Raw genomic sequence first — 125,115 nt, forward strand, 5'->3', positions numbered from 1 at the left:
CATCATTCAGTGAAATTATCATCAGTCTAAGGAAGTCATCAGTCTGAAGCCTGGAGCAAGGAGGTAAAGGGGGGACATGCAGCATTATATCTTCTTGTTTCTCAGTGTGTGTGTGTGTGTGTGTGTGTGTGTGTGTGTGTGCATGGAGAGATAGGATTTGACCAAAGAGAAATCTGCTTTCACAATATAATCAGTATAACAAGCTGTCACCAAGACTTCATGTCAGCTTTTAGGAAATAGGACAACGTCCGAGGTTATCAAGTCTCTCTAACACTTGTACAACTCACAATGACATTTTCATTTTGTTATATTAAAGTAATTTTAGTTCATTTGTGTTGTGGCGAAAGATTACGTCTACTAAAAAAAGTCTTTTCTGTGCACATACCTGCAAAGGTGTGGAGAGTGCCTCTACACTATGCAGGCTGAGGCACCGAGAAGCGCACCTGGCCCTGGAAACACTTTCCAACCAGAACTCATCCTCATCAGCATCAGTAGCATCAGCACGGTGCCTTTCGGCATAGACTCCAGTGTAACAGAGGAAACTAATCCAAATATATAACAGTGGGATGAATCTGGATGTTGTGGTCAGCATCTTCCTCTCTATGCTGAGGAGAAAGGCTGCAGTGAAACTGTGAAATGTTGAAGCAACAATAAAACTGGAGCGTGCACAGCTGAGGGAGGAGCTACAGTTCCATCCATCACAGAGAGGATCGGGATGCTGAGAGCCTGTGTTTTACTGAAACTCAACAACTTTCTGTGATGGAGCCCCAAAAAACTCACAAAGAATCAAATGAGGATGATAATTCATGAATTCTGAATTTGTCTTTTAATGATAAATATTACAAGATGGGATGCTGTGTAAAATGTAAATTTAAAAAGAATTCAAGATTTGCAAACCTCATGAAGCCATTTTTATTCACAACAGAACGAAACAACATATCAGATGTTGAAACTGAGATATTTTACTATTTCATTCTAAATATTTGCTAATTTTTAATGTGATGGCAGCAATGTATGCCCTAAAAAGACTGGAACAGGGGCAACAAAAAGCTGGTAAGCAAATAAAATACAACTGAAGGAGCATGGTCCTCATACTTTTTGCTCTCAGGACTAGGCAGTTATAAGCAATTATGTACCTACAGTTACAGAATAAGGCACTTTAGTTACTTTCTCACCTGAGGTTAAATTACTTTACACACATAATTATGTAGGCACACACACACACAGTCTTTCTAACACGTCTGGCAGCCTCATCTTTATTTAGAAACAAACATACTATAAACAGGAATAGATATCCTGAAGGGCTCTATCACTGTTTCCAACTTCTTTAGTTTATCCAGGTCAAGTGTTGAAAGGTTGCTGCTTGTAGAATTATCAGGATGTCTCCGCTGGAAGCTCCATCACCATCTGTCTTTTGAGGAGGTGGAGGGCTCTATGAGTCAGCTGTGTTCTGCACAGCAGGTGATATTTCAGACGCAAAGTACCACGGTGGTAACTCAGTTCAACAGTAGATGAAAATTACCTTAGTCTTGTCCAGAGAACTTCAGAAGTTGAGAGCCGTCATGCTCACGTGGTTGTTCAACTTCATTTTCTCTTGATAACAGGATTATTTATCTTTTTATCGTGAGAAAAGCTAACAGATTATTCATATGCATTGTCACGAGAGGGCTGGAGCTGTTTCTAGTGCATCACAGAACCAACACAGTGAGACCAACATTTAATCAGACTCACAGTCACCTCAAATGGTGGGTCCAAGGGATTTCCTAGTACAGCAACGGAAGCAAGCTGATGTCAGATCAAGCAACACTGATTAACACTGATATTGTCCTCCTCTTGGATCCGATGTACAGTATGAAAGCTTCTGCTTCCTTCGCCTTTCTAAGAGTTTGCTTTCGATCACGGAAGGTAACCAGCCACCTGGCATGCCATGTCTTATCCCCATGTCGCTGAGTTGCCGTCTCACAGAGTGGAATTCCTTCTGCTTCTTATGTAGTTCGGCTGCCATGTCCAGGTAGAATCAAACTGACTTATCCTCATAGAGGACTTGCTTTTTTTGTTTTGACTGCTTTTACCACCAGTGCTATGTCTCTGTCTCTGAGAAATTTCATAATGAGTGTTCTTGGACGGCTGTTGGGGTCAGATCTCAGGCCAGTACGGTGTGCTCTCTCCAGGAACTGCTTTAACTTAAGAAGGGGGATATCAAGTGCCTCCGAAATCCAGGTTTCAAGCAATGAGCAGGCATTGCCACCCTTCGCTTTCTCTGGTAGGTTCACTATTGTCAGGTTGGTACTGAATCTGTATTCTAAGTTGATGATCTTGTCTTCCATATCCCTGTTTTTTTTTTTTTTTTTCTTTTTTTCAAGGCTCATAACTTTTACTTGAAGGCTAGCTACCATGTCCTCAGTATCAGAGATCCTCGGTGTTTATAATATGCGCCATGGATTCTCCGACTTTGGTTGTCATTCTTTCTATTGTGGCTAGTACTCCATCAAATTGGCTTGAGAAATCAGCTTTTAGGTTTTTGATAGCTTCGAAAATTGGAGTATGGTTTAGATCTTTACTTTCTATGCCGCTTATTCCATACTTGTGCTAGCTGTTACTTTAGCTACTCTGTTTCATTCAGGCTATGTTTACACTGCACCGAAGCTGGTTCAGGTGTGAAAACGGTAACGAAAACTAGGAGAAAAGCATCAACATCCGCACAAAACCACTGTACTACATACTACAAGGCTGTGGGGGGCGCTACAATTATTAAAGAGTAACACTCCAGAGCTAGAACAAGACATAGTACATGCACAGATAATGACATATCTGCCTGCTTCGCTGTTGATGGCACAGTAGAGCAGTTCTGTGTTGTAAAAGAAGTGCATTTTGGTTCCAAAGCTGTACACAAGCCAGGACTGTCTGGAGCAGCATCACAAGACAGTTGGTCAAGGACGCCACTATTGTTGTTGTGTTTGGCGCGTGTTCATCACATTGACATCATATCCTCTAGTGGTGCTGTTACGCTGTCCTCACAGTACCACAGACAGTAGAGGTCTCAAACCTGTCCACCTTGGTACCTGGTTTCAGACATGATCGGTTTCATGGAGGCAAATCCATGGTTTCGTGGGGATGAAAGGGGGGATTGCTAAAATACTTTGTGGTTTTACTGCAATTTGGCGTTGTGCAGACAGCCCTAATAGTTAGCTCAAAGTCAATCTTGCATCTCGCTTGCAGGCTCGACATAATGCAGCAGTCACCTTCTAACAGCAAAGAAACTGTGTGATCACATCACACCTGTTCTGGTCTTTCCAAACTGACTCCCTGCCCATTACAGGATCCAGTTTAACATTTTATTACTTGTTTTTAGGACTCATAGATATGGCAGCACCTTACCTAATTAATACAGTCTCACCTTCCGTTCAGAGCTCTGAGATCCATGAATCAGTTACACACAGGCCTGCGCAGCGCCTACAACCTCATGGTCAAGGAGGGGGATGAATGGAAGACCGCATTCAGCACCCACGCTACGGGCTGGCTAATGCTCCCTCAGTGTTCCAGAGCCTGATTATTGACACCTTACGGGACATGCTGGGTAAATTTGTCATTGCATATATCAACGATATACTTATCTACTCCAAAATTAGGCCCCAGTACGTCCAGCACGTTCGGCAGGTTCTGAAGCAGCTCCTTGCCCATCAGCTGTATGTCAAAGCAGAGAAATGTGAGTTCCACCAGTCCACCATCTCCTTCCTGGGTTATATCATTGGTCCTGAGGGGGTGAGAATGGACAGGATTAAGGTCGACGCCATTGCCTCCTGGCCACTTCCTCTGTCCACCTCCAGCGGTTTCTTGGGATTGCCAACTTCTACCGCCGCTTCATCCAAGGCTTCAGTTCTGTGGCCCCCTCACGGCTTTCTCAAAGGCAAACCAAAAGCCCTCGTGTGGACACAGGCAGCTAGGGAGGCTTTCGAGGACCTGAAACGACGCTTTACCTCGGGACCTGTCCTGCGTCTTGCCTTTGTGGTAGAGGTAGACGCTAGCAACACCGGCGTGGGAGCTATTCTTTCACAACGCTCAGGTGAGCCACCTAAGCTCCACCCGTGTGCTTACTTTTCCAGGAAACTGTCTCCAGCGGAACGCAATTAGGATGTGAGGGACCGCGAACTGCAGGCTGTGAAACTGGCTCTCGAGGAGTGGAGGCACTGGCTCGAGGGTGCGCTCTCTCACAGATCATTGCAACCTGGAACATCTTCATACTGCCAAACGGAGGAATCTGCGTCAGGTTAAGTGGGCACTGTTCTTTTCACGCTTCAACTTTTCCATCTCCTATAGACCTGGAAGCCGCAATACAAAAGCTGATGCCTTCACACGCCGAAATGGCCTGAGTACTGAGGCTACAAAGCCGGTACCCATCCTGCCAGCCTCTGTCTTCATCAGTCCCATCATCTGAAACCTCAATGCTGACATCGAACAGGAGCTGAGGCGGACCCCTGCACCACCGGAATGTCCATCCAACCGGAAGTTCATCCCTCAGAGCCTCTGAGATAGAGTGATCAGGTGGGCACACACGGCAACATCCTCAGGCCATCCTGGAGCAAAATGCACAGCCAACTTGCTCGCCCAGAAATACTGGTGGCCCCACCTAGCCTCGGATGTTCTTCAATATGTCCGCTCCTGTTCCCTTTGTGCTATCACCAAATCTCCTCGTCATCTTCCTGCAGGGAAGCTTATGCCATTGCCGGTCCCACAAAGACCGGGGTCCCACATAGCTGTGGATTTCTTGACAGACCTACCGGTCTCTGAGGGTTATACGGTGATTCTGGTGGTAGTGGGCCTCTTCTCAAAATTCTGTAAGTTCATCCCTGTTGCTAAGGAGTGGGGAACTGTCATGCCTGCTCCTTCCTCTCGGGTGCGCTCCACATCTCCAGTGTACCGATCACAGGTTACAGCACTACATTACCCAGGAATCCTCTGCTCAAGCACTCTTGGACCACATCTGTGTGCCATCATCATCCTCAGTTGATGCATCTGGTCGTCTACCTACATATACTCCCTGCTCAGACTGCTTCATTGTGTAGTATTGCTTGACTCACGTTTGACCTACAGCGATCATCTTTGTATTAGAAGTTTTATTAAAAAGCCTTATAACTTACAATGCTTATGTCCATCCTCCCTCTGGTTCGGCCTGACAATTTTGTTTTAGGAGCATTTAATTAAATTTAAAGCTACTTTCATTTTAGTCAACTGTGTTAATGCACACGTGTTTGCGGTTCCTTAATAAAAGTGTATTTAGCACTGACGGCTGTACATTAGAACTGTCTCTGTATATTGAGATATATTGCATATTGTGAATCAGGTAAAACATATCAAAATATAAAATTTAGTTCCTATTGCCCAGCCCTAGTCTGATGTTGGCTCATAGGAGTGAACTCTAAACTTAGCACTGCCCACTAGTGGAAGAATGGACTTAACAACCATGGCAACGCAAAAGACATGGAAGAATGAAGACGGTGACGTAAGACAGCATTTGAAATCGGCGTCACTATTTTTGCACATAAGGGTTCAGAGTTCATTCCCGCGAGCCAACGTCAGTTTCAGACACTGTTTGGCAGCAGTAATGCATCCATATAAAGTTGTTTCCAACCACTCAACACATCCTAAACATTTGCATTCAGACTTTATTCAAAAGCTTCTGCTATACAGTTGTTGTGCTCATTCATTCTTCTGCTTTTTTGTTCCCTTCCTGATTCTCTTTTTCTTCTCTGGTTTGTTTCTTTAACTGGTCACATGTCAGCTATTCTGCTCAGCATTGCCCCCCCGATTTCCTGTGGAATTGCTCCGTCTTCTGCGTCAAGCGACAGATAGCTAAGCTCCCTGAAAACGGAACAAATTAAGCGTGTAACCGATGCAGAAGAGGGACGAAACTGTTCGTATCCATCTTTTGCGTCGAGCATAAATGGGCCTTTAAACTGTTAAGTGTAGCTATTGTTCCACACAACCACACAACTGAGAAGAAAGGTTCATGTACAAGGAAAATTACCAGAGGTCAACTTTAACAGCTTTAAATACTACATTATTAGTCTTTAATATGTCTTATTGCATTCACATATGTCTTCCTAGGCAATCCATCATTAAAGATGTAGTGAAACAAGCTGATCTTCTGGATTTGTAATCCTCTTTCAGTTCATAACGGAAGGATTAAGAATAAGAAGGATCCCACAGTTTAATGATTTATCTTTTAATAATGCTCTTTGAAAGCCAACATAAAACTGGGAGATTTCAATGATGCTCTGCTGCCATCCAGCTTCAATCAGCAGAACCGCTCAAAGCTGATGCAGCAGCACCATTAAGCCAGCAGAGAACCTCAGAAGTCAGACATCAGAGGTGATTCCAGGTGAGGAGGTTCAGTTGCAGAGGTCGGTGCTGCAGCACTGTGCAAACGCACCAGGTGTTGTGATGAAACCCTGGCACACAGCCATGTTCATGCACTGACGAAAGGAATAGTCTGGAAAACGAAAATAAAATCAAATGTTCATTTTTAGTAAATTGATTCAACTCAACTGAACCTAATACAGTTAAAAAATAACAAAAACTAATGTTGAACACTTTAACATTCCAGCCTGTCATATTAAATGTGTATTTAAGCTTCACAGTCAAGATTTTTGAGTTCCCGTGTGTGCCACTCTAATGTTTTAACAAATTACTAATTAATAGCACATGAAATATTCCTGGTGGGACATTTTCAGCTTCCATAGAAGACTTACTCAGTGGGCCGGTGAGTATGACAGCACCACATGCATTAGATATTCCGCTACAAGTCTGGATGCTGGTTGGGGTGCAGAGGTTTGCATCACTGGAGAAGCAGAAGTTGCATCTCAGAGCTTCTCCTGGGAACAACACACACACACATGAGAACTCACAATAATTTGGAAATGTTTGTTTAAGAGTTTGTTTAATATTATGGGATTAGTAGCCTTGTAGTGGATGAAAAGTTATCTGAAAGGCAAAAAAGGAAATTAGTTAAACTGGAAAAAGATTTGTTATCTTGCTTGGATATTACCTACGGCATCCCTCAGGGGTCAGTATTAGGTCCAAAGTGGTTTATTAATTACATAAAGTGTATTTTCAGTGTATCCAAAAGTACTTTTAGCAGATGATAACATATATTTACTGTTCTGAGGGAAATTTCTGATGTTGTTGCAAACTGCAATGGTGGTTTGACAAAAATAAATGATCAATAAACTTAAATTAATCTAAATTCATGTTATTTCTGGAATGTAAAATTAATATAGAAATTGGGATAAAATTAAATAGTTTGGACAGTGAAAGAGTTTATGAGTTAAATATTTATTATATTATCATTATACATTGTTTTGTTAATCAATTTAATTTCCTTTTTATCAATCCATAAATGTTTACATAAAAAAAAGCATGTACTCATTCAAACCTAACTTTATACATACCTTGGTACAGGACTGACAAGAGAAGGACGACACACACTGCTGCCTTCATTTTTTTTATCCTGAACACACAGAAAGCAGGTTACATCATCACTTACTTATTTTATATCATCATTATATTATAATTAATATTATAATTTTTGTGACAGCTACTTTCATTTGTTCAGAAATTTTAAATGTATTCAGTCCCTTAAATGAGCTAATCTAAGTACTTTCTCAGTAAAATCAGTTAGATTTTCGACTGCAGTAGGTATTAATTTCATCAGATCTGCAAATACTTGAGAGGATGGATGTATCACTTCAATATTTTACTCCAAAACACTTAAACAAATATCCCTCACTAACCTATGCAAGCTATTTTTGCTTTAACCAGAATTAATGAGTCAGGTTATTAAGAATTAGCTCGGTTAAGTTCAAGTTAAAAATTTACAACCCCAATTCAAAAAGTTGGGATGCTGCAAAAAATTTAAATCAAACAAGGAATTTAATGTTTTGCAAATAATATGAACTCATATTTTATTCCCAGTAAAACATAGACAACATGTATGAAGCTGAAACTGAACATTTTAGCAATTATAGGAAATAATCTTAGCTCATTTTAAAACTGATGATCTCTAAAAAGTTAGAATCAGGGCAACAAACACAGCATTTCAAAACTAATGAGGTGAACTGGCAACAGGCCAGTAATGTGACTGGGTATGAAAGGAGCATTTCAGAGAGGCAGAGTCTCTCAGATGGAACGATGGACAGAGCTTCACCAGTCTGAGACATGCTGGGTCTAAAAATTGTGTCATTAATTCATTTTTCCTTTCCAGTTTGCTCACATTTCTTTAGTTTTATTATAAAAATAGATTAAATTGGCTCATTATCTACAAGCCAGACTCTAAAGAGACTCTTGAAACGAATAAAACAGCTGTAGGTTTCTACCTGTAAGCAGAGGGACGGCTTGTTCTTGTGTTCAGATGATCTGAAGTGTGTCCTGCTTTTCAGCAAAGAGGTGTGCCTCCTCTCTTTAATACAGCATCACCTGCAGACCCGGCCCATAGACCGTCCTGATTGCAGCAACATGGAAATACCAGCTGTGCCTAAAAAAAGGAACTTACACAGCAAAATATGAGGCTGAGAACTTCACTCAGGCTGTTAAACAGACTTACAGTGTTTAAACATAATTATTTTAATCTTGTTCTGGTTTTATTTGATGCTTGTATGTACAGACATCTGCACTGAGACATTACAAAAGATATAAGTTGGACTAATAAGGGTTCATATCATAGATTTGTCTTAATTGGGTTATAATTAGAATACAGTGAAATGAATCAAGCTGAATCAAGCTCCGTAATAAATAAACTGAATAAATATTACTTTAGCTAAGTTAATAATTAGCCTGTGGTCCTCCACAGACCAAAACTGCTTCTGTTACAGACCTAAAGAATAGATTTTGTGTTACAGAATCTGTAGATGATCCTAACTTAATGTCTAATGTGAGAACATCAGCTCATCCCAGCTGGGACACCAAAGTGTCCATAAACAGTTGCAATGAGCAGAACCTGGTTAAACAGATCAATGTGTGGAAGAAAATGTTTGCTTTTCCTCAGCTAATGTCGCTGTGCTGAGAGGAACATTGAAGAAACAGAAGGTGTTGGATATGTTTATTATTGTTCTCTGGATCGGAAAAATGCAAAGAAACATTTTTCTCTTGCTTCTCTGGGTTTGGTTTCAGGTCAGATCTGGTTTCTGTTAGTTGGAGCTGATTGCATCATGACGGATTTTCACTGATAATTCAAAAAGAGGAATTTACCAAAGTATTCACATAACACATGCAACCACAGATGTAACAACACTTAAGATGGGAAATTCTCTGCCTCGCTTGTTCTGCAGGTGTATGATCTTTCACATCTGCAAAACATTTTATTTTTACAATAACGCTGCAAAAACAATCTGTTATAGTGATAACACAACATAATTTTGCGTAACAGCTATTTTGACCTGGAGACAGTGGCATGACCGAAACTGTTTGCAACACATCTTTGGAAAAAAGTGTTTCTAAATGACTTTGTCTTCCTTAAATTCACCATATTAACCCTACAAAGTTTGTACGAAGGTTAAATTGAAGAGAGGGCATAGCTCAAAGGTTCATGTTACGCAGGTCAACCTTCCTCCTGCAGCTCTAAGTCTCATATCAACATACTGATGATTAGGAGGGTGAGGTCATTTTCCCCTGAGTGAGGAGCTGCTGTTATTATGTTTAAATGTGATTAAGTCAAAGCACTGCTGGATTTTTAATTCGTTCAGAAGTCCAAACTCTATAATTCCACTTTAACGAAGAACATTTTCTACAAAATAACAATGGCTTGGTTCTAAATGGTGCCATCAGTCTTACAACAAATGTCTAGAAACACTGTTTAAACTAAAGTTTTGTTCTATAACAAATAACATTTCTTGATATAAGAAATAAATAATAAATATTTTCATTTATTCTAACTTCATTAGAATTATCAATCATTCCATGTACTATAAACATCATTTATAATTATTTTATTACATTTTAAAATTACATATTAAATACAATTATATTAGATATTTAGTAATATTTATAATAATAACAAATATTTCTTTCTGTCTTTAGAATTTCCCTTCAGAGATGAATAAAGTATTTTCATTTCATTCACTAAATATCTTTTTTTCTTTTTTTTTATTATAAATCCCATTAATTAGTTTCAGTTATCTAACACATTTTTCACTACCAATGACTGGTTTAAAAAAACTGCATTTTTTTTATATATATAAAAATAAAAGTTCCTGGTTGTGTTTATGTAACAAAATGTAAGAAACCATATTAATCAGCACTTTTCACTTACAGTTCATTCCAATGTAAATGAAAAGGTCAGCAGATTTCAACAGTTTTCCAAAAGCACAAAGCAAACAATCACCTTAAAACACAGAATTTTCCTTCTCTCTGTCAACTATTATTCTATTTTTCTACTCTGTTCTATCGTTGTTCTATTATTGTTATGTAAGGCTATAAACCAGATGTTAGCATGAAGCAACGTAGCAGTGCTAAACTAGCTATATGGTAGCACTAGATTAATTTTAAGATAATGTTGGGAAACCATGTCATATTTAGTTTTCCGTGGGGGTATTTAGGACTACACATCACCTCAGTTAATTGTGAACTTCACATTGCCGTGGAAAAAAATTTAAAGATGCTCAAAGATTATCTCAGTGTTCAAGTTACCTAGCACTGACTAAGCTAGAGCTAAGAGCAGTTAGAGGTTGAAGGCTGTTAGTTAAGTAAACTATGGCATGAAAATGAAAGTGTTGCATCTAACAAGATAAAAGAATGAGGAGAAAGTGGGATATTTCTGGCTTTTTGTAAAGAGAACGGCCACAGATCAGGCCAAGACCTCAGCCCAGCATCAGCAGCCTGACAGCTCCCAGCATGGAGCTAGCCACACAAGCATCCAGTCTTGTCCCATCTTTCCCCTTCTAAGATAAACTGGGTCAAGTTTGCTTTCCGTCCTGAGAGTTCCAACTTTACATTTAGTTTTTATGATTTTATGAGCCTTGTTTACAGCATTTGGATAAATTATACCCTTCAGCCGTATAAATCTTTGCTACAGTCCTGAAGTCTTTGAAGAATGGACCTCATAATGTGTAGAGGTTCAAATTTTCCTCTCAGTTGGTCTAGACACCTCCTGCACAGATAAAAAGATGGTCATCCATCAGTGAAAAGGTTGGGGGTCTGATACTTCATTTATGGTTTCAATTAATCAGCAGGTAGTAAATAATGAGAGATTTTACATAATTTTACATGCTGAACTGTCTCAGAGTCCCCCAAACCATATGCAGAGAAGCAGCTAATGAACTCCCGGCCATCGTTAAACTCTCATCAATTTTCTGAACAGTGGAGAGCTGCAGCAGTCTGCTGAGTCAGCAGCTCAGACTGCAGCTGTAAATGCAGCAGGTGGGCTTAAGTAGGAAATGAGAAAGTAGAATAAATTTGAAGATTTACTTCTAACATCAAGCAAATTGGAGGTGAAGGCCATCTGGAAAAATGTAACAGAAGCAAAGAACGTGGGACGCCAAAGTAGAAGTGGGCTTTTATCAAGTTTTAAAAAAGTCAATTTATAAAATAAATAAATAAATAAACATAGTATATGGTTTAGACAATTAAATTTAGATTTCTGCTGGAAACCCAGAATTTGTTGTAAAAAATCAAGAAAATTTTGAACAAAATGAATAAGTTGTTTGGGGTAGTTACTGCTAAAAATTTGCAGGATATAGCCTTTCATGTATTAGTTATGTTTAGAAAAGTTCTTTATTCATAAAAATAAATGCATGTGGACAAAATTGTTCAACACTTTTCATTAATTTTCAATTCACAGAAAAAAAATTTAAGCTGTAAAGCTATTAACCTTGGTAAAAGAATGACAAATTAATTTACATGTACATGTATCTGTTTTATGTTTACCTGTCTTTCCTTATTTCCTTAAAGTCGGTTTATTTTTCCTGTGTACGTCTTCCTTTCTTCATACCGGAACGCATAATCATTGTTACCATGAAGCAGAAGCAGAGCGCTGTTGTACACAGTTCATACCACTTGGTGGCGGTAATGCACCGAAACGTAGTATGCTTAAAAACCAAAGAAGAAGAATTCTGACGTTGTACGTGTGTGGTTGAGTAGTGGATAGGTATCAGAGTTTCTGAATGTATATTTATTAAAATAAAAGAAGAGGACGGTATGGATGTAGTTTTGTATGTGATAGCTGCTGCTATCCTCGTTGTTCTTATTTTGTTTGCGCGGAAGGTTCAGCGGAAACTACAAGACGGTAAGTTGCCTTTAAGCTAATGTTTAGCATTTCTACGATTACGGTTTGCACATTGACCTTTTTAATTCGACAACTACTTCTTCCTTTGGGTTTAAGTCCTACTAAATGTCGGGCTTCATCAAACAGCAATTACTAATTTCTGTTGTTACTTTTAAGCTACGTCAGCTCACAGCTGTCAGTGTTTATAACACTACGGGTGCTGCTTTGGACAAAATTGTTACCCTTTCTACAACTGCTGTTACTGTGAACACCTAGACTGACGCTTTTCCTGTCCATTTTTAAAAGTCTCGATAATGTAATAAACATGTTGTTTTCTTTAGCTGATGAGGATCATCGGAGAGATGTCATCCGGGCAGCGGGGCCCCCTGTGCGGGCCGCAGAGGAGCGAGGAGCAGGGATGCCGCGAAGGAGGAGAAACCTCGCTGCTGGGATGGCCAACAGAAGACCACAGAGAGAAGATAGAGGTAAACAACATAAACTCCTCTGTTAATGTGTTATCACATGAAGATTTTAATAAATTTCTGACAGGGTTTGAGCACCAAACATCACTGATTATATCTGTTATGGATGGATTTCAGAGGAAGAGCCTGTGGGGGATCAGGAGGAGGAGGATCAGCAGAACTTACAGACAACTGCTAAAATTGGAGCCAAGAAGCAGAGGAAGTTGGAGGAAAAACAGGCCAAGAAAGCCCAGAGAGAGGTTAGCAAGACCTAAGACACGGTTAATCCTAATAAAACTGTCCCCAACCACAGGATCAAGAACCAGAGGTTTTACTTTACTGAGTTTTTGTCTGAATCCGTTTCATTTTCAGGCAGAGATGGAGGAAAGAGAGGAGAGGAAGAGGATGCAGGAACTTCGAGAGCAGGAGAAACGTCAGGCCGAGGAGAAGGAACGACAGCTGGAACAGAAACAGGTGTCACACTCACTTGTCTGCATCAATTTTTTGTTTGCTTGAGGAAGACGCTGATGTTCTCTGCTGCTGTTTAATCAGGAGGAAGACGAGCGGCGAGCTAAAGAGGAGCAGGAACAGCGAGAGGAAGAGGAGTATTTAAAACTCAAGGCATCTTTTGTCATAGAGGACCAGGGAGAGGAGGAGCAGCTCTCTGAGGACCAGGTCCGCTCACTGCCAACATCTTTTTAACACATCTCAGTGTGTAGATGTTTTAAAATGAATGTTTGTGTTCTTTGCTCTCAGTCACTCAGCCTGCTGCAAGATTTCATCCAGTACATCGAGGTAAGTAGGACGAGCTCCGTCCACTCCAGCCCGTGTAAACACAACAATCATGGTGGCTAAATCACATTTTACCAATCCCGTCTGTCTGCAGACCTCGAAGGTGGTTCTCCTGGAGGACTTGGCATCCCAGTTTGGGATGAGGACACAGGATGCCATCGCCAGACTGCAGGACTTATTGGCTGAAGGCACCATCACAGGTCAGTAGACGTTTACAGATGAAAACCTGGGAGCTTTAGAAAAAAAAACATAATGCAGAACATCTAGTGGAAAATATAAGATTTAGGTTGAAGTCATCATGAGGAAAAAAACATTGCTCCATTTCAGCTAGCCATGTCCATCCCCTTTATGACCACAGTGTACCCATCAACAGGATAATGATAGATAAGAACTTATTGTTGTGTGCACATCATCATGTTAGAATCACTTGACTTTATCAGTCAATGATATGAGAGGAATGCAGCTTTGCTCTTAGCCAAACACATTACTAACTAATCAGGATTTAAGCAGGATTTGGAAAATGGCTCATTGAGATTTATGCAAGACTGCACATACGATAGAGCAGAGACGGTGATCGATATAAAATCATAGAAAGATCAGGATCACCTAATAACATACAGACATTTCAGCCAGGATGGATGAGTAACAGGAGAAACTCTCAGAAGGATCTGAGATGCTACGATGAAACTATTTGTGGAAACATCCAGACATCGCACAAACTTCAACATAAAGTTTCTTAAAAGTGCCTAGGCTGTGCCCACTCCTGACAAACATCTGGCTGACACTCCCTCCTCTGGAAAACCTTCGCATAGTATCACTGTATGCAACGTGTAACTTCTGCATGGAAGATGAGCACAGATGGGCGTGTAGAGGGGTGTACAATATGTTTTAAACGGGGAACTTTAACTTGAGTAGAGCAAAAACTAAATTTACGTGCAATGGTGTTTGCCTGTGCATATAACTTTATATATACCATCATCATCATCACTCATATCAGCTTTTTAAAAAATGACCGCGGTATTTAATCCGTTGACTGACTCTCGTATTAGACAGTTTAAACACGGGTTTGCAGACCAGTAAGTAAAAACCCTCCTAATATACCCAGACACTCCCTGTTGTTTTAACTTAATAGTTGTTTATTTACTTAATCAAATGCTTTGGAATTATCAATAAAACACGAGTACAGATGAGTTTTTGGCCTTGTAAAGATCTGATGAAGGACTTGATAAATAAATGCTGCTGGTTTGAGGAGTGAGTGTTTCCACATGTAGGGAGCATTTATTAAAGCCTAAACGTTTTTATCTGTGTAGCTTGACACATTTGAGGTGTGACTGCGCTCACCTGTGTGTGCAGAAGGGTGAAGAATTGTAAATACACGACCATGTAGAAGCAAATAACATCAGGCTGTTTATTTCTAAATAAAATGACAAAGTTTTATAGGAAACCTCACTAATATAGTTGTAGGGAAACAGACGCTGAGCGTGGGTGGAAGAAATGTGTCAGAGTTGGCAGAATTATGTCTCTAAAGTTAGCTTCTGATTTGTGGTCTACACATAAACCACATTAGACCAGGTCCTACTGAAAAACTACAAGACAGTAGAACACGACGGCAGCTAATCCAACCTTTATAATCTGCTGCAGGTGTGATCGACGACAGAGGGAAGTTTATCTCCATCACTCCAGAAGAGCTGGACTCTGTGGCTCAGTTCATCAGACAGCGAGGCAGAGTTTCCATCGCGGAGCTGGCTCAGGCCAGCAACTCTCTGATCAACCTGATGCCCGAAAGCCGCAGCGCTGCCTGACGGACACGAAGAGGAAACCGAGCTCAGATCTGCAGCTGCTGGAAAGATGAAACTGGACTGCTTTTTTTCATTTGGGGGAAAATAAATAAAAACATAAAATCCCACAAATGAGGATGAAACTAAAATTTATTGCATGTTGTGATTTAGAAAATGAGAAAATCTAACAGTTCGTAGACCCCAGACAGACTGAGGTAGTTTCAGCTCTGAAATCCTGATCATTTGTATCTCTGAGTCTCTTTAGCTTCATGTGTCCTGGTCTTTCTTCTGGACCCTCTGATTCAGTTTTAGCTCCCACGTGGAGGAGGTTCCTCGATCCTGAAAACAGGAAGAACCCATCAGTCCAGGAACCTTTTCTCCGTTCAGACTGTGTGAACCAACCTGTCGTACCTTTATTAACACACCCAGAGGAGCCAGGTCGATCCTGAGTGAGTCGCAGGCTTTGAGGAGAGGAACCCTGTCTGGGTAAAGTCTAGGTTTGTTCGAAGATCCAGAGGTCGGATCTTCCTGCCGAGCGAGCGCGAACGCTCGGACTTCGCTTCTGAAACGAGTCAGCTGTTCCACGACGGCGTGCAGATTTCCAGAGCTACTCAGGACGTCCGCCTCCTGCACAAAGACACATGGAAAACTAAAAAAATCTGCTGTGAAGAAGTTGGGACTAAAATGTCGCGATTCCTGACCTGACTGTGCAGCAGGTCGATTCCGAACACCTCCAACATATCTCTGATGTAGGTCACCATTGCTCCGAACACCGCAGGGCTCCGAGCTGCTCCCTCAATCTTAACACAAACACAAAAAGTTCACTGCTGCTAACTCCACAAACTTGTTCGGTGCTTCTACCAAACCCCTGATCTCAGAAAGCAGTCATAGTTACCGTAGAAACCGGCTGAAGTTGGCAGTTTCCGTGATAAACCAAATTCATCAGAGCACTGACGGCTCGCGGCGTGTCGAAGTCGTCTGCCACAGCTTTCATCACGCTCGATTTGGCCTCAGCCAGCCTGGAGATGCAGGGAAACACAGAGAGGAAATGTCTCGGAGGGATGGAGAACTCCAGATGTGGAACATCAAGGAAAAAATACGAGAAGTCACTACCTTTCCCACAGAAAACCCTCCTGCACCGGCGAACACTGCAGCTGGCCCGCCATGTAAGCCTGAGCGGCGTGGATGAAGGTACGGACAGTTTCCAGAGAGCTCCGCGCCTCCGACATGCTGCCGTCGCTGTAATCTACGGCTGCACAGGCGAGCAGGTCGGCATGGGTCAGACACAGTTCAGCAAATACAAGAACGTCTTTATTTTACCCACCTGATCTGTATTTAGTCAAAAGACAAAACATCCGGAATTCACTGGCAGAGTACGACTTCAGAAAATCCTGAAGGAAGAAAAACAAAGATTAGCTAGAAGATGCAGCCCAAAGTATTTTAATTAACTCAGGAAGTGATGACGCATTTATGATAGATCAGCAAATAATAAATAGAACAGGTTAAAAACTCCCAAAAGATGTGGGACGTGTGATTGGTTGAGCTTGTGTTTATCACCACATTACAGAGGTTAATTTCAACCAATCGGATCAACAGGAGATTGAACTTCTCTCTTAAAATACTATATCATTTATACTTACTAGTAATAATACAATTATTAGATTAATATTTTATGAACTGCATTTTAAATTTAATTCATAATTCATAATAGTTTAAATTATTTAAATTTTAAAACATTTTCAATTCAATCTAAATAGGTTTTACAGTTAATTTAATTATATTTCTAAGGATAACACATTTTTAATTACATTTTATTTCAAATTCAGTAATTTTAATTATCTATTTATAACAGAAATTTAGAAAAATCATTTCTTTTAAACAGTTAAAACCTAAGCAGGGGATTACCTTGATGGTGATGTAGTTCTTCAAAGATTTTGACATTTTCTCTGTGCTGCCCTTCAGGTGTAAGTGACCTGAGAACAGCAAACAGTCAGGTTAACAGAGAAAATAATATAAATATTTCACTAATAATTCTCTCAACATGTACAGCTTTACAGCTTCTGAGAACAAAATGTGGGTCTTCATTCATGTGAATGAAATAATTTGGGTAGAAACAATAAATACTGACATAAATCCAAACTGCCCTTTGTAAATCTAAAGTGGAGATATTTCCAGTCAAAGTCAAAGGATTTCATCAATCTACACTTTTATTAACCACAGAGCAGTTTGTATTTTATGCAGATAACAAGGAAAACTGAGCCAAATGTAATCCAAGCATGAATGAAACATTCATAGCTTTAAAGGATCTGATAGGAATGTCTGGATCTGTCCTAAAATGGTTTTCTTTATACATATCGGGTAGAAGCCATCATGTGGGGTTCCTCAGGGTGCCTTACTAGAACCCATTTTCTTTTTGTTGTTCTTCTCTTATTTCAGGGGAACTCAGCATTTCAGTGATGGTAGTAAACTATCTGCTGATGTCCCTGGAATATCACTCAAAAAATAAGTGAACTATATTTGATAATTCATGCTTTTGTCCCTTCATGATCAGACTACTATAATAATATGTTTACTTGTCTTAATCAAGCGACAACCTCGGCTGATAAAATGTGAAGCCTATGCGGAAGTGCAAAAAAATTGCAGTTCCTCCTTCATCCACTAGGGGCTAGCTCCAAAACAGAGCGAATCCCCATAGACTCCCATGTTAAAAAGACCAACTTCACAGCAGAAATAAACATGTTTAAAGCCTGGTACAAAAAAATATTTTAGGATTAAAAAGTCTGGTTTACCTTCATGACAACTGTGAGGGGGTGAATTTTTTTTCTAATTCATCCGTTTAGATGTTATTTAATCTTGAAATTCGAAACAATTAGGGGCGTGTCCTTTTGATTGACAGGTATCTAATATCCGCGGCAAGAAGTGAGAGTGTAGCTCAACCGCGGTTTTTAGCCGGCTAGCAGTGCACCTTAGCTTTAGCCCGCCTACCTCCGTTAGCTGGTTAGCTCCGGGTTAGCTCAGTTATCTCTTACCTACTGGCAGCTCGGAGTTTGATGGGTGTCAATCATCCACCCCCAACTTCACAGCACTCCCCCCACCCCCCCCCCCCCCCCCCTCTCAGCTCCACCTCTTTGCCCATTTTTGGATTTTCTGGTAATGACAACACAATTGACTCTGCCAAGATGGCGACGGTGGGAACCGCCCAATAAGCTTTTAGTTTAGACCTGGGCTCTGATGACTGTTTTGTATTTATGTTTCATGTATTGGGTTCATTTTAACTGTAAATAAATAAAAATAAACTTGTATTTTAATTAATTTTGTTGTTCTTCGTTGCCTAAACTGGCTGAAAACCAAACTTCCATCACTAAAACTGACCTTCCTCACAACAGATTTTGCTTCTTTTCAAAGAAAAAAGTTAATCTGTTTCAAGAAGCAGAGCCTCACACTAGTTTGAACTAGCCTCATTAATAAGCCTGCAAAAATAAAGCCCTGCTGGGATTTATGAGGCCTGCAGGATTCACCTGAATGGAGGAAGTAGTTTCCCCACTGTTTGCACTGATGATACGCTTCACTCTGAGCAATCTCATTTTCATGGTGAGGAAAGGCCAGGTCAATCCCTCCGGAGTGAATATCCAGCTGACTCCCGAATACATCACTGAAAAGACAAACAAAATTTTACATTTCTGTTACTATTATTAAACTAATTATCCAATAAACTGCATTAATCCACCTCTGTGGGCTGGTGGGGATCATAATTTTTTCTTTACAAAGGCAGTACAGAGTGAAACATACAGTTCTTATATTTTAAGCTATGCAACTCCACTATACAGCTCAGGATGAAAGACTAAATCAAAGATTTGATGTACTTCCTTGGTTTCCTTAGCTAGGTAATTAATTTTACAAATTGGTTTATTATAAATTGGATTCATTTGGATCATATTATGGATTTGTTTGAATTGTATTATAACTGGACTACAATGAATGGGACTGATTACACGCCATACAAATAAAGCTGAGGTAAACTGACACCTTGCAACAGTGGAGCATTCGATGTGCCAGCCAGGCCTTCCTTTGCCCCACGGCGAATCCCAGGATGGTTCCTGAGGTTTAAACCGCTTCCAAAGAGCAAAATCCCTCAAGTCTCGTTTACTGGAGCCGCCTGGAAAACCACGGAGAACACACAGTTTGTTTATTGCCAGGAATCACAGAGTGCTGGATGCTGAAACTTGGGTTATATTTCTTACCAGGCTCTCCCTGAGAACCCACGGCTCCAACAAACTTTCCATAACTGTCACCAATGGATGGGACGTCAAAATATACATCACCTGCAACCAAATGAATACACACACGTGAACTCAGATGCTTGTCACAGGAGTTACAATCTCCAAACAAAATTAGCTGAGTTTGTTTCACCTTCTTTTGTGGCATAAGCATGTCCATTTTTGATGATACCTTCAATAAAGGTCACAATATGATGAACATTCTCAGTGACTCTCAGATACACAGCAGGAGGAATCACCTAAAAATAAGGAGGGAATATGAAAACATGACTTTTTTTCTCACTTAAAAGAGAATATCTAATTAACAAATACGGGTTAAATATCAATTCATATGTCCAAACACACCTTTAATGACAACATATCCTTCTTAAATTCTTCCTCATACATTCTGGCAATGATGGCTGGGGAAACATTTTCCTGGAAGATGAGAAAAAAAAAGCTCTCAATAAACATTATGTCCATAAAAATACTGATTCCAACAGATTTTAATTGATTTGTACCTCCTGACTCCTTCTGATAATCTTGTCATCAATGTCAGTGATAACCATGGCGTGGATGACAGTAATCCCAAAGAGTCTGGATAAAATCCTCTGCAGGATATCAAACCTGACATATGAACTGGAAGACAAAGTTTAGCCAAAGTTTACTCATATCACAGATTTAACTTGTATGTTGGTGTGTAAGGGTGTGTGTTTACCATGCATGACCCAGATGAGCGTGGTCGTACACAGTGGGTCCACAGCTGTACCTGTGATATAACACATGCACGGTTTAGTGTAGGTTATTGAGTATTAATAAAATTAATCATATAACCAAATGTATCCCATCCATACCAGGTAGCTACTCCGTCTCGAGCCAAAATGAGAGGCTCTTTCTGTTTGGTGAGGCTGTTGAACGTCTTTAAACCCGTGTCGAAACCACTGGGTTTTGTCCACGTCTTTCCCGAAAACCCACAGCTTGATCCCTTGGATCTACATTTTACCATTTTCATGGACTGGTTTGATTTTAAGACCCCGCGTAGGACTTTTGACTTCAGTACCAGTGACCTCAGCATAGCAGAAAGTGAAGCAGTGCGCGCGCGGCTAGCTTGTTTTAGCTTCTCGTCAAGCAGTACAATACAGTTTGACGCCTCGTAATAATTAAATGAATGCTAGACACGTTGTGTCTTTTTACTTTACTATTATTCATTTTTTAATTGTTGCATTTTTATTGTTAAATTAAGATTCTTTACACTACCTGCATGCCTCGCTGCTTCGCAACCACTTCTCGCGAGAGTCTCGTGCCGGAAGTTTTCTACGGGTCATGTGATCGTTCCTGCTGGCACTCTGCCTGAGTAGCTATGTCAAAATAATAAGATTTTTGTCAGTTAAAGGCGCGTTGAATAAGTCGGCGAGTTATTTTAGGATAATCCTGAAAAAATGCAGAACGTCATAAACACGGTGAAGGGAACAGCTCTCGGAGTGGCAGAGTTTCTCACTCCAGTGTTAAAGGTAAACTTACAGCTAGCTTAACTGGTAGCTCGTATGAAATGACAATATGAAACTAGCAATGCTATTCAGTAGCATAGACTAGCATGTGTCTTAAAACTCATATTTGTTCGCCGAAACGCTGCTTAGACTACAGGATAGTGAGATATCGATCTTTCCAGAATGCATCAGCTCAGTTCTGGTAAATGCGCAGCACTTCTGGTTCCACATGAAGATGTTTATGTAGTTTTTATTTATCTTGTTACAGGAGTCAAAGTTCAAAGAGACTGGAGTCATTACACCAGAAGAGGTGAGAAAAAATCTTTTCAATTTTAGGTTTATTTAATTGTCTTCCCAAGTAAAAGTCTTTAGTCCAGCTTCATGCCCTTTTTTCTGTTTATGTTCAGTTTGTTGCAGCTGGAGATCACTTGGTTCATCACTGCCCCACATGGAAATGGTGGGTGTCACAGATGTGTTTACTAGATATATGTGCTCTCTATTCTCTTGTGAAAACAGCAATGTAATGTGTGTGTTCACTCTGTTTTTCAGTATCACACAGCCCAATATGAAATCTGAGTTTCTGGACCCTTAGTTTACAGTTCTCATTTTCACCCTGTTGATTTTCACAGTATATCGCAATATCTCTCTCGGAGAATCTCACGTTGCAACATGCCATTTACTTTGAGTCATGTCTGATCACGTGGTCAAAACCTGATTTAGATTATGAAGAAATTATTTTCCTTATTTCAGATTCTTTTCTTTTAACTCAAATTTTCCTTGTAGGGCAACTGGGGAAGAAGTGAAGGTGAAGCCGTATTTGCCTCAGGATAAACAGTTTCTATTGACACGCAACGGTAAGAATTTAAGCTGCATTACCACCAACACTAAAAGCATTGAAGCTACTTGTCACGCTGTTTTAAGAAAACCCCAAACAAATGTGCAGATCAATTTGGACAAGTGTGGTATCACTTTTGGTAGCAATACACCCCACCTTGTTTCTAAAAATAAAAAAAGACTGCTAAATTTCTCTCCGAAATAATGGGATTTTACTGAAATAAGTGGAAAATCAAGCCCACTCAGGAGCCCTATAACTCAGGCATACTTTCATGTGGGAACATTAAAAATGTAAATGGGCACAAAAGATAAAACATTTTGTATCTGAAAGGGCGTTTTAATATCTTTTAGTTTTGACACAGTCACAGTTTGTTTTATGAAATTCCAGAAATTGCCACAGAGTCTACACTCGATGATGTCACACACTAATTTTGCCATTCAAAATTATTTTCAAACAACCTTTTTCCTGTACATAAACAAATTATACATCAAAACGTAGCCATTTTCTCTTCTTTCGCTCAGTGTGACAAGCATTAAAATCGGTCTGACAGTTTTCTCTCAAGTCACCTCAGAGCACAGAGTGCGCTCATCACTATCTCCATTGGTTTCCATACATTTTTAACAAAGGTTTTCTTCTCAAGTCAGGAGGCGAGGGGTGTTTTTAACCTGCCATAAAAACTACATAGAAGACAGTAAAATAATAAAAATTACATCTTTGTGTTCAGCAGACCCTGCTGCTGCTTTCTTTATAACTTATCATTTCCGAACAGTAGCTGTTTGCTTGAGGGGGGCGCCAAGCCTGAAATCAGCTGAGATGTTTCTGAGAGTCTCTGTGGAGAGACAAGGCACTGTTGTCATGACGACGTTAACGATCATGCTCAGTTCTGTGTTGTATAGAGACACAGCATCAACAACACACCACAGCTATTCACACACATACAAACTACTTTTTAAGAAAGTAGTTTGCATGTTTCAGTGTTTGAGGTAGTTTGATGCGTTATGATTTAATAAATCCTGATATTTCTCCTCATTCTTGCTGTATTTATACAGATGTTTGTTTTGGATGAGTTGTGTGAGCTTTCTCCTCATCTGGTTTGAGTTTAACTCTTCTTTCTGTTTGTTTTCCATCTTGCAGTTCCATGTTACAAGCGTTGTAAACAGATGGAGTATTCTGATGAGCTGGAGGCCATCATAGAGGAGGATGATGGAGATGGGGGCTGGGTGGACACTTACCACAACGCAGGTTGGACACAGTCTCTCAGCTGAACATGTCCTGATCACTGTTGCATTTAGGGCTGATATTTTTTGGGTCTGTTACTGTCTGTAAACTTACCATTCAGACTCCTCCTCCTCCCATGCTCAACCAGACTTAAAGTCAACCTAACCGAGTCATAGAGCTGCTTTACAGTGAAATAATCTTAGTTTTTCCAGATTTTGGGGGGAGTAAAAAAAAAAAGAAACCAGCAGAATCCAGAGAGTTAGCAAACAAACACACAATCACACACACCTCAGGGGTCATAAGTGACAAAAACAAAGGATTGATTTCATTATGCACTAAAAGGGACAAAAGTGTGATGTGTTACACACTGTTAGAAAATACAATCTCACTTCAATCTCATCGGTTTTAAGACTTTTTTTTTCTTTTCCATAATTCCACTTTTATCAAGTCATGCTTCCCCACAGAAAATCAGAGGTTAAAGAAAAAAAAGTTATGTCTCAACTGGAAATAATGAGATATAATGAAAACTTGCATTGTCTAGATATAAAAATATTTCAGAAGATTAACCTGAGTTTGTCTCTTCAGGCGTGTTAGGAGTCACAGATGCTGTTCAAGAAATTTCACTGGACAATAACAAGGTGGGTCTTATTGAAGAGTTCAATGTAAAGTCAAAGTTACGAATCAAAATCGAAGTTTGATGACTAAATTGGTTATATTTGTTTTATTTTATTTGTTTATTTGATGAGGACAATGCATGTTAATGAACACTTTGTACATTATATGCCAGATTTAGCTCGAAGCTACTTTCCATCTGTAGTCCTCAGACATTAAAACAACATAACAAACAATAACAAATAGCCTTTACAATAAATACACAATAACAGACTTACAATACATTATATACATTATGCATACATTAAGCCTGACATATTTGGTTGGTTTTGAGCCTTTTTTTTTAGCTCTTTTCTAAACTAAATAAAAGTAAAACTCTTGTACAGTTATTGGAAGATTATTCCACTTCCTGCAACCCATAACGGAAATAGTTTGTCCTGTAGTCGTTCGCCTAAGTGGCCCCTTACAGTCCCCTCTAAAAGCAGATCTGGTCTTAAGGTTACTATTCTTGCATCTTATAAATTCCTCTAGGGGAGAAGGGGATAGGCCATGAAGACATTTATAGATGAGGCAAGCATATATAAAACTTTTAAAATTGTCAAAACTTAAACGTTAATTAATCATTTGTGTCAATGCTTTTAAATTAAAATGTGAAACCTGTTTAGTCAGAATTGCAACATGTTTGCTGTGGGAAAATATTGAAAAGAGGAATAACCGTCAGTCTTCATTTGGTGTTGGAGCCGCCCTGATGTGCTGTTTTTCCATCTTGTTTTGGCTTTTATAAAATATCCCCACACGGTGCTGGATCTGCCGCATACAGACGGGGTAACTGATTGACTTGGTAATGTGAGCTATCATTATGTTAGAATCAGTAGAGTTCAACAGAGTCGTCAAACTAATTCTGATGTTATCTGATAGTATAGCCACAGTCATTTTATAGTTTATTAAACAGTAAAATGGAAAGAGGAGATGCTTAATCTTCTGATTTGTGGAACTTTTATTTATGAAAATGCCATTGAGGCTAATTTTATGTTTGTCTTTTTGACCGTTCATGTTGTTACTGTTTTAAATAGCTTTGTTTAACCTGTAGTTTGTATTTCAAGGGTCAATACAGCAGATAAATCTCAAGGAAAGAGGGTAATTTCTAAAAGGGAAGTAATTTTTTATATTTTTTGTGTTAAAGTAGAGAACCATGGGGGGAACAAATTCTTGGTGGTTTTTTAGGCAAGTTTCTTGGTCTATAAAGTCTCTTTATAGAAGGAAACCAGGCGCTCCTTGGATAGTGTGTTGTTTTTCAGGACCTCCAGGAAATAGAGCTGCAGTAGTGATGACAGTCAGACCTGTTTCTCCTTAGTTATTGTGCTGGTGAGGACCAGGTTGTTGTGGCTGCGCCATCTTTGAGGAAATCCTGAATCTAAAAGCAAACTGAGAAGAAGTCTGAGCTTGTTTCATTTTCTTACCAATTCACTGGGGAGGATTGTGTTTAATGAAAAGCTGAAGTCAGTGAAAAGAAGCTCAAAGTCTTTCTCCAATGATACGACTTCTGACCAGTTTCTTCAGAACAACTGGAGACGTGAAGTCGTTTAAGCTGCTGATGGAGGACTTTTTAGATGGAGACAATTAAGCTTCTCAAAGATTTATGATCGTTAAGCTGTTGGGCAGCAACATCGCCTCCATCTGTAAAACGTCTCGTTGAAGCAGAAAACCGCGTTTACAGTCCGAAATATTACAGGACAAGAACATGAACGCCACATCTGCAGCATGCTGTGATGATGAGGATGAAGATGAAGATGAGGATGGAGAAGCAGCAGATATGGAAGGTATTCATATCGTCCTAAACCGGTTTGTTTCCTTCCTGCAGCGTCACCAACAGTGTGTCTCTGTTCTGTTTCAGAGTACGAGGAGAGCGGCTTGTTGGAAACAGACGAGGTAATCTCAGAGGTGGACTTTATTTATTTCTACTCGCTGTTGTTAGTTTTCATGAGTCTGACCTCCACCTGACTCCACTGTTTAGGCAACGTTGGACACCAGTAAAATAGTGGAAACTAAAGCCAAAGCAGAACCAGGGAGCGAAGACGCCATCCTTCAGACCAGAACCTACGACCTCTACATCACTTATGACAAATACTACCAGACTCCTCGACTCTGGCTGTTCGGATACGATGAAGTATGTTGTCAGGCTTCATGTCACACAGGACACAGACGAAATCATGAGAAGATGCAGCAGAAATCAGCTGATTTTATGTGGATGTTGGTTTGATTCCCAGGATAGGCAACCACTGACTGTAGAACAGATGTATGAGGACATCAGTCAGGACCACGTGAAGAAGACGGTCACCATCGAGAACCATCCACACCTTCCTCCACCTGCCATGTGCTCCGTACACCCATGCAGGTGAGAAAACTCCTCGACTGGAAGGGAATCCTTTAAATGTGACGACATTGAAGACAAGACATTAAAGGGGAAAAGGGCAAAATTTAAATCTAACAGATATCAACATGACACTTTCCTGTTTTACTCCTCATGTCAAGACTTTTATTTTTTGTACTGCAAGTTTTCTGAAATTGTATGTTTAAATATGTAAAATCAGGCATCGTATAGCAAAAAATGTGCTCATTTACATATATTTCTAGGGAAAGAAAAACCAATAGACTGGATTAAACCAGGTTATTTTTATTAATATTATTGTGTTGACAAATCAACAAATCAAAGGTTTTTACAGAGAGGATTTTGGATCTCTCTATTTATTATTTTAATCAGATTTTTTAGAGGAAATGTTCAGAAAATCCGATTTTGAATGAGATATTTAACAATCAGGCGGTAGACAGGAGTATAACTGGGAAATTTGGTGTGTTTACATGATCCTATTGACCCAAGAATATATGAAGGAAGTACTCATTTAAAAAAAATGCCTTTAAACTTTTAGATTTTAAAATACAACTAATTTTTTTGTTAGAAAACACTATTTAGAGACTTAATATCCAATTAAATCAAAAGAAAGAACAGACTGTAACACATCAAAGCTGACAAGTAGAGAGTTATATTTTCTTATGCTGTCCTGTTATGTTTGTGGTTGGTTTTAGAGATTCCCAAAACTTTTTACAGCACTTCAGAAGCAAACCACTGCCTGAAAAACACCTTTAAAGGTCCCATATTATGCAAAATTCACTTTCTAAAGGCTTTCTAACAGTCAGGTGTCATCATAGCCTGTACATGAGGCCCAAAAATTTGTAAATTTTGTCTCCTCTCACACTTGCTTGCTCCACTTTCTAGCGAATGTGTGCTCAAACAGGTGAGTCAGATCTTTCCCTTCATGACCTCCTGAATAGGTTTGTTTTAATATCAATTTTATCACAATTATCTGATCACCCCCAGTTATCGGATTTCTATGGTCATGTAAACGTGCTCTGTGTTTGATCTGTCCAAGATTTAAAAGACATGAATCTGTTTTTTTGTCTGAGCTGGAAACCAGTAAACTAACACGTCTGCCCAGCATCACACACATTAGTTTGTTCCTGATTGGTCGATTCCTTGCTCTGAATGAATTTTATTAACTGTAAGTACTACAGAGTACTAAAAGTCTGTTTTGTCTATAAAGTCTGACCATTTTTGTCCACTTGTGTTTTCAGACATGCTGAAGTGATGAAAAAGATCATCGAGACCGTGGCAGAAGGTGGAGGAGAGCTGGGAGTCCATATGTATCCTTTAATACTGACACCACCCCGTTGATTGGTCTGAAAACCATGTGAGAAGTGTGGAAGATGCAGGTGTGATGTCAGCTGGTCTGTTTACCTCTTTAAGCACTTTAACCGTTATATCATCTCTTTACAATCAGCTGATCCTTAACTGGAACTTTCAGGTATCTTCTGATTTTCCTGAAGTTCGTGCAGGCTGTCATTCCAACAATAGAGTACGATTACACGAGACACTTTACCATGTAGCTCCGTCAGCCAGAGTCTGCTTCAGCTTCAACGTCACAGATCAGAGAGTTCATCCGGACACAGCCAGTTTATCTTCGTGGATACGGGAACGTTAAGACAAGTGACAAACATGTCCATTAAATCATTGCTTTATTTTCTTTATTTAAAACAAAAAAAAGCCCAAATGTGGATCAATCAAAGTCCTGTAAGATGCTTTCAGTACAACTCACTGAAAAAGATGTGGAAATGTCACTTTAAAACCTTCATTGTGTTGAATGTAAGCTCTGTGTTCACTCTTCCTTCAGCTCTGGAAACATTTATCTCTTAAGCTGTGTGTGTCTGCTAAAAACCAGATGGAAGCTTCTTGAGTATCTGCATCATTGACACTTCTCTACAGCTGCAGGAGTCACAGTGGTTCCTGTCTCAGTCCTCTCCTCATGCCACTTTGTCTTAATGCTGCATCATCTGAATGTGATAAAACAGCACGCTTTCTATGTTTTCACTCCGACTTGCGACGGACCGGTTATTTAAACTCTGCAGGTGTAACGTGTTAATACTTACTGTGTGTATGAACTATGTGGAGGTTTGCATTTTCAGATATATAACAAATAAAGAGCAGTTTTATCATCACATTTCTCTGTCCTTCAATAAATTTCTCATAAAATCTGTCCACTAATTCTTGGGGTCTTTTTGTTATTATTAAAACGAATGATAATGTACTTTCACAGCTAAATGAAGCATATTATTCTGTTCTGGATTAAATATTCATTCCACCTGCTGCCTGTCCATTTACTCCCCTCATGTAAAATGCTTATGTGGCTAGTTTGAAAATATGTGTGTTTATCAATAAAGTTTCCCAAATACTGCAAACAGAATAAATGTGTATGTTTTTTGTTGGAAAATGTATATTTTTCCTTTGTGCATGAACACTTTTCTTGTTAGTGATGTGCTGTTTTCGAGCAAGCCGATTCTTACAAGAGCCGAATGTTGAACTCTGCTGCGAGTCTAAGCTGGTAGGGGTGGGACTTCATCTTGATTGGCACACCCTACTACCTCGACTGACCACTATTTCAAGGGCAATTCAGAAAAAAAACTAATTAAAAGCTTTTCTGTAACTCTAATATTATTTACCAGTAAATAGGCCTATTTTGAAAAATTGTTCCATAATTTAATGAAAGTAAGAGAGTGACATAAGAGAGGAGATGGATTTAGGGTGTATTTACACCAGGATAGTGTGGGCTAAAATCCTGAGAACATCGTATTTTTTCTTGAAGCATTATTTCTTTGCAGTGGCAGAATACAAAACTTCAAATTCACTCTGAGCTGTAGAAACAAAGCCTGCCTAACTATAACATTGAGCTGTGCAAGGCCAGACAGCTGCATTTATCTGAAAAGATTAACAAGAATGTCAACATTTCTCACACTGTTTGCTGTGACTGAAAAACTTACAAATCTCCTACATATACCTCACTGGCATCAGACATTAAAGATGTCTGTCATTAAGCCACTCCTCTGGACGCCTCTGTGAACAACTATAGACCTGTCTCTAACCTCTTTTATTTCCAAGATTACTGAGAAAGTTGTATTTCACCAGCTTAATGACTTTTTAAATGAAAGTGGAAATCTTGATAAATTTCAGTCCGGCTTCCGACCTCATCACAGCACTGAAACAGCTCTGGTCAAAGTGTTAAATGACATTAGGTTGAATACTGATTCTGTTCAAGTATCAGTCCTGGTTCTGTTGGTTCTCAGTGCTGCGTTTGATACTGTTCAACTTGTATATGCTCCCTTTGCAGAACTATACATTAATTATCAAAGTTATGCAGACGATACACAACTTTATGTGTCTCTGTCACCAGATGACTGCAGCCCAATAGACTTATTGTGTCAGTGTCTGGAGCAAATAAACACCTGGATAAAGGAGAATTTTCTACAATTAAATGAAGACAAAACTGAGATTATTCTGTTTGGTAGCAAAGAGAAGAGGGTCAGCATTGGTAAACACCTGGAGACTCAGGCTCTTAAAATCACAGACCAAGTTCGTAACCTTGGAGTGTTGATAGACTCAGATCTGACTTTCAGCAGCCACATCAAAGCTTCACTAAGAAGCTTTTTACCAGCTCAGAAACATCAACAGAATTAAAAGTCTAGTCTCCCAGAAAGACCAAGAGAAACTCATCCATGCATTCATCTCCAGTAGGCTGGATTACTGTAATGGTCTTTTAACAGGACTTCCTAAAAATCTAAAACGCTGCTGCTAGAGTTTTAACCAGGACTAAGAGATCTGAACACATCACACCAGTTTTGAAATCTTTACACTGGCTTCCTGTCAGTCACAGAATAGATTTTAAAACCCTTCTGATTGTTTACAAATCCCAGAATGGTTTAGGCCCAGAATACATCTGTAATATGTTCAGAAAATATAAACCTAGCAGAGCTCTGAGATCCAAAGACTCTGGTCAACCAGTCCAGACCAGAGTCCAGACTAAACATGGAGAAGCAGCATTTAGCTGTTTTGCTGAAAACAAGTGGAAAAAACTACCAGTGGAGATTAAACTTTACCAAATATTAACACTTTTAAATCCAGGTTAAAAACATTTATTTTCTCATGCACCTGTAATCCTTTATTTTATTGGGATTTATGCTATTTATTACTGCCTTTTACTACTTTTTATTGCTTTCTTTGCACCATCTGCAATACTTTTTATGTTTTATGTAAAGCACTTTGAATTGTCTTGTTCATAAAATGTGCTATTCAAACGGTAGCCGGCAGGTGGCGGCAGTGTGCCTGAAATCCGACAATTCACTTACAGACAACTAAATCAGAGAAGAAGAAGAAAGCATCGTACCAGTCGAGTTCTCTGGTTGGCCGTAATGCACCAGCTCGCTGTTTCCTAAATGCCAAGAAGAAGAAACCTTAGCGGCGTGTGGAGGTCGTACTCGGTCCAGTATGTCTGTACTTTATCCAACTTTCCTGCTCTGTGTTTATGGATTTTTCTCCAACCTGCGGCCCCTGGAACCGTTTCTCACCGCCTACCTGATGGGACCAAACAAGAACCTGACGGAAACTCAAGTAAGCTAGCTACTAATCGGTTAGCTTACGAAATCTGGGGTCACATTTGAACTGGGTTAGGAATAATTATTTTCGTGTATTTATTCTTTTGTAGCTTCTAAATAAGTGAATAACCCCGGATACATCATTATCTAGGTTGTGCATTTCTTAAGCATTTCTTTTTTATGCGTGAAAGTTGCCTCGTGCAGGTTTCTGTAAGTCATTGAATGTCATTTTGGAGTTTGTGTTTTATGTTGTTGAACTTCTAGGAGTAAATGTGCTGAAAACAAATCTGATTCAGACACAATAATCTTGTGAAAAATGTCGAGCCGTCTGCTTAATCTGCTCTAAATAACTGCCTCCATTAAACTGAAAACAAAGTTTTCATGCTTTAGTTAATGATGAATTAGACTTCACATGATCCAGATTTTTTTCTGATTATTTCACCAACACTGCATCCTTTTAAATCTTGTAGTGAGCAGATTTACTCTAAATAAAAAAGTTTAACTTTTTAGTTATATAAGTTTTGCTTCAGTAGAAATTAAACTGTCCAGAAATAAAGTGGAGGTCATGTCACAGCTTTTTTTCTTCTTCTTCTTTATTAGATCATATTTTATTTTTTTTTAAAAAGAACTTTTGACTCTTGAGCTTTTCAAATGTTGACCAAATTATTTTTCAAAAGATATAAATGCTATAAAACACAGTTTCTGGTTCATAAAACATTTATTATTTATTTGTAAAAATGGAAATTAGGGCCAATTAATGGTATTTTTAATCTAAACCCCATTAGACCAGGTCCTGTTCAAAAGCGATGAGACTTAAGATGTTCAAATGTTGACTGAATTATTCTGCAGATGATATAAATTAATTAACACACCATTTCTGATTTATGAAGCTATTCTCCTTTTTAGGAAACTGCCAAAATATGGCATTTACCAGCTTTATGCTTCTCGTAACATTTGGATTAATATGAGTTCAGAGTTGTTAAAGTGGAAACCAACTGCGTCAACTCAACTTTATTCATTTATGCAATTAACAATTTTCATTTACAAATGTGTTATTTTATAACAAATCAGTATAAAGCACAGCTCAGCTGAAGATGTTGTGGTAAAAATACAAAACATAAGAACATAGAATGGCGTATATTTGCATTTTCACAAATAGAATAAATGTATACTCATTAGAAATTATGTTTTTAGATACTCTACATGCTATGCAGAAGTCTTGAACTTGATGAACAGAACCAGGTACGATGAGGTTAAGGTCCCAAACAAAAAAGCAGTGAAATGGTTCTTTATATATGTTGTGAAAAAAAAACCAACTTCAGCATAATTACTTCTTGACTTGAAAAATCTTTAGATTTGGTTGTAATCTTACTTCTTTTATATCGAACTGGTTTCATCCTGCGTAACAGGATCTGGTCCATGTCGCTGCTTGGTTTTATGTCTCAGTGTAACTCTTGTGTTATCTGCAGGTTGTCAATGAAATCTATCCCATTTGGACGTACTCCTACCTGGTCCTCCTGTTCCCCATCTTCCTGGCCACAGACTACCTGTGCTATAAGCCTGTGTTGGTGCTGCAGGCCACCAGCCTGGTGGTCACCTACGCCATGCTGTGGAAGGCTCAAGGCATGCTGGCCATGCAGCTGCTGGAGTTTTTCTTCGGACTCGCCACGGCTTCCGATGTGGCGTATTACTCCTACATCTACAGCGTGGTGGACTCATCACACTACCAGAGAGTGACCAGTTACTGCCGCAGCATCACTTTGTTTGGATCGGCTGCTGGTTCTCTGACCGGTCAGCTCTTGCTCTCTGTGGCCCAAGCTGAGCTGGTCCACCTCGTCATCGTCTCTCTGGTGTCGGCCAGCGTGGCCTTTGTTGCCCCCTGGTTTCTCCCCATGCCCAAAAGGAGCTTATTTTTCCACAAAAGTCTGGGAGCAGCGGAAAACAGACCATGCAGCGCTTCCCAAACAGAGAGGGAGCAGGATTCAGACGTCCACATGCCCATGGTGAGAAACCAGCTGCCTCATCCAGGTCAAACTGAGGTATAATCTTTTTACTGGATGAATCCTTGTATTTTCAGATATCCAGGCCATCTGAGGCAGGAAGAAGCAGCAGTGGTCTTGTAGATGTGCTGCGGATGCTCTTCAGGGACTTTGTGCAGTGCTACAGATGTCGCCCCCTGCTGGCCTGGTCGGTGTGGTGGGCTCTGGCCACCTGCGGCTACTTCCAGATCATCAACTACGCTCAGCCTTTGTGGGAGAAAATTCGGCCGTCACAAGATTACGAAATCTACAACGGCTACGTGGAGACGGCGTCCACGCTGCTCGGTCAGGCTTCATCCCTCCATTCTTCTATCTTTTAGTTGGAAATATTATTATTGAAAAAGTAAAGTTGTTATTGTTGTTGGTCTGCAGGAGCTCTGGCAGCTCTGCTGGTGGGCTGCCTCCCAGTGTCCTGGGCTCAGTGGGGGGAGCTGGCTTTGTGTTTGCTCTCCATGCTCATGGCTGTGTGTGTGTTTCTGATGAACCTGTTGGAGAACATCTGGGTTTCTTACGGCTCATATATCCTCTTCAGAGCCACCTACATGCTGCTCATCACCGTGGCAACGTGAGTACAGTCTGGTGTTGAATACATTTTAGACAAGCAAGGTTTTTTTTTATTATTATAATTATCTGAAACGTTTAGAAGTTTAAAGAATTTAAAAGAAATATTAGCCGCAAATGAATATTTACACTCACTGGCCACTTTATCAGGTCCACCTTGCTAGAACCAGGTTGGACCCCTTTTTCCTTGATTCTTGGTGTCAAAGATCAAACCAGGTGATGGAAACCTTCCTCAGAGGTTTTGCTCCATATTGACATGACAGCATCACACAGTTGCTGCAGGTTTGTCGGCTGCATCCATGATGAGAATCTCCCGTTCCACCACATCTTAAAGCTGCTCTACTGGACTGAGATCTGCTGACTGTGGAGAACGTTGGAGTCCAGTGAACTCATTGTCATGTTCTAGAAAGCAGGTGGAGATGATCTGAGCTTTGTGACATGGTGCTTTATCCTGCTGGAAGTAGCATCAGAAGAGGCTACACCAGGAATTTGAATATATTTGTAAGGAATGGGTTTGAGTGCACATGGCAAAAAATAACTGTAATTGTAAATCTAATCCTTTAACATATAAAGTTTTTTTGTTTAGTTAAGGTTGGTTTGGTTTTAGTTAATACTGGGCAACTTTTATAGTAAAATGAAAGAAAAGTGCAATAACTTTGTTTAAAAACCCTTATTTGTAAAAACTAAGTTGCTTTCTAACAGCAGGTTTCTCTTTACATAATAGCAAGAAAAGGCAGTTTATTTGTACAGTACATTTCATGTACAGGACAATTCAAAGTGCTTTACATAAAACAAAAGAAAAGCATTACAGATATTTAGAAATAGTAAAAGGCATCAACACACAATCACAATAAAATAATAAATTACATTAAAATGATTAAAAGCAAGTTAAGTAAAAAAAAGTTAACATGCAGGTTTCATGCATATACACATGAGAAAAGAAATGTTTTTAACCTGGATTTAAAAATGTCTACATTTGGTGAAGGTTTAATCTCCACTGGCAGTTTGTTTCAGTTAAAGTATTTCTAGTAAATTTCTACTTAAATATTAATGTTATAAAGTAAAACACTATGACAAAGAAGGATGGACATTTAGGATGTATTAAAAGGTGAAAAGTCAGCAGGATGAATATGAAAGCTGCTTTCTTTCTAAACACAGAGGGAAATATATCTGATTACATGTTTCCCTGCTGGAACAGACAGAAAGCTGGACTGGAGAAAAGTCAATGTCACTCTAGATGGAAATAAATGTTGTGAGATTGCAGAAGTTTTTCCAAATCATGTCACACTGGTCCTGTAATCAAAGCTGAAGGCGGTCTAATGAAATGTTAGTGTGACCTTTGTTTCTATTCGGTTTTTCTCGTATTGAAACCTCACTCTTTGTGTGCCTGTGTGTCTTTAGTTGGGAATTCTGCTGAGTCATGATGAAGAATGAAACATAAGATCAAATAAATAATAGATGGTTGTGTGGGAGGATTTATTGGCAGCCTTTTTAATCACTCCCCTGAGTTTTTGAAGTGAACTCTGCTCCCGCTGCTTCTCTCTGACCTTCAGATATCAGATCGCTGCCAGTCTCAACATGCAGCGATATGCTCTGGTGTTTGGAGTCAACACTTTCGGCGCTCTGCTGCTGCAGTCTCTCCTCACTCTGGTGGTCGTCGACTCAGCTGGTCTGGGCCTCGATGTTTTCACTCAGGTGAGGAATCACAGCTGCCACCTCCTTTTTGTTACCTTGATGAGTTTACTGTGTGTCTGACGGATGTTTCCTCCTCAGTTTCTCATCTATGGCACTTACTTCGCGGTCATCTCTGTGATCTTCCTCCTCGCCGGACTCTGCACTCTGGCCTCTAAGAGGCGCCATAAGGAGGACGTTATGGCTGATATTCAAGCAGAAGCAGAGTCAAACTCTCCTCTGAATGGTGACGTCAGCTCCTGCACAAGCATGCAAGGAAACCCATCAGCTTCTCTCAGTAAGAACACTGGATGAGGAAAGTAACGCCTCGAGGTGGGAAAAAAAATCACCATTTCAGTTGCAGTGGAAGCTGATGGCTTAATGTATAAATTACATTAATTTAATTTAACCAGCGTGTGTTCTGGCTGGAAATATCAAACAACAAAAGATGAGACGTTTTGTAAAAAGAACTAGTGATAAAGTTGCTTTTTATTTATTTTTATTTAACATACCTCATTCAAATGATTCATACCCATCACTCAAGACAAAGACATTAAACAGGGATTTGAAGGTACATGTCATACACAGGCAGCCATGATGGATTTTTTTTTTTTTTTTTTTTTTTTTTGGCAGTACTAAATGACTTTATAGGGAGGGAGGAGGGACTTATATAATTGTGAGGATATGTCTTATACACAGTAACATATATTTACGTATTTATGTGCTTGACATGTCCTCGCAATGTGTCATAGACTTGTGTGTGTATGGCTGTGGTTGGTTCATTAGATGTATGTTGTTGCTGTGTATCACTACATGGGACTGTAAATGGGAGGTGTGTGTGTGATTCCAAAGAGACACACAGAACTGAGCCTGATCTTAGTATCGCCATGACAACAGAGCCTTTTCTCTCCCCACCGAGACGCCCAATAATAGTCACAAAAGCCTTGTTTCCACCAACAGGTGCGGATATGGGTCGTAAACTGTAATCTCGTTGCATTTCCACAGCCAACCATAACCCCACCTGAGAGGCGGAGCATTAGCTGGATAGCGATAGATGCCTCAGCTACGTAATAGCATGACGCCATCGCAGCGCCTTCGTTAACCCTTATGGATAATCAGGGACTTTTTTTGTCCCTTTTGGTAATTTTTTGCTCAACTTTTGGCCACCATTTTTGTTGTGTTGCCCCAAATGGTATGATTTATTTGTAAGAAAGCGTTTCTTTTGAAGAACTTTGATATTCCAATTTTAATTTTATTCAGAGGTCATCAGGTCACTGGGGACAAATTTAACAAATCATTTCAGGTCATTGAAGGAAAAAAAAAGTCCCCTCTTAAAAAACTGCTATTAAAAAATTACAGAATAATATTTTTTACAACTTTTTTTTTTTACTCAGATGTTTTAGTCATCTTCAGACCTAATCAGAAATACCAAACATTAGATCATTTGAATTATTTTTAACCCTTTAAATGCCAATTTTCCAGCACAAAGTCATTGTTTTAATAAAACTTAAAGCAGAAAAAAGGATTTTTTTTCGCATATAATAGATTTTAAGATCAGTCTTAAATACTAAAAATATACTAAAAATGAATAAAATTGGCATTTAAAGGGTTAAAAATAATTTGAATGATCTAATATTTGGTATTTTTGATTAGATCTGAAGATGATCAAAACATCTGACCAAAAAAAAAGTGGTAAAAATACTATTTCATAATTTTTTAATAGCAGTTTTTGGAAGAGGACTTTTTTGTCTTCCGACGACCCGAAAGGATATTAATTAGTGTTTCCCACAAGGGTTAAAGTAGAATGGAGGAGAATGGCGTCATCCAGCAGTTTGTTCTTTCTTCTCCGCTGTGCTTCATAACGCCAAAAGTAAATATGTTGCTTTAAACAAGGAACCATTTCTGCTTTTGTTTATGCCAGGTCTCACATGTGTGAAACACAAAAACAGTGTGTGGAAACACAAAAAAGTCTCCCGACCCGCACCTGCCGGTGAAAACAGGACTAAAGTCTCAGATTTTAGTTAATTTCAGACTTGTCACATTCATCAAACAGTCACTGTTCAAAAATGATAAGTTGTATTGAAAGCTGTGAGCAGCAGACGGGTCTGCTGAACACGGGATGTAAATTTAATGATGTTACGTACGTTTTTATGGCAGGTTAAAAACACCCCTCACCTCCTGATTAGTGGAGAAAAACATGAGGCAAAAATGAATGGAAGTCAATGGAGCCGGTGGTGGGCGTACTCTACATTTTGATGTATAAAATTTATACGTGCAGGAGAAACTTTGGACATGAAACAAGTTTGTCTGAGAAATTTTCAGAAAAGTTTTGAATGGCAAATTTAATGCGGGACATCATCCTGTGGAGTCTTTATGGCAATTTCTGAAATTCAATAAAACTTAAACTGCATGTCAAAACCGTAAACTATATCAAAATACTGTTTCAGACACCAAAAGTTGTATCTATTATGAACTGTTTAAACTTAAAATGAAGTTTCTATGTAAAAGTGTGCCTGCGTTAAAGGGCTTCATTTTACACACATTTTCCATTCATTTTAAGCAACAGTTTTTTTAAGCTGAACATCAGCATGTTAACGTGTCTATATCAGGAGGAAGTAAAGTTGTTTCAACACATATTCAGCATTCAGTTAGTCAAAGGAAGAAGTTGTTTTCAGAACAAAGAATTTAATCTGCAGGACTTAGCATGGCGGTGGGAGTGTGATGCTCTGGGTCTTTCTTCCAGTCAGTGAGTCAAGCAACACAATATCTTCCCATCTTTTTAGGGTTTGTAATTTCCAGCCTGATAATCAACACTAAAATCATTTATTTACAAATCAGATATCTTACACTGGTACAAATATTTCTGTTAATCACCAACTGGGGAAGTTAATGGAAACTTTTACTGGCTGCTGGCAGCTGCTCTTATTAGATCCTTTATATTAGAGAAAAGCTTGAAACACGTAAGATTTACAGAGTTGTTTTTCAGCAGTTCCACTTTCCTTTAGAGCTTTGATTTTATTTTCAACATTTAATGAAAAAAAAATCTTTTATGCACTTTTAACTTCACTAAAACACTTTGAAGTGCATCCGGAAAGAACTTGCAACGCTTCACTGCTGCCATGTTTTATGCTGCAGCCTTATTCTCAACCTCCATGGCAGGAGGATGGATGCAACTGTGGTGGAGTTAAAAAACCGGCTGTTTGGTTAACCGGGCGATCTCCGAGAACAGAATCTAGTCATTCAAAATGCCGGTTTTTTTGGGCGGGTCCCCTGTTGCTGCTACATCCTTTTTATGGTACATGAGACCATTTTCAGTTTTTAAAATTATTTAGAAAGAAGATCCTCTCCCCTCTAAATTGTGCGTGGCGGTTCCCCCATCCCCCCTGAGCCACCGTCAGCAACAATTACCCCCTATCGTCAACCAGAGAACTGCTATTAATACCTTCCTGATGCACTGTAAGCTTTTTAAATTCTGTTTACTTCTACGGTACAGGTAGCTGTACAGTAGCTCTTCTGTTCTATCTATTGTATTATTAAGATAAAGTTTATATTTGTAATATAAAGATATCCGTGGTTATAAGCAGTGTTCATGTATACATGAAAACTCGGTCTGAGCTGCCTTTTTTATTTATTTTTTTTGTTTTGTTTTTTGGGGAGGGGGTTGTGTGCCTTAAGGTCAAAAACTTGCTTTTAAGAAACCCAACATTAAAAAAAAACAAATCTTTAGAAAAACAGCTGTGCACTGTAGTTGCAGAAAATGAAGTTGTGCATCCACTGAGAACCTGAAGCACTAAAAATGAATCTACCAAATAAGTTTTTAAAGATAACCACAATAAATAATCAGTCCATGAAGTGGAAAACTATCTCTGCTTTGTTTGGTGGGTCCCACCTCGAGTATATATTGGGACAAGAAACAGCTTTTTCTTCAGCCGTTTAAGGAGCCTATACCCATAGAGGCAGGGGTTACATTATATTTCTTATAGGCTTCGCACTTTAAGGCTATTGCTGGTGGGTTAAAGGCAAAGCAGGATGTAGTCTATGCCTCACTGGGTTCATTCAGTACCACAAGCATAAACACACCTACAAGTAATAACCCAGAAAGTTTCCAAGTCCAGCCACTGGATCATGCGTAACGATGCAGCACAACAACCCCTGTACAGATGCTCTGCATCAGGGCAAAGCTGGAACAATGAAACTGCGAGATGCCACGTCGAAGGTCTAAACGTGAGCAGCAGAGTGGGGAAAAGACAACTTCTCCATATGCCAACAGACAGAAGCAGGTTTTTCACTGTGGCCACAGACGTTTAGGACGGCACTGGCTGCGTTGGCCATATGTTCGGCCTGGTCAAGGAGGAGATCAGGCTCCTCTGCCTTCTTGGTGATATTATAAGCCAGCAGTGCAATGTTGTTTGCTGCTGCAGAGGCTTGATGAGCACACTTGCGCGACTGGTCGAAGAAACGAACAGTGTGCTGGTCCGTGGTATTGTGCAGTCTTAACGCCTAAGGCAGAGGACAGGCTCGCCTCCAACAGTGGAATGGGTGGGAAACCTTGTTCAAGAAGCCCTCCACCTTTGGTGTTTGGGGTGTATATGGACACAGGTGCCCTGAGCTTCCCTGGTTCAGCAGCTGCACCAGACTGGTATGCTTTGATGGCGGGAAACGGAGCCAGACCGGATCATGGCAGCCAGTATGCTCAGAGAAAAAATCTTCCTGCCTTGTTGTTTGGTGGAGGTGGAGCCTGCGCCGACTGAATCGTGAGGTTTTTAAAAACTTGCAGCTTTCTCGATGATGATGATGCAGCCATGCCTCAATGGTGGGAAGGGATGTGGAGCCTGATATGGGGACCCTGGAAGCTGAGGGCTCGCCAGGGCAGGAGGCATAAGGATCGTGGGGCGGGAAGGGGTTGTCCGACTCCTGCCCAGCATCAAATAGCTGTGTCTAGGTCATATTCTGCAGCAGGAAAGATGTTTTCAGCCATAGCTGTGGAAAAAAAATTGCTTCTCCTCCAGGGGAAGGAGCTTGCAGAAGTGGCAGGTGGCATGGGGAGTCAAGCACACAAGAGATAAACCCACTAGCAATACCCTTAAAACGCGAAGCTTATACGAAATAGAACAATAAAGCACTGCAATAAACACGTAGTTTATGTTTACGTTGAACAAATTGTAAGCTGCAAAGGAGAAATTGTTAGTTTCTAACATTAAAACTTAGCTGTGCCTCCCAGTACGTAGTTCCTCCAGGAATCACAACTCAAACTTCTGATTTTGTGCTTGTGTGACTTTTAACAAAAGCTGCTGTGACATCCTGGAGGAAGTGAGTGGAAGTCTGATGGCAGCTGATGGGAAGATGATCCTTAATTCTCTTACTTGAAACATTCATATGTGTTACCAACTAGTTGGTCCACAAACCAAACCAGCTAGTGACATTGCTGCTTCCTTCTGTTAAATATAGTGTTTGTCTAGATTTACTGGTGTTTCTTTCTTTTTCTTCCACCTATTGTGTAGTTTGTGATTAAATTAGTATCTCTGAAGCCAAAGTTCTTCACCTGCCTTTTAGTAAAGTTAAAAAATGTGTGTATGAAGTTTTCTCTGTGGGAAACTGGGATAATGAGTCGAATAAAAAGTTAGGACCAGTTTTGTTACCTTCACAGGAAAGTGATCTGCACATACACTGAAATTAATCCTTAACTTTGTGATAATAAATCTGAATAAATTCAGTTTTTGCCACCACGAACAGACATAATGTTACATTAACAGACTAAAGTCTGGAAATTCATATTTATTTTTATTTAAACAAACATGTTTGTGTGCCAGACTGAAAAAAAACATCCTTTATCCAAAGTTTTCTTCCGTTTTTCCTCCCATCATGTATATTATTTTTCCTTTAACTCTGGTTTAAGTCATGCATTGATCTGTTTTGTGCTGTTTCCTGTGAATGTGATTAAATTAATTTGCACTATTTTTTTTAGATGTAGTTGTAAATAAACTTGTTTATGAACTACACAAACAGTCCAGTGAAAGAGAAAATCTGCCCTCTATCAGTTCCAAGGTTTTATAACAAGATAATAAGTTATCTGGTTGTTATCAGGTGAGATCAACAGAAGCACATCATTTATTATATTTAGCAATAAATAACCCCCTTTACTAAATGAAGAGTCTGTAATTAATTTGAATGTATTTGATTAATAATCAGCAAATAAAAAGATCATCTGAGGTTAATTTAACCAGAGATTCAGATCATTTTTTTATGTCCTATTACATAAAACCTTAGAATTTAAAGAGGGACTCTTTTTTTATGACTGAAAAAACAAACTTTTGCATCACTTCCTCTTTGTTTTTCAGCTTATCTATGCAATCAGAAACAAACCAAATTGCCAAATAATGTGTTTTACATCATTTACAGGTGTTCCTTTATTTTGTAACCATGTGTATTAAAATAAACATGTAAAGTTTTGTTGGATTTTTTTTCATTTAATAAAAACAAGACTGCAATTTTTTGTGATCCAGCTGTTGACATGATTATTTAATATTTATTTGACTATTGAACTGCAGAAGTTTCACACCCTCTAAACAACATCAGTGAGGAAACAATGAGTTCAGTCAGAGGCTACTTCAGGTCCACTGAAACATACAGGAGGTCATTCCTGCCAGAAGCCGTCATCCTCCAGGGCAAGACTTTCACTAATATTCATGTCTAATTAAAAAAAAAAACTACCACAACATAATTATTTCCCTCATGGGACTAATAAAGTACTTTTAATAAAGTATTCATTCATTCATCCATGTTGCTGCTGCACAGCCTCCACATCTCTAACCACATTTTAATCATCCAGTCCCACATGGTCTTGCTTTTGAAGGAAATAAAAATTTTATTCTTCAAGGGCCACAAAAATATGCCAGTCCTAAGACCAGGTGTCTCCACAGTTATAATACAGGAAACTTAGCCCACTCTTTTATCACTACGTACCTGGCTGTGCTCTGAAAGCCACAGCGCACACTTACCAAAGGAAAGGATTAGTTTAGTTAAATATGTCATGTAAAGGAACAACTACACCAAACGTAGATGTCCAATTTAACTACTTTTCATTTATTTAATATAAGGATTAAAATAAAAAAAAAAACATTGTTAGGAAATTAGTGCAAAGCTTAAGAGGAAAATATAAAGGTGATTTTATTTCAAGTTTCTTCTTTGATAATTTGAATCATATTATTGATTTGTCTTAATTTGGTGTTCAATGAATTGGACTGAATTGGACTTTTTCTGGTACCTGTTAGTCCTAGATGTCTGTGTGCAGGACATGATGTTATTTCACAAATAAATATGTATTTTACTTAGTCTCCCTTCCAGGTACCTACACATTGTAAAATTCCTGAGATGTGAATGATGTATGTCATTTCTAACTGTACATTCATTAAACACGTATATCAGAGCAGTCACAGATGCCATGCATCGTTGCAGCCATACTGTACTCCAGTAGCAGATGATGCTGCAGCAAAAATGCTTCTGTTACATCTGCAGTGGTCCAGTAAATGTAGTAAAACAGCTGGTCCAAAACAAATCTTTTAAATATAAAAACCCACTTTAGGTAAAAAACTGCAGGATTTTAAGGGCTTAAAAGTATTTCCAGATGACTATTATGAATTGGTGCAATACAAATGAAGTGTAATTGAAAAACAAAAGAACTCAAACTGCTTCCTGAGTACAGAACTCTGCTTTCTCATTATTGATGAATAGTTAACATGCAGGCTTCTTTCTCTCCATCACTAACATCTGCATCTTTTCTTTCCTACTGGATGATTGGATGCAGAGCTGCAAACTCAGTATTTAGGGGTGTCAAACTGCGGTTCTCAAGGGCCGCTATCCTGCAGGTTTTAGTTATTTCCTTGCTCCAACACACCTGAATAAAATCAAATGGATCCAACAGCTTCTTGTCAACTTCTTCACAGTAACCCATTAATTTCAATCAGGTGTGTTAGATCAGAGAAACAATAAAAATCTGCAGGATACCGGCCCCCGTGGACCGGATTTTGACACAGGGTGGATGCTTAGCAAGTCCTTAAAACCCCAAACCTTCACACATGTACCTGATTCGCATTTAGTTGAATAGCCAAAGTTTCAGAGTGAAACAGTCATTTTATGGCATATGTACAGTCTTCCTTTAACACCATTTCTAGAATCTTTAGTTTTATGTAAAATGAGGATTATTTATTTAAAAGCCCAAACTTTGAGTTCTGGTATAAACTACTTGTGAATGAAGGCTGCTCTAGGAGGTTTAAAAGAATTTTTTACAGGATCATGACTGGTTGCTTTTCACCAGAGTTGGGGGGAAAAAAAAAGGAAAATGCAGTGGATTCTGCCCAGGAACAAGTTCACTGTATACATGCTGACTATGAACTTACACTTACTGAACCCTGCTCATATTTCTTTCTCAATAACATAATATATATGAGAACAAGTTTTCACTACTTTAATACACATTTACAATAGAGCTGCAGATTAACAGTTAAACAATTCCATATTAAATCAGTCATACACTGCCCCCTAGTGGATGTAGAGAAGATTAAAACTGAAGAAACCCCAAACTTCTGCAGAGGAAAAAAGCTGGTTTTTTAATTAAGAAGCCTGTTTTACAAAATTAAAAAAAGTTTTTTTTTCAGTTTTTCTGAAGGAAAACAAACTTTATCTTAGCTACAAAAACAAATGGATGCTCATAAACTTGGCTTCCCGTCATTTCTTTACTTCTCAGCTGTAAAAGGAAAAAGGCTCCAGTGCAGCTAAAGGGTCAATCTGCAAAATTATACTAATTTCATACTAAGTTACATAACCTTGGCTTATTAGTTTGTTATTGTAGAGCTTTTATAGTTGAATTGTCTCATTAATTCAGAGAATCTGAACAGATTTATTTTTTTATGATTAATTTAAACAGACTTTTCCAAATTCATCTATTCAGGTCCTTTTTTCTCATTTAAATTGGTATTTTATGTATTTTTCTGCTCCAGTTTATGTTTGTTCTGACATCCAGCTACAGAAAATCTTATAAAATCTGTTTATGTCGTCATTGTGGGTTGTTGACTGTAAAGTATCACCAAATTTAGAAAAGCAAATGTCCTTGTTTTATTTGTAAACAACTGAAATAAACTAAATTTTATTAAATTAACAACAATAAAACAACGCTGTATTCTCTGCATATTCATCTGACCTGCATGATTCAGCCTGAAAACCAGTTGGAACCAGTCTCTGACCCCTGAGGTTAACCTTAGGAACACTGACAGAAATCCAAAGCCCTTTTTACAGTGACAAAAAATGAGGATTTATCATGGCTAAACGTTCCTTTACAAGTGTTGGTTCGATCTGATACTGCAGAGCTTCTCAGAAGCCAGTTTCAGGTGAGGCTCCAGATGACGGTCACCATGGCCATGAGACCATTTAGAGCAGCAATCCCATAACTCATGTGGAAACCATGGGCGGATTCATTTCTGGAGGAAACAGATATTTATTATCATCTGGTATAAAAAGCCCTCTGACACCGCTCCACTAGTACGTCCTCATGTTTTACCTGAAGCTGAGCAGGATCAGAGGTGATGGGAACGTCGTCCCAGGCTGGTAGGAGTCCAGATAGGTGAGAGTCCATGATAAGACACAGCAGATGATTCCTGCCAACACTGACAGCACCAGGACGCTCCAGAAACCTGAAAACCCACTTTCATTATGTCTCATGATGGACAGTCCTCACACAACCAGAACCAGAACCAAGTATCTGAGCAGAACTCACCCAGCATCCTCTGCTCAGCACCATCCTCTGCTGTCACTCTTTCTGCTCGCAGCTCTGAAATATTGATCATCAATCAGATCGACAGATTTCTGATCAAACCTATTTTGAGGTAACATGAAGAGCTCCCACCTTTGAGGACCGGGTACAGGAGCGCGCACACGCAGCCGACCGCGGTCACGGCTGCAGCGGAGACCACAACCGAAGAGACGACCTGGAGCCATGGTTTGGAGCCCTTCTGCGCTGTCCTCGCGCTCCCAGACATCAGCTGCGCTGTTTGAAGAGACCAGAACCCGTCCTGGTCTGAGATTCAGCTGGAAAAGTTCTGCTGACTTTTCTTTATCAAACACAAGACAAAATGTAGATTTATTGGGAATTCTCAGAAAAATTAATAATCTGAGTTTCAGCAGGATCTGAGACACCCGTTTCTTCCCGAGCGGAGCACTTCCGCAAACAAACTTGTCCCTTTTGAGTTTCCGTCACCCAAAGTTATAGAATTTTATCTCATTTCCATAAAGGAAATCGTATTTTGAAAGAAAGAAAGAAAGAAAGAAAGAAAGAATTTTATTGTCAAACTTCAGTTTAAATATAGAAATTCCTAATAAAAAACAAATGGATACACATTTGTACATACATTTTAATTTATTTTATTTTTATTTTATTATCCCCAAGAAATGTAAAGAAACATCACTAACCTATAAAAGTATCATATGATGAAGGAAGTTCTGACTTTGTTTCTTGGTCTGGTGGCATCCAAATAAATTCAAAACAAACCACATATGTAAAAAAAAAAATGTCAAGGCTAAAAAATTTGTTTCAGCTGAGCTAACTGAATGACCTTTAAATGTGAACATGTGCACATATTTTTATTTCATTTAACGTTTCTTTTTACAGATCAATCAGCCTGAAACATAAGACTTATCTGTATCTTCATGCCTTACACCAAAAATGTTCTTTTTAACAGCTGTTTAACCTGTGGAGATCAGAGCTGCAGCTATGAGTTTAGCATGTTTTCATGCATTTAGTAAAATGTTCAATATTAACTAAATTAACTTAAATCTACAGTATATCTAGAGAAAATTTATTTTTGTTTGTAGTTCTCAACATGCTGTATAACTACACCACCATATGTAAGTGTACTACTTACCCTAAGAGAATTCAAATCTCATAATAAGATTTTTTATTTATTTTTGTTACGTTACAGTCCCTGCAGCTTTCTGATGCAAAATGTCAATGTTATATAATTTATTAAATATCAGTAACCCTTTAATGTGTATTTGTTCAGAGTGATTTACTCCAGAAGCATTGAAGTTAGAAAATAACTCTCATCTGGCCGATGTTTGTGATATAAAACTGTTTTTAGTTGAAAAAAACACAGATGTAAATATGTGTGTGACTAATTATCTAAAGAGTGGTGAGGAAAAGTTAGACACTGGAGTTATCTTTTCCGCATTACACCATCAAAAAGCACACACATGCTATCTTGATGAACAGAAGTGTTTTTACTTTGGCACTATTACTTTGAAAGGAACAAACCGGAAACGGTGATGACGCATATTTTTGTTGCCGTCAGAAGAAGAAGCGACTTCAGACGCTTCAAACGCAGCGGATGAAATCGGAGCAGTCGCGCAACTCCGGTAAACAAATTTCATTCCTTCCAGTCACTCTGCGGCTAATTTAAAGAGCTCATCAAGTCTGAATCAGGACGACTGTATGCGGCGTCTTTGCTCTGCCAGCGGGCTAATTTGTTGTGATAATCACGGTTAGTTCAGCGACTGTAAGACAGTTTAGCAAAGCTAACTACAAATAAAATGACCTTATTCGTGTATAAAATTGAACTCTGGCGCAGAGACGGATCCTTTAATGAGAAAATGTGTTTGTTTTTTTTACACCAGTTAAATGAGCCGGAACACCTTGCAAGGCAGCTGGCTAACGAGTGCAGCATCCGTTAGCTAATGTGGCTAAGTTAGCTTATCTGGAGCTTCTCTCCAGCTGAAATGTACTTTTAACATTTACAGGAAATTAACTAAGTTCTCTCATTGTTCACTTGTTTATTTTTATCGTTGGACTATCAGCTACATGATCGATTTAATAACAGTTTTCTATATGAAAAAGGTGACTCGACAAACTTAATTTGATTTCAGTCAGTTTGATCATGCTGTTGCTAATTTGTTCTGTTCATTTATCCATAAATGTGATTTGTAGCGTTTTCTTAATCACGAAGCTTCAGCTGATAATTAGTTGTACATTATGGTATTGTAATTTAGTTGGAAAAGGTATGTGAAAGGAAAGGCAATGATTTATTATAAAGAATGCAACTGGAATGTTTAACATGTAGATTTTAATCATTGTTTTCGTTTGAGCCACGTCCCCCTGATAAACTGAACTGCTTTCCTTCACTGTGAGATGGGAGGAATAAAGGCAGCAGGATGTTGGGACTGCTGGATCCTTTTAGAAATGGCTCATATGACCAGTGTTTGCAAGGAAGGCTGGATTTACACACAATCCTCAAACAATGACACCTGCAGACAGGTGTTATGGTGGGGCACAGCATCAGATGCTGTCAAGGCTTTTCCCAGTTTACATTTTACATGCTGAAACAGTGGGTTGGTAGATGATCCTGCTGTGGATCAGTGAGATGAAGGTTCAGTTTGAAATTTTATGTAACAGACTAGTTTTACCATCATTCATGAGGTTCCTGACAGCTCCGCTCGTCATTAGTGGAGTTATGCTGACAGGCTGGATGAACAGCTCAGCAGACAGGAAATGAAGAACTTTCATGTAAATCTGCTGTTAGTCTGGCAGCAGTTTGGATGTCATATTGCTCCAACTTACAGACTCCTTCATGCCCATGATCAGCATCGTCTCCCCAGCATCTTCTATCACAAACAGAACTGACCCTCCTCAGAACTTGATTCAGTCTTTTCTCTTCCTCTTGGAGCTTTATGAGATAACACGCTGGGATATAATTATTTGTTGATTTGTGGTGATAATACAGCCACACAACAGTGCAGTGTGTTTATTTGCTTGGTGAGAATTCACACCCGTTTACTCACCATTGGTAATTTGAGAAACCTTTCTAATGGAGGGTGACTTATTAGCGCTTTCTGGGGGTTTTCAGCCCCTGCTGAGCTTCATCTGGTGGAATTTCATCTCCGGAAAGGATCTTTTGGCAGACAGCCGTGGAGAAGTTTAAAACCACTGCAGACGTTTGACTGAATAATTATTTTTTATTGCTGTTGTTGGCTGAATTAAGAGAAAGAAGGAGTTATTTAAGATTGTGGAACTTTGAATGCTGGTAATTTATTTGCTGAATTCTTACTCAGGAAATACTTTCTTCTTTTTTGACGCTGCGGAGGGGAAATGATGGATAATTTGGCATAACGAGTTTCATGTTGACTCACGTTATTTGCTTGTTTTTGTGAACTAAAAGAAGTGTTTGCGAGTCTTACTTTTAATATTTGTTTTAATTTGTTTAATTTTGTTTTCTCAATTTTTAAAAATTGTATTAGTTTATTTTTGTTTCAATACTTTAGTTTATTTTATTGTTTTTTATTTGATTTAATTTTTTAGTTTAATTTTTACTTATTTTGTTAAATTTTATTTGTATTTGATTCTTATTTTTATTTATCTCATCAGATATAATTTCATTATAGTTTAGTTTGATTTAGTTTAGTTTTATTGTGTAATCCAGTTCTATATTTAATTTAATTTTGTCATTTTATTTTTTTAAATAAAATAATAATAATTACTCCTATTTTTATTTCTTATCTTATTCCATTTAATTTATTTTATTTAAACATGTTTAAGTTTTTACTCATTTATATAATTTGGGGATAGCTTATTTAATTTAGTTGTTTCATTTTGTGTAAATTTATTATGTTTTATTTTCTTTTGTCATTTTATATTTTATGTCCATCCATTTTTTTATTTGTGGATGGATCTTTATTTATATGTTTAGTTATTAATTCATTATTTATTATTTTTATTTTTAATTTGTTTATTTAAAATGTTCTAATTTTTTATTTATTTATGTAAACTATATTTTGTTTTATTTAATTGTCATTTTATGTTTTATGGGTTATTTTGTTTATTTTTTTCATTTAGCTTAATTTATATTTTTTCATTTTATTATATTTAATTTAGTTTAATCTAATTTGTCATTTTATTTATTTTATTTGATCTATGTTTTTTAAGTAACTAAACATGATCTATATGTAGTGAATAGCTGGTTTTTCCTTTCAACATAGTGGGATTGGATCTGAATCGATTCTTGTTTTTCATAGGTTTCAGTTTATGAACGAGTCAGAAAAGCAGTTCTACAGATTCTTCTTGTCTTTACAGCATATTTATGTATTTACCTGTTAAACTGTGTGATGTTAGGCAGATCAGATCTCTGTGGCTGGTTCCTCTGATCATCACTTCAGGACTGTGGGGGCACAGGTCTGCTGAACATGTTGGTGCAGACCATTTAAGGGTCTCACAGCCACAGTTTTCATCCGACTATGTTTTAAAACCATCCTTTTTATCAGCTGAAACCACAACGAGATGTTGGAGGTCGTTGCAGCTGTGGTTACTTGTTTAGTTGGACCAGCATATTTTTAGCAGCAACCGTGAGTCACCACAGCCATGTTAGCTGGTTAGGAGGGTAAATGATGCTGCTTCCTACCGGTGATGACTTGACCTTCACTGATCTGCTGTTTGAGCTCATTTTCAGGTTTGTTTTTAGGAAGACGTGAATTAAGAAAAAGGGAAGCTGCTGATGTCGACATTTAAAACCCTTTTTAACGCCTTTCTGACATCCGTGGTTATCTGTTAACGGTCGGGTTGTGTGTTCACTGTGTCTGGTCAGCAGGAATAGGCTGACTGCATCTGTTGGTTACTAGCAATATTTATTTAAAGCAACATGCTGTCAGATAGCATAACATCACACTGCAGAGAGAGTGAGTGTGTGTGTGTGTGTTAGAGAGAGAAAGCATGTGGGGGTTGGGAGATAAGGGGCAGGGGGGTATTTATGAAATGGGGACACAGTTAATATGAGAGAAGAGGAAGAAAGACGCGGTTAATAATTGGTTCCAGTTTCAGCTTCACTGGGTGTTACATGTTGCTGATGTAGGCTCCATTTAAACTCGCTGTCGTCAAACGGAGGAGGAGGAAGGGTGAAGAGCAGCTTTTACACACATTTACATTTTTCTCTTCATTTTTTCACCATGCATGACTGGGTGTTAACCACATTTTTCTCAGATTGAGAGAAGAATGGCTGCAGTAGATTAGCTATAAAAAGACTGTTCTGGTATGAGAATTGAACATTGTACAAAAACAAACAGTTTAATGTCCTGATCGTAGCCCTGAATCCGTCCTTCCCCGCAGAACTTAACAGAGATGGTGATGGTTACTGGTTTAATCCCTAACGTCTTTATATTGAAGTGTCCTTAGCTAATGTACTAAACCCCACAGCTCCCAGAAGTGTTTGAATAAGAATTTCTGCTAAATGTTTGTATATTTCCTTACAAATTCTGAGTTAATGATAAATAAATAAGTAGAACTGTCTCTTTAACAGCATAAAGACCAAAGTCCAAACAAAAACAGGAAGTTCCAACACTGAATGAAGCAGATCGAGTTTGAGTCACAACACTTCCAGCTTTTAACTTTTCCTTTTTTTTTATGGTCAGCTGAGTCAAATTTGCTCTTTCCTATAATTTGAGCTCATTTTCTGTGTTGGTTGACGTGACTTCGTCTTTCTTAGTCAGTCTTCTGAAAGTGCTAAATTAATGTTCTTGTTATCACGTTGCTGTCAGAGCTGTCACTCAGAAAGAGCTTCATGTCTGTCAATATGTCAGCTGATGTTATTTATATAAACCCTGTGCAGATGTGCAGCCTCACACTTTTTACACTGTAGTCTTCTAGTTAACTGAACCTGCCATCTGAATCCAGGTTAACCTGCAACCTCTTATAACAGGAAGTTGCAGCAACCATGATCTGAACATTTATTACACCTTCATGTCCTGCTGTTATTCAACTTACTGGTTTTATACACACACACACACACACACACACACACACACACACACACACACACACACACACACATACACACATACACATATATATACATATATATATATATATATATATATATATATATATATATATATATATATATATATATATATATGGAAGTAGGACTTGTTTTAGTGTAACATGTCGAGTAACTGTTGGCACCTCTCCTGCTGCTCATACAGGACAGATTTTGGACACCAAAGTAAAAACAGAAACCCAGAGACTGAATAAATTTATTTTTGCTTCATTGCTTTGTGGCAGTGGATGAGCCGTTTTCTGTCCTGGCCAATCAATGAGCTGAATTTTCTTCTTCTTTCTTCTCGGTCAGTGGTCATTTAGAGGAAAATCGCCCACTCGTAAGCAGTTTTAGTAACTGCACGATGGTGTTCTCTAGGTTTGCTCCACTGCTGTAAAGTGGAGTGTGAAAGCAAACCAAAGGAAGGGGCAAATTTTTCTCAAAAACTAGACTCACTTTTGCAAAGCTTAGTATGCAGACGAGGGACAGTCAAACTCTAAAAATCATAAGAGTGCAGAGTGCAGGTCCTTTTAACGTCATGTAGAGGTTTATAGAAAACATGAATTTGGATTAGTCTGCATTCAGCACCTGTTTAAGTTTCCACAGACGAGATAATGCAACATCAGCAGTGGACTGTTTATGCTATTACACCAACACACTCTGCTACCATCTGTAGACATGGACAGCAGAAAGGAGAGCTGTACTGACAAAAGTTGGTAAAGAAAGACCTTCAAACTTTAGCAAAGACTGTCAGTCTTCTATTTTGTCAGATATTTGAAATAGTTTGATTATCTCCAGTCTTTCCAACAATATCCCCCAAATGACTAATTTAGTCTCAACAGCACTGCAGCCCCTTGTCTCTTAGTCCTTAGCATTAATTAGCCTAACAAATGTGACCTGTTGCTCCATGTTAAGTTGGACGGCGGCATGGATCTGTAATATTTGGTGTTGGATTGACAACTGTGCTGCTGTTGCTACATTCTGCACCTGATGCTGTCTGTCCTGCCGTGCTACCAGTGGACAGACAGCAAGTGCTTCATGTATGTTCTGTACCACGTTAAGAGCAGCTCTTACAGCGCTGTGTTGTTTTCTAAAGCCAGACTGATAAATGCATGCAATAGAAAAAATAGAATTCCTCTCAGTTGGTCACTGACTAGTCTTTTACCAACTTGAGCAGTGAAATTGGTCTGTGGTTGTCCACATGTGTTGCTTTACCGCCTTTAACAAAGATGTGATAAAGGCAGACTTGCAGATTTTGTAACTATAAAGGCTGAGATTAGAAATGTATGCTGGTTGTTCAGCTGCAGATTTTGTTCCTGCTTGTTGGTCTTTTAAACACTTCCTGTCTTAATATTGTGAAGCTAACTTGACGTTTCTGTGTGTCTTACAGGCTCCAGCTTTGTGTGTGTGTGTGCGTGTGAACATCAACGTACCGTTTGTGTGTGTGAGTGGGGGTGTGTGTGACATCATACTGCAGCGTGTGCGATGTCTTCCGAGCTGCTGGTAGACGTGGGCGAAGACCCTACGACAGCACAGTTAGGACAGCTGAAGCTGGCCACCATCGAGGACCAGCAGTGGCCGCCTGATGAGACCACACTCAGCAAGTCAGGTGAGATGGTTCTGATCCCCGCAACATGCACCATCATCATCCCATCATCATCCCAACACATGGAAGAGTTCACGACTGTAATGACCTTCTTTTCCAGAACTCAATTCAACTTTATTTGGATAAAAAGTAGTTGGTTAAACCTCTGTCCAGCATCTGAGAGACTCTGCCTCTCTTAAGTGCTTTTTTTGTACCTTGTGATCTTTCTGACCTCCTCAGCTTCACGACATTCATCCCAAGGCACTTTAAAAGACTTTCCAATTTAGTCCAGTCTGTTGTAGACCAGTTACAATTCAATTAAAAGAAATCCATTATATGATCTACATCTGTCCAGTTTATAACAACTGTGTTCATATTCATTATTAATGATAATTACCCAGCTCAGGAAACCAACAGATTGCATTGAACATATCTTTATGGCAGGGATACCTGCTGAAAAAGGAAAAGAAACTATTTTATTTTTCTTTTCTTGCATTTTTTGGCCCACCATATGTAACAAATACATGGACTGGTTTTTCCTCCATCACTCTGAATCAGGACTTTCCGTGTTTTACAAATATTACATAGGTGAGAAAAGGTGGTCCTAGAAACCTGTTTTATGTGAGTCAAAGTACGGATGCTGGTCCAAAATAGCTCCCCAAATCCCTCACAATAGTGCTGGAAGTCAACTTAAAACCATCTAGAGTGATTACATAGCTAAATTGTTTTATCCTGAGTTTTGAGGTCCAAACACAACAACCTCAGTCTGTGTGAATTCAGGTGAAAATTCAGTCATCCAGGTCTTTATCTTTGTACTCTGACCAACTGATTGGTTTAATCAGGAATCATAGGGTAACTGTGGCTTAGTATCATCTGCATAAAATGATATTTTACCTAATGGAAGCATGTAAAAAGTATCGGCACAAGTACGGAACCCTGAGGAACTCCAGGATTATTCTGGTGTCTGAGTAGGACTCATAGTTTACATGAACAAACTGGAATCTATCAGATAATTATGACTTAAACCAGCCTAATTTGTTTTTTTTTAGGTGCTTTAAGTTGATTGAGAATAAAAAACACAAGTTTCTCGCTCTGGTTTTAGTGATTTTGATCAACAAAATATGAGGAAAGAGGAGTGAAATTCCTTGGAAGTTATTAATTAATGTGATTTGCAGAGATGGATGTGTCCCAGTGCTTCGATGCAACCTCGCCTCACCTGCCCTGGGACCACCCTTTCTACGACATCGCAAGACATCAGATCATCGAAGTGGCAGGTGAGATTTACAACAAGCTTGTGTTTGTCTGTTTCTTCAGACTGTTAAAGTGAAGATATTCTAGTAATGTTGAATTTCCGTCTGTAGGGGACGATAACTTTGGCAGGAAGGTGATCGTGTTTAATGCCTGCAGGATGCCTCCTCAGCATCAGCTTGACCATCACAAACTGCTGATGTAAGTCAGGAAGTGTATTAGTGACCTGCTGCAGAACAGTTGGTTCAGACAGCTGCAAAATATTCAGATTTATTTCTGTTCATTGTAGGAAGTTCAGATCATCTAGAAAACACGGTTGGAATGTTTTGTGAGATTCAACAGAAATTGATGGTTTTATTTAAACATACGTCAAATGAATTCTTTTGAAATGGTTTCATTTTTAGCCAACCTCGTTAATTTCTGAGTAAGGAAAAGAAATTTTTATTCTCAGAGCTGCTAAGTATGACACTGTTTCTCAGAAATCATTACAGGAAGTGTCTGTTTCTCAATTCTTTTCTTATGTTTTTTTTTTGCAACATGAACAGTTTCAGTTTTATATATATATATATATATATATATATATATATATATATATATATATATATATATATATATATATATATATATATGTGTGTGTAAAAAAAAAAAACTTAAATGTGTTTCCATGGTAACCCTGGTCATACAATGAAGGTATCCCTTTAAATGATAACGTTTGTTGATATTTTGCAGGTATCTGAAAGGAACGCTGGATCAGTACGTAGAAAGTGACTATACGCTAATCTATTTCCATCATGGACTGACCAGTGAAAACAAACCATCTCTCGGCTGGCTCCGAGATGCATACAGGGAGTTTGACAGGAAGTAAGTGTTACCTCGTAGTAATGATGATAATCACCAGAAGTGGACACTAGTGATGCGCGGGCTGACGGATTTGTGTGTTTGAGGGGTGTAAAAGTAACACTGGACTTTATTCTTTACCTGCTGATCCTCATCTGGCAACAGACAGCAGCTCAAATCGTAGCAGCAGCAACTTCCTGCAGCTGCCACATCCTTCACAGCTTTCCAGAGCTGCTGGAGCTGCTGACAGGCCAGCGTAACGGCGCTAATGGCTCCGACTGATACGGTTCAGGACCACCTGGTTCATGTGTAGCTGAGGAGATTCAGGAGGGGAAAAGTCTTTTACCTCAAAGACGCTCTGTGGCGTAGCTGCTTTGTGAATCTCACTTTACATCTCGCCGTCTGTCAATCATTTCTGCCTGTGTATCCCGACCCGCCTACTCTCCGCTCCCTGATCACCCCAACCCTTGCAGTTTCAGGCAGTTTTCAAATTCGGCAGTGGGTGAAGTTACACTTTAAATACACCAGGGTATTACGCGTAGCCTGTGATGTTACATAATTTATTCTTGTTAATTGCCAGTTCCGCTCTGTTCTCAATCACATTTTTCAGGCCATATAAAATTCTATTATTTAGCGTGTATTTAATAGCAGCGAGGCGGGGTAAGTTGGGGCCGGCAAGATTATTTTATATATGCGGGACCCGCGAGTTGGAAAAATCCAGATCCACCCATCACTAGTGGACACATTCAGATTTTATTTTATCGTTATGCTGACATCATTCCGCTTTAAATTTACTATTTTATGTAAGTTTGTATATCTGTTCAGTCACAGAAAACATGCAGAATTCCTCAAGTCTCCATGTTGGGCCTCCTATTGTTCAGTATCTACGTCTTCCACTCCCGTGGATCATGGAAGCAAACATCATAATTATGCTGACGATACTCAGCTCTATATTACTGCCTCACACGGGGACTGTAGTCTCATAGAAAGCTAAAGTGGAAGATTTGGTCAAATCAATACATGGATGTCTCCGAATAATTGACTAAATAATGGCTCAGCGTGATTTTAGAAAAACTCCCTGGAGGATCCTCACCTGTACAGCACGTTGTCTAAATCCATGTTTGTGTTTTCAGGTATAAGAAGAACATCAAAGCCCTTTACATTGTCCATCCAACCATGTTCATCAAGACTCTGCTGATCCTCTTCAAACCAATCATCAGGTATTATTTTTATTTTTTTAAATCATCAGACTTTCTTGGCATGTTAAGAATGTTTAACGTAGTATAAATGATGTTAAACTTAATATTTAAAGCTACCTGATATATTGACTGGTAACTTGTGTAATGCATTAACATGTATACAGGGCTTCGGTTCTACAGGACTTTCATTTATGGGAAAATCCTGCTGCTGAACAATGGCTGTTATGTTTTCTTACTCAGCAGTTATCAGTTCCTCTGATAAGAGGACAAAGCTAAAAATAAAAAATGTGAAGCATTCAACATTTCAAACACAGACATGTACAATCCTCTGCAAGAGAAAAGCTTTACTTCTACAAACACTGACAAGAATTATGGATCAATAGAAAAAAATAATAATTCAGTTGTGAGGAAAACCTGCACAAGTTTAAATATGCAAATAGGTGTGCAGTTTTATGAGTTTAACAAGCTGCTCATAAAATGAGTTCAACCAGAGAGCCGGCAGTGGAAACAATGGAAAGGATCATAGTCTAGCTCAGAGTGGAAAGAAATGTTGGTCAGCTATGTCTAACTTTTAAAGCAAGAACAAACATACAGGTGGACGGAGGAAGGACTCAAACTCAAACTATATGACTGGAAATGGAAATGTTCTACAAAACAAAGGTCAGAGAAAGGAGGTGTGAGTAAACTAAGAAAGCAGCTGAAGGAAATGAGATTTCATCCAGAAAAGCCAAATATAAACCTCCACTAACAACCAACAGAAGAAAAGCAGCTTAAAGCAGGTTGAACAGAAGCGAGGGTGGAAGCGAATGATTGAAATGATGCTGAGCGATGAATCGTCGAGCTGGACACGGATTCCAAGCTGGAACTTTGCTTTCATGGAAAACCAGGAAGACTTGAGAGAGATGAGTGTGTGAAGTAAAGTAGCATTTTTCACCATTGTTGATACGCGTTTGAGATTTAAGATAAAACAAATAAACATTTAAAAAGCTTTTCTTTTTTTCTAAATTACAAAAGGACACAAAATGCTATTCCTAATTTTTTTTTTTTTTTTTACTTTTCTGATTCCATCAATCAAAAACAAAAAAAGGTGCTTCAGGCTTTTCTTCAACTCACTGACAAGGCTGGAAAACTCGAACTTAATCTGAGGTCAGATTTATTTATTCAGGTTTTCCCATAAAGAATCCAGGCTGTCAGAAGAACCAGAGAAAGTGCAACAAACTCTTTTTTTTATTCGCACACAGTTGTATGAATCCGTCATATTTTCTCTCTACTTGATCTAAAAACAGCTAAAGTATTTAATATTTTCTAAAAAAAAAAAAAAAAACGTCCATAGTTTGACTTTCGGTTTTACATCAGGATCTATTTTAACATTAGTTAAATAATAAGCGTCCAGTCCTTTTGAACTGCAGCATATGTTTTTATTTTGTTCTTATCTAATTAAAGAAACATTTGCATTCACTGGGAAAAAGCTCTTTTTCTGACTTGATTAAAACATTTTAAAATAAAAATATCTGTTTAGTTTTTCTTGACAAATGGGGATTTTTAATTTTTTTTTTATTTTTTTTATTGACCAAATAATTTTACTAAAAAATTTCTTAAACCTTTATTTAAAAAACAAAAGTGGCAAAATAATCTAATTCAGAAAAAGCAACAGATTTTTGTCAAATAATCAGGTTATTTCAGAAAAACTGAGCTTTTTATTCAATAGTTTGTAGAACAGGATTTTGTAAAAACTTGTTTGCTTTTGGTGGATTGTTTGTGTTTTCTATTTAGAGGAAAACCCTTTCAAAGCAGAGTTCGGTTGTAAATGAAGCTCTTCCTGTGTTTTAGTTTTAAGTTCGGCCGGAAGATCAACTACGTGAGCTACCTGAGCGAGCTGGAGGACGTGGTGAAGTGTGAGCAGCTGGTGATTCCTGCTCGGGTCAGAGAGTAAGAGCCCGTATCTCCATCCACATTTCATTTAGTGCCTTTTCTCTTCCTGTTTGGTGACACTTACATTCAGTAATGAGGTGTTTGTTTACCTGTAAAATCTTCTCTTTGTCAGGTACGACAACAAACTGAAAGCATCTCTGAAACCAGCCGCCCAGCCTCCCACATCTCCTCCCCGAAGCCCCCCTCTTCCCGACCAGGTGTTCGGAGTTTCACTCTCACTGTAAGTCACTGCTTTTCTTCCCAGCTGATGAATGAATAAATAAATAAAGTATCTGGTTGAAGCTTCTTGTTCTCATGTGTGTTTTGGGTCTCAGGCTGAGACAGAGGACTCCAGATGATGATCTGGTTCCCGTGGTGATGAGGGACACCATCAACTTCCTCTCAGAACAAGGTGATCCAGACAGAACCAGCTGGAGAACGTCCATCTTGATGTAATATCTGTGTAACCTCCCTGTTCTGATCTGATCTGTGTGCGTCTGTCAGGTTTGGAGATTGAGGGGATCTTCAGACGGTCGGCCAACGTGACCCTGGTGAAGGAGGTCCAGCTCAAGTATAATTCAGGTACAGTCCGCCGCTCTCACCTGGATCTCACTAATCCTGTTCCTGGAAGGAGAGGATGATTTCCCCTTTTATGCTTTTTAGGCATCTCGGTAAGTTTCCAAGAGATGGAAGACGTCCACCTGGCTGCTGTGATCCTGAAGACGTTCCTGAGGGAACTTCCTGAGCCTCTGCTCACCTACCAGCTCTACAACGACATCGTCAACTTCGCCTGTAAGTTCAAGACGTTTGCGGGTGAGCGTCTGAGACAAATGAGGGCATCCTGAACTCATCCAGACTTCCCGTCCATCCTGCCTGAATTTATCCTTGAGTCGGTATCGCAAAAGCAGTCACACATCAGTTGCAATGGAGACTGGCAACCAATAACAGCAAGGCTTAGTTAAAGCTGGACTTGTTTTTCTCTCCCAGTCAGGAGTAACTCCACACAGAAAGGACTTTCTTACCCAGTCGTACCCAGTCTCTCAAATTACTGGTTGACTATATGATTACACTGTGATCATCAACTTCGTCAGGTTTTTTTTTTTTCTTTTTTTGGAATAATAATCCCTGTTTCCTGCAGCTAAAGCAGTTTTTGCAGATGTGTGGTGACGAACATCTGGCCACCTGTTAACTTTACAGCACGCGATTACCTTTCTCTTGATCAACTAATCCTGCCTTTAGTTAAATAAATATATGTTGTACTTTCACGTTCTATCCTTCCTCTATCATCATCATCGCTTTTTCTTTTACTTCCAGATTTGCCGCTGTAGTTCTGCTTTAACATATCGTTTAACGGCCGAGCGACTCAGCTTGTGCGCTTCCTTTACCTTTAACAACATGATCATCAGGAGGAGGAAACGGCCTCCTTCGCTCTCTGAATTCTGCTTTTGTTGAACCCTGTGTTTCATCCTGGTCCTGTTTGTTTTGTCCTGCAGCCGTATCCAGTGACAACCAGGTGGAAGTGATGAAAACTCTGGTGGAGTCTCTGCCAGAGGAGAATTATGCATCGCTGCGATACCTCATCACGTTTCTGGCTCAGGTACAGCCGTCAGTCCCCACCTCCGCCTAAGGGCCTGCTTACATGCTCTCACCTGTCCGTTACAACGTGTCCTGTCTGTTTTGTAGGTGTCAGCCAGCAGCGAGGTGAATAAGATGACCAACAGTAACCTGGCCGTGGTGTTCGGCCCAAACCTGCTGTGGGGACGGGACGCCGCCATGTCACTCAGCGCCATCGGCCCGATTAACAACTTTACCAGAACCCTGCTGGACCAGCAGCATCTGGTCTTTCCTTAATCCCCCTCCCGCCCCACCGAGACCTCATTAGAGACCTCGCTCTCCCCTGCAGCATTTAGACTTAAACTCACCTCTGCTCTCGACCAATCCGGACCAGCAGTCGCCTCCGTCTGCTTTTCTAATCAAATAAAAACAACTTTTTCTTTCTGTGTTGTTGGGATAAACGTTAAATTATCCCTCCAAACAGCTGATGGCACAAAAAGCAGCAGCTAATTATCCTTTCATTCAGAGTCCAGACTGTGCATCTGATCCAGTCTGTTTTTTTTTTTATTTGTTCCTTTCTTTAAATTTAGTTTCTTAACTTCACTTGAATATATTACTCTTCTCTCGCATCCATCACAGTGTCTTCCATCAGATTCTCTGATTGGTCGGCTACATTTACCAGAGTTTCCCCAGCAACCGTTCGGTGGGATTATGGGACCACCTGTGAGTGAAGGGTTAATAGAGAACACTACAGTTCTGTCACATGGTTTAAGCTCCCATCCCCTTCCAAACTTCCTGTGTTTGTGTCCGATGTTGTCGCGGTCCTGCCTGTCAGTCATCAATGATTCCTTCTTTTCTCTGTATTTTTGTTATGTGCCGTTTTTTTTGTTTTTTTAATATAGTGCCAAAAGAAATTTTCCTCACAAACATTACCAAACGTCTTGTAGGCTGAGGAATCTGAGCTAAAGCGAGGGTGAGGTTTGAGTTGATAGACTCAGGTTAACTCGTGAACGTGGTACTAAATCGTGTGGACAATCTCTGAAATGCTGGACCTGGTTTAGGAGGTGCATTCAGATTCTGGACTTCCTTTCTGTGGGATTCCTAAATGAAAAGGTAAGCTATGGTTGTGGGTACCAAGTTTTTAGAATCGCATCTGTAAATCCTGCCTCTGATACGTCGTCAAAGTCCATCATACTGTATGTTAAAGCCTCCGTAGCGGTGCAGCTTTATGTGTGATGTGGTTTTCAGTTCTTCTTATTCATCCTACATGTAGCACAGAAAGCTAAAGTTTGTTTTTTTCTCTTATCTTTAGTTGCCTTATATATATTTTTTTATGAATGATGTGCCACTAATGGAGTTTGTCCAAGTTCTTTAAGGCTGAAATAATCCGCAGCGAGCCCCTGCAGCATGTGCACTCTTCACTGCGGCGCCCGCCAGCAGTGTTTTTATGTGCGATTGCCTGCGATCGTTTAACTCCTGTTTCCAGTGTTTTCCTCAGCCGCCATATTGAGGATACTTGCATGATGTTCAGTGCAGGGTTGGAGAGATGACAGCAGGTTTGGATCAAATTCTGGTTCAAGAACAGGGTCTTGGTTTTGGTGTTTCTTGGTAACACTAGTGCTGTCAGTGTGATTTGATGCTAGTAGCTTCCCACTACATGTTTTCATTCCTTCTCCATTTCCTCTCATTGTTTCCCTGGATGTTTAGTTTGTCTGCAGCTCTCGTGCTGCACTGTTTCCAAAGTGTTGAATATTCTGCTTCTGTCTCCAACGAGCGCATCCAAAGTGACAATTTTCTTTAAAAAATCATCAGAAAGCAGCAGCTTGAAGTGATCGTTGTGACCTGTTTTTATACGATTTAAGAGGTTTGGGTTTAAATTCGACCCTCGTGACCCCGATCAGCTGTTTCCTTCCTGTAGCTGGTCAGTTTTCTCCAAAATATTGACAGTGGATAAATATTTGTGTTGTAACGTTGCTGTAATATGAATATGAATCGTCTAAAAAAAAACACCAAACTGTAAGAAATTTTAGTTTGAACGGAGCTGAAAACAAAAACAACAAAATATTCTCAGATGTTTACTTGTTGTGATTTCAGGTCGTGTCTTATTGACATGAAGTTGATGTGTAAATGGTTGTGTGTAGGTGCGTGTTTGTATGTTAATGCTGACTCCACTGAATTTAAATGTCAAACTTTTGGGCTTCAAATATGTTCATTATTTTTTAAAAATAAGGATGAATAATAAAAAAAATAAACAGTCCATCAGCTAAAGGTTAATTTGTGATTATATCTTTTTTTATTATTATTATTTAAACTGTAATATAAAAGAAATTATTTCTGAAAGAAGACATATAAAATTAAAAAAAGAAACCAACAAAAAACTGGTTTCTTCTCTAAGTATTAAATAATAAAGAAAATCTTTAAATCTTTAGATTTTGACAGCAGCAATATGTGTGTGTGTGAGTGTGTATGTGTGTGTGCATGCTTGTGCCTTATTTGTGTCCCCCTAGTGGTCATGTGATTAACCATCAAAGTGCCGGTGTAGACATAGATTAATATAAAGTGATGCTCTCAACAAAGCCTGGTCGTCATGACAACGGAATGCTGAGCAGCCTGTCAACAGGCGGAAAACGCACTCCTGGTTTTGCTGAGCTCAGCTGTAATAGATGATCACAGGACTGAGAATTCAACATAACTACAACGCCAATTCCTAGAGACGTGGGATGCTGTGGAAAACGTAGATATAAACAGAATGCAGTGATTTACAAATTTCATAAACCCATATTTTATTCTAAACATTAACAACATAGTGCATGGTGAATTCGTCCTCATCCCCTGCGTACAGAGATTCCTCCTGATTCTCTGAATATTTTACTGCTATACACTGTAGATGGGACTTTCACAGTCTTCATAATTTTGTTTAACATTTCTCTGAAACTGTTGTCAGTTTGTCTCAGATTAGTGAACCTCTGTCCGTCTTTCCATCTGAGAGGCTCTGCCTCTCTGAAATGCTCCTTTTATACCCGGTCATGTTACTGACCTGTTGCCCGTCCACCTGATCAGTGGTCAAATTCTCCTTTAGTTGTTTTTGGTTGTACCATTTACTTTTCCAGCCTTTTGTTGCCCCTGTTGAAACTTACAAACATGTTGCTGCAGGTAGATTCAAAATGAAGTTTTAAAATGTCTCAGTTCCAGCCTCTGATATGTCGTTTATGTTCTACACAGCATCCCAACGATCTTTGGAATTGGAGTGATAAAACATCCATAACAGCTGAGGAGGATTAACGAGCTGTTATAGTGATAATCCTACTTTTGTGAAAGTAAAATAGAAATTCTGGGACGCAATGTTGCATTCACGCTTCTTCATTTCCATATTTTTCTTCTCAATTTTCATCCACGTTCAGTGGATTATAACTCATAAATCCCCATCAGGAGAACCTAACTTTTCTTTCTCTATTTTAAAATTTTATCTTCATCAAGTGCAATTTCTGTCAATTCACTGTTTGTCCTCAGTTCTGTGATCGATTACGGCCTTAATCTATGGATCTTTTGTACTGTAATTGCCGTCATGGTGACTGTGATCAATACATCCATGGTAGGAAGTTCTGGTTTGAGTTTTAGTGGAGAAGTTTGGTTTCCATGCTGGAATATTGAGACCTGGTGATCTTAACTGTTGTTTCTTCCTTTACTTTTCATATCCAGTACTGTGGGTTTTGGTCTTATTCATGTATGAAAAAGGTAATATGCTGTAATCTTGATGTAAGCAACCAATAAATGTTGAGTGTAAACATTTGCTTCACTGTTATTAATCGTTTCAAATCACACTACGGCAAGGAAAAAAGATAAAAAGTTAAGGTACTAAAGAAGCTAAGTATGTATTTCCGTATAGTTTTGACCCTACCATCTGAAATGGAGACTCATTTCAGCTCCACAAGTAAAGAAGAAGAAAAATTCACTATAGTTGTCAAATATACATTTAAATTGCTTGGCTGAGACTAATGCGTCTGCTCATAGCACCATGTCTACTGATTTCATGCATGTCTATTTATTTTGGATGGTACACAGTTTCACAGTCACAGTTTTTAGTTGAGTTTTATTCACTTTTCATCACAGAAAAAAGTCAATTCAGCATCCGAACTTCTGCCTGGTAGATTCTGTTTCACATTAATGCCCAAATACGTCTGACATCTCCATAAACAAGTGTAGAAAATAGTTGCTGTATTTATTGGGCTCAGCAGAATTTGTTAACTCCCTGAAAAGTAAAAATGGTGCTTTATAAATAAACCATATTTAGAGCTTTTCTGCATCATTAGCTTTATTTATTTAATAAAAGGAGGGGTGTTAATGCACCTGCAGGCTGATTTAGCTCATGACCACTGTGTTTTTCCACCACCATTTTTAGAGAATGATGGAGGGAAAAGCTGTGGCATCCACCCTAGGATTAATCATGGAGCTTTGTGATGGACTGATGACCTGTCCTGACCTCTCACCTGCTAGACGCTGGGTTAGGTCCAGCTTCCCCGCGACCCTGAGCTAGATGAAGTTGTATAGATAACGAATGGATGGATTAATCATGGAATCATCACTCTATCAAAATGTTCTTTGACTGGATTTTAAGGTTTTATGGGAGCTGAAATGCAGTTTAAAGCTCACTAGGTGGCACACTCACTGCAAACATCACCCAAACCACACACACTGATTGAATATGTGCATGTGACCTCTCCTTCCTGATTTTCCCATTAATGCCACAGAAACAGTGAAATGTAGAATTCTTGGTAATGATACCAAATATTTACTGGTATCATGACTCCAGGTGCTTAAAACTTTATTAATAATTTCTACACTAATTACACACAGTACCTCAAAAGTCCAAAAGATTATTTAAATCTTAAACTCTACATTAGTAGTGTCTTTGCTAATATTCACCTGTAATAACGTCCATGTCATATCTGCTGCTTATGCGTTGGTGTGTTACATAATCTCTGACAAATCGAAACAACACCTGACCAATAAAAAAAGGTGGAGTTTTCTCATAAGGCTCATAAGCAAAGTACAATGTTAGCAAACCTCATCGGCTCATATTTTATTCCTAGCAGAACATAAACCACATATCAGACATAAACTGAAACATTTTACCAAGTCATGGAAAATATGAGCTGATAGTGAATCTGATGGCAGCAACATGTCTGTAAAAACTAGTTCCAGGATGATGTTCAGCATCGTGTAGCATCCTCTCTTCTTCTAACATCTGTCTGTAAACATCTGGGAAGTGAGGAGACCAGCTGCTGGAGCTTTAGGAGAGGAATGTTGTTCCATTCTGGTCTGATGCAGGATTCTAGCTGCTCTACAGTCCTAGACCTTGGTTGCTGGATTTCTGTTTCCATGATGCTCCAGATGTTTTGTACTGGTGAAAGGTCTGGACTGCAGGCAGGCCAGTTCAGCAGCTGGACTCTTCTCCTGTGAAGCCATGCTGTTGTGATGGATGCAGGATGTGGTTCAGCATTGTCCTGTTGAAATCTGCATCTAGACGTTGTCTGGATGGGAGCAGATGTTGCTCTAAAACCTCCATGTACTTTTCAGCATTGATGGAGCTTCACAGATGTGGAAGCTGCTCACACCATAGACACTAATGCAGCCCCATCCCATCAGAGATGCAGCTTTTCACCTGTCCACTGATGATCATGGAGCCCTGTGATGGACCGGCGACCTGTCCAGGTGTACCTGCCTCTCACCTGCTAGAAGCTGGGTTAGGTCCAGCTTCTGTAACCGACACTTAAACTGGATGAAGCGGTATAGATTACGGATGGATGGATTACTCATGAAATCATTACTCTATCAAAATATTCTTTAACTTATTTTAAGGTTTTATGGGAGATGAAATGTAGTTTAAAGCTCACTAGGTGGCACGTGAAATGTAAAGCAGGTGAAAAATAAAGCTGCACCTGATGTGAGGAAATGCTCCGAGAGAAAACATCACTTCTAAACATAGTGCAGTGAACTCATTCTGTGTGCAGCTGAAAGAAAGAATGTCCCAGTCAGCATTTTTTTTTCCTTTTTTGGTCAGAGAGAACAAATGAATGTGAGAAGGATTTAATCATTTAAGCCCGACTCCCACAGAAGGGTGTGGTGGTACTTTTCCATCATCCAGAGGACATGTCCACCTCCTGGAGCATCCACTGCAATTTGATTCTCCCTCTCCTCACGTTTCCTGGTGTGTGTACAGAGTGTCTTGTACATGGAAAGGTTTTGATGTTACTACAAACAGTATTTGTGCTGGTAAAAAGACCTGCATGCACGTGAGGCTGCAGTGAAAATGTGAAGTGATGCTTTAGACTTAATGACACGACAAACATGTTAATTATCCTTATAATTCGTTCTCATGCATCCCACCAGCAAATATATGTATTTACATACTATAAGCTGTAGATTTGTCTCATCATAATCTGTTAAAATAAAGTGTACACACAGCTGAGAATACTCTAAAGGTGAAGGTGAGCACTCAAAGGACACAACTCCTGCAGCAATCCTCATTTCCTGGTTCACTGCTCAGGTGATCGGAGAGGGCGGGGCTACTGCTCCCTTTCTAACATGACTGTCAGAGGAAACAAGACAAAGATACAGCAACAAAGATCAGATCGTGTGTCTGTATCTGTTTCCACGGCATTTGGAGTATCCACAGCACAGCGAAGCATCAGAACCACTGAAAAAGAGCTGAGTCAGACTCTACTCAGCCAGTCAGCAGAAAGGTGCAGGTGTAGCAGCCTGAATGGAAAGAAGGAAGCAGTTGTAAGAAAAGGGGCTGGACATGGAGCAGGAAGAGGAAGGCAGGAAAAAGTGCAATGTTCTGCAGGGACAAGGTGACTCCTGTGTAGGACGGAGCTGCTCATGGGTAGACCTGAACAAAGCCTGCACTCCTCTGCAGAGGAAACACCATTTAACTGTTTCCTGGCAGCACATTTTACCAAAGATATAAAACACAGAGCTCATCATGTTACACATGTGACAATGACGATTACTATTTTGTTAAGGCTTTTATTATATTTAAGTAAAACCTCAAACCATCCACAGAATAAAACCAATTAAAAGTCCATTATTCATTTGACTTTTCTTTGTTGCATCATTCACAAATTATGTTAAATTTTAAAAAAGTGCAGCACTGCAGAATGATTTTGTTTTCCTCTTTTTATTCCTGTTTATGTTCATCGGAAATCACCATTGACCTGGTGCATTAAGAAGCAAGAAGCAATGGAGAAGACATACAGCTTATATATATGTGTTCTTACAACTATATGGTTGACCATGTATATATTTATATATGAAACTAGAAGCACCAGCCATTGTAATCTTTTTAGCCATTGTAATTTTTAAATTAGAAGCTTTAATGGCAAAATGATCCCTATCTCCCCATAGTAAAGAATCCTTTAAAAACTTCCTGGATCCAGACCTTTTGACTTTTTGAGTATATAATATAATATAATATAATATAATATAATATAAACTCTGTGGAAAGTTCATTGTTGCCTCTTTCAGTAGTAGATTTGTGAAAGCAGACAGGTGAAGGACAAGCTGGAGGCAGGTTGTCCACCTCTGAAAACACACTCTGTTGACACTGTGTGCAAATGACTGGTGAACCATATAAGTTTGTTTTCGTCACAATAGAAGCCAATGACGTCCACCTCTCTAATTCAGCTGGAGCTCTGCTGTTGGTTAAACACTTCAGAAGGCCTGAATTCATGAACCGCTGCCAGAGATTAAGAGTAGTGAAGGTTATGGAGAACGGGACTCAGTCAAGTGGGATGACAAGAAACCAGTTTGACTCTAATTTTCAGAATTATGTTAATTTTTCACTGTTAATGGTTGCATGTTTTTATGAGGGCAAGTCAGAGTGGCTCTGACAAGGTGTGTTTGGTTCACCTTGCTCTTCAAGGACATCTTGGACTCACAGGGTTTCCTTTGTCTCTGAGGTCCTACCTTTCATCAAGCGTTAATATGGAGCCATGTTGCTCCTGAACACAACTGTAGGTCTGATTTACTGCAACACACGGACAGGAAGGGATCCTGGGACATCCGTGATCGCAATCACTAAAAGTCTGGGAAGTTTGACGCTTCATTAGTCATGGTATCCTTGTCCTTGGGGATTATATCAAATACATAGAAAAGGTTTTATTTGATTTTTTTTAACAACCCACTAAACTTACTGGACACACCCAGTGTCACAGAGTCAAGTCATCAATGTTCACAGCTGTTTCTGTGATTCAATAACCAAGTCATCATTAACCAGAAATAAATTCACTTTATTAGCTACACCTGATCAACCTGTTTACCCCACTAAACCATCCCATCCAGAGTCAAACTCACCAACACTGGACAACAGAAGATGGAGAACTGTTGCTGGTCTGATGAGTCTCCATTTCAGCTCCACGTTCAGATGGTAGGTTCAGAATTTGGTGGAAGCATCATGAAAACATGGATCCATCCTGCCTTGGATCAAAGCTTCAGGCTGCTGGTGGTGTAATGATGTGTGGGATATTTTTTTGGTCCACTTTGGACCCCTTAGTACCAACGTGGCCTGGTTTATCCACCACAGCCTACCTGAGTATTGTTGCTGACCATGTCCATCCCTTTATGACCACAGTGGAGCATCTTCTGATGCTACTTCCAGCAGGATAATGCACCATGTCACAAAGCTCAGATCATCTCCACCTGCTTTCTAGAACATGACAATGAGTTCACTGGACTCCAATGTCCTCCACAGTCACCAGATCTCAATCCAGTAGAGCAGCTTTGGGATGTGGTGGAACGGGAGATTTTCATCGTGGATGCAGCCGACAAACCTGCAGCAACTGTGTGATGCTGTCATGTCAGTATGGAGTAAAACCTCTGAGGAAGGTTTCCAACACCTTGTTGAATCTATGAGAATTAAGAGAGTTCTGAAGTGAAAAGGGGTCCATCCTGGTTCTAGCAAGGTAGCCACTGGGTTTAGATCTGCCTTCTACTGTCTGAGGGACTGAATAACATCATATACTGTATTACTGATTGTACGATTTGGTAAGTCTGTATGTGAAGTGTGTTAAAATGAGGAAAAGTTCTGTTTCAGGAGAACATTTGAAAGAAAACAGCTAAGATGTGTCGGATCTCTAAACCTTGTCTGTGTCGGTCAGTGAGGGAGTATCCTCTTTTAATCTGAGTTGTAGTTCTAAATTTCATAACTTCAGAGTGTGACCGTTTGTAATAAACTGTTCCCAGTTCAAAGAGCTGGAGTCTAAATCTGGACACCAGGTTATCTATCTGGCTCAAATATTAACCACCACATGAATTATTGGAAGCAGAGAGTGGTAAACTTTGTCCTGGGGTAAGCAGTAGTTAATATGAGTGAGATGTGGATTAATTTGTAACCAGTGCAAAGTTTTGCAAGAGCATTCCCTGCAGAATCGAGCAGGTTGTGTCATGTGCAGCCCGGAGTTTGATGATAGTCGGCAGCAGAAGGAAAAACAATGAAACTTTAATAAGGAGAGAGTGTGTTACACAGCTGAGTAGCGGCCAAGAATGCTTCATATTGAGTCGACACAAATAAAAGCTGCTTGTGCACGACTGTGAGAGAAACTAACTTTTATAATCCTCCATCATGTTTCATGTTACGCTCCTTCTAATTCATTATTTCCTGTTATTCCAGTTATTCCCAACAATGAACAGTGATAATGAAGTGAATGAACTGGTGAAATGGAAGCTCCTATATCTTGTTCCCACCTTCACTGCGTGGTGACGTTGTGACCCGGCCTCCAGGCATTGGGTGTCTGAGTCACAGCCAAACATTCACTTGACTGAACAAAGACAAACCAGATTCAGTTCTGCCTGCTTTATTACAGCAATCTGCAAGAATAAAACACACACTCCAGCTTTTAAACACACACACATGAGGACAAACACAAAATTATCTTAATGTTACAGATGTGGTGGTTGTTAGTTATCCGACAGCAGGATGATCCAAACTGTGCTGCACAAAGTCAAATATATCCGTTCTGACATCAGGATTAACAGAGTTTTATCAGATTTGGATGCTGATGCAGGTCAAGTTTAACGTCATGACTTATTTATTTTATTGCTCTGTTGTTGGTCAGCCTGTCAGTAGCAAACCTCCCAACACAGCCAGCACTGCAAAATATCAGAGTAACCGATCTATGTTGGACTCATAATTCAGTCACCATGAGCTGGTTGTAGGACCAAAACAAACAAATATACATCATCAGGTATAAAACGTTTTGAAACTTTTATAGTTAAAGAGTAAAAATATATACTCTATCATAGATCACCATCTCCAGGCCTCTTCGGCCTGCAGGTTTTAGATGTTTTACTGCTGCAACACACCTGATTCAAATTAGCTGGAGAACCATTTCATTTTAATTAGGTGTGTTGCAGCAGGGAAACATCTAAAACCTGCAGGACACTGGGCGAAGAGGTCTAGAGTTGAAGTAAAGAACAAATAGGTGGAAAAAAAAAAGTTTTCTTTTATTTATATGTAAGTTAAAAATCAGCTGGTTTAAGAAAAAGTTTTTAAAAACTCTAAAGGGTTAAAAAAAATCAATAGATAATAGAAACGTTCTAAAAAAGAAAAGTATGATAACATTTATTTAACCTATAGGTAAAATGAAAGTAAAAGTAAATACTCTATAGTTTAAAAAAACCCATTAGTTTAAAAAAATGTTTACAAAAAATGTATATAGGTAATAAATAGATTTTTTTTTAATCTGCAGGTTTTAAAAAGTCTTAAAAAATAAGAGTTAAAATATATTTTACTATAAGCAATAAAACATTTTGGAAAAATCATCTAGAAGTAAAATAAAAATAAATAAATAAATAATAATATTCACTACATTAAAACAACTTTTTTTATTTAATAGAATAAAAGGTAAATTGTTATCGGTGTTATAGGTAATAAACATTTTTTTAAAATCATCTATAGGCTAAAACATATAATTGGAAACAACTGAGAGGTAAAATAATTAAGAGAAAAACACTCATAGGTATAAAAAGGAAAAAAGTAATCTCTAGGAAACTACTTTTTTACAACCTTCATTCAGAATGTTTATTTAATGAAGATGAAAACAAACTTTAAAAAAAAATAAAGAACAAATGTAAAGTGTTAAAGTAAAAAAAAATTAAGTTACAGAAAGCGTCATGGGACACATACTTCTTACAAAAACTGGACCAAAAACAAGTACATATCGATCAAATTACACACACCTACTTAAAACAACCATCAGTCATCTATAACTCAACTTCCTTCCAACAGACGCTTCAGTGTCGCTTTATTCTCAGATAATTATTAATAAAGCAGAATTTCTCTGCTCCCTCCTCCAAACTTTCCCTCAGAATCTGCTTCATTTGCTCTGATATCATCATCCGTGCTGTTGGTATGTTTTTGCTTTGTCCACCTACAGATTGTGAGTTATCAGCAGTTGTTGGATCAGGATGGACCCACGACACATAAATACAAATTCTTTTCACAACTTTTCACAACACATTAACTTGTGCCATTAAGAGAGGACATTTTAACTTTCCATTATGATACTCTGTCAATTATTGACCTCTGGAAGGTTATGGTGTGGCCTGATATTGGGACTGACAGAAGGACTTTAAACACTGTCGGGAACATGGAGCAGGAAACTGTTTGAGGGGGGACCTTTTTCACTGCTGCGCCACTAAACGTGCAGCAGATCTGAACAGTGAAAACAAAGTCCAGGAAGTGAAGCTGAAGCATATGTTGAAGTTGACCATGACAAAAAAAATGAGTTGTATCTGTTGTTGCCTGGAGGCACTTTGGTTTTAAAACGTTGGTTTTATGAGCCAAACAACTATTTACTAAAAAGGATTAATTTACTAAACCTGCCTACAACAAAAAAGGCTAGTGGTAAATGCAGATAACCAACGCCATCACAATTCATACAGTCATAAAAGATGAATTCATGGCCAAGACCAAGACACTGGACATCAACAACAATTAACACAATGGATTAGACTATTCTTGGCCAGTCTATTGCATTGGAAAATGTGTTTAACACCTGTTCATGCATAGAAAAAAATACCCCCAAATACCCTGAAATCTGTATAGTTTTTAAATACCCTGATATATATAATTTTGGTCACACTGCCCAGCTTTAATTCCATCTTCACAGGGATCCAACAGGCCAAATACCAGCCTCCAATAGGGCACAATATTGTCCTTGTCCTTGCAGGGTAGAAGCCTCTACACCAGCTGAAGACCTCAACAGACTTACTGGCCTCATCTTGTGACTGGCAGCTGCAGGTGGACCAGGGGAAACAGTTTAAAGTTTCCGGAGCGTATCACCACAACACCACTTGGGCTGGATTTGGTTTTAACATCTGTGTCTTCCAAGCAAGTGGAACTCTTGGGACTTACAGTCCCTTGAGAAGACTGAACTGAGGAGGCCCACATGTAAAAGAAAGCAAAATGTCGGGAGTTTGTTGAGGTCTGCATGTGGAATTAGCCCACTGTGAATCCACTCATGTGCTCTTTGGCACTACAGGGTTGTAGGAAAGGAAAGACACCAAGGTGAGGGTATCTCAACAACAAAAACCTGAGGACATGTCCAAATTATCCTTTTATACAGATGGTGTTTCCTTCAAACATAATTAGAGGTAGATACAGCATGGTACATATCAGCTGCTGAAATCTCATATCCAGGTAGTTAGCGATTCAATCCTGGTTCCCAAAATTTTCAGCTTTGTGTAAAATATAAATGCAAACAGAATGCAATAATTTTCATTCATACAGATCAATATTGTAAATATGATGAGACACAGAAATCATATCAATGTTCAAAGTGACATTTTACTGTCTCCTGAAGTATATTAGATCAACAGAGCAAGTCTGAAAAACCAATAAAATAGGATTAATAAAAGGCTGGAGAAGTAAAAAAAAAAGTTGTAGGAACGTGTTGCAGCTAATCAGGTAATTATCAACAGGTCAGTAACATGGCTGTACATAAAAAGAGCACCTTAGAGAGGCAGAGTCTCTCAGAAGTAAAGATGGATAGAGGTTCAGAAATCAGAAAAATCTGTCCACATGTTTTGGAGAAACTTTAGAATAACGCTCTCTGATGTAAAGCTTCAAAGCATCAAAACTGAAAGGTACAGCAGCGTAATGACGTCTTTTTCAGGTAAGACTTTGCATATTTCATCAAGATAATGCTAAACCACTTACTCCATCTGTTCCAACAGTATGGCTTTGTAGTAGAAGAGTCCAGATGCTGACCTGCTTGCAGTCTAAAACCTCCATCAACTGAAAGCATCTAGACCATTATGAAACAAAATACTACAGTAAACTAATAACAGCTAGAATCCTCTCCGTTTCCTTCATCTGTTTAAATTAAATAAAAAGTTGAAAACTGAAATTGTAGATTCAATTGTTAACATAAAATTAAAGTATTGGTTTGAACACACCAGTCAACCGGTTGAGGCAGATGGCCGTACTTCCTGGTTCTGGTTCTGCTGGAGGTTTTACTTCCTGTTAAAAGGAAGTTTTTCTTCTCCATTGTCATCCCGTGCAGCTCGGGATGGAGGACGGAATCCAAAGCCCCTTTTCAACCCAGTCTTGTCTGTACCCTGAGTAAATACACATTTTCTAAAATGCTGCAAGTTGGGGCAACTTTTGTTTATTATTATTATTATTATTATTATTATTATTATTATTATTATTATCATTGAGAAATTAGACCCTGTATTTAACCCATCTCTAGATAAAATAGAGGGCAGTGGGCTGCCATATTTTAGCACCCAGGATTTGGGGTATGGGCCTTGGTCAGTTTTGGGGGCTCAAACCTGGATCCTTCTACCCCAAGTCCACCTCTCTGACCACTAGGCTACCCTCCTCCCAAACAGCTAATGTCCCAACAACATTACTGTTAAATTCAAGTCAGTACATTTACTATGATCCAAGAACATTCTTTAAAGTTCTTCAGTTCATAAGATTGATTGTACTTGTGACTTTGTCTTTGTTGGCTAAAACCAAAACACTGTAACTAAAACCATCTCCACCTCATGCTACAAATGCCTGCTAAAAATGCCTCACACCGACATCCTGCAGGAAATACTATGACATTCCTTCGAGTGTTTCATCTGTAAACAGTGTCACAGCACATACGCAGGGTCATCGGGTACATGGTCAAGGTCAGATACTTATGCAGGTGCAAAAGCTGAAACTAAATCCTGTAGCATTCTTTCCATCTTTGTAAACCAATATGTTGGACTATAACAATGCCACCCTAAGTATAGACAGCTGAATTCTAACAAATGTGTAGTATGAACTGGCCTTTCCTTGGACAAACCTCAGAAACCCAAATGCAAGTGAACACAGCACATAATGTACTCAGAAAACAAGTGTTCCAGTTGTCATGTGTATAAAGTCATCTACATCTATATTTAAGAGGGCAATGTTGCCCTATTCTGGTCTGATGCAGGATTCTAGCTGCTCTACAGTCCTAGACCTTGGTTGCTGGATTTCTACTTCCATGATGCTCCAGATGTTTTGTATTGGTGAAAGGTCTGGACTGCAGGCAGGCCAGTTCAGCAGCCGGACTGTGATTTCTGGAAGTCTTTTTGGGTCCATGCAGAGGTTTCCAGGAGAGGATCGTGTCTGGTTTTAATGCAGTGTCCAGTCAATCAAGTATTCAGTTTTGACCTTCAACCATGTCCTGTGTGCACAGAGATTCCTTCTGATTCTCTGACTCTTTTGATGATATCGCACACTGTAGATGGTGGGATCTTCATAGTCTTCACAATTTTCCACTGAGGAACATTTTTCTGGAATTTCTGTCATTATTTTCTATAATTATTTAGACAGTTTGTCTCAGATTGGTGAACCTCTGTCTATGTTTACATCTGAGAGACTCTGCCTCTCTAAAATAATACCCAGTCATGTTGTTGATCTGTTGCCAATTAATAGAATTAGTTGTCAAATGCTCCTCCAATTGTTTTGGGCAAATAAATTTTCCAGCATTTTGTTGCCCCTGTTTGCAACTTTTTACAGATGTTATGAGGTTTAAAATGAGATAATATTTTCCATGAAATGGTAAAATGTCTGTTTCTACATCTGTTGTTTATGTTCTGTTGAAAATAATATGTGGATTGATAAGATTTGCATATCATTGCATTCTGATTTTATTTACACTTTACAAAGCACAATTAAATGGTGATCTTCAAGATAATCATCAGTGTGACTATCTATCAGTCTTGACATTCCTACATCTGGACAGGAGTCCTAGCTCATTATATATCAGAACTGCTAAAAAGTAGTCTCAAGTTTCAAGTTGTTTACTTGTCACGTGCAAGATGGGAGTGAAATGCAGTTGTACATGCATCTGAGGCTGTGCACACCCATTTCCCACTAGTAAAAAGCTAAATTAACAACATGGTAATGAACTAAAAAGACTAAATATAAATATTATGAGCTGTAGTGCTTATATATATACAATGTAAATGGTAGTGCAAAATATAAACCTTGTTAAAGCAACATGAGTAAATGAGTGCTTTTCAACAGAAGGTAGGACACTGGCCATTGTCACTACAGGGTAGAGTTCACAAGTCTGACAGCCTGACCAGTACTGTTCCCGTATCACTGGGTGATGTTACCAGCCAGAACACTCTCCACCACTTCAGTGTAGAACATCCTCATGATTCTCAGAGAGACTCTGGACTTCTTCAGTTGTCTGACGTCAAAGAGGTGCTGCCTTACCTTCTTCACCTGGCTGTCTATGTGCAGAGTCCAGGATAGATCCTTGGTGACATGCACACCCAGGTACTTGGAACTGCACACCCTCTCCACCAGAGTCCCATTAATCCTCAGAGGGGTGTAGTTCCTCTGCTGTCTCCTCCTATAGTCAATAATCGCCTCCTTAGTTTTGTCTACATTTAGCAGGAGGTTGTTAGCATGGCACCACTCTGCCAGTTTCTCCACCTCCCCTGTATACGCCCGCCATCATTGTTGCTGATGCAACCAAACACCACAGTGTCATCTGCGAAACTTCACTATGGTTTTGGAGCTGTCCATGGCTACACAGTCATGAGTGTACAGGAAGACAAGCAGAGGGCTGAGGATTCAGCCCTGTGGAGATCCGGTGCTGAGGGTTTCGGGGCTGGAGATGTGCCTGCCTACCCACACCACCTTAATTCTGTTTGGCAGGAAGTCCAGGATTCAGACACACAGGGTGGAGATCAGCCCCAGGCTGAGCAGCTTGGAGTGCAGCGTGGTGGGACTATAGTGTTGAAAGCTGAACTAAAGTCAATGAACAGCATCCTTACATAGTCCCCTGTGCGCTTGTCCAGGTGGATGAGGGAATGTGCAGTACCTGGGAGATGTTTGTTGTCTGTGGATCTGTTTGGCTGGCAAGCAAACTGAAGTTGGTCCAGATACTCATGGAGAGAGGCATAGATGTGCTCCCTGACTAGTCTCACGAAGCACTTCATGAGCTCAGAGGTGAGGGCCATGGGGCGGTAGTCATTAAGGCTGGCTGGAGAGGCGTTCCTTGGCACAGGGATGATGATGGCTTTTTAAAGCAGGCAGGGACCACAGACTGGCTCAGAGGAAGGTTGGACAGAAAGAAAGACAGGAACTAGCAGGTCAGCATGGGACTTAAGTACCCCACCAGGAATGCCGTCATGTCTTGTTGCCTTCCTGCAGCTTACTCTCCTTAGTGTTCTCCACCTGGTTGTTCCAGCGCCTCACCTGCCTGCAGACCCCCTCCTGTGCCATCCTTTCTTTGTACTTTGGCACGAGGAAAACTGTGTTTTTCCAGAAGAGGCAAAGACATCCCTTTGTAGCCGTCTTTGAATTGTGTGTAACAGTGGTGTAAGATGTTATTCTCTCTGGTGGCACATGTGACGTATTGATAAAAAGTCAACATATTTTTTTTAAGGTTAGCCTTGTTAAAATCCCCGGCCATGATGAGGGCAGTCTGGGTGTTTGGTCTGGTGGCAACACAGCACATCATGTAGGTCCAATGGGGCTGTGTTGGTGTCCATGTGTGGTAAAATATGGCAGTCACAATGATGGCTGTACATTACTGGGGGAGATAGAATGGTTGGCACAGGATGGAGAGATGCTCCAAATCTGGCGAGCACGAGCTGGAGAGAGTTTTGGTGTTTTGGGGGTTACACCAGTTGTTGTTCATAATAAAACAAACTCCTCCACCTTCAGACTTGTTATTGCCCGGTCTGGCACCAGAGGACGTCATGTTTCAGTCAGGCAGAAAATGTAGCAGTGCCTCGTGTCCCGTTGGTATCTCACCCGACTCCCGAGTTCATCCAACTAGCTTTCCAGGGACTTGCCCAGCAAGTAGGATGCTAGGCAGAGGTGGGCAATGGGCCTGGGATCTCAACCTGTTCCAAACACCGGACTCAAAACACTGAGCATCCAGAACTGCTCTAATGACTCAGTAGGTGTTTTTATTCTGAGCAACTCATGATGATGTCATGGCAATACTCAAAGCGATAGATGTGATATGTGATGAATTAAGTGTGAAAATGGGGTGTGATAGGTAAAACAAACTAAGGAAGTCTACAAGCAGCATCTAAAAAGGGGTCAGAGCCTATAACGTTATCTCACCAATGTGGAAATAAAGAGTCTCTGTTGGTGTGATAGAACTACAAAGGAAATCAATTTCATATACATATTATACCAGTGCATTGGGTTTTGAAAGTATTTGTACATATATTTATAATTAAATCCTTATGTAAACATATTTCATAGTTGTAAATAGAGATTATAAAATAATTTGTGACCATTTGTCTCTTTTTCTTTTAGTGTTGTAAGTTTTTGTCTTTTGAGCATTTGTCATGAATATCAGGCTAACACATAACAGCCAAGGTTTCTTCCTTATAAAGGCTCATTTATGCTCGATGCAGAAGATGGATATGCAAAAGACGAACAGTTTCATCTTACGTCGCCACACTCATACATCTTTTATGTTTCCAAGGGTAATAAGGCAGTTCATCCACAAGTAGGCAGTGCCGAGTTCAGAGTTCACTTCAGCATTTTGACCCTGGCTGGTTGTTGTAATGCACTGCTATAAGGTTGTTTAGAACCATCCAAAAACACATACACACACACAAAAAAAAGAAGAAAACCACAAAAAAGAAGCAGTTTTTCTTAACTTCTTCCTCTTCATCTGTATCTTCTTCTTGGGTACTTTTTATGTTGCGGTTTTGTGTCATTTTCTTACTGTTCCTCTTCTTCTCTGGTTTATTTCTTTTGCTGGTTGTGTGTTAGCTCAACATTGCCCCCACCATTTCCAGAGGTATTGCTCCATCTTCTGCGTCATGTGACGGATAGCTAAGCTCCCTGAAAAAAAGACTAAATTACATGCATAACCAACGCAGAACAAACTGTCCGTCAGTCAATGTATCCGTCTTCTGCGTCAAATATAAATGGGCATTAAGAGAGTGTTTTTTTTTTTTTCCACTTTCACCTCATGCATCTCAAGGTTGGGGGATTGAATTGAAGGGAGGATTCTTTAGATTCTGTTAGCTTGACTAGGTTAGCTATGCTATTGTTAGTTAGACTAACTGATACCAATTTGGCGGTGTTAGGGAGTTTTCCTCCCCGCTGTCACCTTATGCAGCACAAGATTAAGGACTGAATTGAAAAGAAGATTCTTTAGAATCCCATAGTTTCTCAAGGTTAGCTAGGTTATTGTTAGCTAGATTAATGGAGAGCAGCTATATTATATAAGTTGTCTGCCTGTTAAAAGGGAATTTTCCCTCTCAGTTTTTGCCTCCTGCAGTAAAGTATGAGGCACTAAATTGAATAGAATAAACATTGGAATACATTGGCTAGACTAGGTCAGCTAGACGTGACTAATAGATATCAGCTAGATCTGAGAGCCTCAATCCTGGTCCTCGAGGGCCAGGGTCCTACAGGTTTTGGAAATTTCCCTGCTGCAACACATCTGATTCAGACAAAGACCTGTGTAGAGTTTGATTTCAAATAAATGTGATTAAATAATTTAATTTAAAAAGTTAAGAAAAGCATTGAAGTATGACGATTTTATAACAGTTTCTGATTGTGGACATTTTTGGCCATGAAGCTCACCAGAGGGTACTAAATTTATCAATAGAGTATACGTGTGGTAGAAAAAGACACTAACTTTAAAAAATTGTCTAAAAAAAAAAGTTATTGGGTTAAAAAGAAATTATTGCAAAAAGCCATGCCACTAGCCAGAACATGGTTAAAACGTTTACTAAGTATTAAAAAAAAGTCGACAAAAATATCCCGAGGAGGCCATAAGGGTTAATTTCAAGATGAGCCTGTAGAGTTTTTAAGGTGTGTCATTAAGCCTTAACTGGAGGTGTACTATCTACCTGAGAGATTTTTATCTTCAATGTGATTTCCAGGAAATATAATATTCAACCACTGAAACAAGACTGGTTAGTGTGTTCTTCTCAGAAAGGAGGTCTACATTAAAATTACACATCCATAGCACAAAAAACTTGCTTTGATGTTAACGGGACCTGAGCAGGCCTAAAACAAATCCTATTCACCTTGAATCCACCCTACTCACCACTACATACTGTTTACTGTGTACACACGCTAACAAAAGATAGCAGTTGTAACAAGGTGTGGTCACTGACAGACACCTGACACCCGACTGCCTGCCCCCACAAACACATTAGCACAACAATATGAAAAAGAAAATGAAGATTGTGGTTGTGCGAAATATAATTACCTCTGGGTCAAGCCGAGCTTACAGTGACAATAATGTTCCCAGAAATAATCAAAGCTGGTCTGGTCACGTTTGGAACAGTATAGAGATCTGTGTAAGCATCACTGAAAGAAAGTCACAACAATGTGCGCTAAAGAAAGATTGATTACATTTATTTTCAATGTACACTCATAGGTCCATCTTGCTAGTACCAGGCTGGACCCCGTTTACCTTCAGAACTGCCTTAATTCTGATGTCATAGATTCAACAAGGTGTTGGAAACATTACTCAGAGTTTTTGCTCCATATTGACATGACAGTATCACACAGTTGCTGCAGGTTTGTCGGCTGCATCCATGATGAAAATCTCCCGTTCCACCACATCCCAAAGCTATATATAAATCTATATATCCACCAGAAAAAAATGCAGAGTTCAGACTTCACATCTGAGTTTTGACATCAGTTTCAGAGAGCAACAAACATTGTGACAGTGGAGGAGATCATGATGATGTACATTCTCAGAAAGAGATGTAAAGAGGCAGAAAGAGACGTAAAGAGGCAGGTGGTAACAGCGGTGGTCTTTGCAGTCATTAATACGTGGTGGCTTTTTCTTCCTCTTTGTTAATTTTGCTGGCTGCACGTCAGCTACATTGCACAACACTGCTCCCATGGTTTTCCAGTGGTATTACTCCAACTATAGACCAAATACACAGGTAAAAGAAGACAGGCAAACGGCTCAGTATCTGTCGTTAGCGTGGGATATAAATGAGCCTTAAGACATTGCACTATTTCATAATTGACACATCCATCACTATCCAGTGCACTAACATTTCATCCTATCCATCAAGACATGCTACCTTTGCCTTCTGCATGTGCACAACATATGGGTTGAGGACACGCCCATAAATCCATGCTACCTTTAATTCCATGTTTAGACAGCTGGACCTTGCTTGTTGTTACTTTCGTCAGCTGTAGCTGTAGCATACTTAAATTAGGTCATTTAAACTGTTGAGACATCCTACCTTCATGAATTTATTCAAAGTCTGATTTTGAACCTTACAATGATCTTTAAACTAGCTAACTAAATTTGTGCAGTATTCTGTTCTAATATGGTAGCACAGGTCAACAGATAAACCAAATTCAGTCTGTGGTAACATGTTTGGACAAGGTTGCACATTTTGACAGAACACCGGCTAGGATAAAATTTGCTGTGGAAATGAAACAGAGATCAGGTTTTATTGTACCAAACTACACCAATCAGTCCTGTACTATATCGCACCACTTGGTGGAAAGGAACTTAGTGGGTCCAAAGTGGGCAAAGAAAATTTCCCTCTCACCATTACACCAGCAGCAGCCTGAAGCATTGATCCAAGGCAGGATGGATCCATGTTTTCATGTTTCCACCAAGCTCTGAGCCTACCATCTGAAAGTGGAGCTGAAATGGAGACTCATCAGACCAGCAACGTTTCTCCATCTTCTGTTGTCCAGTGTTGGTGAGTGTGTGTGAATTGTAGCCTCAGTTTCCTGTTCTTAGCTGACAGCAGGAACCCGGTGTGGTCTTCTGCTGCTGTAGCCCATGTGCTTCAAGGTTGGACGTGTTGTGTGTTCAGAGATGCTGTTCTGCAGACCTTGGTTGGAACCAGTGTTTATCTGACTTCCTGTTGTTTTTCTATCATCTCCAACCAGTCTGCCCATTCTTCTCTGATCTCTGACATCAACACAACATTCTGGTCCAGACAACTGCTGCTCACTGGATATTTTCTCTTCTTCAGACCATTCTCTGTAAACCCTAGAGATGGTTGAGTGTGAAAATCCCAGTTAATACTCAGATCAACAACCATGCCACATTCAAAGTCACTTAAATCCTCTTTCTTCCTCATTCTGATTAAACGTGTTGCTGTCCCTCATCAGCATTTTGCTGCATGGATATGAGAAACTTTAGTGTATTCTTCAGGCAGCAGTGAAATAACTGCTGCATGTGTTCACTTAATCATTTATTTACTTCACACTTTCTCACCCTTAAACCCATTACAGGATGGAGTGACCATGAGAGTCTCTGCAGTCTGTGTCTTGTACAGAGTGCTGATGGTGTAAGAAGTAATTAACCTTCATTAGGTCTGAGTGGATTTTCTGAACCACGTTGGCTTTACTCCCCATCAGACTTTATGACTGTTACTCTGGTAGCTCCTTGTATTTTTAGACAAATACTGTTATATCAAAATAAAATATATTTCCTGTTTCATTGAACATTTGGTTTCCATTGGTGTAGAACAACTGTCTTGTCCTTGAGGTGATATTTAAAGGTAAAACCCCCATGTGTAAAATTCAGGCAGTTCACACCTTTACACCCATGTTTATGTTAAAACAAATGCAAGCAGCTCATCAGACCCTGCTGAGAAGCTCTACACATACATACACAAACGCACACACCACTCACACAGCCAGGCAACCGTGCAAAACGGAAGGATACGCATGATAATGTGTAATCTGAATTAAGTGAGTGTGCAAATGAGAGGAGGGTTTCCTGACAGAAATCTTAAGTCACCCTCAGATTTAACAGGTTAAATGTACAAGTCTCAGGTGTGTGTACTGCAGCAACTCAGGACACCCGCGGAGTTAAGCTGGAAACAGTTAGCTGAATGAACTGACTGGGAATGAAATGACTGTATTGTTTTGTGGAGTAATAACTGTTTTAGTGGAACCACCACCACTCCCAATTGTAGGTTTGTGCTCTGTAATCTGGTCTGCAGTGATTTAACCTGAGCTGTCATGGTGACTTACAAATCTGTCGCTACACACAGACTCCTAACAGACAGAAAATATGTTTGTTTGTGCTTTTGTGTTGTCTTTTTCTGTGGCTCTGGGTTGGTTTTGTTTTGTTTTCCTGTGTCTCATGTGGCTATTATAAGCAATTTTAAAGTTTTCCAGCTTTATTCTCTTTCTTGTGCATTAATCTCTAAATTAAGAAGAAATCAGGACATAAATTCAAAACCTTAATCAGAATAATTCTTATTTTCAGAATCTTGACATGGTCATGGTGATGCTTTTCATTCTTCATCGCTTCATTATTATTATTATTATTATTATTATTATTATTATTATTATTATTATTTAAAGTTAACATAGGTTTAGGCAATGAGTTTCTTCTAACTCAGTCAGACCTGCAAACCTCAGCTTGGGCTTACGTACTATAAAACGTCTGCATCTTTATGCTTCTTTTCTTACGCTTCTAGACGTTTTCTAACGTCACAGCTACGCACGGCTTCTCAGCTCCCCTAATTGGCCGCGTCCGCTCCGCCCTACCGGTAGGTAACTTGTTGAGAGTCTACGGGCGGAGTCTGGTCTGTGATTATAAAGCGAAGCCCCCCCTCATCGGATTCACCCCCGTTACCTCTCCTACAGAGCCTGCCTGGCCAGGAGCAGCAAGAGAGAGGGAGTCCGCCGAATAAGAAAAAAAACTATTTGTTTTAGTGGACCTTAGTCAACATGCCTTCAAATAAAGACGATGGCGGATGGAAGAAGTTTCTGTGGGATTCGGAGAAAGGAGAGCTGCTCGGCCGTACGGGGGGCAGTTGGTGTGAGTATGTTTGTCAACTAGCCGGCTTTTTTCCCCCCTTCCTTTTTTAAGGGGGGTATTGAATGGTCAGCGCGCGCTCTCGCTTGTAGAAGTGCGCACCGTTCGCCTCGCGCCTCAAACCACCTGTTTGATTTGACTTTGCGGCTTTTAGGCTGCGAACGTTTTGTGTCATTTTGTGCCAGATAAGTTTGACTCTATATCTGTCTGTGAACGCAACGCAGTCCACGCATGAATTAGCTTGATTTAATTGTTACTGAAAGGCCCAGCGGCGGTGAAATTTCTGTTTATTTTTATGCTCCCTTCGTGCTGCGTTCAGGTTCCCATTGTTGATGCAGGACGCATCGACACTGCGGAGATAACGGTCGGAGCACAGCAGCTGTTTTTGTTGTTGGGCAAAACGTCAAGTTGTCTGTTAGTAGTCACAGAACGGGTGGTTAAAGGGTTAAAAATGCATCATAGTCCAAGGTGAGTCAAGGTGACAAGGCCTGCTCGTAAACGGAGAGAAGACCATCGATCCGTGTCGGGTTTCTCTGATCAGATGTCACTGTAATAAAACGAACAATACCGCTGATTAACTTGCTCGACCTTTACTTCTCTTGTTTCTCCGGCGGCGGAAGTGCGCATGCCCGTGTACTTTTCCCTTTCCCTTCAATGTCACATCTGTCCAGTCTGGCATCGACATCAAACACCTGGAGTGAAAAACAACTGTGCTTGGGCTCCGGTGGTTTAAGCGGCCGCTGCTGGAGCTGGTCGGACTGATGTTCGCAGCTCTGAGGGGTCACTTGTCCTTCTGAGGTCACCTGAAAGTGCTGATGCGTGTGGGAATGTGGCATGCGCAGTGCTGCGCTTGAAGGTTGTGATTTAAATGGCATCCGGTCCGGGATGGAACCACCTGGATAATTATTAGTTTTATTCCACAAATTGGAGGATAGATTATCCTTTTTATTATAATTATGATCCTGTGGCTCTTCCGCCTGGAAGCTGTGTGATTGAATGAGTTCAGCTTGTTGTGACCTGATGACTTTGCTTCATGCAGCAAAAGAACTGAAGATGAAGATGAAGGACATTTACACTTCAGCCATGTTTATTGCTTCTCAGCATAGATGATAAAGCTGCACTAGATGTAAAACTGAATTGGTATATAACCTGGGTCCCCTTTTCTTAAAAAAACAAAAGTTTAGCAGCTGTTTTGACAGCTGTAATAACTGATTTATGCAGTTTATCCTCCTTTTGTCTGCATACTTATTTAAACTGTGGTTGCTGAAGGAGTGTTTTACTGTAAACACCGGATCTGTAATTTGGTTAAAGCTCTCTGGTGTTAGTTCTCATGAGGCTGCTTTAAAATGATCTTTTTCTTTCTTTTATTTATAAAATTATTTTCTTTTTTCTTGTTTTTTCCTCTTGCTGAAAAGTTCTTTCCAGCTCTAAATGACGGGTGTGGTTTCGCTGGCCTTGCTCACTAAAAGTTGTGAGAGCTTTCAGAAAAACAATATTCTTATTATTTATTCATTTTCTAATGCAGAACTTCTTGATTTAAATAAACCTACAATAAATCAAATTTTTAGATACAAAAACTATTTTCCTGATTTGAGTTTTTAAAAAGTGACCTACAATAAGTATAACTTTTAATTATAAAAATAATTTATTTATTAATGCATTTTATTTATTTTGTAAATTATGCAGAACTTCCTGATTTTAGTTTGAAGTGACAGTAAATTATACTACAATAAACATATGTTTTTATTTAAAAATTATTTATTCATTAATTAATTTAATTTATTTTTAATTAATGCAGAACTTCTTTGTAAGTTTTTAAAAAGTGGCCTACAAAAACAAATTTTTATATAAGAAAATAATTTATTTATTTTCTAATTAATGTGGAGCTTCTTGATTTTAAGTTTTAAAAAGTGACCTGATAAAATTATGATTTTTAAATTAAAATGCTTTTATTTATTTTCTAATAAATGCAGGCATCTTGGTTTAAATGGGGGGAAAGTGATTTATATTTACTATAATTAAAACTTTTTAAATTTGTATTTCTCTTTTTGTGTTAACTTGGATAAAAATCAAGATGTGTTTTATTTTCCTCTTTTTTGTCTTGATTTTGAAGTGCTGCACTTCACAAATAATTTTTAAAAAAATGGAAAAAACACACCAGTTCCTTGTTTGCAGACCAGTAAACTAGTACACTGGTCTGTTAATCAGCTCGTTGGATGAATAAAACACATCAGTGGGAGCCACAGCCAACCATGACCTGACGAAGTCCTACTTTGTTTGTAAATTTTTCATGTGAAGTTTAAGCTTTTTATGCCTTGTTCGTGATCTCTGTCGGTTGTTTTCTTTTTAACTTAAAGCAAGTTTCTGAGGCTCGTTGGATTGAATCACCCGTTAAATGTGAACTACAAGCTGTTATTGTAGGAGTGAGTCCAGGTGATTTGAGCTTTTCATGAAGTTGAAAGTTCGCTTGTGAAAAATGACCATAAAGCACAGCGAGTACACTTTGTTCATTGTGTAGCTTATCAGCGTTTGTGGCGTTGCTCCACGGGAATGCAGCCGTGAAGGTGACCTGCTCGTAAAGAATCCTGCAGCCTTTTATGCCTCTTTACGTTAATGGATCCCGTTTCCTGCAGCTTTTCCTTTTTGTTGCTGTATGCTGACACTTTCTTTATCTTTATCTCCCACACAGTCAAAATCACGGTGTTCTATGTCGTCTTCTACGGCATTCTGGCCGGTATCTTCATCGGCACCATCCAGGCCATGCTGCTCACCCTGAGTGAATACAAGCCCACCTGGCAGGATAGAGTCGCCCCACCCGGTAAGAATCTATATAAAAAAAAAGAAATATAAGCTGAGTTGTTGTAATTTTACACACTCATGCTCACCTCGTGGATCAGGAGGAGCCATCCTGCTGAGCTTGCTGGTCATTTTTCCTCAGTCTCAGTAAAAATTCTTGTATATCAGACCCTGATGAAGTAGCTGTTTTTTCTGTGGATAGTCAGAGGACAAGATGCTTACTTTGTACATGTAATCAGCACTTCATTTATCAGCTCATCATGGTGCCAGAGAAGGTTTCCCAGTGTGTGCACACATGGCCTGGTTTCCATGGCAGGCGTGGCCATTTGGGGTTTACCAGGCCGAGTGTGTGAACCATAACCAGCTGAATGAGGCTTTTTTGTTTTTTAACCTGTTCTGTCCTGCATCATGACAGCAGCATGATGGTCTGGCTGCCATATTGTGGCGAACAAATTAACTTTACCAAGAGGAGCCTTTAAAATTTGCGATTAAATGTTATTCTTTATTATTATTATTTATTTCTACAGTCATTTAGCAGACTCTTTTATCCATGTTTCTTGCCTATTTTACTCATAACTGCTGGACTGGAGAAACATGCGAAGGTGGACAGAGGAGAGAAGGGAAGAGAAAAGACAGAAAAAGGCAGTGGTCCACCAGCCCCACCAGGTACCAGCCCCCCATGCATTAGTCAGGGACAGAGCCCATCGCTCCAGCGAAGGCCTGGCCCAGACAGCCACCCACTGTGGGTCGGCGCCCAACCCAGCGTTCCCGGCCAAGCAACCCAGAGACCACAATCCCCACCCCCAACGCTGCCAACCCCCCCAGACCCCTACCTCCAACCCAACCAGCCCCTGGACACGACCCCCATCAACCTCTGAGGGAGCAGCCCAAGCAGGCAGTGAGCCCCACAATCACAACTCAGACAACCTTCCACACTTCCACCTCATCCATACTAACATAAAGACACAAGTCACCCCACAATCCAAAACAGACGTCCATACATACACATGCATTCACAGGGTCCCCTGGAGGTTGTATACCACTCAGTGATGGCATGTCCTCCCTTCCCTCTCTTCCCCCTCCTCCTCTTTCTGAGGCGTAGCACCACGGACACCTCCACGGAGATGTCAGGTGCCCAGCAGAGATGCTAGCCCAGACCCCAAGCCAGTAGACCAAATCATCCCCCCACCCCAGGAAGCACACAGAAAACATGAGGAGGGCTCGTATAAGACCCCATACAGAATTTTTAGTTAGAGGTCGACCCAGATCATAAAGAGTGTGATGTTGTGTCTTCAGGTTTGTCACACACCCCACGGTCGGACAAAGCTGAGGTGGGCTTCAGCCTGAACGACGTGGAGACGTACCTTCCCTACACCAAAGCTTTGAAGGAGTTCCTGGCCAAGTATGATGACGACAAACAGAGGGACCAGATGAAGTTTGAGGATTGTGGAGGTAGGTTTCACCTCCACCTGACAAGATGCAACCGATTTTAAAGTTAAAATCATCACACGTGGATGCTAACTAGTGTTCCTCCCCTTCAAACCTCACAGAGGAGCCTGCGGAATACAAGAACCGAGGAGACTTGGAGAGCGACATGGGGACCAGGAAGGCCTGTCGTTTCTCCCGGACCTTGCTGGGACCCTGCTCCGGCATTGAAGACCAGGACTTTGGCTTCAAGGACGGAAAGCCCTGCCTTGTCGTGAAGCTCAACAGGATCGTCAACTTCCGTCCAAAGGTATGTCTGAAATTCAGTTTTTGGAGACCCGCAAGGCTGGTTTGTATAGGACGTTAGTACAAGACAATTCACAGTGCTTTACATAAAACATTAAAGCGTTCATTAGAAATAGAAGAATTAAATAATAAAAGAAATAAAAAGGGAACAGTTTTAAGGACAAACATTGAGGACGACGATATACTTGCTCTGAATTCCCTGTTTATCCTGGCTTTTGTTTGTATAGAAGCATTGTTTGTGCACATCTGCAGAAATTCACGTGTTTAGAAGCTGCAATATTTTAGTAACCAGTAGGGGCAGTGTAGAGCCCAATATGACCGGATTTAAGATTTTAATGGTCTCACGGGTCCTGGAGGGTTAATACATTACTTATCCCAAACAGCAGGTATAACATCTCAGAGGATTCTCACTTTACACAGAGTTGTTTGTCCATTCAGAGACTCCATAGTAAAAATGGTGGCACAAATATGGCAGCTGCCATGTATGTGGACCCACAGCAAGTGGATATAAAAGAATGATTTTAAGAGAATAAAACCGTATGTTATTTATTGATGTAATTTTTTCTGTCATTGACCTTTAATTTAGTTACAAGCTGCACTTTTAAAGCTGGTTTCACACATTGTCTGTAGTACTGAAATGTCCTGAAGTGGTGGTAAAACATGAGAAAGCAGATGTTTCTGCTTTATTTCGGCGGATTTGTCCTTCCTGCTGTAGATTCAGTAATCGTATCAACACAGGAAGGAGCCTCATCTGCTTTTTCTCAGCATGTCGCAAAGACAACTGAGATATTTTTTTTTCCACAGCTTAAATTCTGGAGCTTAAGCTGCTTCCCCCCCATCGGGACACACACACACGGACACACACATTTCAAGGCAAAACCTTCCCACTGTGATTTGTTTGTGATGACTCCTTTAGAGACCATTCTAGTCATGCTGATGTAGCTTTCATCATCTGTTACTGAGTCTCTAAATGTCATTTGTTTAGCCCCCCTCTTCTAACGATACCATCCCTGAGGATGCTCAACCTAAGGTCCAACCCAATGTGATCCCTCTCTTCTGCACCAGCAAGGTAAACGTCTTCTTCCTTTATTTTTCCTCAAGATGAATCCTTTAAGATTCCATAAATGAGTCCCATTTGATTTTACCAGAAACCGGAGGATGCCGATAAAATCGGGGAGATCAAATACTACGGCATCGGCAGCGGCTTCCCCCTGCAGTACTACCCGTACTACGGCAAGCGTCTGCATCCACACTACCTGCAGCCACTGATGGCGCTCCAGTTCACCAACCTGACCCAGAACACTGAACTACGCATCGAGTGCAAAGTGTTTGGAGAAAACATCTACTACAACGACAAGGACCGATACCAGGGACGCTTCGACATCAAGATCCAGATTAACAATTTATGACCGTCGTCAGGACTTCTGCCCCTCATCTCCCCCGCCCCTTTATCCCCATTAATAATGTAAGCAAAGGGGCGGATCGTCACCGCTAACCCAATCACTACTAGTCTTGAATAAATGCGAAGGAAAAAAAACCTGTTGAGGGACCGACGTGTAATCTGTCTGCTTTCATGTCTAGCTTCTCCACCTCTTTCCAGCCTTAGAGTTAATTTAGAGGAAAGTAGGCCCTAAAATATATATTTATTCTGCTGTAAATGACTTTTCCACGAGCCATGGGACATCCGTCACTGACGACTGTAATTCCAGCTGATGTATCTCGAACTGCATATCCCTGCCTTGTGTGGTTTCAGTAACTAGTTTTCGGAGTCCGAAGCAAACCACGCTGCTCCTCCTCTTCTTGTATCGGCAAGCTTTTAGAGATTTTTAGGTGTGCTTGTGTCTGAACACACACTCCCATTTACTTAATGATGGAAACGGTTGGTTCACTCTGATCTGTGTAAGGGAAAGGCTGCACTCCAGGAAATGGCTTCCCCTCTTTCTCGTCTTTTACTTCTGGTCATGGGATACTTTTTTTTTTTGTTTTAATCACTTAAATGTGTGAGAGGGTTTTATTTGGTTTCATGCCTTTTTTTTTGCCTTGAATGTAGACTTGTGTGTCCAGCCTGTTAGACACTTTGGCCTGCTTGAAGGGTAACGGTGCTAACTTAAGTTTTTACCATTTCATTTTTTTTCTGCTGGATTTATCACAGCATTGTGGTGTCACTGAATGTTTGAACCATTTTAAAGATGGTGAAAGAGTTTTATATTTATGCAGATGTACATTTTTGTTTCTTTGCAATGTAATGTATAAATGCAATACCAAAGTGCTGAGTTGAAGAAGAGAGTCTGTCGGAGGAAATGCGGTTCTCATTTAAAGAATGTCATCTTAATAAGTGCTAACATCAGCGTCTCGCCTTTAAACACTTTCTGTGGTTAACTTCTTCATTTGCGTTATGGCCATGAATGTAGTTAGGAGTAGACTGAACAAGTAACAGGCAGAATAATTTCACGCAGTTCATGAAAAGATTCGAGCTCCTGCAGAGCTCTGACTGTAGATGAATTATGCTGGTATGTTAAATATTCCATAGGATCTAATGTTGGTGTAAAATGCTCAACAAGACATCAGTTCACCCAACTTTGTCATTTTATCAAAGATGGAAACAAATAAAGTCATAGTGAACCTTTATCTTGCTTCTTGTTGTGATTCATGTATTTTTTTAAAAAATATATAATTATGCTAATAAAAAAAAGTAAGGATATTTGGCTTTTTGGATGTCAGAATGAACCTAAAATACATTATAACCTTCACTGCCTCTTCTATGAAATGACTCCAAAACAAAAGTAAATCTTCACAGCTGCAAGGGCTGTTTGTATAATCTTGTGAGATTACTACAGAAGATGTGTCAGTGTGTTGGAGTAAATTCAATACCTTAGAAAATGTAAATGGTTATCTCCACCTAAAAGAAAACCACATTACTTTCAGTGAAAACCAGAGGACAGCAGCCCGATTGATCTAGGAATGAGTAAAGTCATGTCTGATTAGGAACTGTGCCATAGTAGAAGCTTAAAAGTGAACTTAAGCAGGTGTTTCACTAGAGGTGTTATCCAGGTAAATATCTCTTAAAACCCATCAGCCTCCATCAGCCAGGAGAATCCAGGCATAGCCCCCACATTCACCTTAGAAACACCATGAGGAAGAAGTGAAGCCCAAGATAGATAGGAACATCCTTCACTATCAAACCTCCTTCATCTCCATGGAAACCAGCAGCACATTCATGATACATTTCAACCGAAGGCAGTCGTAGGAGAACACAGCAGAGATTTTTAGAGCTCAAATCAAACTTTTTGATCATAAAATAACATATATATAAGCCTCTGTCCCACAGTGATGAGACAGGCATCTTTGTAACCAGCAGTCTCTGCTATCATGTGACTCCTAGTTTGTGTGGAGAAATTAGCAGAAGCTCTAACGTGGACAGAGATGTTCTCATGGATTTCTTACATTCCCATGTAAAAGCTTGGGGTATGAAGTGTATCTCATGCTGCCCCCTGTACAGAGGGTCTAGTCAAGAAGAGGTTAAGAGTACTTATTGCTGATTTACTAACAAGTAAAAAGTAAAAACAAAACAAAAACAAAAGACATATCTGAACCACGAATGGACCACTAAATAACAGCTTTATCCAAAGAGTCCTCGTCATCATACTGTTCACATCATCAGACCAAGACGACACCAAACACAAGACAAGTTGTTGAGATACTGAGACGTTTTACTGTATGTTTGTTTGTTTGTTTGCTTCATTAATTGTTTTTAGATGGAGGAATTATTCCTGCATGATTCTGCTTAAATGTCCTACATTCATCATCTTAAACTGGTTTGTCCAGGAAGTTTTTCTCTGCCTCAAACTGTCTCAACGTGGAAAAATTTCTGCTGGGTTTCTAAAATGATGTGGACTGGGTGATGTGTTAGAAATGAGAGGATACCACATCTCCATCGTTTGATGGAAATGATCATCCTACAGAGGGCTGAGTTCAAAGACTCCCTGAAAATCAAAGTGAAAAATGACGCAGGCTACTTGTTAAATTTCACTGCAGCAACTCAGAATGGTACTCTGTAGATTTTATGAGCCACATCTTTTCATACAACATCTGGGTGGACTTCTAATGAGATGATGGAAGGTGTCCAGAGATAGACCCTCCCAGATCTGGACCAGATCTTCACTGAGCTCCTGGGCAGACTGACCTGCGACCTGATGGGGTTGGATGGACTGAAAAATGACGTTCCAGAGGTTTTCTGTTGGGTTTAGATCAGGCGAATGTGGCGGAGCTCCAATTCTTGTGATCCATGGCTGCAGTCACGGTGCCAGGCGAGGGTTCACCAACCACAGGACAGCCGGTCTGCGAGGCTTTTACTGTACAGAGACCGTGTGATAGTTAAAATGAAGCCTAGGTCCACATGGAGACAAGTTGAGGTGAATCCACTGAAAGTTTTTATTATATGGATGTTTTGTTCACATGAAAACCTGAAAGTGAACATTTTTCAAACCAGGTCCCAAAGTGAATCAGTGGGGGGTCATCAAAGTCTGCTACACGATATTTTAAAACCTTTCGTCAAAAACAAAAAAGCTGCTTATCAGACCACATGTTAATCCAATCAGTTTTCTTCCCTGTACTGTGGTTTAGCGTGGTCAGTGAGCAGGTGGTGCTGCAGCTGGGGAGTAGTTCACATCTATCCCGGTAACCTGGATGTTTGTGCAGATGAGTCGTCCCTAAGGCATCATTTGTGGCCATAAGCCTTCGGTTTCAGCGTGAAGTCGTCACGGCTTCTTGATATTTGCCCCATGGTTGTTAAGAGGTCTTTAACTGATTGCTGGTTCAGTAACATTCACACCAATGACCTACTCTAGGTCATTCTGTGGGCCTGTGGCAGTAAATTCTGTCCCTCTTTGCACAAAGAGAGCAGATACTGGTCCTGCTGATGGGTTAAGGACCTTTAAACCTGTCCAGTTTTTCTAGGCTGCCTCTGTAGTAGAATCTTCCTTATTGCTCTTGAGGCTGTGCTTGGAAACAGCAAATCTTCAGGCAATGGCACATATTGATCCTGGAGGAGATGGACTTCCTGTGGAATCTCTGTAGTCTCACCTCGTGCTAACATCATCTTTTACTTTAAAGCCCTGCTACTAGTTAGAAGTCACATGATTAGATAAAAAGCTTGGTGTGTCCACCTGTTCTGAAACCTCCAGACTCCGAAAAAATGCTAATCAAGAAATATCATAAAGACCAAGAGGCTCTCTAGACGAGCCAAGGACAAAGTTGTGGAGAAGAACAAACCAAATAATTTAATCCATCATCATTAAATTTAAAGAATAAGACATCATAACAGACCTGCCAAGAGAGGACTCCCCATCAAAACTCTGACTGGGCAAGGAAGGCATCTCCACAGTGAAGCATGGTGGTGGCAGCATCATGCTATGGGGACTGGGTCACCGGTCAAAACTGATGGATTACTGGAGCTAAATTATGGGATAGAGGTTCACCTTCCAGCAGGACAATAACCTCAACCTACTCCTGAAGAAACACTTGAGTGGCTTTAGGGGAAACATTTAAACGTGTTGCATTAGTCTAATCAAAACCCAGACCCTCAGTCTGAGAATCTGTGGCAGGACTTAAAGATTACTAAATAACCATCCAACTTTAAGAAGCCGAGCAGCTTTACTTAGAAGAGGCTGGATGAGCCGAGTTCATAATACTTACTTACATCTTCAAAGCTTAATTCCTCCATCTTCCAGCCTAACTCCAGGTTGTAAGGTCTTTCTCTCTGCATTGCAACATTTGATCCTTCACCATCTCCGTCCTGGGCTCAGAGATGAATGAATGAGCTGTTGTTGGCTGGAGAGCAGCAGCAGAGTGAGGGACAGTTTCTGTTGCTGTGAACTCGTTCTGTTCTCAGCGAGCTGGCAGCAGGACTCAGTTGCAGACGCATGTAATTACAGGAGGTAGCCGCTATGTAGCAGCTAGCAGGGGGGATGCCGTTTCAGAAGGGATAGGGTTTCCAAGAAAGCCGGACCAGAGCTGAGCAGGCCAACGGCTTCATGAAACAGCTGTCAAATATTTACATGAAATGCAACATAGAGCAGACGCTGTAAGGAGCAATATAAATGGGGGTGATCTGGTGATTGTGCAGCAGGGCGCTCTGGGACATTAAATTAGACTATCTGGGCTTTCTCAGGGTAAGAAGGACAGTGCAGCGACATGGCAGGAAGGTCAAACCAATTCCTCTTTGAGTGGCATTTTAACCAATTCATGCAGATGAATTTACACTGGAGAAATGAAAATGCACATGATTGTTCTCCTGAATTATAGAGCTCAATAAAACAAGAATTAAGTACCATCTCCTCACAGGAAAAAAGGTGCTGGTTCAGACCTCCACTGGTTTGTTCTGGGTTTATTTTCCCTGAACTTCGTGTCACAGTCCAAAGACATGCACGTTGGATGATTCTAGAAAATATCATCTACATGTATTTTTTTTACATTGATTATTTAAATGTATTTAAAATGTTTTAAATAAAAATATTAATGTTGATTTCTAAAAATAAAATCTCAAATATGCCTGGTTTTTATGATTTTGGATTAAGATGCATGCATTTAGGATGATTCTAAGTTAAACAATATGTGATTTGTGAATATATAAAAAGTATATTTTTAATATTTATTAATATAGTTTAAAAGTATCAAAATGACTTAAAAGAAAATTTTTACTTTTAAAAATAAAAAGTTAAAAACTATTTTAACTGTATGTAAATTATTTAAAAAATAAATATCTGTTTGATTTAGTAAAAATATATTAATATTTTTTCTAATATTTTCTGAACAAATATTTTAAATAAAACCGAATAATAATCTAAAAATATATTTTTTTAAGGAGGAAGGAAATATGCTTCCCATAGCTTGTCATTGATGATGAAAATAACCACTGACTTCTGCTGAACATCAAGAAAAAATGGCTCTTTTTTTCTCTTTAGGAGAACAAGGATAAATTCTTGGGAGAAAACAAAGGGGCTCCCTGTCTTTCCACACACTCCGGGTATCATATAGCCTCATATACTATGGACTTCCCTGCAGCTTAAACTACTTTTTTTCTGTCTAATCTTTGCCCGCCTGGCTTGTTCCTATTTATTTTCGGGTCTTTGTCCTGCTTTCCAACTCCTTTTCTACTAATAAAATGTCATTAGATGAGGTGAAGCTTGATCAAGGACAAAAAATAATCCTCCACATGAAAATGTTTTCCTTTTAGACAGCATGAAGCTAGCAACCTGCCAGGATGAGACTGGGAAACTAGTGTCTGAATTTGGAGAGTAACCATATCACCTGTTAAAATAAGAATGAAAAGAAGATATAATCTGACAAATAAGAAGAAGGAGCAGCCGTGAGTTTTTAATGCCATGTGACCTGGTGAGCTTCTTCAGTACAACAGAAAAGCATTGTACTTTATGGCTAATTCACAAAATCTCTGTACCTTTTTCTGTGCAAGGATCAAAGTCATTGTCTGTCCTTCTTAGTTTTACCTCATCTGACCACCAGAGGGCAGCAGTCCTGCATCACCAGTCTGCAGTGAAACATGGACAGGACCTCATCTTTCATAGAAGATATGTCACGTTTGACTGGAATGTTTTGTGCATTTTACTGAGAGTTTATTCATTTAAAACCCATAAACTATTTTAACCCAGACAAAGCACATACAGACTTGCTCAAACACCCACTGGAAATCAGTTTATTTATGTGCAGAGAAGCTTCCTTTTTTGTATGCTGTTGGGACATTTTAAATGATTATTATAGGGGCTGTAATAGTATAATGATGGTGAGGAGGGTGGTAGAAAGAGGTGTTAGATGTAAGAGACATAAATGAAAGCTTTACTGTAGAGATATTGGGTTGAATAATAATTAAAAAAGACCTATAATCTTTTCCTAGAATGATCTTGTTGGAAAACATCAAGTTAACGAGAGGCAGGGGAAGAAATGTAGAAATGTTGTAGCAGCTCTCCTGCAGTAAACTGTACAGCATCTGTGACAGCAAAGCAAAAAACTAAAGCAATAACTGGGATCACCAAGGTCAGTAGATGGTGGCATCTTTAACCACAACACAGGACGACAAGCAAACTGTAATGAGTCTAGGAAGGTTAACCAATCACAGTTTGTTCAGGACTTTGATAACAGGTGGATGAGATTTTTTTTAGTTACCAGGACAAAGCAAGATGTCTTCCAAAGCACGGGAACTTTCTCCCGACTCAGACTAAGGTTGAAGAGGTGCAGCAGAATGCAACATGGCTGTTTCTGAGCCGGCCTTCATGAACCCTGAGGCTGACACCATCTGGACCATCTGGTTCAGTCTCTCCTGTTGTTTCTTCACCTGATTGCAGGAAAGGGGCTAGAGGTGAAGGCAGAGGATGTCTCAGTGTATGTTGATGAGAATAAATGAATAACTGAGCTGCAGGGAGACTCTCTGGATCCAGAACTTCAACCTCACTGTCCCTGTCAAGATGTGGTACGTCGCACACTCAGTCGTCACATCTCTTAGATGTACCAGTCCAATAAAATTATCTCAAGGCACTTTAGAGATACAGACCAATTTAATCCCATTATAATCCAGATGCAGTAAATAAACTGAATTATTATTATCAAATTAGTCTAAACTGTGTAAGACAATAAAAAGAGAAGTTGACTAGCTATCAGATTTTATGGCATCTCTTCAGTTCTCCATCCTGAGCTGCATGAGGCAACATTGGAGATGGAAGCTCCTTTTTAACAGGAAGAAACCTGTAGCTGAACCAGAACCAGGACGACTGGCCGTCACCTTCACGTGAAGTGGAGAGGACAGGAAAGAGGGGTTAATAAGCATCATAGGAACAATTTGTGACAACAATCATGTTAATCTGGGTCACCAAACAACATTTAAGCAAGCTGGAAGTCCAGCTCAGAGACATGGTTAATATATCTCTGAATTATAATGAGCAACCAGCAACTATGAAAAGTCTCCTTCATAGAGAGCAGGACTACAGGATCCACTGCTAACAACAGATGGAAAACAAGCTTTATCCATCTCAAAGGGCAATAATTAAAAAAATCTTTCTCCATTTTTACTAAATACAGCTTCAGATTAGCTTTACTGGTATTTATTTCTCTATTTTATACACTGATGCTGAGCACCACATGCGTCCCGGGTGTGGTTTCTGTGATGTGAGGCAGTCTCACCCATCACATATTTGAGGTGATGTGATGTTCCTGTGGGGAAAGCAACAGAGCTGACGCTGAGGGTGTAATGAATTTAATTGCAGAGTACCATCCCTGTCAGCAGCTTGTTAGCACATCAGCAGCACCGGGAATTCAATGATGTCATCTTTTTATCTGCTGACACTGCTGACATTTAGATAACTACTGACTGATGCTTGATCCTGTGTTACAGAGCTTTTTCATGAAGAGCTTTAAAAACAGCCTACAGCTGCTGTTTTGTTCCTGAGAGCTAATGATCCAGGGTGTTACATGACTATAATAACATGTTTGTTTCAGTTTAAATAAATTCAAGTCACATCAGTTCAGCTGAGTTCTGTTAAATTCAGCTTAGCTGACTTAGTCTGCTCCTCCATGGTGATGTAGCTTTTCTCTGTGATTGGTCAGACACTGCAGACTCCGCCCCTTTTATGTGAGCATGCTCTGATTGGGACAGAAAACCCAGGGTTGAATTACAGACTTGTATTTCTTATCCAGATCCTGAATGTCTGGGTAAGTTAGCCCAGGTAACAGAGAGATACGTTAGTCAGGCTTCGTAATACAGGCCTCCTATATTTTTATGTTTTGTTATACTTGGTTGAAACTCTCATTTCCATTTTTGGCTTCTGAGCAGGGTCGTGACATGTCCAACGGCCTCTGAAGGATCATCACCAGCAGCGTGGACCTTTTATCTCTGTCTGTTCTCTGAGAGGCAGCGACTGATAAAGTCTAATCTTATTTAAAGCAGCTCAACTGGCTCTGCTGTGAGGATGGAGTCCAGCATTTGAGAGCAAATTTCATTGTAGTTTGTGTCTGCAGAGAAAAACAAAGAGAAGTGCAACACACATATTCTTAAACATTTCTCATCTCTTTATTATATTGATTCTAGTTTTAAAGAGATCTTTTTATTTAATGAATATGAAACTAAATATATTTAGTGCTGATTTTTGTTTGAGCTTTAAAGGCAGAACATCTTCAACATTATTGCTTATTAAATCATAGTTTTTCAGTTTTAAGAAGGTAAAACTCAGTAAGGACATAAATCTGTCATGAACAGCCCAAAGTGGTTTCACCCACTGCAGGCTAAGTCACCTGAGCCAAATTCCCCTGCACAGGTTAAAAAGAAAGAACTGAAAGCTGTTTCTTCTATTTTTAGAAATATGTCTGCATCTTTGTGATGCAGAGATAGTGTTTGATCAGCACTTTTTCCCTGACTTCCAAGCTAGTTGAAAGAAAACAGGAGATGTAGATGGGAGATTAGCCGAAGCTCCAGGATTCCCCTTCTCCTCTTTGAGCTGCAGGTGGAGTCTGATGTTTTACTTTAGCTCTCTACACACTAAGAGGATTTACTCAGACTGGAGAGGATATAAATAAAAAAGGAGCTCTGACTCCACTCAGTCCTGTTCATTTGAACACGTTAAATTACAACTTTAATTCCAAAAATGTTGGGACCCTGGATCAAATGTGAATAAAATCAGAATGTAATGATTTATAAATCTCATCAGTGCATATTTTATTCCCAGTACAACATAAAAAAGATGTTGAAAATGAGACATTTTATTATTTCATGGAAAAAATTAGCTAATTTTTAACCGGATGGCAGCAACACACTTGTAAACAGGAGTAACTGGTACAAATCAGAAACAACTGGCAGCAGACCAGTAAGATGACTGGTTGTAAAAGGAGCACTTCAGAGAGGCGGAGTCTCTCTGACATAAAGATGGACAAAGATTCACCAATCTGAGACCAAATTTTTGGAATTGGGGATGTATAATCAATTATTTTTAGTGTTTCAGAGCCCATCTTTTATAAATAAAGTTAGAAAAAAGAGTTGACATGATAATAAATGTACACTAAATTGTTTTCTGTTAACAGAAAAGTCCCAGAAGAAGACATGCAGATTTTTTTCTCACCAGAAATAATCTGCTTAAGAATGAGGAGATATGCATGTTTTAATGTTTTTATGCAGAAGTAGTTATATTAGTTTAATACAGATAAATTTGACTAAATGGATGTGATAATCAGTGGATGCAGCAGCTTGTTAGCTTCTACATGCAAAAAGATTTTGCATTTCCACAAAATAACGGCTAACAACCTTGTAAAAATGTTTCTGTGTATCTGATTGTCAGCCCCTCCTCTTCTCCCCCGCCCTCCATCAGGTGGTGCAGGGTGGAGGATCAGAAGCAACGACTCTGCAGCAGAGTGTGAACTCAGCAGAGTAAAGCTGGAAGTCGTTCTGACCACCTGGTGTTTGAGATATCGGATATTTACTCCGTCATGCTTGGATTTGTTCATCTGAGCGGGAATCTGCATCTCTGACAACAAACAACAAACAGGGACGAAGCAGAATGGGATCTCCTCCAAGCTCATCCTGACTCCACTCTGACTCATCATCATCTTCATCTTCACATATATTCAGGTAACTTTAGTTTGCTCAGAGTTGTAGTTCTGATGTTGTTAGAGGAAAACGACTCCCATGTGTTGAGCTTAGAGAGTCACGTTGGGCTGGAAATCTAAGTTTAGCTGATGTAATCTGGGAGAGGGGATTTAAGTCAACTGTGCGAGAGAAGAAACTTAATGAGTTAATGAGACTAAACACAAACAGAAGCTGGTAACTAGTAGATGTGAAATAAACAGATGTTCATTCCTATATTCCTCAAGTTGAGAGACAACCTTAGAACCTGGACAATTCATGAGGAGAAAAGCTGGTTACCACCTTGTCTTCTCTATGTTTTATAGTCATGGAATTATTCAACTTTTTTTGGAAGATCCATTACATGAATACAACTTCTTATACATCATCTTTAATTATAAACCACTAAAAGTGACATTGATCCACCTGAACTAAATGTGTAGTAGTTTGAAATAATAATTTAAACATATACATGTGAAGTATAAGCTTAAACAGACATTCCTTCTCTTATTACTGAGAGTTTTTTTTTAAAAGCATCAGTGAAGCGACGTGTTTGTATAAGTGTTAAATGTGTTTGAAGGGTTTAAGTTGTGTTAAATAAAATCTGATAACTGTGAGCTGATCTGGCTGTACTCCTTCATGTCTCCAGGGACACCTAAGGTCAGACTTCCTTTATTGGTACTGGACTACTGTCCAGGTGAGTCTCACTACAGAGTTGTACTTTACTGTTTACATCTATGACTGTGTAAAGTGTAAAAATCTCACCTTCCATTTAATGACTTACCTATTTGTTTTTATATTTAAGACCAAAATTAACCTAAAACAGCATAATTTAACTGTTAACGCACATACATCAAATATCAAGTTTATGTCTAAATGTTAAAATCTAATCTTAATATATTAAATCTAAATCTAAATTTTACATCTAAATCTAAATATTAAATCTAAAGCTAGATGTTAAATCTAAATGTTAAATCAAAATCTAAAAGTTAAATGTAAATCTAAATGTTATATCAAAATTATATCAAAATATTACATCTAAATCTAAATGTTAAATCTGTATATTAAATCTCAATTTACATGTTAAATCTAAATGTTAAATGTAAATCTAAACATTATATCTAAATATAAATGTTAAATCAAAATCTAAATGTAAAATCTAAATCTAAATGTTAAATCAAAGTATTGAATCTAAATCTAAATGTTAAATCTAAAAATGTAATTTAAATGTAAATGTTCAATCTAAATATTAAATATAAATCTAGATGTTAAATCTAAATGTTACATCTAAATCTAAATGTTAAGTCTAAATATTAAATATAAATCTAAATGGTAAATCTAAATGTTAAAATTAGATTATAAATCTAAATGTAAATGTTAAATGATAAATCATCTAACATGTTAGATCTATATCTTGATGTCAGACGTTTAATCCACAGGACCAAAAGTCAACGTTTGGATGCACATGAAAATGGTGCGCTCCACTGCGGCTGCTGCCTCAGTCTGCCTGATTCTTGATGGGCTTGTACTGGAAAAAATTTTGTTGCACCTGTTGCAATGACAATAAAGTTTCATTCATTCATTCATTCATTCATTCATTCATTTAACGTAATAAGTAGGTCTGTCTAAACTTTGACTGGTGCTCTACATGTTAAAACAAAATCTAAATGGTAAATTTAATTGTGATATATTAAAGATATATGTTAAACCTAAGCCTGCGTGTCATATGTCAGATTAAAATAGTAAATGTAACCTTAATGTTAAATTCAAATGATAAATCTAAATATTAAATGTGAAACTGAAATGTTGAATCGAACTTTTAATGTTATATAACAGATCTGTGTGTTTAAGTCACAGTGATATTTGTTAAATCTAAAACTGAAACCTCTAAATCTTACCATAAATCTTAAATATATATGATAACCTAAATCTGTATGCTAAATGTTAGATCTAACCCTAGATCTAATTGTTAAATCTGAATGGTATATTTTAGATCTGTTTATTTAATCTAAATCAAAATTATATTTGTTGAATCTAAATTTAAAAAGGAATCTATTAATCTTACCATTACATTTTACTATCAGTGTGAAGCTGATAACATACTCCGCAAGAAGTTTGTTCTTGTTCTCGAGGCCGAAAGAACAAGAAAAAACTTCATATTGAAGCTTTTCATTCAACCTCTCATCAGGGGAAATGAGGAAGCCACACACACACACACACACACGCACACACACACGCACACACACACACACACGTAGGGAGTTGGGAGGCGTGGAGCCATGCGGGGTGGAACGGAGGAGACCATTCAGTGGTCTCCTTGGATGCACCCCGTGGTGACTCGCCTCTCAGTTTTAATTGCACCGAGACACCAAAACACAAGAAACACAACACACAAACAACACCTGGGGGGCATGGCATGCGGTGCATGTCGGGCAGGGCCACTTACGTGGCCCGGCTCCCGGCTCATTGCGGTCACTGCCCCTCAATTTTAATTGCACACAACACACACTACATAAACAGTCAGGAGTGGGGAGGGAGAGGGTATTGGGGACCTCTCACACCCCTGTTCCCCCTGTGTGTGGCCGGGGGTAGGCGGGGGGAGGTGGTTGCCCCGGGGCTGGGTCCCGGGGTGGCTGCGCTGGTGGGCTGCTGGATCTGTGGGTGTTGGGTCAAGGGGGGGTGCTTGGGGCTCTCTGTCCTCCGGTCCACCTGGGGTGTCCCCCACGGGGCATGGTGGGTGGGTTATGTGTGACGTGACTGTGTGATGGTGAGTGCTTGTGGGTACGGCACAGGGGAGGGTGTGAGTGTGGGGTTATATGGGGTGCAGATTGGAGTAGGTGGGGGGTGGGGGTGGGGGTCGATGGCGCCCTGGTTCCTGGGGTGTGTGGCTGGAACATCAGGGTGTGTGCTGGCCTACGCGGGGTGGTGTTCTGGGGGGGCCTGGTCCTCCTAGGCATGTTGCGGGCCCTCTGCCTTTGGGGGGTGGGGCGGCCGACTCTGGGCTCCTGGGGCCCTGGGCCCTTTGCTTGGGCTGCCCTGGGTGGCCGGTCCCTGGCGGGGCCGGCGGCTGCTGATCTTGGCCCACTGGGACCTGTGCCCCAAGACCATGGGGGGCTCTTGCTGGGGCTCTCCTCTGCTGCCCTTCGGGTGGGGCTGGAGTCGTCTTCGTGGTGGGGTAGCTTGGGTTGGTGCTTCGGGGCTGCTGCTGAGGGCCCGGGTCTCTGGCCCTGGTCTGCCTCTGACCTCCGTGGAGGCGAGGTCGCATTTGCACAATCTCACTCACCACTCTTCATCACTGATCACTCCTTGTTTCTGATGCTCTGCATGCTGACACAGTCACTGAGTTGTCCAGTGGGTTTTTATACTAAGCGATAATATATTTTTTTTATTTTTCCTGTGAGTTAGTATCTGGTCACTGTTATGTCTTTTTGATTTGGTTATTATTTAAAAACTCTTAATGACTAGCAGCTCTGTTTTTTCTGTGTGTGTGTTTCTGTTTTTGGTTTTTGTAAAAGTTGTAGGAAATTTTCTGGCGTGTTCATGTACAGGTGTAACAGTTTGTTGTCTGGTGATGGTGTGGGTTGAAGGGTCGTTTCCTTCTGTCTGTGATCTTTTTGTCTCCTTTCTTCTGTCTCTTTTGCATCTTTTTGCTATTTTCCATCTTTTTCTGTTCCCTCCGGTCAGGTCCAGCAAGATTACATAGATTCCGTGATTCAAAGTAAATAAATAAATAAATGAATCAGATTATCAAGAGGAGCCTTACCCATAGGTCTCCCCTTGGCAGAGCAAATTTGTTCAACATGATACAGCAACCAGATTATCATTTTGCTTGCTATGATGCTGGACAGGACACGTTAAAAAAAAAAAAAAAAAAAAAAAAGGGAAATGAGGAAGCCACAAATTTCCGCATCATTCTTCTCAACTTCACCACGCCCACCTCAAATATCTGGCCAATCACACAATGCTTCTCAGATCCCCCCCCCCTTCCAGGAGAAGAAAGTTCTGCTCTGCTGATATGTCAAGAACTGTCCCCATTCACGTCAGTGAGAGCAAAATGACGTCATTTTGCTTTCATGGCCTCAAGAACTAGAAAAAAGTTTTTGCTTCTCGTGGAGTAGCAGCCTTGAGTGGTAGCAGTGGAAATGCACTTTGAGGTGCAGCTCATACTCGTCCCATAATTGCATGTTTAATCTCTGCTGCTGGGAAAATTTTAACATTAACATTTAGATTTAAGATTCTGAGTTACAGAGATCATTTAAATTTAGATTTATTATATAGATTTAACTTTTAAGTTTAGATCTAAAACTGAGATTTGACCATGGTACAAGTTGTAAACACTGCTGTTTTAGGTTCATTTCCATGTGCTAAATAAGAGAAAAGCAAAATTAATGTTTAATGTGCATCTTAAAATAAACATTTAAATTTAACATTTAGATTTACAGACAACATTTAAATTCATATTAAAACTTTAGATTTAATATTTAGATTTAAAATTAAGATTTGACCAGTGTGCAAGTTGTAAACGCTGCTGTTTTAGATTAATTTCCATCTTAAATGTAAGGAAAACGTGCTAAACGAGGAAAGTGAGATGAATATTTAAGATATGTCTTCTAAAACATTTAAGCTAAATGTTTACCCTTGTGACCTCACCTTACATCAGCATAAATTTCTGCTAGGACACAAACTACCAAGTAAAATGCCTTTTTTAAATATATCTTGTATTATTTCCTCACCTAGTGAGTAATTTTGAGCTCTTGTTGAAGGTTATCGTACATCATGCGTTTTGGGAGGAGCAGTATTGTCCCTGAGGAGTCGAGCCCCAGCTGTCCCGGGACAGACAGCAGCAAAGGCAGCAGGAGCAGGTGAGCTGTGTTTACCCACTATCATCTATTTAACCTTGTTTATCATATTTGATACATATTGTTCCTTTTGCATCACTTTATGGTAAAAACTTTGCTCAAAATCCTGTTGTACACAATCATCTTCTGCCTCCTGGTGGATACCTTTTGCATTACAATACTTTTATCACAGGGTAATAAATAAACAAATTATTTTTGTTGTATTTTTTTAGGGGCTAAATAAAGCCATCAGATTCAGTTTCTCCCCATTTTTTTCTTGGATCAGGCTTTAAATGGTTCAACGTTTTAAAATAACCCCTGGTGGTCAGTGTAAACAGTGTAGAAGCCAAGTCAAGGCTATTGGGGAAAATGTGCAAAACACCTACCAGCAATATAGAAATGATAAACATTTTCTTAAAAAATACAACTGTTATTTATTTATTTATTTAGCCTGGAGAGCCTGTAAGGCTACAGGAGCATACAGCATACCAATACTCTACAAATAAGGGGAGCAAACACACCCCGTGAAGATTTAATCTCCCCAAGCAGATTTAATTTAGCAAGGCAAGTCAAATTTATTTGTATAGCACATTTCATGTACAAGACAATTCAGAGCGCTTTACATAAAACATTTCAGCAGGATGCAGAAAGCAATACAAGCGCATTAAAAAAACAAAGATTAAAAGAAATGCAATTTATGAAATAAAAACAGAACGAAGATGCTAAAATAAAATAGATAAAATGCAAGAAATAAAATTCCAAAATTAAATTAAATAAATTTGTTGTACTGTTGTGATTCAGGTTAACATTATTTGCTGTCTTGTTGACTAAAACCTTGGAGAGGATTTGAGTATCAGTGTAGGTTTCAAGTATTATTGTAAAGAAATATTAATTCTGTGTTCTCCTGGTAGTGATCGGTGGCCCCTGGCTGCACAAAACATGAACAACTGTAACAACAATGATGGGTAAGGAACACTTTTACAGTGTATGCATCTTTCTTCTCATGTTACCTCATTACACAGTAACACAGAGGGAAAAACCTCTGCTCCAGAAGATTTATATTTTATAAGTTGATTTCAGATTTGTCTTTTATTAACCATTTAATTTAAAAAACAGGACAGAAAAATTGTCTTTACCCCTATATTCATATTAATTAACATTGGGTCAAGTACATATTATTATTATTAATATAACAAAAGCAAAAAAGGTCTAACCTCTCAAATCTTTTCTATTTTCATGGTTCTACAGTTTGAACCTCCAACTATAATAAAGTTGATTAAATTGACATTTTTCTGCCTTGTTATAAATATTGTAACTTATTCAAATGAAATGTGACTGAAAATAAAATCTTGTTTTAGTTGTTGAAATGTCTAATAACACTGAACTCTGACATTGCTACATGACAAGACTTAGCATGAGTCACCTTTATTCATGAACATTTACAGAAAAAAAGATGAGAAGAAGGATGAAAAGAAGGAGGAGAAGAAGGATGAGAAGAAAGACGAGAAAAAAGATGAGAAAAAGGATGAGAAAAAGGATGAGAAGAAAGACGAGAAAAAGGATGAGAAGAAGGATGAGAAGAAGGATGAGAAGAAGGATGATAAGAAGGATGATAAGAAAGATGCCAAAAAGGATGAGAAGAAAGAAGAGCCGTAAGTCCAGTATACTTTATAAAGAATATGATCTAATACTTCACTATTCTTCTTCATAAAACTGAAGTGATATATTTTCTCATTTTAAACATATAATCCTAATTCCAAAAAAGTTGGTACAATGTGTAAAATATAAATAAAACCAGAATGCAATTATTTGTAAATCTCATCAACCTATATTTTATACCCAATAAAACATAAAGAACATACCAGACGATGTAACTGAGACATTTTACCATGTGATAGAAAATATGAGCTGATAGTGAATCTGATGGCAGCAACACATCTGTAAAAAGTAGTTCCAGGGTGATGTTCAGCATTGTGTAGCATCTCCTCTTCTTTTAACATCTGTCTGTTAACATCTGGGAAGTGAGGATCACCAGCATCCAGTTCGACCTTCAGCTTCGTCCCATGCCCATAAAGATTCCCCCAGACTGTTTGAATCTTTTAACCCCATCATACACTATAGATAGTAGAATCTTCAAAGTCGTTTTACATTGAGGAACATTTTTCTGAAATTCTTCCACAATTTTTAGACACTTTTTTTACAGATTAATGGTAAATGGTAAGGAGCAATTAGGGGTTCGGTGTCTTGCCCAAGGGCACCTCGACATGAACTTGACTTGGCTGAGGATCAAACCAGCAACCCTCGGGTTACAAGACGACCGCTATACCTTGCTCTACCCATGCCGCCCCCGATTGGTGAACCTGTCCATCTTTCCATCTGAGAGACTCTGCCTCTCTGAAATGCTCCTTTTATACACAGTCATGTTGCTGACCTCTTACTAATTAACTTCATTAAGTGTCAAATCTTCCTGCAGTTGTTCTTAAATTTGTGGCAAATACTTTTTAGAATCAAATTCTTTACTGCTATTGTAAAATACAACTAAAGTTAAGACACTGTAAAAAAAACGCAGCTCTTAAATATTAAAACAACAAAAAATAATAAAAGGTTTAAATATGCATACTGATTACCGATTGATTCCTCTGGCTGCCTGAGAGCAGGAGTTCAAATAGGGGGTGAGCTGGATGGGACGAGTTCTGTTTAACCTTTAAAAGGCAGCAGGAGGTAAAAATGTCCTCAATAGCAGGAAGCTGTGCATTTATTTTCTTTAAAGAGACTTTTTATCATCTGTTGAGCTGTTGTTGACCCACACAAGGATGCCATGAGTTATGACTCTCTCTACCGAGCAGTGATAAAAGGACAGTAGCAGGCGTTGTGGTAGATTTATCTTCCTGAGGGTTCTCAGGAAGTGTAGCTGCTGCTGTGCTTTCCTGACCAGGCTGTACGTGTTAAGGGTCTGTGTTATCTCCTCTGAAATGTTTGTGCCCAAGAACTAAAAGGTAGATGCGTGTGTCATCTGCATATTTAGTTTTGGCGTTGGTGTTGTGGGTTGGTGAGCAGTCTTTTGTTACCTTTTTTCAAATTGAGCTCATATTTTCCATGAAATGGTAAAATGTCTCTGTTTGGGAAACCCTATATTGGGAAACCCCCTAGTGTCCCAACTTTTTTACAATTGTGGTTGTCCTTGAATTATAAAACAAATGGTTTGTGTACATTTTTGTGGTAGAAGGAGTAGAAGTAGTCGTAAGATAAGAAAAATTATTGTCTTTAGTTCAGAAAAATAGAGCTCTTTTTTTATTTTTCAAATGAATGCAGCACACTTCATATACATTTACTGTTTATAACAAAGGAAAAAAACTTTTCTTATTCTCATGATTCAGAAAGGAGGTGTGGATAATTGATCCTGCTACAGATATATACTACTACTGGTTGTGCACAATATCCATCCCAGTGTTTTACAACTTGATGCTTCTGGTGGCCAGGTCTGGATTCATGCTGTCATTTCACTCATTTCAACACTTTAATTTCATCTCAGCTAACTGAAATCATGATTTTGTCCTCATGTAGATCATGTTTTAATGAACTGCAGTACAATAACACAATACTGTGGGTAGTTTTGGACTATTCTTCAGATGTCCTCTACTTCATGGACACCTTCGTAAGATCCAGAACAGGTGAGTGATGTCAACCTTTGTCAAATTCCACATAAAAGGAATACAATGCTGATAATATTCCATTGTGTCTGCAGGTTTTCTGGAGCAAGGACTGCTTGTAAAAGATGAAAAGATGCTTAAAGAAAAGTACATGAAGACACGCCAGTATAAATTAGATGTGATATCAGTCCTTCCCACTGACATTGTGTTCCTCTATCTAGGAATCGACAACCCAGAGTGGAGGTTCAACCGTCTCTTTAGGCTAGCTCGACTCTTTGAGTTTTTTGACCGGACTGAAACTCGAACCAATTTTCCAAACATCTTTCGAATTGCGAATCTTGTACTTTATATCATCATTATCATCCACTGGAATGGCTGCCTCTACTTTGCCATCTCCAAGGTACTTGGCTTTGGCTCAGACACCTGGGTGTATCCAAGCTTAAACCATTCAGAATTTTCTACGCTGTCCCGACAGTATGTCTACTCTCTTTACTGGTCCACCCTTACTTTAACAACTATCGGTGAGACACCTCCTCCAGTCAGAGACATTGAATACTTCTTTGTGGTCGCTGACTTTCTCACCGGGGTTCTGATCTTTGCAACAATCGTAGGCAACGTCGGTGCCATGATTTCCAACATGAGCGCCGCACGTGTAGAGTTCCAGGCTAAGATTGACTCTATCAAACAGTACATGCAATTTCGTAAGGTCACCAAAGACCTGGAGGCGAGGGTGGTGAAGTGGTTTGACTATCTATGGACAGAGGGGAAGACCTGTGATGAGAAGCAGGTGTTGAAGAATCTGCCTGACAAGCTGAAGGCTGAAATAGCCATTAACGTACATCTGGAGACTCTAAGTAAAGTACGTATCTTTCAAGACTGTGAAGCCGGTTTACTTGTTGAGTTGGTCCTGAAGCTTCAGCCTCAGGTTTTCAGTCCTGGGGACTACATCTGTAAGAAGGGGGACATTGGCAGAGAAATGTATATCATCAAAGAAGGAAAGCTGGCTGTCGTAGCAGATGATGGGGTCACCCAGTTTGTGGTCCTTAGCGATGGGGCATACTTTGGAGAAATCAGCATCCTTGGAATCAAGGGTAGTAAAGCTGGAAACAGAAGAACCGCCAACATCCGAAGTGTTGGCTACTCTGATCTGTTTGCCCTATCCAAAGATGATCTGATGGAGGCCCTCACTGAGTATCCTGAAGCTAAAGATGCCCTGGTAGACAAGGGAAGAGCGATTCTGATGAAAGATAACCTCATAGACGAATCACTGGTTGCTGCTACTGATATGAAAGACTTGGAGGAAAAAGCCAACCAGATCGGAGCTAGTATTGAAATCATGTCAAACAAATTTCGTAAGCTGTCGAATCAGTACGAATCCTCTCAGCGTAAACTCAAGCAGCGGCTCACTAATTTATCAAATCAAGTCAGATACCTCAAGATCGACGATGAGTAAAGATTCCCTGGGTTTCTATAGGAAGACATAGGGACACTTCCTGTTCCTTCTGACTGAAGGATTTTTAAACACAGGTTTAAAAATCCTTCAGTCAGTCATATTTAAAGACTTTGACATGTTAGTAATGATAATTATGTGTAAACCCCATTCCAATGCATTTGGGACATGGGGTAAAATGTGAAAAAAAAACCAGAATACAATAAGCTACAAATCATTTTATAATATTTTATGTTCAAAGTGATACATTTTAATGTTCAAACATTCTCCCATTTTGAATTTGATGACTATCATAAGATTTTAGTTTGTTGAAGCTTTGTCGGTAGATTTCTTTCCCCATTCTTGCTATGGTCCAGGGTGCAGGGTCTCCATTGTTGTATTTTGCACTTGTATGTAATGCCACACATTTTAATGGGAGACTGGTCTAAACTGAAGGCAGGTTAGTCTAGTACCTGCACCCTTAGGCCAAGAACATACTTGCTTTTGATTATATGTGCACATGTTTATCATGACTGTCTCAAATTTTTTCATTTGCTTGACCGTTTGTGCACATCTTTAGCTGCTATATGAAGGGTAATCAGCAGGGGGCATTGCAGCTAACAATTGATTGAAAAGGGTGGCTTCCGGTGGCCTACGAATGAAGACGGCTGTGTAAAAACTGATCTCCTGACTGAACCACCTTTAACTCCCTGGGGCAAAAACAATAGATTTACTTCAGGAGTTATATGACAAGTTTTAATACCAGGGGGAGAAACTGTTCTAGCATGGCATTAAGAAGCAAAAAGAAGGACGCTGAAGTGGAAGATCCAACTAACAATGACGGGGCTATGCTAGCTGAAGCGGTGACGTTAGCCTCTATCCGCGACACCATTGATAAAACCATGGCTAAAGCAATGTCGGGTCTGCAGGATAATATGGCTAAACAGCTCTCAGAATTGCAGGTTGGCATGCAAGCGGATGTTAAAAAACAGCTTGGTGAATTGAGAGCCGATATTAATCGAAAGATGGAAGAAAACACGGAGAAAATAGAGGCCAGCCTCCTAAGACTTAATGAAGCCGAACACCGTATATCTGAGGTGGAAACTTTTCATTTGGAGGTGCAGGAGGCATTGGAGCAGATGCAGAGAGCTCAGTTGGAGCTTAAATCTAAAATCATTGATCTTGAGGGCTATTCCCGTCGTAATAATATCCGGATATATGGTCTTAAGGAGGGAGCTGAGGGAACATCTATGCTTCTTTTTGTGGAGGACTTTTTGAAAACTGAATTGGGTGACAGCATTGGGCTGACCGAGCTGGGCATAGAACGAGCACACAGGGTTCCTGGACCAAGACCTGCCAATTCTGCATCGCCACGCTCGACGTTGGTGAGATTTTTAAAATATACCACCAAGGAGAGAGTAATTGGTGCGGCATGGAGGAAGAAAATAACTATGGATGGGAAACGGGTGTTCTTTGACCATGACTACGCAACAGACGTGATGGATAAAAGGAGAGAATACTCGATCATTAAGAAAATATTGAAAGAAAAAGGAATTAGATTCCACACCCCAATGACAAAGATGCGAGTTTTTTTGGATACGGGCGCTGTCACCTATGAGAGCGCAACACAAGCCTCTGAGGATCTACGGGCGAGGGGTTTCCAGATCCCACCGGGACCGGAGAGCAGAAGAAGAGATCTACCGCAGCAAAGTACCCGCTGGGAAAAAGCTAAGAGCAACCGACGACGAGTCGGAAGCGAATATCAACAAAAGATACGAGAAAAACTCCGCAGGTTCAATCGAAGTTCCGAACCGGTCCCAGAAGACGGATAATCCACTTTAAGTTTCTTCCTTCACCCAGTAGAGGACACTGAGAGCATGCTACACCTTCTAAAGGTATTTGTAGTTACTATCATGTGTTGAACTGCGATATGTTAGCATGCTAAATACACTGGTTTATTGATCTTAGCCTCCTTAATTTTAAAACTGAGGTGGTCAGTCCATAATCTGAATGAAAGTCACCCGCAGAGACAGTTTAAGGGGGCCCCTCCACTTAGTGGTGGGAATATCCCCCTATACAAGAGGTTCATGGATAACCTCTTTGATGGAAGCCCAGTGTTTAGATTGTTGTTTCTGTTGTTTTTTTTTCTTTTGTTGTTACTCTATTGAGTTTATTATATGTAGGGGTTGTATGTTGTTTGTGGGGATACGGGAGCGGTTGTCTGGTATTGATCGAAATATAAATGCATAACAAAGAATATAAGATTGTCACTTTCAACGTGAATGGTTTGACTAGTCCTATCAAGAGGGGGAAAATAGTATCCAAGATAAAGAAGGAAAAGCAGAGGTTATATTCTGGCAAGAAACTCACCTAACAGATCAAGAGCACGAAAAGATAAAGAAAATGGGCTTTAGACATACTTATTATTCATCATTTAAAAGGGGACGTAAAAGGGGTGTAGCTATTCTCTTGTCTAATTCCGCCCACTTTGAGTTTTTGTCAGAAATTAAGGACAAAGAGGGTAGGTTTATTATGGTAAAAGGAAAACTAGATAACAAAGAGATAACACTGTTGAATGTCTATGCACCTCCAGGTAGCAATAAATCCTTCTTCACAAAGTTATTTCAATTAATTGTATCGCACTCCACCGGTATTTTGATATGTGATATGTATATTTCAATATAATCATGAGTTCTGAGTGTGACACAACCCAAAAAGGACAAATACTAGCATCGAAAGATGGATCAAAAGAAGGATGCAGGATCTCAGTCTGATAGATGTTTGGAGAGACCTTCATACCCATGAAAGACAATACACATTTTACTCAGGCCGTCACAACGGTTACTCAAGGATTGACTATCTATTTATGTTTAATTCTGAGAGACACAGGGTGAAAGAATGCGAGATAAGTCAGAGGGACCTTTCAGATCACTCCCCTGTCCATTTAAAATTACATCTGGACACTAAAGATAAAATAACAACATGGAGACTAAATATCAGCATTTTAAATAGTCCTGACTTTAGGGAAAAAATAAAAAAGGAGTTCAACTCATATCTGGAGGACAATGATGATGGGAATGTAAACCCAGTAATATTATGGGATGCTGCTAAGGCAGTATTGCGGGGGAAAATTATATCAGAAAGCGCCTTTATTAGGAAAGTAAGATATCAGAGACTCATAGACCTGCAAAAACAACTTCTGGTTTTAGAGCAACAACATAGTATAAAAAAAGATCCATTACTTCTCCAACAAATGAGACCGATCAAACAGGAAATAGACAAGTTTTACTGTGATGAAGTGGAAAAGAAACTTAGATTCTTAAAACAAAGATATTATGAGGCAGGCAGCAAAGCTGCCAAGATACTAGCTTGGAGACTACGAAAACAGCATTCAGAAAATACAGTGTATAAAATCAAGGACCCTGCTACTAAAAAGATGATTTATAAACTAGAGGGAATTCAAAAAGTATTTGAAAAATTTTACCAGGCTTTGTATACCCAACCCACAACACTAGATCTAGGCAAGATTGAGGAATTTTTAGATCAATGTGACTTGCCCTCCCTTGGTAAACTACAAAATGAAAAACTAATGAAAGATATAACAACAGTGGAAATTGATAGGGCCATTTCCTCTTTGAGGTTAGGTAAGTCACCGGGGACTGATGGATTCCCGGGAGAATGGTATCGATCATTCAGGGAGCAGCTAATACCGTTACTACAGAGGAGTTTTAATTATACACTTCGTGAAGGTGTTCTCCCTCCTTCTTGGAGGGAGGCTGCAATCTCGTTGATTCCGAAGGAGGGTAAGGACCTAACTGAATGTGGTGCATATAGACCTATTAGTGTTTTGAACCAAGATTATAAAATATATGCATCCATTCTAACGAAAAGAATTGAGGAATTTATGCCCTCCTTGATTGATGAAGACCAGTCGGGTTTTATTAAAGGTAGGCAGACTCATGATAATATTAGAAGGACACTTCACATTATTGAACATATACAAAGAGGAAAACAAGGGGCTATACTACTGAGCTTGGATGCAGAAAAGGCTTTTGATTCAGTGGGATGGGATTTCCTCTATAAAGTTATGGGCAAATTCGGTTTTCATGGAAAATTTATTCAGAATATAAGAACTTTGTACACCGCCCCTATAGCTAGAATTAAAGTAAATGGGGGCCTCTCTAAACCTATACATCTGCAACGTGGCTGCCGCCAGGGCTGTCCAGTAAGCCCTGTTCTATTTAATTTATTCATTGAACCACTTGCTCAAGCCATAAGGCAGGACCCAACCTTAAAGGGTATCATAGTAAGAGATGTAGAATATAAAATATGCCTTTATGCGGACGACGTACTAGTAAGTTTAAAGAATCCAGAACTGGGAGTTCCCAGATTAATGGACCTGTTGGAGAGATATGGAATCTTGTCAGGCTATACTCTAAATATTAATAAAACTCAATCTTTGACATTTAATTTCATTCCCTCATCAGCTTTAAAAAACAAATACAATTTTAATTGGGACTCCTCAGTCATTAAGTACTTAGGAGTAAATCTAACAAAAGATAATAATCAGCTGTATTCTGAAAATTATGTAAACGTTAGCAAAGTAATAAAAGAGGACCTTGATAGATGGGCTCATTTACCCCTGGACATTGGGAGTAGAGTTAGGGTGATAAAAACAAACGTCTTACCCAGACTCCTTTATTTATTCCAGTCTTTACCGATTTATATATCTGACACTCAGTTTAGTGAATGGGACAAAGTAATCTCCCGGTTTATTTGGAGTGGTAAGACCCCAAGGGTGAGATATAAAACACTGCAATTACCTAAATTAAAAGGAGGGATGGGCCTACCAAGCCTAAAAGATTATTATCTAGCAGCACAGATCAGACCTCTTATGCTTTGGTGCAACCAAGAAATTTGGACAAAATGGAAAGTTCTGGAGTCGTCTTTATTGGAAAGACCCTTGCAGAGTTTGCTGGGATGTCCACAGGCGGCCAAATACTGTGATATTGAGAGCCAACTGGTTAATTTTTCTATTGATATCTGGTTTAGAACAGTAAGGCAACTTAAAATTCAGAGAGAAATCCTGATCTTGACTTGGCCAGTATATGACCCAGTTTTTAAACTGGCTATAGCTTCCGGAGGTGCGGTCCAGTGGGAAAGACAGGGAATTACAGCATTGTGTTTAATGGTAGAAGATCAGGATTTCATAGACTTCAAGACAATGTCAGAAAGATTTGGTCTGATTAGACAAGATTTTTATAGATATCTTCAACTTAGACATTACTTTGATAAAAACATGAAAGGGCATATCCCAAAAAACTTATCAGGTATCACACAAATGTTTATCAGTGCCTACAATAAAAAATTATCTAGAAAAATTATAGGTCAACTATATAGGCATATAATTGATCTCAGGGGCCACTCAACTACTTACATAAAGGTAAAATGGGAAGAGGAGCTGGGATTAGCAATCTCTCCAGAGCAATGGATAAATATAATTAACACACAGATTACAACTACTGTTTCACAGACCTGGAGAGACTTCTCATGGAAAAACTTTGCAAGATTTTTTTTAACCCCAAAACAAATTAGTAAACAAACTGGAGCCCAACTTCAATGTTGGAGGGGATGTGGACACTCCCCAGCAGATCATTCACATATATTTTGGAATTGCCCTGTTATTAAGTCCTTTTGGGAGGATGTCCATACCATCATTGCAGACGTTCTGGGTTACAGTATTGACTTCACATGTATTTCACTTTACTTGGGGTATATTGACCCTAGCCTACCCAAGAACGATAGATACCTCCTTAAGATTTTTATGGTAACAAGTAAAAAGGCCATAACAAGACAGTGGCTTAGTAAGGATCCCCCCACTATTAGCCAATGGATAACTATAATCAGGTATATACAAAGTATGGAATGTATGACTCTGAGCCTGAGGCTCCAGAAGGATAAATGTGATGTTCTTTGGGAAAAGTGGAATTCTTACTTGGCAAAGGGAGTTGACAACATATACTCAATTTGAATGATCAGGAATTATTGTGAATATTTATATTCAGGTTTATAATCCCCTGCCCCTCCCCTAGCTATTTATTTATTTATTATTTGTTTTTTTTTTTTCTTTTTTTTTACTTGTGTGCTTTTGTTGTTTTTTTGTTCTGTCTGTTTTATTTTGATAAGTTTGTTTTTATTTTGGATAAACGGTACGATGCCAGGAAAATCTTGTATTTCCGTAACATGTTATTTATTGCTCTGTTTATAAATTCCTGGAAACATAAAAATAAAGTGTTAAAAAACAATTGATTGAAAAGGTCACAGGCTTAACAAGGTTTTGAAGACAGGAGTTTCTTTGGTTTAATGGCCTTACATACCATCTGTGATACTGCTGTTTATGGGATTTTTTTTTTGTTTATTTGTTTATTTGTTTGTTTGTTTTGTTTTTTCTGGGGGCTCGGGGTCTGGATTATCTGTCATGATTTCAAAATTAACCAAATACTACCTCTCTGTCCAAAACCAGAATTTTTTTTTTTTTTTTTTTTTGCATATTCATCGTTTTTACACCCTACAAATTCAGCAAATATATCAGGTTATCTAATGCAGTGGTTCCCAACCTGCGGTCCGAAAGATCACAAGGGATCCCTGAGGCTTTGAACATTAGAGCCATTGTGATTAATGTCCATAAATTGTCACTATTTTAAGGGGAAAAAGTAAGGCTGTATGTTGTTCATTTAAGGACAGGACTCAACCAGAATACATTATTTATGGTGAGAATCTCACTTTTGAAATCCTAAAACCAAACATGGTTACAGCACAGGGTGGAGCAGGGGGTCCATGACATTTTAGTCTATGCATGAAAGGGGTCCCAGAGAAAAGAAGGTTGGGCACCACTGCTCTAATGCACCCCCTAGTCCTCTGGTTAAAAAAAGCAGTTACACTAATGATGGAGCGGCTGCCTACACAAAATGTGAGGTTAAAAAGCAGGTAAATTTCTTGCTCTACTATGAAGCAACACTTTTGTAACGTGCAGAATGTGGCTGGCATTGTCTTGCTGAAATAAGCAAAGACGTGCCTGGAAAAGATGGCAGTAAATGTTGCTCTGAACCTTCACAGACTTCAGTGTGATGTGCTCCACACCGTCACAGGTGGCGGCTTCTGAACGATGTGCTGATAACATTCCGGAAGTCCTTTTCCTCTTTAGCTTGGATCCGCAAGACGTTCATGATTTCCAAAAACAATTTCACATGTGGATCCATCAGACCACAGAGACCACAGCACACGTCTCCACTTTGCATTCAGTGTTAGTTTTCAACCTTGCTGCTTTCGCTCAGAAATTTCTCCAGATTCTCTGAATCTTTTTATATTATGGATGGCAGACAATAAAATCCATGATGCTAAGAAACATAGAAAATAGTCTAACAGTTTAAAAACTAAGTTGTTCACAAAGAACACCTTGCTCCATCCTTTCCTTTTAGACCCATTTATGACCCTCATTAGTTTCTGGTTAATCTGCTCATCTGTGGAAGATTCCAAGACAAGTCTTCCTCACGTTTCCCAGTCTTTTGATGGGCCTGTCCCAACTTTTATTGTAAGATGTTGCAGACATCAAATAGAAATTTGGGAATATTTGGGGGGAAAAAAAACCCAAAACAATAAAGTTTATTGGTAATAACCCTTAATCAGTCAAACACTGAAATACTTGGAAACTTAACATTTCAACCATATAAAAGAGCTTTACTGAAACATTACAGGAGATTACAAGACAATAAAACTTGATTACTTGTTTCTAAAAGTTCAACAGGAGTAAATAAGTGGTAAAAGTTGTTTCTCGTGTCTCAGTGAAGTATCAGGATCATGGCCTGATCTTTGATGACTGGTGGGAAGAACTCCATGGTTCTACGGTTTGATGGAGTAGCATCTGGAGGCATTTTGTATGTCCAATGAAGTGAAGAAATATGGTTCTTCAATCATGTCTTTGTAGTGTATTTAACTGGATTTAGATTTAAAAGGATTTATATATATATATTCTATTTTTATCTAAGTTTCACATAATGTCTAGTTTAGGTTTATTTGTATCTCATCGACATTTATCATGTTAATTCATGATGCCAAAATAGTCTTTTTAGTCCAATGTCTTCATATAAAGTATGGTTTTAGCAGCCTTTACCCGCCAAGCTTTCTGAGTAGATTTATAGTCTCTTCGTGTAATCCTGAACTGACTTTTTTAGGCTAAAATCAGAGTCTTGTGGGATTCAGACTACAGAAACATTGAGCCCTGATATTTAAAAGCATGTCTGGTGACTGTATACATATTCAGTTGCTTGTTAACTGGGGATGGGCAGAGCCTTGTGAAGCTTTGAGGTTTTCCTTGCTGGAAAAGATTTACATCAATAGTGACATCTGGTGGCAGAATGATGTTAAAGCACATGTTTTCACATGGAGTGAAACACTGGCAGCAACTCTGTCACCAATAACAGCTTAAAAAAAAGACACCTAATTATGTAAGAATTGTGTTGTTTATACTGATTTGTCAATGAAGCTTCATTTTATAAATAAAGTTTTAAAAATATTGGCTAAGTGTGCATTATTATGTTAAAGGAATTGCTTGTGCATTAAACAAAGGAGACATATTATGACCAGCTAGAGAGGGAGTGATGTGCTTTAAACATCATTGTCACATGACGTTTGCAGAATGATGGAAGCTCCCATTGGTTCAAAGCACAAGGCTAGCAACTCAGTGCGCTTAGTCACGTAGACAACTAGCTGAATTTTAAACTGAGTCATTTATCTAGAAAGTGAAGGCAATTAGGGATTTACTGTCTAATAAATTACTGTTCCTGTAAGTGTGGGCAGCTTCTTTAAGTGGAAACATCTCCAAACTGCTGGATGTGGTGATTGAAATCAATGTTGGAAGGCAGAACACGTTGGAAAAAAGCGATCTTTATTAGGCATGTTTTCACAACACTTTGAATGCTTTGAGCCTTTGTAGAATTGAACTGCTGCATCAAACCGATGGATGAAATCGCTTCCCTTTCCAAGATCAGGTGGGCGTCCCTGCTTTATCATCAGCAGGCCGTGGAGCCGTGTCACATGTCCAGGTGAGCAGCATGTTTGGCATTACAAAAACAGGAGGTACAGGTAACGTTTAACAGCCGAGAACAGACCTGGCTTCAGCTACAGCTGGAAGTAATGCTTCAGCTTTGTTCTAGTCTTCAGTATAACAATGCCAGCAGAAGTGACTGCATCAGTCCAGTGTGTCCATGTGTTTAGGTGCTCCTTGTACTGTCCGAAGTGGCTCTAATGTAGGCTTTAAATAAAAAAAATAATAAAAAAAAAGGGAGGGGAGATGTCTTGATTTTGCTCAGTTGTGAACATTTGTGGTTTCACTCTAACAGTTGCAGGCTGCACAGCTTTAAGCATCTCTTAAAGCAGGACTTGGTAACCTCAAAAAGGTGGTGGTTGCACAGGAAACACTCCAGCATTCATATTTGTAAGATTGTCTAAGGTTTTACTCATTTTAGAAAGTTTTTGACTAATTTGCATTTGTTACCAAGTTCTTCTTTAAGTGTACATAAAATTAAAACCGGTCATAGCTGCCTCAGATGTTACCACATGACCCACTTTCATTTCTGAGATGTGGACCATTAAAACAGCTTTTAGTCTGAATTTGTGGGTAAATTACAGCTTTTCCTCAAATGATCTCAGACACTAATCTGGAAACAAAACTGAAGTTTACAGTTTTAACACACATTCAACATCCTGGTTTCCTGGGGATTTGTGTGTAAAAATGGGACATTACTGCATCACAGATTTATTCATGATGTCCCAAACCAGAAAACAATAAGCTAGCTTGTTTCAACAAAATAAAAGCATAAATAAAAATCACCAACTGTCAGAATCTGGATGCAGGAACATCATTGTGTTGTGGTCTGTGTGGTACGGGGGTGTACTGCATACACGAAAGAATCTGAATCAACAAGATAAGTTTGCGAACCAAATACATAAATAAAATCTGAATTCTTTTTTCTAAAGAAAATCTGATCAGTTTTTGTGATTTAATGACTTTTTTTTCAAAAATTACCAGAACTATTTTACCAAATTCTCTCTGAAAAGAGAATTAAAATAAAATGATCTCACAATAATTTCAAATAATTAAAAAGACAGCACCTGTCACCAGTTCAGCACTTCTACTTTGACCCACTGACAGTAATTCTGCTTGTTTATTAAATGTTTGCAGACCTAAACATGACAGTGAAGTGTCCATCATAGAGGACCATCTCCCCCAGAAGCAAAAACCCGTAGCGGGGGCACAGAGTTTGTTTTTATATGAAAGGAAAACTGGATGTATTGTTTCTGCCTGGTCTATATACACATTACATATGAGTTACATTCATAGTATTATTGATGGGTGGTAAGGTTGTAAATGAGCAAATTTCTCAGTTTAGATGCGTTTTCTCTCTCTCATATTTAAATGTATGCATCGTACAGGTTTCAATGGATCATTGTGGGTTGGTTCAGATTGTTCTTAAACTCATAGTGGCTCAGACCAGGACCAAGGATGTGGATTCAAACCCTCAGACATAAAGGTCCAGTGAACTCCAGACTACATCATCGAGGTTATACAGTGTGGTGTTCGTAGTTCCAACTGCACGCATATATAAACACTGTTTTATTTGGAATTGTCAACACAGGAAGACAAGGAAATAAAACGCTCCAAACAATCGTGGCAACTTGTGGCCAAAAAAAAAGAAAAAAAAACAAAACATTCTGAAAATGTCTAAGTGCACTTACACAGCTCTGACAAGATTTAATCTAACCTGCAGTGCCCCCCCCCAAAAACGGAAAACAGCCCAAGATTGAAAATAATATAAAAAAAAAGAAAAGAAAAACAAACAGCTATTTGATGATGTGCCATTTCGGACCAAAGGACGCTAATTTTATATTTTTACTTGGATCAAAATTGCCTCTGTGGACACGACAAGCAGTGGTGGTGAGTGAAATGGTCAGTGAAGCTCTTTCTTTAGTGGGGATTTAATATTTGTCGTACAGACTACTCTAAAACTTAATTACTTCTCAGCTGGGGCAACTTTAGCATGGTTTTGTTCAATAAGCTGTGTTTATACTGAGCTGACACTACCCCCCCCTCCCCCCCTCCCTTTCCCGTAGTAGGGAAACCATTACAACAGACAGGCATGAAAATAACCCATTTAACCTTAAAATAAATAATAAGGAAAATTATCCTCTCTGTACATGGAAAAAGAAGGGGAAGCTGTGGGAGTGGGTACTTCAGGAGGTCTCTGTGCTTACACTGACTGATGGAGGATGATGCAGGCACAGTAGCAGATCTACTAGAGTGCTCAATAAGAACATTTGTCTTTTCATTATTGACTTAAACATACCCTGGGTCTGTCTTTGCCACCTTTCAGATGGTGTCTTGTAAAGGAAGGGCAGGGTTTGATGGGCTTTCTGAGAAGGAGTCTGTTAGTTGCGAGGGCTCAGAGCATGCCAAACCCTTTGGCATAGGTGATGGCTTTCAGCAGTCTCTCTCTCAGCTTCTCCTTGCTGCTGTACTCAGGAAGCAGCAGCACGTTAAAGCAAGTGTGGGACGTCGGTAACCTGTGGAGATATAACAAAACTAGGTCAAATTTAACGTGATGTCGGCCAGAAACAAAAAATTCGAACTAATAATAATAAAGAAACCAGAGTTTTTTTTGTTTGTTTGTTTTTTGTTATATGAAGTTGTCTGTTCAGTCTAAACATTATGAACGTGGTGCAGAGGAAAGCAGTTTGAGGGGGGACCCTTTACACTGCTGCACCACTAAACATACATGCATTAGAGCACCTGTCTTAACACTGAAATTAAACACAATGACGCAAAAGAAACATTGCAGAGAAAGAGAAGCCATATCTATGGGGCAACACAAAAAAGTTTTTTTTTTCTTTGCTAAAATTTAAAAAAATAAGAGCCATCCAGGCCTTTATACCTTTGAGATACAGAATGAGTTTTTTAAAATCTGATTATCATCTACATAATAAGGAGATAAAATACTGTGTTTCCCACATCTGGAACCAAACAGGTGCAGATAAAGACAAAAAAGTGGGCCTAGAACTGAATCTTGTGGTACGCCATACAGGAAAGCTGTAGAGCAGTCTTTCTCAATCCTGGTCCTCAAGGACCACTGCCCTGCATGTTGTGGTTCTTTCCAACTCCAGCACACCTGATTCAGATTAACTGAACTGCTTGTCAAGTTCTTTGCAAGCCTGCTAATGAGCCATTCATTTGAGTCCGGTGTGTTAAAGATGGACATCTCTAAAACATGCAGGGTAGTGGTCCCCGAGGACCAGGATTGAGACACACTGTTGTAGAGGATGACACACGATAACCAAGGGAATTGCACAAATTTTGATCAGCCTTACTTAACCACAACTCAGCCATATGCAACAGAAAAATTAGTTTTCTTTCAGTTCATTGCAGTGCTGGGTGTCATAATGGAAAATGAAATTAAGTTAGGCATCCTCTACATCGTCATGCAAAATAAAATAAAAAAAAGCCAGAGGACACTCAAGTCTAGGTCTGTTGCGATAAGCAATAAGTCAATAATTGCAAGGTAAGAAAAAATAAGCGTGATAAGTTTGTCAGCCACGATAATTTTTATCCCACCCCAGTGCAGGGTTCAAACTACTGGGCTGATGGGTTGAGTTAAGATAACAAATGTAGTGCATAGTTTTTATGTATTTATTACTGTTCGGTGCAGGAAGAAACAGTAAAAACGGGCAATTCTGAGAAATGCGATCGCAAGCAAGTAAAAAAAAGCCTAGAAAAAACACCTAACACACCCTTTCCTATTGGTGGAGAAATGCACCATGTCAACCGTACTAAAAATGATATGACTACAAGACACATTTGGCTGCAGAAGGAGAGGACAGTGCTGCCTCCTGGTAATAAAAACATTTCTAACAAAGCCTGAAAATATCCAATAACCTAATTTCCTCTCTGTCTTTTAGTGGACAAGAGCATTTCTTTGGAGTGGAACAAGTAATTTATGTGGCATCTTATGACAACATCTGATTGCTTAGTAGTTTAACAAAAGCGGCCTGAGACGCTGCCAGCGTTTTGATGCAAATAGTTGTTTACGAAATTTGTGCATATGTTTAAAAAAAAATCAACAATTCATATTTCCATTCTAAGTTATAAGTTTTCACACAAGAAACATTGTGTGGTTGTGCTGAGAAGAACGAGACCAAACAAGGCAGGTGAAGACAGCCAACTGGGTTAAGCTCCAGGATGCTGGACAGAAGCAGCTCACCTGTCTGTGTCGGGGCCGTTCTTGGCGATGATCATCTTCAGCTTGCCCAGCCCACCCACGGGTGCTCGGTCAGTGCCGGTGGTAAACTGCAGGAAGAGGCGCTTCTGCTCCTCGCCGAATGAGTGCAACGTCTCCCAAAACTCCCTGCAGAGAACAAAGTGTCACATGTTCACATAATAAACAAAGACAGCAGGAGCTGGAAATGCTGTACAGACCACAACACGCTTTCTTACTTGATGATTCGAGAATCTCTGTTATACCCGCCGTCATATTCTGTCGTCTCCTCAAGTGCCAGGAAATCCAGGTTCTGCAGTGTGGAACGAAGTAGCAGCTTAACTTTAATAAAAACATTTAAGCACAAATAGTAACCAGTATGATGAATGACAACACATCTCACCCTGCTTCCACAGATCAGGAGCTCGATTTCCTCTGGTCTGAACAAGTATTTGAGCGGCGACTCGTTGGTGACCATGTGGAAGCCTCTCCTGAACGCTTTGAACTGTTTCTCTACGCTTTTGTTCAAAGTATAGTCTGAATACTGTGCAACAAACTCCTGCAAAATAAATATTAACAAGAACAAGCGTTATTTGAACAAAGAAATCCGACTGCACAACGGACATGTTTTGAAGGTTCAGTGCTACATGGGGGCTGTTGTTTTCCTGGGTTTAGGGAGAAAACAAACCAAAAAGAGAAAATCACAAAAGCAAAAGGAAATCAGACAATTTCTGCAACAAACGATCAAATGCTTTCCATTACTCTAAAAGCGTTTCCTCTACTATTATTAGCTGCAGTATCTGGTTTATATGATATAGCATTTAAGCTAAATGAGTGATTTTTTAACGTGTTAACATAAAACCTATTACAGTAAATCAGGGGTGCCAAAGTCCGGTCCTCGAGACCAACCATTCTGCAACTTTTAGACACAACCCTTCTCTAACACACCTGAATCACATGACTGGCTCGTTATTAGGCCTCTGCAGAGCTGATTGACATGCAGATGACATTTGATTCAGGTGTGTTGGAGAAGGGTTGCGTCTAAAAGTTGCAGGATAGTAAATCTCGAGGACCAGACTTGGGCACCCCTGCTGTAAGTAAACTATTACATAAATCTCTGACCTGCTGTTTCAAGACAGTATTATTGTTAGCAGACAGGATCATCATGTTCTCAGGAGACTAACTCTTTAACCCTTTAATGCTGTATGCATCATATTTGACACAGCTTGAGACCTTTTTTTCCACAAAAAAACGGCAAACTGTCCTGCAACGTCTGCAGAAATGTCATGAATTTGTCAGGGAAATCTCTACGGGAGAGATGAATCCAGATCAGAACATGCAGCAAAAAAACGTGAATATTAGAAACAATGGTACAGTTTAGTGTTAAATCTGTCTGATGTTCACAGCCATCTTCAGGTCACCACACACAAGTCATTCTTTCGTTAATCTGGATGTCTGCTTGGGGTCATCGTCATGTTTAAAGGTGATTTTCAGCTTCGGCTTATGAACAGGTGCCTGAAGTGATGGGACAATTTTCCCCCACCTTAACCACAGCCCCGAGTCCGACTGAAGAGAAGTAACCCACATCATGATACAGTGGTCTCTCGCTATAACGCGGTTCACCTTTCGCAGCCTCGCAGATTTTCTTAGTGCAATTTTGCATGCTTTTTTTTTTATACTGGACTTTTCTATAATACTGGACTTACTGGACTAACATTCAGGATGTTTAAACAAGAGAAAAGTGTGAAAGTGTTAATGCCTGTCTGAAAAAAGTGTGTAGTGAGGGGTTTTACAGCCTTAAAACATCTATAATAATTGTAATAATTAAAGCTGACTACTTTGCAGATTTTGCCTATTGCGGGTTATTTTTTAGAACGATGGACCACTGTACTGCCTCTACCATGCTTCACCATGGGTATGATGTTCTGATGACACAAGTTTGTGTTTTTCTTTTTTTTATAAAATGAGCCCAAAAGGTTAATCTTTTGTCTCATCAGACCAGAACACACTTTCACTTGGATTTTTGCTAAATTTAGCCATGTTTGGGTGTTTTTCTTTGTCAGAAAAAGAATCCAGGAAATTGTTTTCACATATAGTTCACAGCCACTACTTCCAGAACTTCCTGCAGCTCCTACAGTGTTGATTGTTTCTGCAGCAGCAGGAAACTGAGTAAAGATCAGGAGGATCCTACGAGTTCAGCTGATCTGTATTTCAGGTTAAACAGTCTCTAACTGATGGCAGGTGTCCATATTTAAGCAGCCAGTTCATTGTACATTTATTTATTTACCAGATTTGTTTGTGTTTAAGTTAAACAGTTCAGGTTTTAGGTCATATTAAAGGTGGGAAAACTTGGAAATTTGCTATTTTTTATTGTTTTAACATCATAAAAACCTAGAATTTAACAGGGGTGTAAATACGTTCTATCTGACCCAAGTTCAACACGTTACAACAGCTTTTTTCAGCTAATACAAACAGATATACACCTGAATCTGATGTGTATGTGATGGAATGACAAGTTATTATTATTAAGCATTAATCACCAGGAAAGCTAGTTCTAAAAGGCATAGTGGGAAAAAACATGTTAACCAGAAAATGAAATTAATATTTTCCTGTAGATTAACTTCTACATGCCTCTGACTTTTGTCAGGCTCACCTTTCTGTTTTCATTCGTGACAGGAATCTTGTCCCCGTTTTCCCTTAAATCGTACATAAGTGGGTTACCAAAGAGGTCCGTGTGGGAAATCTGGAAAGTGATCATCATGTCCTCCTCCACACTGCCTTCATACTCCAGCAGCTCCTTCAAACTCTGGTGCAAAACCTTTCAAACAAGCACAGATAGATCAGACGTTTGCTTGATAAACCGTAACATAAAGAGCAACTAGAACATTTGATCGGGTGATGCTTACTGGATTAGCATCAGCTAAATCCCTAAAAGTTCCTTTCTTGCCCATCAACTTCCTGTAGACCACCATGGGGAAGTGCACATCCAGGATACAGTTGTTATAGATGGCCAAACCGAGGACGATGCCGATCAGTGTGTACTGGCCCTCATTTTCAAACGATGAAGGGTTGAACCAAAACAGCTTGGTGCGCTCGTCATACGTGAACATGCCTGGAGGAGGAAGTACAAAAGAAATACATGAGAGCATCGAAATCACAGAAGACTACAAAACTCGTAAAGGCTGCTGCTACTACCCCTCTGGTACTACTGGCAGTACTGGTCCCAATGTTGGCTTAGTGAGTTTTCTTTTATTTAAATTTAATTTAAATGTTAAACCAAACTCCAGGCAGGGAAACTGGTACTAAAAGGAAGGGAAAAATATGAAGGCAGCAAGGCTGGGAAGCTGC

At 39.4% G+C, this 125,115-nt stretch overlaps 10 protein-coding genes across 11 annotated transcripts in view; 6 read left to right on the top strand and 4 right to left on the bottom strand.

The window, feature by feature from the left end:
- Positions 1-6,268: 6,268 nt before the first annotated feature.
- On the bottom strand, positions 6,269-8,464 carry LOC121635440 (lymphocyte antigen 6D-like). Its single transcript, XM_041978578.1, has 4 exons — positions 8,373-8,464; positions 7,449-7,512; positions 6,750-6,872; positions 6,269-6,490 (listed from the first exon to the last, which is right to left on the bottom strand). Exons 2-4 carry the CDS (start codon positions 7,495-7,497, stop codon positions 6,390-6,392), a joined length of 273 nt encoding a protein of 90 aa, XP_041834512.1. The 5' UTR covers positions 7,498-7,512; positions 8,373-8,464; the 3' UTR covers positions 6,269-6,389.
- Positions 8,465-12,084: 3,620 nt separating this feature from the next.
- LOC121635436 (DDRGK domain-containing protein 1-like) lies at positions 12,085-15,418 on the top strand. Its single transcript, XM_041978573.1, has 8 exons — positions 12,085-12,274; positions 12,595-12,738; positions 12,853-12,974; positions 13,087-13,188; positions 13,267-13,389; positions 13,471-13,509; positions 13,601-13,706; positions 15,148-15,418. Exons 1-8 carry the CDS (start codon positions 12,187-12,189, stop codon positions 15,306-15,308), a joined length of 885 nt encoding a protein of 294 aa, XP_041834507.1. The 5' UTR covers positions 12,085-12,186; the 3' UTR covers positions 15,309-15,418.
- Positions 15,417-20,780, bottom strand: cars2 (cysteinyl-tRNA synthetase 2, mitochondrial). Its single transcript, XM_041978567.1, has 15 exons — positions 20,395-20,780; positions 20,259-20,309; positions 20,062-20,179; positions 19,907-19,978; positions 19,695-19,800; positions 19,526-19,606; positions 19,311-19,440; positions 18,803-18,936; positions 17,190-17,257; positions 16,609-16,675; positions 16,398-16,536; positions 16,180-16,303; positions 15,986-16,084; positions 15,696-15,911; positions 15,417-15,623 (listed from the first exon to the last, which is right to left on the bottom strand). Exons 1-15 carry the CDS (start codon positions 20,613-20,615, stop codon positions 15,552-15,554), a joined length of 1,698 nt encoding a protein of 565 aa, XP_041834501.1. The 5' UTR covers positions 20,616-20,780; the 3' UTR covers positions 15,417-15,551.
- Positions 20,781-20,853: 73 nt separating this feature from the next.
- Positions 20,854-28,281, top strand: atg3 (autophagy related 3). 2 transcript variants are annotated; one of them, XM_041978571.1, is made up of 12 exons: positions 20,854-21,051; positions 21,296-21,337; positions 21,435-21,484; positions 21,811-21,881; positions 22,997-23,104; positions 23,666-23,718; positions 25,425-25,512; positions 25,587-25,621; positions 25,707-25,859; positions 25,960-26,087; positions 27,323-27,417; positions 27,473-28,281. In XM_041978571.1, exons 1-12 carry the CDS (start codon positions 20,980-20,982, stop codon positions 27,727-27,729), a joined length of 1,152 nt encoding a protein of 383 aa, XP_041834505.1. In that variant the 5' UTR covers positions 20,854-20,979; the 3' UTR covers positions 27,730-28,281. The 2 variants fall into 2 exon arrangements, with proteins under 2 accessions (XP_041834505.1, XP_041834504.1); XM_041978570.1 differs by having other exon boundaries at positions 27,323-27,391; positions 27,553-28,281.
- A 2,206-nt stretch (positions 28,282-30,487) lies between these two features.
- Positions 30,488-36,619, top strand: slc19a2 (solute carrier family 19 member 2). Its single transcript, XM_041978568.1, has 6 exons — positions 30,488-30,686; positions 32,140-32,673; positions 32,748-32,994; positions 33,082-33,274; positions 34,824-34,965; positions 35,044-36,619. The coding sequence occupies exons 1-6, from the start codon at positions 30,564-30,566 to the stop codon at positions 35,254-35,256; spliced, it is 1,452 nt and encodes a 483-aa protein (XP_041834502.1). The 5' UTR covers positions 30,488-30,563; the 3' UTR covers positions 35,257-36,619.
- Positions 36,620-41,086: 4,467 nt separating this feature from the next.
- Positions 41,087-45,166, bottom strand: arl6ip6 (ADP-ribosylation factor-like 6 interacting protein 6). The gene is made up of 4 exons (XM_041978577.1): positions 44,840-45,166; positions 44,711-44,764; positions 44,495-44,627; positions 41,087-44,414 (listed from the first exon to the last, which is right to left on the bottom strand). Exons 1-4 carry the CDS (start codon positions 44,970-44,972, stop codon positions 44,321-44,323), a joined length of 414 nt encoding a protein of 137 aa, XP_041834511.1. The 5' UTR covers positions 44,973-45,166; the 3' UTR covers positions 41,087-44,320.
- Positions 45,167-46,258: 1,092 nt separating this feature from the next.
- Positions 46,259-62,902, top strand: arhgap1 (Rho GTPase activating protein 1). Its single transcript, XM_041978569.1, has 13 exons — positions 46,259-46,344; positions 52,174-52,392; positions 53,544-53,642; positions 53,730-53,817; positions 54,346-54,477; positions 55,587-55,673; positions 57,483-57,581; positions 57,697-57,804; positions 57,899-57,975; positions 58,068-58,145; positions 58,227-58,355; positions 59,057-59,160; positions 59,247-62,902. The coding sequence occupies exons 2-13, from the start codon at positions 52,269-52,271 to the stop codon at positions 59,412-59,414; spliced, it is 1,293 nt and encodes a 430-aa protein (XP_041834503.1). The 5' UTR covers positions 46,259-46,344; positions 52,174-52,268; the 3' UTR covers positions 59,415-62,902.
- Positions 62,903-82,195: 19,293 nt separating this feature from the next.
- On the top strand, positions 82,196-89,557 carry atp1b1b (ATPase Na+/K+ transporting subunit beta 1b). Its single transcript, XM_041978572.1, has 6 exons — positions 82,196-82,405; positions 85,092-85,220; positions 86,495-86,650; positions 86,749-86,933; positions 87,915-87,998; positions 88,078-89,557. The coding sequence occupies exons 1-6, from the start codon at positions 82,315-82,317 to the stop codon at positions 88,336-88,338; spliced, it is 906 nt and encodes a 301-aa protein (XP_041834506.1). The 5' UTR covers positions 82,196-82,314; the 3' UTR covers positions 88,339-89,557.
- A 9,628-nt stretch (positions 89,558-99,185) lies between these two features.
- LOC121635180 (cyclic nucleotide-gated cation channel alpha-3-like) lies at positions 99,186-110,295 on the top strand. Its single transcript, XM_041978266.1, has 7 exons — positions 99,186-99,243; positions 104,226-104,349; positions 104,830-105,036; positions 106,762-106,863; positions 106,949-107,055; positions 107,130-108,479; positions 109,454-110,295. Exons 1-7 carry the CDS (start codon positions 99,186-99,188, stop codon positions 110,293-110,295), a joined length of 2,790 nt encoding a protein of 929 aa, XP_041834200.1.
- A 7,099-nt stretch (positions 110,296-117,394) lies between these two features.
- Positions 117,395-125,115, bottom strand: part of LOC121635427 (ubiquitin-protein ligase E3A) — a 16,562-nt gene continuing 8,841 nt past the window's right edge. The window contains exons 6-11 of the mRNA XM_041978564.1: positions 124,674-124,879; positions 124,421-124,585; positions 122,171-122,326; positions 122,007-122,080; positions 121,774-121,917; positions 117,395-120,082 (exon numbers count right to left, since the gene is read on the bottom strand). Coding sequence (XP_041834498.1) covers positions 119,962-120,082; positions 121,774-121,917; positions 122,007-122,080; positions 122,171-122,326; positions 124,421-124,585; positions 124,674-124,879 — 866 coding nt within the window. The 3' untranslated portion in view covers positions 117,395-119,961. The remainder of the gene's footprint in view (positions 120,083-121,773; positions 121,918-122,006; positions 122,081-122,170; positions 122,327-124,420; positions 124,586-124,673; positions 124,880-125,115) is intronic.

This window comes from Melanotaenia boesemani, chromosome 24 (genome assembly GCF_017639745.1).
Source record: "Melanotaenia boesemani isolate fMelBoe1 chromosome 24, fMelBoe1.pri, whole genome shotgun sequence".
Taxonomy (NCBI): Eukaryota; Metazoa; Chordata; class Actinopteri; order Atheriniformes; family Melanotaeniidae; genus Melanotaenia; species Melanotaenia boesemani.

What these genes read in the sequence shown, in the direction of transcription:
- arhgap1 (XM_041978569.1), top strand. Translation starts at nt 52,269, where the DNA reads ATGTCTTCCGAGCTGCTGGTAGACGTGGGCGAAGACCCTACGACAGCA. An exon ending in CCAGCTCAAGTATAATTCAG is followed by an intron (nt 58,146 to 58,226) that starts GTACAGTCCGCC and finishes TATGCTTTTTAG; the next exon opens with GCATCTCGGTAAGTTTCCAA. An exon ending in TCATCACGTTTCTGGCTCAG is followed by an intron (nt 59,161 to 59,246) that starts GTACAGCCGTCA and finishes TCTGTTTTGTAG; the next exon opens with GTGTCAGCCAGCAGCGAGGT.
- LOC121635440 (XM_041978578.1), bottom strand. Translation starts at nt 7,497, where the DNA reads ATGAAGGCAGCAGTGTGTGTCGTCCTTCTCTTGTCAGTCCTGTACCAA. An exon ending in CTTGTCAGTCCTGTACCAAG is followed by an intron (nt 6,873 to 7,448) that starts GTATGTATAAAG and finishes TGTTGTTCCCAG; the next exon opens with GAGAAGCTCTGAGATGCAAC. An exon ending in CATACTCACCGGCCCACTGA is followed by an intron (nt 6,491 to 6,749) that starts GTAAGTCTTCTA and finishes TTCGTTTTCCAG; the next exon opens with ACTATTCCTTTCGTCAGTGC.
- arl6ip6 (XM_041978577.1), bottom strand. Translation starts at nt 44,972, where the DNA reads ATGTCTGGGAGCGCGAGGACAGCGCAGAAGGGCTCCAAACCATGGCTC. An exon ending in CCTGTACCCGGTCCTCAAAG is followed by an intron (nt 44,765 to 44,839) that starts GTGGGAGCTCTT and finishes TCAATATTTCAG; the next exon opens with AGCTGCGAGCAGAAAGAGTG. An exon ending in TGCTGAGCAGAGGATGCTGG is followed by an intron (nt 44,628 to 44,710) that starts GTGAGTTCTGCT and finishes GTGGGTTTTCAG; the next exon opens with GTTTCTGGAGCGTCCTGGTG.
- atp1b1b (XM_041978572.1), top strand. Translation starts at nt 82,315, where the DNA reads ATGCCTTCAAATAAAGACGATGGCGGATGGAAGAAGTTTCTGTGGGAT. An exon ending in GGATAGAGTCGCCCCACCCG is followed by an intron (nt 85,221 to 86,494) that starts GTAAGAATCTAT and finishes TTGTGTCTTCAG; the next exon opens with GTTTGTCACACACCCCACGG. An exon ending in GAAGTTTGAGGATTGTGGAG is followed by an intron (nt 86,651 to 86,748) that starts GTAGGTTTCACC and finishes CAAACCTCACAG; the next exon opens with AGGAGCCTGCGGAATACAAG.
- cars2 (XM_041978567.1), bottom strand. Translation starts at nt 20,615, where the DNA reads ATGCTGAGGTCACTGGTACTGAAGTCAAAAGTCCTACGCGGGGTCTTA. An exon ending in CGAGACGGAGTAGCTACCTG is followed by an intron (nt 20,310 to 20,394) that starts GTATGGATGGGA and finishes GTTATATCACAG; the next exon opens with GTACAGCTGTGGACCCACTG. An exon ending in TTATCAGAAGGAGTCAGGAG is followed by an intron (nt 19,979 to 20,061) that starts GTACAAATCAAT and finishes CTCATCTTCCAG; the next exon opens with GAAAATGTTTCCCCAGCCAT.
- atg3 (XM_041978571.1), top strand. Translation starts at nt 20,980, where the DNA reads ATGCAGAACGTCATAAACACGGTGAAGGGAACAGCTCTCGGAGTGGCA. An exon ending in TTTCACTGGACAATAACAAG is followed by an intron (nt 23,719 to 25,424) that starts GTGGGTCTTATT and finishes GAAATATTACAG; the next exon opens with GACAAGAACATGAACGCCAC. An exon ending in AGAAGCAGCAGATATGGAAG is followed by an intron (nt 25,513 to 25,586) that starts GTATTCATATCG and finishes GTTCTGTTTCAG; the next exon opens with AGTACGAGGAGAGCGGCTTG.
- LOC121635180 (XM_041978266.1), top strand. Translation starts at nt 99,186, where the DNA reads ATGTCTCCAGGGACACCTAAGGTCAGACTTCCTTTATTGGTACTGGAC. An exon ending in GATGAGAAGAAAGAAGAGCC is followed by an intron (nt 105,037 to 106,761) that starts GTAAGTCCAGTA and finishes CTCATGATTCAG; the next exon opens with AAAGGAGGTGTGGATAATTG. An exon ending in CTTCGTAAGATCCAGAACAG is followed by an intron (nt 107,056 to 107,129) that starts GTGAGTGATGTC and finishes TTGTGTCTGCAG; the next exon opens with GTTTTCTGGAGCAAGGACTG.
- LOC121635436 (XM_041978573.1), top strand. Translation starts at nt 12,187, where the DNA reads ATGGATGTAGTTTTGTATGTGATAGCTGCTGCTATCCTCGTTGTTCTT. An exon ending in GACAGCTGGAACAGAAACAG is followed by an intron (nt 13,189 to 13,266) that starts GTGTCACACTCA and finishes CTGTTTAATCAG; the next exon opens with GAGGAAGACGAGCGGCGAGC. An exon ending in GGCTGAAGGCACCATCACAG is followed by an intron (nt 13,707 to 15,147) that starts GTCAGTAGACGT and finishes AATCTGCTGCAG; the next exon opens with GTGTGATCGACGACAGAGGG.
- slc19a2 (XM_041978568.1), top strand. Translation starts at nt 30,564, where the DNA reads ATGTCTGTACTTTATCCAACTTTCCTGCTCTGTGTTTATGGATTTTTC. An exon ending in CAGACGTCCACATGCCCATG is followed by an intron (nt 32,674 to 32,747) that starts GTGAGAAACCAG and finishes TTGTATTTTCAG; the next exon opens with ATATCCAGGCCATCTGAGGC. An exon ending in GCCTCGATGTTTTCACTCAG is followed by an intron (nt 34,966 to 35,043) that starts GTGAGGAATCAC and finishes TTTCCTCCTCAG; the next exon opens with TTTCTCATCTATGGCACTTA.